General features: G+C 48.2%; 1 protein-coding gene across 1 annotated transcript; it reads right to left on the bottom strand.

Annotated features, from left to right (window-relative positions):
* Window positions 1-26,338: 26,338 nt before the first annotated feature.
* LOC119431875 (BAG family molecular chaperone regulator 2) lies at window positions 26,339-97,918 on the bottom strand. Its single transcript, XM_037699320.2, has 3 exons — window positions 97,711-97,918; window positions 42,669-42,840; window positions 26,339-26,897 (listed from the first exon to the last, which is right to left on the bottom strand). Exons 1-3 carry the CDS (start codon window positions 97,916-97,918, stop codon window positions 26,738-26,740), a joined length of 540 nt encoding a protein of 179 aa, XP_037555248.2. The 3' UTR covers window positions 26,339-26,737.
* Between the last annotated feature and the right edge of the window lie 46,261 nt (window positions 97,919-144,179).

Genomic DNA, 144,179 nt, shown 5'->3' with positions numbered 1-144,179 from the left:
TGCTCGTCTATTCCAAGTGAAAACAAATATGGCACTTTCCACTTCGGTTTTCAAATGCGCAGTCAGGATACTGCGCTTCAGATCTGCAAATAGAAATTTACTCACATGCACCAATATCCTCCTGAGACCCGAACAAAACAACGGGACATAATCTCTCTTCAATGTATTTCTTATTATCGACTGTTATGTCATGAACTTGAAGAACAATTTTTTAAGTTTGAGAACCCCGGATGGATGCCAGAAACTCCGTCTCCATATGTACGTGAAAAAATGAATATCTCCGTCATCTCCTCATGTTAACTGTGGTAAAAACTGCATTTCATTGTTTAAACGCTGAGATGAAGATGGAACTACATGTAGTACATTGCCATGTTGCTGCCGCGTCCGGTATTTTCATGCAATCTCGGTGACTTCGAAACACGCCTCGAAGTTTTTCGGCCGTTTGGGACGACACAGAGGTCTAGACCAATTTACTGTCAAATTTCTTGAAAGCGGATTACAAGAATATAAGTAAACCATTTCTTTACAATTACACATGCAGCATGTTTCATACCAAGAGTGAATATTTTGCGTGAGCGCTTCCGGGTAAATTTTGAAGAAATGTTGAAGGCAATGTGCAATGTATTTTACAAGGGGTCTCAGGAAGATGTAATTAAATTTCTTGCAGAAGAAACCGCATCGGAAGGAACAATACATAGGCGTTTAATGAATGCTGATTCAATATTGCAGTATGAGTGGAAAAATAAATGTCCAGAATAGATATTCGCAATTTAGTAAAGACCCTTATTTGAAATCGGCAAGAGTTGCATCTCGATGTCAGTGACCGACAAGCTGGCATGGAGGAAACAAACTACAGGAGGGAGCGTCACGTGAAGATCTTGAAGCCTAGTCATAAAAAAAAAAGATATATAATGGAGAACCCACGATAGAAAAATTGGAGGTCACTTAAGCTTCGCCTTTAAGAGTAGAACGCGATAGCGTTATCGGGACCGGTTCGCATCGCATCGTTCGCATACGACAAGTGGGCTTCATTCACTGCAACTCAGAACGTAGGAACGCCAGCTTAGAAAGACCAAGCGTACAACGATCCCCTTAAAGTCGGCTTCACTTTTAAACTGAAATGCATTGCTGGAAAGACGTTTTCCAGGGGTAATATAAGTGGTCTTATATTCTAAAGCGAAAAAAAAAAAACCAGTGATAACCAAGACGCAGGACTAGAAGGAGGCAAACACACACACTTATATGAAAAATGTATGGGTATACACAAATGTATGGGTAGGAGGGCCTCTGTCAGGCAGTTGCATCTGCCTTCAGCCCCTTCATTCCAGACAATGAATTGTCTGGGATGAAGGGGCTAAAAAATGAGAAGGCCCTAGCACCTTTTTTATCATTTTATGAATTGTTTGCTATTGCGCCGACGCGTGCGCGCCTCCAAAACGAATTAGCAGGCGAAGTCCTAATTTACCCTGCCTAGGATGAGAGCGCCATCTGAATATCATTTTCGCAAGTACCCGAACGCGCGGCTGTAGGTTTGGTAGAAATGCTGGAAAAGGGGGTTTGTGTTTGAGTTTCCTCGTAGCAGGATTAAGTTTTCTCGTACATTCAAATTACAATCCGACGCCGATTGGTAAACAATCCGACGGCGAATCCCACAGCGAATGTTAAAGTCGTACTTTACCATTTTTCTGACGGATTTAACTGTGAGAAATTCAATTTTTCTTCACCAAAACCTTGCACCACGTGGAGGGCCTGCGCGGTCGGAGTGGTTGGGGATGATTTGCTCCGCAACCCGCTGGCATCGCACGCCGACGCCGGTTGCCGACGCCGGATTTTCTGCGACACGGGGCCTTTAACGTTATCGCGTTAAAATGCCCTATATATAGTCACGTGACAGGCAAGCGTTAGTTATTTGCGCCTCACGCGGTCGCCCATCCACCTTGCATGATGTGCGGCGTACGTGCGTGCGTCTGTTCAGTGCCGTGGAACGTTTACAAAAGAAACGCCATTCGATCTGCCGTTCCTTCGTAAAACTAACGAGTAATACCGTTACAGTTCCACCGACCCTAAAGGTGGATACACACGCGAGGGCAAAATCCCGCCTGCTCCGCGGGCCAAACAGTCACGTGATAACTTGAATCCGGCGCAGCCGAGTTAGGTCGCATTCCCACAGCCGGAGCGCCGTTTGCGGAATCCGCATGCTTACACTCGACTCCAACGCTTATTAGCAGCTGCGCGTTTGCATACTCGGCATGCTCTATATTCCATAGCGCTGTGAATCCTTCAACAAGAGCAAAAAAAGTGACGGTTGTCTCGTCTATTAGCATTTTCTTGTGCACTTCACTCATGTTGAGGTCACGCAGGCTGCGTGGTCTGAGTAAATAGAAATGCGCGCGCAACCATGACTCGCCTTTCTCGCTGCACCACAACAAAAGCACGTGCGGTCACTGCTGCACAACAACACACGTGGCTTCAACCCGACAACACGCCATCGTAGCCACGTCAATCTGTCCAATGTGGACAGATTTGACGCTGACTACGCTAAATTGACGTCAGACGACCGCCAAACGGGCGGATGGAAATACCTGCGAGCATTTTCAATCCGGAGCGCGAGCGGAGGAAGCCGGACTAGGCGAGGGCGGCACGTTTTGATGACGCGCGCGTCACGTGATACGCTATCCGCTGCGAAAATTCCTCCTCCGTCCGGTCCTGCGAATGCACCTTAAAGGAACGGTGGCGTTTCTCCGTTCCTCCCAAAAGGAACTAGTTCCAGGAACACCGTTCCGTACAACACTGTTTCAGTGATAGTGGCGCAGCCGTGAGGTTGGCTTTCCTTTAAGAATGCTTTGGCACTTGTGGCTACGTTTGGCGAATAGCGGCGCGAGCGGCGAGCGCAGTCCGCTAACGCGCAACTCTGGATCTTAATTCGGCCGCAGGGGCCTACGGGAGTGTACTCTCTTATTGTACAGCGTAAGCTGTTCTGGCCTCAGTCCAATAGCCGTTTCGGTTGGCGATGGTGTCCGCCGCCGTCGACGTTCTATATCACTGAAGGTTTCAAGCTAATTCCACACCGGGCATTCATATTCGAATTTTGGCCTATCTTACTCCTACCGAGTCTTTAGCATTGAGAAGAGGTAGGCAACTGCTTCTTGTGATGTAGCCGAGGCCATCGTAGATGTGATTAGTAATGCGGTATATGTGAGTAGGCTGACTGGGATTATTACATGAAGTATGCCAACGTGCCTAGGTTAAGTCACGCTGGAAATTACAGAGCCCTTTATTGTATATATATATATATATATATATATATATATATATATATATTGAAGTCATGTGAATGTGTCTGCTGAAAAGTTATAAGTTTAATATCAGTACTGAATAACCTTCTGTTAAGCTGTTGGGAAAAATACCATGTACGAAGTTCTATTGTGGTTTAAACTGCAACGTTATCAGCGCTTCCAAAAGAAAGTGACTGTACAAGTCCATCTTTCTCCGGAGTTCATTTCACCTAGGTACCACCGCCTGACTCGTGACCTTTATATTGTGACGGAAGCGAGATGGAGGCGAAGGATATATTCCTTCGTTCCTGTAGGAATCGTTCCTGTATTTAAGAAAGGAGACCGTCTTCTGGTACAAAATTATCGTCCTATTTCCATAATATCGTCCTGTTGTAAATTTATTGAACATATTATCGCTAAACAAATTAATCAGTTTCTCGAGAAAAACTCAACTTTAACGCCTCAGCAACATGGTTTCAGAAAAGGATGCTCAACAGTAAGCCAGCTAATTACGGTGATTCACTCACTAGCCTCTGCTCTTGACACTAACGGACAAGTAGACATGATTCTTCTAGATTTTAGCAAAGCATTTGACCGTGTACCTCATGATTTACTCGTAACAAATTAAGAAATACAATGCTTCCACCGATCTTTATACATTGGATTACCGATTACTTGAGAAATCGTAAACAGTATATTACGATCGGTGGGCAACAGTCGGACTGTCTACCGGTGACATCGGGAGTACCGCAAGGTAGTGAAATCGGACCGTTACTTTTGCTTTTGTACATTAATGATTGTCATGAGTGAGTGGACAGCGTCAAGGCACTGCGTAGGAGCGTCTGCTTCAAAGACCACCGAGTCGCCGACAAAGAAGACGATGTTGGCGGGCGGTGGCACGAGCGACCAGACGAGGGAGAAAGAGAATCGACCAATCAGTGGTCGACACGAAACCACAGGCTGTGGTACGAGGAACGAGGAGGGAGAAGAAGAGACTGGGACGCTCGAAGGGGAGATCGCTCGGAGTCGGGGTGCAAGGATCGCTGGTGTCGAGGTCGGTGTCGTCGGGGTCCAGACCCGAACCCGAGAGCCTCAACAGAACCAGCATGGCCCCGGTTGTCCCTGGAGAGATACGCCGAGCGTAAGGCCCAGTTATTCCTGCGGCAGCTGTTCCTGCCGGCGTTCGTGTTCCTGCTGGCGTTCCTGCTCCTCTTGCTGTTCCTGCTGGCGTGCCTGTTCCGGTTGGCGTTCCTGTTGCTGTTCCTGAGCCGCCGTGCGGAGAGCAGAGGTCACCTGGGGGTGACCAGAAGCCTGGAACGACGCTGGCGAGAGGCGCCAGGGCGAAGCCGCGAACCAGGGAACCGGTACGGGCGCCACGCAGCTGTAGCGGTCGGACTTGGTCGGTCTTCGACTCCGACAACCTTGGACTCGGACGTCCGGGTTGGCTCTACCATGCGTCCGCGTCCGCGTCCCTCGCATGCCACTGCCCGCCACGTCGCTACTGCCGTCAACGCAAGTGCTAGTGCACGCCGTCAACGCAAGTGCCCGAGTAACTAAGACTCGATGATTTTTGTTTCTTTGTTTTGATTGAGACTCTTCTCGCTTGGACTAACGGGGTAATTGTACTTTTGCTTTTCATATACTTTCTGTGTGCTGTTTAGTGTTCTTTCCTTTCCCTCCCTTTCCTTGCTTTGAATATTAAGTTTGTTTTGAAAAAGAAAATGGCTTCGTCTTTCCTGAACGGAGGCTCTGCCTCAGTGTAACAATTCACACCAGAAGAACCTGACATCACAATGATCTTGTAAATGCAGTTGACTCCAGCATTAACATCAGACTATTTGCTGACGATTGTGTTTTGTTCAGAGATATAACTTCCCATAACGATCAACTTCAACTTAACAACAACTTAAAGAACATTTCAGATTGGTGCAACATGTGGGGAATGCTCCTGAATACGGAAAGAAGTGTCGTCTTACGAATTACACGCAGAAAGAACCCACTAAAGCAAACTTATAAACTAGGTTCGTCAGTCCTACAAGAGGTTACTAACTACAAATACTTGGGAGTCACCATTACTAACAATTTGTCATGGAACATTCATATTGACAACGTATGTGCATCAGCCTTTCGTAAACTATGTCTACTCCGACACAAATTAAGAAACGCGCCGACTAGTGTAAAACTTTTGTGCTACATATCCTTTATTCGACCCATACTTGAGTATGCATGTGTCGTCTGCGATCCTTATACTGAAGTAAACATTAACAAACTCGAAAGAATACAGATAAAAGCAGTTCGATTTATTTTTTCCAAAATTTCGCAGTTTGATTCTCCCACGGAACTTATGCTAACAAATGATATACAGTTACTATAGCGTTACGAAAAAACAAAATTGCGCCTTGACTTTCTTGCGGCACTTATTAGCAATAAATTAATTATTGAGCCATTAATACATATTAAACGTTTAACAACTAGACACACCCGGCACCACCAACCCCACACTTTAAATCCATATTTTGCACGAACTGAGGTGTTCAAATATTCCTTATTTCCACGCACTATTAATGACTGGAACTTGATGCCGTCCCCAATTGTACCTAGTACTGATTGACATGTGCTCTTTTTCTTTTTCTTGTGTTTATTCAAATGCTTATGTACACACCCTGCTTGGTCCTGTGCAAGGTCTGCAGTATTGTATAAATAAATAAATAAATAAATAAATAAATAAATAAATAAATAAATAAATAAATAAATAAATAAATAAATAAATATGCTAAATATATACAGAGGAGCCTAGGGCAAGAGATGTCCGATCCGGCCCAAGTGCTAGCGTCGTCATCGACGTCTTTGTCGCTCTGCCAAGCATCGCGTTGGTCCATGTATGGATCGCTCCGTAACAATGTTTTTAAATCTGCCCCGATGACGTAAGTTACGTTGCGGAACAAAAATAAATACCCTTTCTAAAGAATGAACCATCACAGCTTCCCGACTAAGCGCGGTACGTTGGCGCAAGTCGTCACTTGTGATCACGATAAGAACGACAGACCGTCGTTAAGAATCACTTAACGACGGTCTGTCGTTAAGTGATTCTTAACGTCAATCAATCAAGGACGCGACTAAACCGTAGAAGGAAATCCCGACCTTGGCATGATGCTTGCGACATTTCTGGTTCCGGACGAGTGCGTTCTTTGTGTATAATTCTGGCGCCTGTCAACGGAAGGCTTACACTTTTAAACAGCGAAAGGCTTTCACAGTCACTTCAGTAGCTGCACAGAAAGCGCCGACAGTCAGTCCACTTTCAGCACACGCGCTCTGAGCCAAGACATATAATTGCGAGAAAGGAGCTCCTATATTACCCATAGCGAGAAATTTATCCACAAATTATACCTCATTATCCCGATGTGTTTATGAGCCGCACTCTGCTGCCTGCATACCGTATTATGACAAAAAGTATAGTTTGTGCAGTGTCAGTAGCCTAAATGTAAAACAGGAAATTGAAGTCATCACATAGACTGTCATATATCATAAATTGTAGAAAAAAACTGAAACTGCACTTCATAATACTCGCAGTGCAAACTTTGATGCATGTGATTAACTTCAATTTCCTATCTGTTCCAGGGTAGAAATATGCTGTTCAGATGGTCAACATAGCTTATTTTGCAAATTTTATAACAATTTTCTTCTCCAACATAGTTCCTATTGCTCATGCACATTTCTCTCTATCAAATATGGTCAAAATGTCACTAAGTCAAATTGTGAATCATTTAAAAGTTAAACTGGCTTCTCCACATAGGAGAAATGCCGTAGGATTTGAGAATGTAATAATACACAATCATTTGTTTGCATAAACTTCCTGGCTATAGGCATGTAATGTAATGTAATGTATCACACGGTTTTGTCTTTTCGCAGCAATTTCACCCACTGCATTTATAAAACAATGCACGTTTTATTTTAGTGCGTGAATCCAAAAACACATTGCAACTGATTTACCAAGCGATATAAGTTTCAAGAGCTCGTTGATTAGGTTGTCATTTGAGCAAAGAAGAGACTTTCATGCACAGACAAAATAAGCGGCGAAGAGCGATAACTGATTAGTTATTTCAGAAGGAACGACTGAGTTTAGCTATGTAGTGTTAAACTATGTAGCTTTAAATAATGCACATATTTTATACATCGACGGACATCATCGACATCATTAGAGATCGCAGGGAGAGGCCTTCATCCTGCCATGGACATAAAAATAGGCTGATGATGATGGTGATGAAGATGATGATGATGATGAAACATTGCCGGAGGTGACCGCCCGTCATCCAAGAAATACTTCTTACCGTTTAATAATTTATTTATTTGCGCCGTCAGAGCGCGAAGGCATTACGGAAGGGATTTGGTTGAGCAGGCTAAACAAATAATGCAATAATTAAAAAGTAACTTTCTAATCATGTAATTTAAGTTGGTGGTACTGGAAAAAACTTCAGTGCCCACCAGGAAGGCAGCTTTACAATTACACCGTATTACCTGATTTTACAAAGAATTAAAAAGGAACATAGTAAGTAATTAACAAATTCCGATTACACAACGCATGCTAGTTGATGTTTCATGAAACTTGTGTTTCATGAAACTAAAGAGTACTAACTCTTTAGCATATGTTTGGGGAGGCGATAGCAGTCAAGGGCTCTGCGAGGCCAGAAAGAGCATAAGCAAATTAATGTGACTAAATCTGATACGTATTTTGTACAGCTGATCAATACCATACGATATATGTTGTGACGGCGATACAGTCGTACCCGGATATATCAAACCAACTTATAACGAATTATTCTGTATATCGAACCACTCTAAAATCCCCTTGAAAATTTCATGCAAGTTTGTCGGGCTGGTTGACGCGTATATAGAAGGCCCGTTCACCAGCACATTCGATATATCGAACGCGGTGCCAAGCAGAAGACCTCATAGTGCAATTCTTTGTGCACTTTGAGGTATTCTGGCCCATGGAGGCAGTTAGTTGAGCCCCGTCGAGCTGATCGGCTAGCCCGCATGCTACCTCAAACGTCAACATTCCTTCTATCCGATTTTCGAGGCGTCGTCGTGTGGGTTGAGTGCCGATTCACGAGTTTATTTTCCGCAAGCGATGGCTGCTACAAATGTAAAGAAAAGAATCAGCTTGAACTTATCAATGAAGTTGAAAGTGATCCACCAATTTTTTGCGGATAAATAAACTGCGCTTGGCTGTTTTCCCCGAGCTGCGTGCAGTAAGTTAGCGGCTCTCGGACGCACCAATCGGTAAGCCACCGTTTGCCTCAGGGTCTATTAATTTATATATTGAATTACCTATACATCGAACTTTTTTGTGATCTCCTTTCGATTCGATATTTCCGGGTTCGGCTGTATCAGTTTAAGAGTTACACATTCAAGTTTAGTTTTATTTGAGGTTAGTTGAACATATAAAACGAGTGGAGTAATCTTGCCTTCTAATGACGTAATAAATATAATGGAATTTCACACATTGAATGCATACTGAAATTTTGTTCCTATTAGTGTTCTTTAGTAGAAACTTGAGAGAGGATGGTGACATTACAAGTCCAGGAATCCGAGACATCAACTACTGCGGCGAAGCCGACCCTGGGGCGATGCGTTTGGCGTAACTCTACGGGAAACATTTAAAAAAAATCGATTGCTGAGCAATGCCTAATTTTTCGCGAATTGCACTTTAGGCACTTCATCCAGACAACAGTCTCACGTGATATGTGACTTCTCTTTTAATTTCAATGGCTGGATTTTTTTCCTGGGACGCTTTTGTAGACCTGTTTAAAATGCATGGGGTGATTTTATTGCGATAGCAATTATATGGACACTCCAAAGTAGATTTCTGCAGTCGGCATCGCCGTCGCCGTGAGGTTCCGTATGACGTCAACGGCGATGAAATCGTCGCCGCGCTCCGGACACTGTATGTGCGAGTGAAAGGGCGCGAGGGACGTGCGCTTTCACGGGGAGCGAACGCATGTCGGAGAGCAAACGCGCGTTCTGCGCCGTGCTCCCTGAAGGGCTGCTGAATTAAGCGTCTCTTTCCTCCTTTTCATATATAGATAGCAAACGCAACTTTTTTCTTCGCGCGAAAGGCTGTGTGGGGACGGGAGGGAGGGAGGGTAGGCGACGTTTAGCTGCGACACCAAATGCGTATTTATGTAAAAACGCCGCGCGCGTTCGGTGCGAACGTGGGCAAAACGTTGACGGCGTCGATAACAGTTCTGCGCGTTGCTGGTGCTGCTGTATGTCCAAGTTTATACAGCTGATAAAACTACTACCCTTACTCCGTATAGCTCTCTACTAATTTCCTATCGCAATTGGTGCTTCGCCTTTTGGGTGAAACTGCGACAATCTTTTTTAAATGCTGATTGCAGCGCAGCGAGAACTCATCCGCTAATTGCACTCTGGTGGCATATATTGTAGGTTTTCCTCCATATTTAGGTGAAGTTTAGTTGTATTTGGCTAGCTGAAGTTTTTTCCTTGGGCGCTTTTCTTCAGCACCACAGGTGCAAAATATTCAAAAATTAAATTATGGGGTTTTACGTGCCAAAACCAGTTCTGATTATGAGGCACGCCGTAGTGGGGGACTCCGGAAGTTTGGACCACCTGGGGTTCTTTAACGTGCACCTAAATCTAAGTACACGGGCGTTTTCGCATTTCCCCCCCTTCGAAATGCGACCGCCGTGGCCGGGATTCGATTCCGCTACCTCGTGCTCAGCAGCCCAAAACCATAGCCACTGAGCAACCATGGCGGGTGGCGCAAAAGATTCGTCTGTCGTTGTATTCAAGGGAAAGGAGCTCGTCGATCACGTTAAAACTCATAGACTCGAATGTGCAGCTATGATGCACATTTGTGCCTAGATGTACAATCAAAGATGACACCGCCCAATTCTGCAACAAGTAGCGGACTGATTTGCTTTATGGAATGACATCCAAACATTAAGCCCGTCTACGCGCATGATATATCATCAATTTTCAGCGCATGTTAAAATGTTTTATTTCATATTTAGAAAGATAAACATTACGTTCTAGCTTAACCTATGAATACCCATCAGTATTTCATTGAATTATTGACCAATTAATTAATTACACAGTAAGCTAATTAATAGAACTATAGTAACTAGTGAGCACTAGTTACTGACGTACTATGTTTAGGTCTCTCGGTTTTTCACACCTGCAATGTGATGAATATCAAATGAAATATAAAAGAAGTAATTAACCAATGAAGCCTGCTGGGAACATGTATGATGAAGTCAGTAGTAAAAATGAATCAGTTATTTTACTAATACATCAGTTGTTTGGATTCGTGCACGTCTTCATTGGGGCCATTCGCACTTTAAAACAATAAGCATCTTGCTTAACATTAATAACTCATTACGCCAAATCTACCTTTCATAAAGCGTTGCGTCATGGATATCAAATGAAAAATCATTTAAACAGTGACGAAATTAAGATAACTAGGAGTGGCAGCACTGAGTTACTAGTGATCACGGATAACTTTACTTAATGTGAGAGGGGTAGCCTTTATTCATATACGTAGTCATTGATATCAATCGAAAAGTCATTAAATTATTATTTATTTCTTTACCATACATACCACTGCTGACGGGTTACGCGCAATTATTAGTGATCACTAGTACTACGCTCAGTTCAATGTTCTCGCATTTTATACAGTATAGCTTAATGGATATTAAATGAAAAGTCAGATAAACACTGATTCAATTATAAAAAGTACGAGATGGTAGAACCAAGTAACTTGCTATCAGAAATCACTTTTTTTAGCTTGACAGTAGTAGCCTTGATTCGGGCACGTCGTCATTGGGAATTAATAAAAAAAAGGATTACATTTAAATGTGGCATCTTTGGTTACCATTATTAACTGATGATGCCGAGTCATTAGTGATCATTAGTTCGATGTGCTCGTACTTTTAAGCAACATAGCTGATTCGAAGAGTTGAGCAATGGTCTGCCATTTTGTTTCAGGTGTTGCCGTGAAGGCACTCCTAGTTCTAATAACAACGCCACCCAGATGTTACACGCCGTGGTTGCTCAGTGGCGATGGGGTTGGGCTGTTGAGCATGAGGTTGCGGGATCGAATTCCGGTCGTGGCGGCCGCCTCTCGATAGGGGCGAAATGCGAAAACACCCGTTTTGGTGCACGGGAAAAAACCCCAGGTGGTCCAACTTATTCCGGAGTCCCTAACTACGGCGTGCCTCATAATCAGATCGTGGTTTTGGCACGTAAAACCCTATAATTTAATTTAATTTTGAACCTAGATGTTTCTAATCGTAGTGGTTAAGGTGAAATAAAAATGCACTCTTAGCGCGCGCAGAAACTACGCCGGTTTCTAGCAAGGGGAGCTTAGTGCCGTGGCGCAGCAGGCCCCTTTAAGCAATGACAGTGCAGCTTGCTGCCGGCCGAAGTATACGGGCAGTGGGGTGGAACTCGGATGTGGCGGGGCTGCCGTTGCAACGCGAGGACAATTTAATGTGACGGACGTTCGCGCCGAAGATTAAAAGGATTGTTGATATTAAAGCGATAGCTGTGCACTATGACGTAGCCAAACATGGCGGGTTTTAACGGTGGATCATGAACGCTATCACAGAGAAGGTTTACTGCAAGGATTTATATGGCGGGTAGAGGCACGGTGGGGTTTAAAGCGATAGCCCTGTGGCGGGCCATGCGCAAAAAATTGTCACTTAAGTATCTTTACGTGATTTAAATGCGAGAGCATTATGCATTCTCTTAGTCATTACCAATAAAGACTTGTTAAGTATTACAACCTGTTTGCGACCCTTCCTTCGCTTTATTTTCTCTGCGTCCGTTAATCACCAGACCACAACCATTCAGAACTCATCGCCAAGTAGCTAGATAATATTGTGATGCACTTTAATCCACCTTAATCAATTTATTCCATTATAATCTAGTTTACTTCACCTTAATTCACTTTACTCCAACTTAAGTCACCCTACTCTAACTTGTTGTAACTTTAATTCACTTCACTGTTATTCACCTTAATTCACAATAACTACCCATAATTACTACTAATTAACGTTGTCATACCATTTACTATCTTCTCTATTACTACTGATTTCATTCAAGACGCTGATGACGTCACATTGACTTTTGATACATGCACTCGTTGTGGACTGCGCCGGCTTTTCGGCCTCATGGCTCATGTAATGCTTTCGCAATAATGTCTACTGTAGACGACAACGGTCCGTCTGCACGGCACAGAGTAAACAGCTTTCCCACTTTCATTGCGATTTGCGCAGCCCCGGTGCGCAGGCGTCCCGTCATGCTCAGAGTTGCTGCAGATAGTTCTTGCGCGGCGACGAGGGCGAGCGTGTATAGTGCTCGAGTGCACGCGATAGGAGCGAGACCGCTGCTCCGGCCTAAGCGGCCAGAAGTGTTTCCTGACGCCGTGATGGGAACGCGCCTTTGCCGATACGGATGGCACATGAGCTGAAGCAAGTGGTATAGCGGCGTTATTTCCGCCATGTTCTTTGCTCTGTGCCGAGCAGGGCCGGTATTTTGTAGCGATGACTTTAATGTAATAATGCCTTTTCGCGCTTATCGCGCTTTGTCAGTGGTCAGAGCGACGGTCCGCTCACGTTATCAACGGGATCAGCCGGCCGTGAGCGGTGGATGATGAGACTATTCTAAAATAAGTCATAAGGCATCGCTACAAAATCACGGCCCAGAACGACTTATATCACTTGTCACGGCGTGACGACGCTCGGCCAACGGCGGTGCCGGTGGCGCGAGGAAAAGAGAGGCCCTGCGTATACAGATGCACTATCCCTCACCAGTACACGGGAGCCCAAGCCAAGAGTCCACTAAAGTTTGCTTAAGAGATTTGACATTGAATTTGCCTTTATTTCCATAAATGTACAATTTATGGGGATTTAAGAAAAAAATGTCACAGTTTCGCCCTAAGGGCGAAGCAATGAATGCGATAGCAACACAGCAATGTCATACGAGGTAAGGTGAGCGGCTTTGGTAGCAATATGAATTGTAGTAAACATGAGCTGATTAAGTAAGCAGGTGTGCTGCGGCGTAAGTAGACCGACATGAAGAGAGACTCGATGACCACGAGAAGGCGCGTGTGAAACGGTGGTGTTGATGAGAAGCGCTTCCCGTAGGCAGCGCGTGCGAAGGGACACACCTGTAGCGCTGCACTGCCGATCCGGGCAGCATTGCGTGTGTAGCGTGCGTTGGAAAATGTGGCCCGACTATTACGAACTGAATGAACAAGCGTGGTGTGAGCGCGCACAAACACGAAGAGATCACACTGAATGACAGCAGACAACGACTGTCAAAACGCTGGCAGCAAGCATACGCCGCAGCGGGCGAAGGTACGTGCGGTCTATCGCTTCAACGGAAACTGAGCGGCGAATGCACTTAAAGTTCAGAGCCGTGTGGAGATAAGAGACGGTGCGAGCGAGCGACGAGCGCGGTTGTTGGCAGAGAAGTGCGCCCCCCCCCCCCCCCCCTTGCTCCCTCCGGCGCTGGCTTCCTGCTTCCTTGCTTGCGCGTGGGAGATTCAGTGCGTTCGCTCTCCGTGATAGCGCGCGTCTCCGCACGCTTCCTCTCGGGCATACGGCGCGCGGCGAAGATTTTATCTATAGGGAACCTCACGGCGACGGCGACGGCGACGACGACGGCAGAAATCCGGTTCAAGTGTCCATATAATTGCTATCGCAATAAAAGTTGCGCACAGCAACTTGACGGGCCTTAAAACCCAGTCTGAGGGCAGCAGCGGCAGGCACAGGCGCTAATTCAGGACTGACAACAAAAATACATTTGAAATACAATGCAATGTTGGCTTAAACTTATGCCATAAAAAATCAATATAAAAAACACTACAGACAGAAAAAAGCAGTTTTATACATGAGCAAACAAAAACGGTGACAAAAATTGATCATGATCAAATATCACTGAAAAACTCATACAAACGCGAAACAGGACAAGAAATGACATCAATGTTATTGAGCATGAGTGTGTTTAACAAGCGTGGTCAGCGATGATGTAACATTTGAAAAGCATAATTAGTGCGAGGACGTGGTACATGCCAGTGTTCAGGTGACCGTGTGCTGTATTCTGTTCTATTTCTAATTAACTGCGTTAAAGACGTAATGTATGACTGATTTTATTTCACGTCTTTTCGATAGGCTAAGGACAGTCTAAAATCTAACAGAGAGTGCAGCGTGAGTAATTTAAGTTGTTTGAAGAGAGGTGCAGTATGAGAATCTGCTGGAGCATAGAAAATACTACGAATTACCTTTTTTTGCAGCAGGAACAATCGGTTTATGTTGGTAACAGACGTTGTACTCCACACCAGGCAGCAGTAGTGTATGCGACTCAGAAAAAGAGCATTATATAAGAGAAGTTTGACTTTGCGTGGTAGCGGTTTTAAGCTGAACAGTATTCCAGCTACTTGGGCAAGTTTACCTGCAAGGAAGTCTATGTGATCATTCCATGACATATGGCTATCAAAAAAGAGATGTGGTTTATGGTAAATGAAAAAAAAATAATAATCACGATAAGTAACCCAGAGATTGTTGATTCCACTGTCAATCTGCATCAAATCGACAGATTTAACACGCGAAAACTTTTCTATAATCGCAAAGGAACATTCGCATCATGCACTTATGCTAAAACACTGCGTTGGATCTCACGTAAAGTTTTCATTGTTGTTGTACTTCCTCTATAACAACTATTTCATAATGTAATAGTAGTAGTAGTATGGGTAGTAGTAGCAATAGTAGTGGCAGCAATTATTATCGTTGTCATCTTCGTTTTTACAAGGTCGTGGAAATGTCAGTGGTTGTTGTTCAGCCAAAACGACAGGCAAGAGTTGACATGGAAGAAGTAGAAGAAACGAAATGGACGCAAGTTTGAAATAGAGACATCTGGAGCACCTAAACTAATAAATAGCTATGGTTACTTCGCTCTTTGTTGATCGGCTCCTATGGCACCACGGCTTCTTTTACAAAAAGATTAAATTAAATTATGGGGTTTTACGTGCCAAAACCAGTTCTGATTATGGGGCACGCCGTAGTGGGGGAATCCGGAAATTTGGACCACCTGGGGTTCTTTAACGTGCACCTAAATCTAAGTACACGGGTGTTTTCGCATTTCTCCCCCATCGAAATGCGGCCGCCGTGGCCGGGATTGGATCCCGCGACCTCGTGCTTAGCAGCCCAACACCATAGCCACTGAGCAACCACGGCGGGTGGCTTCTTTTACAGATGACTGGCAGAAAAGTAATGCAGTTCTGGGAGTGCAACGCTTTAGCGTTACAAATGTTTATGCTACCTCAATTTCAACAGATGGAACACGAAATTAAAGGGCGGCAGCACAGGTCGTAGAAGTAACATAAATATAACGCTCAAGGAGCGTGCCAACAACCGCTTACTCCTACCGTTAAGAATATCAAATGCCTTTTACAAACTCGAAGAGTGAACTCGCCATCACATTTGGCTCTCAGATGAGGGAATTTATTTATTTGCATCAGGCTTCAGCCCCCTTCGCCCCCCCCGCCCCCCCCCCCCTTCCCCCCCGGGCTGGCATGCAATTTTTTCCGGGCTGGCATGCACCGCCGACCAAAACAACCACCGGCGCCGGGAATCATTCTGGATTTTGTCTACAATGTCTTTTTCACGCTCGAAAAGACACTTCGGCACGAACTGAATAAATAAATAAATAAATAAATAAATAAATAAATAAATAAATAAATAAATAAATAAATAAATAAATAAATAAATAAACAAACATTGCGAACTCGGGCTGGAGGCCGCCTATCCAAGCCGTTCCCGAAATGGAAGCCCGCGCTCGCGATCTTCCACACACACGAAAATAATAAATATGACCTTGACTGCCAGCTGGCAGCTGATAATTTTGTCCAAACATTTTCAGGAAGGGCGCCTGATGTGATCGATCAGCTGGACCAGGGCAGGTAAAGTAAAATAAGAGAAAACCGAAGAAAGTTAACGGCCTATTATTGAGGCAGTTCTTTTTTGCGGGCAACAAGGTCTGGCTCTCTGTGGCCATAGGGACAGTGGTCCTATGGATTTATGCAAATCTCCCCTGAAAATATTGGTATTTTCAGAGCGCTTCATCACATGCGAGCTGATTGTGGAGACACATATCTGAAGAACCATTTGGATTTTGCCCCAGTAATGCCTCACATTTAGGCCCATATGTACAAAACGAAATTATAGAAATTTGTGGTGAAATTATCAAAGAAAGCCTAGATGCAGAAGTAAACGTTGCAGGCTTCTTCTCCATATTTGCTGACGAAACGACGGATATTGCTGGAATCCAACAGTTTACTGTTTGTGCAAGGTACCTAAACAAGGATGTCAACGACACCGAAGGAGTATTTTTAGGTTTTAGCACCGGATTAGATGCCCTCTTTCATTGCGACTGCAGGTTTTGTGTAAATGTGTAGAAACGGCTTCAGATACTAGTCACCCTTCCAGTGACCACTTCAAGCGCAGAGAAAATATTTTTAACATGAGATTACTAAGAAAACTACTTGCGCTCTACAATGTCTTAGGAACACATGGTTAGGCTGGCGCTTATATACGCCCACAGAGACGTCGGCATGAGTGTGTCCGAAGTCATTGACCGCTTCGCTAAACTTCCCCGCCTAGTGAAGTTTGTCCTTTAGATAGCGAAGCGGCAAAAATCAATGCAAGTAAAAGCTCTGTTCCTTCAGATCCTTAAGCTCGTAATTATGAAAACGTATGACTGTTCATTAGCTTTTAAACCACAGAAATTTTCGTCGTTTAATCAAACAGTTGGCATCATGATCAAAATTATCATGTGAATACAAAAATTACGAGGACATCAATAACCAATTTTGACCGACCTTGTTTATTGAAAGCCCGGCCCTCGCGGCGTTTAACAAAAAACGCACTCGGATATTGGGTAGTTCAACTTGCCGCATCATCTGTGGCTTTCATTTGGTCTTTTCTTAGCTTTTTAGCTACCTGCTTTTACTTCTTTTTTGAACCGAAGAAATACCCTTCCGTAATTTTGGGTGCAGAATATTTGTCGCCGCTCTGCAGGCAGTTAAATTACACATTTTCGTACTGATTTCTGCATTATTCCTCTATTATCTACCCATATGCTGCTGTCGTGACCGCCGCATGTCCCTAGTACATATCAAATTTCTGCGATCATAGTCTTGTGCTTACCTGGATCGTCTGTCTTTCTATGCATGAAGCTACTATCTGTGACAGCGCAACATGTTTATTTGTCTTGTTTGACGCATTACATACAGTGACGTTTGCTTAAATACGTAGGTTTAGTGGATACTTATATGTATATTTAAATATCTTGTTTCGAGGCTTTGTGTATACAAGCAGTGAATTTTGTTTCCAGTGACACTTTTCTGCCCTTTATCAACTTGCATCTTCGCACTTGTATATTCCATTCTATTTTCGCTTTTCTAATGTAGATTTGCAGAGCTCCTGCTTCTTATATGTACTCGCTGTTGGGACTATAACATCGGTGTAATTACAATACACGACCGGTAACAACTGCTCATGCGCAATCTATTGCAACGAAGGACAGCGTCATTGAGTTTTTCCCTGGCCGTGGCATGTGTACAATCGCGAGCAAAAGTTTGTGGACCAAAGGTTCCATGATGTTATTTTTTTCCTTCGCAGCCTGGGCATTCCGGCTGAAATCAATAGCGCAAGCCTACGTGCGCGTGTTGGGCCAATACAACGTATTAAGCCAATACGGGGCCGCGGAGCTGCGCTTGAATATATTTAAATTTTTTCTAATGCCATGGTCTCCAAACTTCTGTTCGCGACTGTACAAAAAAGTAAACAAGGGTCTTGAATGACGAAGATTTATCAAAATATTTGTGCTCAACTTGTTCTTTCCATGGCCTTTATGTTTTTCAATTCAGCTGTATGCACTGCTTTGCTGGTTTCGAACTGATATAGTTCTAAAGTACGTGTGATATTTTCTTTACTTATTAAGTAGACAAAAAAAAACGCGGAAGCATTGACATCAGTTATTTCTGCCACAATTTTTGGGAAATACGAATATATCTTTTAATGAAAAAAATACATGAATATATTTTTTAATGAAAAAAATACATATTTTACTGGACAATGGGTAGCATTCAGTAATTCGTTTGCAGCATCTAATATACAATGACATTGGCAATGCAGTTATTATTCATGCATTCTATCCCTCGACAAATTCTATAAGGAGGAGGCCGCGCTGCAACGTGAGCCCCCCCTCTCCGAACAAAATTTCTGGCCTGCTTCAGGAGGCCTGCTTCACCACTGTGCGGTGAAGCAGGTCTTTCAACACTGATCAGTTACAGATAATTTTCTGCATTTACTCCCGGCGCTTACCATGAGCTCAGAAAAGGTGCTCGGCTGTAATGTACCAAATGTTCTTTACGAAGCAACTAATTTATTTGTTCACAGGAAACTCCCCGAGAAAACTGACGTCAATCCGAGCATTCGTTCACGTGATTTTACTGTTTGCGGCGTCGGCCATTTTCCTTACGGGGCGGTTTCGCCAAGGTCACCGAAAATATAGCCACCTAAGGCTTACGCCTTAGAAAAACGGAAATTTTGTGGCAGTGAACATAACTCGACCAGGCACCTGCACGCAAATGCGCAAATGAACTCGTAAACTGAGGCCAACCGAGATTAAGGGCGGCAATCATGCAACTGCATATCCTGAAACATGCGCCCATCGCCACCATTTAGCAAGCTTACATTATTCTTTTAGAATCAGCTTTCGAGAAATGAAGGGACAAAATGGCATTTTTGCTTTTTTAACATGCCCGGTGAAACCGCACGACAATTCGATCGGACAAACAGTTGGACGAGGAAAAGATACACGGGAGAGGGGGGGGGGTTGAGGCCGCTCTTTCATGATTATGCATCCGCTTTCTCGAAGCGGGGCTCAGCCTCTAAACTCCTATCAATACCAGCAAAACTGCTGATTCACAGTAGACTAGCTGGCCGCTCGTCTTATGCGCGCGGCTGTTATCAGATCAGCCATTTCTGATTCGCGCTCGTCCATGCTCGGCGGTGAAAGCTGTTGGCGTGGTCCTGTTTTTTTTTGTTTTTTTTTTTTCTTTTATTGCTAAAACGTGTATTCTGTTATCGTCCAGTACACTTCGTGCGTCACCGCGCGTATTTCGAATCTTAAAGGTCCGCACACCACGTGGTGTAAAGGCTGTGAACTAAAGGCGCTGTCCGGAATCGCTGGGGTTGGTCTTCCGTACTGTCCTGCTCTCTCATCTGTACAAAACCATCATCAATCATGGGCTCGTGTTCGTCTTTGCGTCGGCGCCTTGATTCCCTCTTGGAATCAAGCGTCGTCTCGACCGTGGTATTTCAAGTGGTGGAGGCGCTTTAAGATCCCTTTGACCTCAATCCTCTTGAAGATCTCTCCTGGAGCTACGTTCGCAACGCCGCTTACGCCAAGCGGCCGCCATGTCGCAAGCACAGCCTGCATCGTTCACCAGCTCGGTTCAACTGCCAGCCACCCCCACTCCCAGCCCGGCCAACATCCGGTGTCGCGATCCTGAAATCTTCTCTGGCTTGCCTGGTGAGGACGTTGAAGACTGGCTCGACAACTACGATCGTGTCAGCGAGTACAACTGGAACAAGACATCGAGGTTAAAAAACGTACCGTTTTACGTCTCTCCAGTAGCCAATACATGGTTCCTGAATCACGAGAGAGACTTCCGTGATTGGTCGTCTTTCAAGGACGACCAATCACGGCGGATTTTTGGCACACCCACGGTTCGCTCGGGAGTTGCGAAAAAGAGGCTGTCTGGGCGCGTCCACCATTATGGCGAGTCGTATACCTCGTACATTGAGGACAGCCTCGCGCTTTGCCGCCGTGTCGACAGTGCCATGCCAGAAACCGACCGCGTGCGACACCTTCTTAAAGGGATACGGACAAAAAGTTGGCGGGTGGTTTTTTGCGTCGAAACAAAAGTTTGTTTGTTGAAAATGACGGATACAAGCTGCTTTGAAAAAAAGAACGAGAAATATCTTTTTTTTTGCGATTTTCTCTTGCACCTTCCCTCCAAGCGGTAGCTGGCAGAAGCTGAAATTTGACGTCATAACACCTACCCGCGCGCGCGCGCGCGGCCAAGGTCGGCCACATTCTTCGCAGTATATATTTCCGGGGTGTCGGTCCCTTGCAGCGTTTGTTTACCCTTTTCGGCGATCTTCGCACGTGTTTCGTCTGAAACACTATCCCCGTCGCACCGCCTGCGTGCAGACGCAGGTGGTGCGCGTTACATGAGGCTTCCCGCGGTCGTCGCTTGGTATTGACGCGTTCGTCGCGGCGGAAGGAAATGCCCAGACATTGCTGTTATAAAAGCATCGTCGGTCGTGACACGCCGTCGCAGACGTTTCTCACAGACGAGAAAGTGCGTAAACTTTGGATACCTGCCTATTAGAGAGCTTTAGCTTGTCCGGTAATCGGGTAAACGCCGGCGTTGGGGCAGTCGGGGGGAACCGTAAACGTGAGCGCCAGTATGGTGCTGCCACCTGGTGGAGCAGAGCTCTAACAGACAAAAACCGCCAATATTGCAGTAACGAAGTGTATTCTACTTCGCTGCTGGTGCATATCTTCGGCAGCAACACGATTAAGCCACTGCCGAAAATTTACACCAGGAAATGACCAATAATTCTTGCCTAAGTGTTTGGTCCACAACAAAATCTTCGCGCTACGCTTCGCGAAAACCTGACCGGTACTTCCAGGGCGGCCTGCTCTTCTTCGTCGCTTGACGCGGAAAGCTCGTAACCGTAAGCGGTAATATTTCTTGCCAAGTTGGAATGGTCCTCGTCTTCAGACGCGTACTCATCGCTGGTAGACGCACCAGAACTCGAATCCATGCTCGCGATAGCGGCGTCGGCACGCTTCGAATGACCGCGGCCGGCCGGCTGGCTATCCGACGAGGGTGTCGTGACGTCACGCCTTCCAACTCCCGTGGGTTGGGCGGCGAGGCGCGCGCTCACAAAAACCCCAAAAATACAGCCATGGGCTCAAAAATGAGCTAAGTGACTACTGCTTTTCGGTGTAAACACATACTTTGGATTCATTTTCAGCATTTTCGTAAAATATTCTGATTTTGTGTCCGTATCCCTTTCAGGGTATCGAATCTAATGCCTTCAACGCACTCGCCGCTCAAAACCGTTTGACGGTGTCGGACGTTGTCTCCGTCTGTCAGCGCCTCGACGCCCTGCAATCAATCCGCTTGCAAGCGGACTTTTCCGACAACTCCCTGGCAAAAAGTATTGAGCTCCGGCCTATCATTCGAGCCATAACTCGGGAGGAATCGCAAGGGCATGGCTCACCTCCTTGCCGTAGCGTTCACGTCCAACCTGCTTCACCTGAGCTGCGCGGCATTATTAAGGAGGAATTGGCCTCTCTGCAGAACGCCCGCCATGCCAACGCTTCTCCTTGCCTACACCGGCTACTTAGGCCCTGGTTGCTGCAATGCCAGCCGCACCGTCTCCATCGCACCGCCTGCGCCTGTTCACGACCACCTGGCCCCTTTAGTCGCCCGAGCTCCGAACCCGCCTTACTACTCGGCCTGGCGGTCGTCGAGGCCTGTCTGCTATTACTGCGGCTTTCGAGGACATATCTCCCGGTTTGGCCGACGCCGCCAGCAAGAAGAACGTCGTGGTTACGCTGCCTTCGAACGCGATGAGCCACCTCCTCGCGTCTACCGCACTTAGACGATAATCCTCCCGCTCGCCGATCTCCATCTCCGGCCGACTTCTCCAACACCATCCACAACACACGTGCCTCGAGACGCCGCTCCCCATCGCCGCTCCGACGTTCTGTTTCGTCACTTCGGTCTGTCTCCTAACTCCATGTCCAGCGACCGGAAAACTGACCAGCGCAGTTTTTGTAGGGAAATGTGCATCGCCGCGAAGTGATATAAGTCTTCCTGAATTGCCGTCGAACATGTAATTGGTGTCTGTGCAGGGTGTGCATTTCTTAGCTCTGATTGACACGGGAGCTACTATATCTATTATGCGTGCGGACCTGAACTCTCGTATACGGAAAATGAAGACGCCTTATGTTGGATCATCCTTGATTGAGGCTAATGGAGCAATCATGCCGCCATCAGCGCAATGTACAGCACGCGTCTTCATTGACGGTATCCGTCATCACATTAAGTTCGCGATTTTATTTCCGTGCGCTCGTGCACTCATTTTAGGTTGGGACTTCCTCTCGTCAGCGTCCGCCTTAATCTCTTGCCGTCAACGTGTAGTCCGTATGACCGATACAGTTCATTGCAGCGGGAGTGCCAATGAGCCACGACTGCGTTTTCTCACTGCTGCCGCTTCTCTACTGCCTCCCGGCCACGAGCAAATCATAACTCTCTCTTCTACGGACATCACCAATGGCAACGTGTTCATCACTCCTTACGGCCGCTGTCTTACCCGTGGGATTGCCTTCACTTCCTGCCTGGTGCGGTTCAAAGAAAGCTCTGCATTGATCATCGCCTTAGACACGACCACCGAGACAATCCTCCTACCTCAAGGCTCTGCAGTGACCTGTTATGTGAACACCCAACCAGTCTCCCTGCTTCCTCTTGCCGCCTCGCAAGCCCTTCCTCAACAGGGCAAATCTGCTTCAACTGCCCTTGCTTCTGTGCTAAGTCCGAGCCTTACTGCTGCTCACAGTGAAGTGTCGCTAAAATTACTCACGAAGCATCAGGCCTCCTTTGATCTGAATGCTTCGTCACTTGGAAAGACCTCCATTGCCTCCCATCGTATCGACACCGTGGGCCAGACTATTGTACGCCGTCGTCCCTACCGAGTCTCTTTGGCTGAACGCAAAATCATCGAGGAGAACGTCGCCGATATGCTGAAAAGAAACATCATACGTCCTGTGCCAGTTCTTGGTCATCACCCGTCGTTTTAGTGAAGAAGAAGGATGGATCGGTACGATTTTTGTTGACTACCGCGCGCTAAACAAGATCACCCGTAAGGATCTATATCCGATGCCCCGTATCGATGACGCCCTTGATTCTTTGCAAGGCGCGCAGTACTTTTCCAGCCTTGAACTTCGGTCCCGATATTGGCCAATTTCAACGCACGACGCGGACAAAGAAAAGACCGCCTGTTCTACTGCGGACGGTCTTTACGAGTTCAACGTAATGCCTTTCGGCCTATGCAATGCTCCCACCACGTTTGAAAGAATGATCGACACTGTTATTCGCGGCCTCAAGTGGAAAACTTGCCTATGTTACCTCGACGATATCGTCGTGTTTTCCTCGACTGTCACTTACCATCTGCAACGCTCAGATGAAGTGCTCACATGCACTTCTAATGCCGGACTTCAACTAAACAGGAAGAAGGGGCGTTTCGCTAGCACAACGTATAAATTCCTGGGTCATCTCGTTAGCAAAGACGGCATCCAGCCCCATCCGGCCAAAATTTCCGCAGTGCTCAACTTACCACGCCCACTTCGTGCTAAAGAACTGAGCAGCTTCCTTGGACACGCCTCATACTTTCGACGTTTTATCGAGAACTTTGCAAGCATTACCTCACCTCTCCACACGCTCCTTGCTAGTTCCAGTTCTTTCGATTGGAACGATCAGTGTGAAGCCGCGTTCCAAGAACTCAAGCGCGCACTAACATCCCCAGCCGTTCTTTGTCATTTTGATGACAAGGCGCCCACATTATTGAATACTGAAGCTAGTGGTCAGGGAATTGGTACCGTTCTGCTCCAGCGCGACCACGAATTTTGCGAAAAGGTTGTTGCATATGCAAGCCACGTTCTGAGGTTCGCGGAAAAGAAGTACTCGATAACCGAACAAGAGTGTTTGGCTGTTGTGTGGTCCATTCAGAAATTTCGTCCATACCTCCACGGTCGTTATTTCACGGTTGTGACCGACCACCATGCCCTATGTTGGTTGTCGACAATCAAAAACTTGACTGCACGCCTTGGCCGCTGGATACTCCGATTACAAGCATATGACTTTGATGTCATATACAAGTCCGGAAGGAAGCACCAAGATGCCGATGCTCTTTCACGATGCCCATTACCACCATCATCGGAGCACATCACATCACCTTGCCAAAATGGCCGCACGGAGGACGCATCGTCTATTACACCGATTTCCTCCTTGACTCCATCAAACCACCCTTCAGTGCTTTCCACTCACCAGCGCACCGATTCTTATTGACATGCTATCATCAATCGCCTTACCGGTGTTTCATCTCCACCCAATGCCAGGCTACGGAAACAGCTCAAACTATTCAAGTTCGAAGACGACGTGCTCTACCGTTACCTTTTTCACCCGGAAGGCCATCGATGGGTTCCCGTTCTACCGCGCTCTCTTCGCGCTGAAGTTCTGCAGGCCTAACACGACGATCCTACTGCGTCTGGCCACTAGGGTTGCCACAAAACACACGAGCGCATACGCAGCCGTTTCTTTTGGCCATGTCGTTCCACGAGCATAGCTAGATATGTTGCTTCGTGCACGCTTTGCCAACACCGTAAGCGACCTACTACTGCTCCGGACGGGACGCTACAACCACTTCCTTGTCCAGCAGAACACTTCTCTGTCGTCGGCATTGACATTTTCGGGCCACTCCCAACTACTCCAGACGGCAACAGATGGATTGTCACTGCTGTTGAACACTTGACCCGGTACGCTGGAACAGCCCCACTACATTCAGGAGCTGCCTCAGAAGTAGCGGCCTTCTTCTTGCAGGTTATCTACTTACGTCACGGGGTGCCTCACGTTCTTTTGAGCGACTCGAGGCAAGGCATTTCTTTCAAGCACTCTTAATGAAGTTCTGCAAGCGTCCAACACCGTGCACAAGATAACGTCTAGCCACCACCCTCATACCAATGCCCTAACAGAGGGATTTCATCGCACGCTGCGCGACATGCTATCCATGTATATTCAACCTGACCATCATAACTGGGATGCGATTCTCCCGTTTGTAACATTTGCATACAATACGTCTGTTCAACGGACCACCGGATACTCTCCATTTTTCTTAGTATACGGCCGCCACCCAACCTCATCACTCGACTGTTTCTTTCTTCTCTGGCCCCGTCAACGCTTCACCATTCGTTCGCGACCAGTTTGTGTCTCGTCTTGCCCAATGTCGTCGTCGCGCCCGTATGAACACTGAAGCAAGCCAAGACGATCGCAGACATCGGTACGATGCCTCTCACCGCGTCGTTTCCTACCGCCCTGGTGACGATATGCTCCTCTTGGACACCTGCACGAACACGCGGTTTATGTGAGAACCTTGAGTCTCGCTATATTGGCCCCTACAAAGTCATTGAGCAGACCTCGCCGGTGAAATATCGCGTTACACCTGTTGATGCCCGAACTGACCGACGCTGCCGCAGAACAGAGATCGTGCACGTTTCCCGCCTGAAGCCCTTTCATCTCCGTTCCACTGTCTAATGTGGGGCCAGGCTGGCCGCTTCCATCCACGGGGAAAATTAATGTAAGCATTTATGCGGACTTCATCTTCATCTGTACAAAACCATCATCAATCATCGGCTCGCGTTCCGTTTAGCGTCGGCGTCATCTTTCCTTCTTGGAATAAAGCGTCGTCTCGACAGTGGTATTTCAATATATATATATATATATATATATATATATATATTGAGAGAGAAAGAGAGGTCAAATGCTATGCGGGTTGCCCGCCACTCGAGAAATAGTTCGTACGCCACTGGCCTGCCCAGTAATCCGGGACGTTCTTCCAAACAATTCATGCCAAGCGCAAGAGAACCTTTTCGGGGACACCTTGCTTGAGCGGATCAACTTGAAAGAAACAAACAAGCAGTCATCTTTATGAACATAGTCAGCTGTAGCACAAAGGAATTGAATGGGTCTACCATAGGTCTAGCACGATATGTAACTAAGTGAATCGAAGACGATTACTAAGTCTTTCAACTCGGAAAGACAACTCATAATCTGCGTAATATTTTGCCGTACAATCTAAGCACGATTAAACAGTCTGTGAATGTTTACGAGGGAAATTTATTGCATATTTACACCACAATAACGTTCACTAATTATAAAACACTACCAGATATTATTTTAGCCAACCTGCGCAGTCCGTACTTATCCTTAATTTTGCGTATGGATATGCAACACATAATAGGTAGGGGGCGGTCAGATTTTTTTTTTCAAATGCCACTGCACAACATAAACCTCAGTGTGCACAATCCATGAAACAAAAATTTGCTGTCCTCAAATTGCGAGACAATTTCTGCGCCTTATCAATTTACACGTGTCTAGTGTACCATATTCCAGCGATCGGGTTCCCTTGTGCTTAGCGCTGCTTTACAAGCGTTCTTGGGTATGATGCTGTCCTGTGTAGCAAAGGCACAAGCGCACACTGTGCCGAAGGGAATTATTACACCGGCGGTGTACGACATCAGCTCCGACGCGGCAGAGCCGCCTGGATAGCTTCAAGGCGACGGCGTGTCTTCTTCTGGTCGTCGGCTGTGCATCCCAAGATGGCTGCCTGAAACTTCTGGTCGACTGGGCCAGCTGCATCTGTCGAGCAGGCATTCAGGTACGCCTTGCATTGAGTCCTGCGTATGCGAATCAACCGGAAAACAAACATTCTGCAGACACCAACAGCGATGGTTACTTGATGGAAGGGTACTTGTTTTATTCATTAATTAAAAGAACCATAATCCCTCCCCCCCCCCCCCCCCCCGACGATCCGTATCCTAGCAGCTCCACCAGCCTACGCTGTGACTGTGATGCGTGTGCCGCGCAGGCCTGTGACTTTTTTAAATTTCCGCTGAGAACACCATGCACAGACACAATATATTTAAATATATGCGCAAGTCAAACTTTATTATATTTTTTAAAGAGAAGAAGGTAGCCAACTATATGGATAGCCTATGCCTAGAGAATGAATATGTTGATGTATGTTCACCACACTTCAAAGTACTTTGCGTGCTTTTTTAGCCCAAAAAAGCCCAGACACTTAAGTGACCCCTTCGGCAGAGTCTTTTATCAACGACGTGTAAAAAGCACGTGAGTGATATGTGTCTGAATATTGATTCTCTTTCCAGTAGGCAATGCTAACGACTGGCGGAAAAAAAGTGAAAAAAAAAGCTCTTCTAACTATTTACAACATTTACGTATTAGGGATGGAAACATCGCCTCTTGCATGCAGAGGCCAGAAATGCGGGGTGTTTCAGCAAACACTTTCAAAAAATATTTAAAAGTTGCCTTTGGCAGATAGCACAATTCTAGTTCATGAACTGGTCTACTCGAAGAGGCGGACATTACTTGCAGAAAAAACTGAAATGAATAATCGACTAATGAACAAAAAATCACCAATTAGGTTTTTAACATATTGTAAGGGGGTTTATTTACAAGCAGGGGCTACGTAACAACAGCCTTGGCCCAAGAACGTCGGTCGCTGTCTCGCGCTCTCCGGGCTGCCGGACCTCGTCTTCCTCTCTAGATAGTTCTTGACCCTCTTCCCCACTACATTGGCCCCGGTGGCGATGAGGAGCCATCCTGGCGACTCAAGGCGCTGCAAGCACAAGAGGGTCGTAGTAGGGCTTTAAGCGGCTCACGTGGACTGTTTCACGACCGCGGCAGCGTCTGTCGGTGGGAGGTGTCACAGGCTCGACGACGTAGTTCACCGGCGACTGGCATTGTACGATCCGGTAGGGACCATGATATTTCGCTGCAAATTTGCGGGAGAGACCGGGGGTCTGGCATGGAATTGACAGCCACACGAACGAGCCAACAGGGAAGGTAGGGGCAGGTTTAGCCGGGTCACAGCGTTCTTTTTGAAGACCTTGTGCTACAGATGTAAATGAGCGTGCTAGTTGGCGGCACTCTTCGGAACATTGAGCGAGTTCTGAGGCTGGGCGGTATTCGGACGCATCCGGGCGGTACGGAAGTATGGTATCCAGTGTGGAAGAGGGCTCATGTTCGTATAGGAGGAAGAAAGGGGAAAATCCAGTGGTGGCTTGTGTGGCTGTATTGTAGGCATATGTCACAAAAGGAAGCACCAAGTCCCAATTAGAATGGTCGGAGGCTATGTACATGGAGAGCATATCACCAAGTGTTCGGTTAAAGCGCTCCGTCAAGCCATTAGTCTGTGGATGATAGCTGGTAGGGGTGCGATGAATAGGCAATGAATACGCACGCACTCAGAAGCTCTTGGACGACTTGCGAAAGAAACACACGCCCTCGGTCGCTCAGCAGCTCGCGTGGCGCGCCGTGGCGAAGAACGAAGCTGCGAAAGAGAGAGAGAGAGACGTTTTATTGGCAGAAAGGTGGAGAGGTCGGCCTGAGTGAAGTGCCTCTAGCCTGCTACTCCACGCTGGGGAATGGGGTTGGGGTAATAACAGAGATAGGATGTGAAGAGGAAGGATGATGCTGGTATGGTGAACACGATGATGAGTTCCCATCGTGGTGAACACGATGACTTCCCAGAACAGCACAGTCACCTTCGCGGGCAGAGGTAGATGCTGCTACAGTGTAGCCAGAAGACTGTCTATAGCTTGCATAATTTTTGAAGCTGTTAGCGCCACTGGCGTATTTAAACCAGTCAGTAGCAGCTGCAGGGCGTCGATTATTTGACGCAGCATCGCTTTGATGACAGAGTCCAACGGTGATTTTTCAGTGCATTGTCCTTGCTCGCGCTGACAGTCTAAGGCCCGTCTACGCTGCGGCAAGCATGGCCATATATTCGAATCCGGGCTTGTGAGGCTCGCTTGAAGCAATGGCTCGGAGAGATCGACCGAGGCCGATTGAACTACCTTCTGCTGGACCTGTGGAATTGGAGCCAAGGAGCTCTCGTTTGCACCTACAGCTTTCCCACGTCGACGACGTGATCGTCTCCTCCGGTTTTCCACTAACGCTGCTGCGTCTTTGTGGGACATACTTGTCTTGCTCATTTGGTTCAGTATTTTTATCTCCTTTTTCTGTTTAGGGCTATCCTTGGAATTGGCCTCGTGGGGTCCACCACAATTCAAGCACTTCATTTCTTTTACTGTGCATGAAGATATGTCATGACTGCCCCCACAGCGGAGGCATGCCATCTGGCCTGTGCAGACAGCGCTGACATGGCCTAGCTTCAGGCACTTGTGACACTGCATTGGTCGGGGCACATAAGGACGCACCGGGTGCCTCACATAGCCCACCTTGACATGATCAGGTAGCGTGTGTCCCTCGAAAAGAAGCTTGACGCTCGTCGAGCGACCGAAGCGATGAAAGTCGAGAACCTTCACTGTTGAAGACAGAAGCCTTTGGAACTCTTCGTCGCTGATGTCAATCACGACATCGGAAATAACGCCTGCCCTAGTGTGACCACTGTGCACAATGAATGACCGGACTTCTATGTGTCTTAGTATGCGCACGGTTTTCAATTTTTCTAGGGCGGCTTGCGTCGCTACTTCCACTGTGACTACGTTTTTTCTGGTGTTGAAGCGCACTTCGTTAATTCCTTTCGGAGCCACATTACCAAGGTAGGTGTTGACTACCTGTCTGTGCACGGAATTTAAATTCTTAGACACGTCGAGAGGTACAAAAGCAATCCTGTAAGTCGGTGTAGGCGGCACATTGGGGCGCTGCTCACTCACATCTTTGGTTGTACTGCGGTATATGAACAAGGCAACATAACGAGCTGAAGCTGTTGGAAGAGCAGCGGTTTCGGCATAACGAGTGAGATGGTCGACGGCCACAATAATCCACCGATTGACCGCAGGGGTGGAAGGAAGGGGCCCGTACAGGTCTATGCCGATTCTGTCAAACGGGCGAGTGGGGCAGGGCAAAGGTTGTAATGGGCCAGGCGTGTGACAAGTTGTCTTCCGGCGTTGACACTCAATGCAGGAGCGAATGTGCTTGCGGATGTATGTGTACATTCCCCGCCAGTAGAAGCGCTGGCGAAGTCTATCATAGGTTTTCAAAACGCCAGCGTGCGCGTTTTGTGGGTCGGCGTGGAAATGCGCGCACAGCTCGGAGCGTAAATGGCGAGGTATGACAAGAAGCCAATTTCGACCATCTGGCTGATAGTTGCGGCGGTACAACATTGCGTCCCGGAGCGTATAATGAGCGACCTGGCGACGAAGGGCACGAGAGAGCCGTGGGGCAGGTGTCGTCGAAGGCGCAGCTAGAACGTCGATCAGCGAGGCGATCCAGGGATCCTTGCGCTGTTCGGAAGGCATGTCAGTAATATTGATGCTGGCGAAGGAAGTTGCGGAAAGGGAAACAGGCGCAACGTCCGAAGACACCGGCGAGCGGCAAAGTGCGTCGGCGTCGGCATGCTTGCGTCCGGAGCGGTAAAGAACGCGTATATAAAATTCTTGTAAACGTACCGCCCAGCGTCCAAATCGACCCGACGGATCCTTCAATGAAGCCAACCAGCCGAGCGAATGGTGATCGGTGACGACATCAAACGAATGGCCGTACAAGTAAGGGCGAAATTTCTGCAACGCCCAAACAATGGCCAAACATTCCTTTTCGGTAACCGAGTAGTTGCACTCTGCCTTCGTGAGGGCACGACTAGCATATGCAACTACGTACTTAGAGAAGCCCGGCTTTCGTTGGGCAAGTACAGCGCCAAGTCCGATCCCACTAGCATCCGTGTGTACCTCGGTTGGAGCGGTAGGGTCGAAGTGACGTAAAATGGGCGGTGACGTCAAGAGATGACGTAATTTTGCGAAAGCCTCATCACATGCCGTCGACCAACCAGACAGAGAGCTATCGCCGGTGAGCAGCTTCGTTAGTGGTGCTATAATAGAAACGAAGTTCTTCACAAAGCGGCGAAAGTATGAACAGAGACCAAGGAAGCTGCGAAGCGCTTTCACGGTGGTAGGCTTCGGGAATTCAGCAACAGCACGAAGTTTCTGCGGATCGGGAAGGACGCCGTCCTTCGAGACTACGTGGCCCAGGATGGTGAGTTTGCGAGCTCCGAATCGGCACTTGATGTTAAGCTGAAGTCCTGCGCGCGTCAAGCAGCTCAATACTTCGCAAAGACGATGCAGGTGGCTATCGAAATCAGGGGAGAAAACAACGACGTCATCCAGATAGCACAGGCATGTCTTCCATTTTAGCCCACGCAAGACACTGTCCATCATCCGTTCGAATGTGGCTGGGGCATTACATAGACCGAAGGTCATGACATTGAATTCGTACAGCCCATCGGGAGTGATGAAGGCAGTTTTCGGGCGATCGGATGGTGCCATAAGGACCTGCCAATAGCCGGATCTTAAGTCTAGTGATGAAAAGAATTCGGCTCCTTGCAAGCAGTCCAGTGCATCATCGATTCGTGGCAGAGGATACACATCTTTGCGCGTAACTTTGTTTAATCGGCGGTAATCGACGCAGAAGCGTATCGAGCCGTCCTTTTTCTTGACGAGAACAACAGGCGACGACCAGGGACTGCAGGAAGGCTGAATGATGCCGCGCTGAAGCATGTCGTCCACTTGTTCGGAGATCACACGACGCTCAGCAGGGGATACGCGGTAAGGACGCTGTCGGAGAGGCGCCTGGGAGCCGGTGCCGAACGGATGGAGAACAGTGTGCGTGCGGCCTAATGACTTCTGCTGGCAATCAAACGAGTCACGAAACTGGTGTAGAAGTGCAAGAAGTTTCTCGCGGTGCGCCTCGGGAAGTTCGTAGTCGATGGCGGAAGTCAAACATGCTTAACGGTCCGCGATCAGGCGTACCAGCAGAAGGTGTCAGGGCACTAAGTTGAAAGTTGTCCGCGTCGTCAAGGCAAAAGATGGAGGATACGTCGAATGCCTGACTTGTGCTTAAACACTCTCCACGGAGTAAGGTTGAGGGAACTGGCAACGGATTCATAACAAACAACGATGTAGCGCCGTTGGACATGTCGAGAACGGCAAATAGCAATGCGAGATTCCTGCGCTGTTGAACGGTCTCAGAGGGGGTAAATAGAACTGTGGATTCACCAATGGCAGCACAGGACACGGGTACAAGGGCTGCACTATTGGGTGGGATGTTCGTGTCATCGGCGACAAACAACTTCTCCAACGTAGGGGCAGACGACGTGGAACACAACGCAGAGAACGCCACCTCGGCACGAGCACAGTCAATAACGGCATGATGGTGAGAGAGAAAATCCCTTCCGAGGATGACATCATGCGAACAGGCCGGTAACACAAGAAACTCAATGGGATACACAACATCTTGAATGACGACGCGGGCTGTGCAGGCGGCTGATGGCTGAATATGGTCTGCGCTGGCGGTACGGAGGGACAATCCCTTTGATGTCGTCGTAACCTTCCTAAGCAAGCGGCAAAGTTTCATGTCTATCACTGAAACTGCAGCACCAGTGTCCACAAGCGTAAGGGTATGAAAGCCATCCACAAAAACGTCGATGAGGTTGGCCGGAGAAATGCGAGGACTTGAATTTATCGACGACGACGCAGTTCGTGCTTCGGGAACTGCGGTATCTAGTTTTCCGCGTCAGAAGGGCGGGGACGACGGCGCATAGGTGACAGAGAGCGGCGTCGAGGGGATGGAGATCGGTGGGTAGGGGACGGCAGGCGCTCGGGCAGGCGCTCGGGCAGGCGCTCGGGGCAGGCGCTCGGGCGAAGAAGGTTGTTGTAGCCGCGCTATGCCATCAAAGCGTCGTGGATAGTACGCAGACGGTCGCATGGCGTCCATTTGAACGGGAGGGCGACGGCGGCAGAAGCGTGCCACATGTCCTGCATAGCCGCAAGAATAGCATATAGGGCGATTGTCCGCAGTGCGCCATGGATTTGAAAACGTGGGGACTGCTCGGCTGAACGGAACAGGTGGTGGTCGAACGGCTGCCGGCGCGGAAGAATAGGTTGGCTGACGATGCGACCCGGCAGCGACGACTTGCGCTTACGTCAAGGGCGCAGACTCCGGAGGTGGCGGACGAGCGAAAGGCAAAGCGTCAGTGACCTCTTCCTGGATAACTTGACGTATGACTGGGGCCAGATGTTGTGCCTGGGCTGGCTCGGGCGTGCTTGATAAAATAGAGAGTTGTCTGGCGACCTCCTCACGCACGAACTGCTTTATCTGAATCAGCAGTGCATTCTGGTCACCCAGAGTCAAGGACGCGATCGAGTCGTTCTGTTCCGGAGGGCGTCGAGTTTGGGCGCGTTGCTTGCGCAATTCGTCGAAACTCTGGCACAAGCTGACAACATCGGCGACGGTTTGTGGGTCTTTGGCCAATAACATTTGGAATGCGTCATCGGCTATTTTTTTCAGGATTTGTTTGATCTTATCCGACTCGTGCATCAACGGGTTGATACGCTTACACAGGTTGACGACGTCTTCAATATAACTGGTGAAGTTCTCACCGGGTTGTTGAGCGCGTTCACGAAGTTCATCCTCGTTCATCCCTCGACATCTACGTTCGGATATTTGTGCAGCGTTCCACGACGATCCCCAGTGCGCACATGCAGGTGTACTAAAGACATACGCGCGTCTACGCCTTCGTTACTACTGGCGAGGGATGTATCGATTCATCCGTCATTATGTCCGCTCTTGTCTCGTTTGCCAACGCCCCAAAGATCCCCCTCGTCCTTCAACCGCTCCATTGCAGCCTTTGCCTTGCCCAGCACGTGCTTTTGATTGAGTAGGCATCGACATTTATGGACCTTTGCCATCAAACGGCAACCGCTGGGTAATCGTGGCCATCGACCAACTTACGCGCTATGCGGAAACTTCCCCTTCGTCCAGCGCTTCTGCACGTGACGTCGCCTGGTTTCTCCTGCGCCAAGTCATCCTTCGCCACGGAGCTCCCAGGGAATTACTCAGTGACAGAGGCCGCGTCTTCCTTTCCGACGTCAAGGAGGCTCTCCTCAAAGAATGCCGCATCATTCATCGCACCACTACTGCATACCATCCGCAGACTAATGGCATGACCAAGCGCTTTAATCGAACTCTTGGCGACATGCTGGCCATGTACGTTGCATCCGACCAAACCAAATGGGACCATGTTCTACCATTGCTGACCTACGCTTATAATACGCCACGCAGACGACCATGGGATTTTCGCCCTTCTTTCTCCTGTACGGACGCGAACCTTTTTTCACAATGGACAATACCCTTCCGTACCACCCTGACAACACAGAAACCACTACCTTGTCTGAAGCTGCTGCACACGCAGAAGAGTGTCGCAAGCTATGCCGTATATTAATGTCAGAAGACCAGCAACGCCAGCAGCACCATCGAGAAACTTCCCATGCTCCGGCATCCTATGCTCCTGGCTCGCTCGTGTGTCCTTGGGTTCCAACCCCTACCCCTGGACTATCACCGAAACTCGCGTCGAAGTACCAGGGCCCCAACCGCATGATCCAGCAAACGTCTCCAGTCAACTATATCGTGGAACCGCTCGAGCTATCTTTGGATCATCGCTGTCGAGGACGCGACATTGTGCATGTCCAGCGTCTCAAGCCGTACTATGATCCGCCTGTCTTGTCCTACCCCTAGGTCGCCGGGACGACTTCTTTGTCCGCGGGGGAGATAACTGTACTGTGAAATAAGGAGCAGTGGGGATGTGTCTGTGAGAGAGAGAACGACGAGAGAGATAAGCCTTGTGTCGGTGCTCGATCGGCTGTGCTACCTCTCGCTGCTTTAGCGTTCTAGTCGCGAACGTTGACCTCCCCAAGTGCTTCGTTACAATATATATATATATATGCCTACGTAAAAAAAACCGTCGCGTGATTAGCAACGTAGCGTGTCAATAAACGCATAGAAATCACAGAACCGAATCTGAACTACGAATTTTTATCTGCCATGTTCGCGTGTTGGTGCTGATGGTACGTACCGCTCAATTAGTTGCACTGTTGGAAGCTTCTTGAGCCAACATTTACAGACAAAGATGTATCTATAAACGTAGTATTGAGAGACCGACACCATTTCCCAAAACAAACCGCGAAATAGCTCTCGGTGCAATTTCGACGGAAAATCGCAGCGATCGCTGCGACGTTGCGACCAACCGGTTGGCCGCCGCCGAAAATCGCGGAGTCGGCGATTTTCGTCGCATGCGACGGAAATCGCCCTTCCGATGCGATGTCTCAGGGGCGGCAGAATAATCGTCTTTCGATGTCATTTGCAGCGAAGCAAGCAGATATGCGGCCATTTTGTACTATAGGGGACCATTGCACACGGTGGCCCGAGGCGGTCCCCATCATCGACATCACCGCAGAAACAGTGGCTGCGCACGCTTTCGTTTCGTCATGCGTTTAACGTTTCGGCAGCCCAGCCATTGTGACGACACACCGCGGACGACAGTTTGAATTTGCATTATTTGGTGCACTTGCCCGCATTCTAGGTGTGAAGCACTGCCGCACTACTGCTTACCATCTATCCGCGAACGGCATGGTCGAGCGTCTTCATCGGCAGCTCAACACAACCCTTGCAGCATGCCGTAATCGTGAACACTGGACTGACCACTTGCCGTTGGCAATGCTTGGCCTTCGGGCTGTCCTCCGCCGTGACCTTGGGTGCTCTATGGCCGAATTGGTTTATGGCGCCTTTCTACGTCTTCCAGGTGACCATTTCACCACAGAAAATACAGCTCCTCAACATCAACCCTATCTTCAATGCCTCCACGTCTTCTTCCACGACCTCCAGCCATTACTCCATGGTCAGCCAAGCAACTCATATTCCAACACCCGGACCTCGCGACCACCAGACATGTTTTTCATAGGGGAGACGGTATATGGGCGCCTATTATGCCAGCCTACGACGGGCCCTTTCCGGTTCTGCACCGTTCCACCAAGACTTTTGTCATTGCGCAACACAGACGTGAAGAGACAGTGTCTATATAGACCGACTCAAGCCAACCTACGTAGACACCAACCATCTGCATCTCTAGAACACGGATTCCCCCGAGCATTACCTTCCCTTACAACCTCAACAACGTCCGCATCGCGTCCATTTCACGCTTGCGGTCTAGGCGAGGGGCCCTGTAGCGCCAGCACCTGCTACGATGCCAGGTGGCGCCGAAGGCTAGAACAACGAAAGAAATAAAGAGGATAGTGTGGCGTAGGCTCCAGTGATCAGCTTGTGTGTCGGTCGTTCTTTCTTTAGAGCTCCACAGGTTCAATCAACACACATTGGTTACGTTTCGGCATCGTGTATTACTGATAGAATGGTGATATGTATACCACCAGGAAAAACAGCGGTCGTTTGTAATTGTTTCTCTGACAAGCTCAAGAGTGCTAAAAGACGTGCCTTCCGTACAAAGAACTGAGACTTCTGCGCAGGGCTAAGAAACCTGGGTTGACGAATAGTTGCTTCAAGTAATGAAAGGTGAAAACAAACTTTAAACAGTCGCAGTTTCTCCTGAAACGCGAAGCATCAATTGCGATGGCAAATTAGTGGACAGCTATACGAAGTAAGAATACTAATTTTATCGGCTGTATGAACTTGTAAACATAGGCATACTAACTAAATTAACAAGCACGGTGTCACGCGCGCACGAGCAAACATGACATGAACACATCTCACTCAATGACCGCGGAAACTGGCTGTCAAAACGTGGGAGAGAGGAAGCGCGTGAGTGAAATGGCCTTCGTGCTGCGTATTGCAGCAGCGCGAACTAAGCCGCAAAAACACCGCTCGGCGAAATGTGAGTCCGTCGTAGATGGCTTTCAAGATACAGCGGGCGCGCGCGGTTGCCCGAGCCGCCCGGAGTAGAACGCGCCCTCACCCCCTCCCCCAAACCTTGCGCGTGACGGAAGACCGCGCGCTTCCTTCCCGCCTACCTCCCTTGTGTGCGAGAGATTGAGCCGCGATCGCCGGCTCGCCCTCGCACGTTTTCACTCGCACATACTGCATACGGCGCGCGGCAACGATTTTGTCGCCATTGGACTTTATACGGAACCTCGCGGCGACGCCGACAGTGACGGCAGAAATGCACCTGGAGTATCCGTATAATTGTTGTCGTAATAAAACAAACAGAAAGTCCAAAAAAGTAAAATTCACAGTCGATAACGTTACCAAAAAAGTCGCAGTTTCGCCCGAAAGGCGAAGCATCGCAAATGAGTTTAGAGCTAAGCGGGGTAAGGATAGTAGATTTATCGGCTGTATAAACTTGGACACATCTGCTTACTAACTGAATTAACAAGCATGGTGTCAGCGCGCACAAGCAAACATGAATAGGTCACACTCGATTACCGCAGACAACCGCTGTCAGAACGCTAGCGTGAGCAAGCGCCACAGCAGCAGCCAGCGAAGGTTCGTGCGGTCTATATCGCTGGAGCAGAAACAGAGCGGCGAAAGAGCACACCGCATACAAAGGTAGGAGCCGTGTGCAGATTGCTTTGAAGATACGGTGCGCACGACCGCCCGCAGCCGCGCAAAGTACACAGTTGCTGGCAGAGAAGGAAGCCGCATCCTCTCCCTCCCGCACTGCCGTCTTGCTTTCTTCCTTTAGCGTGCGAGATTGAGTCGCCAGTTCCCCTTACGCCCTGCCGGTGGTCGCAAGATACGCAGTTGGTGCCGCAGCACAACGTCGCCCCTTTCCTTCCCTCCCTCCCGTCCCACCACGGTCTTTAGCGCGACGGACGACGTCGCGTTTGCTCTCCGCAGTACGTTCGCTATCCGTGAAAGCGCGCGTCCCTGACGCGCTTTCACTCGCGCATGCAGTATACGGTGCGCGGGCACAATTTTATCGCCCTTGGACTTCATACGGAACCTCACGGCCATGGCGACGCCGACGGCAAGAATCCGCGTGGAGTCTCCATATAATTGCTAGCGCAATAAAATGAAAATACTTCAACAACATATCCAACGCAGGTGTAATGCACACTGAAGGTTCCGCGGTAAACAGACGGACGAGAAAGGAAGGCACAGACTTCACCAGCGCGAGATGCTTTATTCACACGGCGACGCTGTTCAGCCGATTTTCGCGGCCGTTTATGTGCGGCGGGGGCTGTGATTGCTATCTAAAGAGCAGCAACACAACCATGCATCGAAGTAACGAATATTTCCTTTGAAACGTTATTAACGACTATAAAATAATGTTGTCTTGAGTATATGGAGAGTAGACATCTTTGCGTGGTTCGCTTTAGTCAGTAATCTAATGTTCTTTTTTTTCGCCCTCGCATTTGGCTGTCTCCGCGTTGGAGGTCAGCTAGATATTTTGGCAGCCGCAGTGGTAGAAAATGACAGCTAGGTTGGTAACAAATGTCAATCGAAAATCAGCCCGTGTGGAACTTTTCAAGCGGCCGTACCAGGTTGAGAGCGTGCAAGCGGTGTCATTGATGAATAACAACCAGCAAACAGGCCCGCCGTACGCTCTGAGAAAAAATACACCCTCGATAGATCAGTGGATGTCGAAAGACCCTTTTTGCACCTTACTTTCTCTAAGAAGTTCGAAAATGGGTGCATTCGTTAGGAGAACACCCTTGCTGAGCCCTTCGTTAGGAGAACACCCTTGCTGAGCCCTTTCATTAACTTCAGGGTGCTGAAAGGGTGTTTTGTGCAAAGTGTACACCCTGCACAATTTAAGGGTGCTTAGGCGCTTCCACGTTTCAAGCAAATAAAAAGCCATAAGTGTGTATTCTTGAGCGGTTTGCACCAAGTCGTCATTCGAGCATGTCATATGGTCACAGTGGGCTATGGGTGTCAGCCTACTACTTCATGTGCACGTTGCCTCTGGTGGTTACGTGGAAAGACGTAGTTTGTTCTTAATATTTTCTACCCTGCCTTTTGGTTTTTGCCACTGCGTTCGTTTAGGTTGTTTAAGGTCGGTGTTATTTTATAGATCAGCTGCCAATAGTCACCAAATCATCGCTCGTCAGCCAATCTTAGTCCTTCAGACACATGTTCTTTCTGGTGTAGCATCAGGGCAGGCGCAATATTTGCGAAGTAAATATAGCGCCGTTTGATGCAGTATCGGTTAGAATATATATTCGCAGATGCGTGCAGAGCAATATGCTACCGTTAAGAACACAGAATGTTTTGTGGAGGCCGTGCCCCGTTCACACTTACTTTGTACCCTGCTGCCTTTCGCACCTTACTCATGGCTTTGATTCACTTGTTTCACCTTGGTGAGGATTTATAGATCAAATGAAGAGCATGGCGTCCGTCTATCGAGCAGCTAGGGGCGCTACTGCAATCTTAAGGTGATGTATTATTTTCTGTAGTTATATCTGTAGTTCTCGACTCGCATTGTGTAGAGGCTCGCATTTCGAATCCATGTTACGCGTACTTTCTATCTTCGCTTTATTTTCGTATAATGCTTTTGGAAAGCACTTCGGCATTACTTCCGTGGACGTCCGAAAGACTTCGGTAGTCATAGAAAAAAAGAATATTCATGTAAAAATAAAACGTAGTGTGCTTTCTGGCAACACACATTGAGAGAAAGGATGGTTTTTCTAAAAGATCCCCCTTTAAGATGGCTGTGTTAGTCCGCTAAACACCCTTTCCTACGGATGTAAGGGGGTGATATACAGGGTGTCCCAGCTATCACGCAGCACGATAAAAAAAAAAAGAGGAACGGCGTTACGCGAAGCAAACCTAGTGTGTATTGTTTCCAGTACAGTGGAGTTCCGCCAGTAACTTTTTCGTTACTGAGATTTAATTAGGTAATTGGAGTTAGTTATCTAACTTGAGAAGTACTGACAATAATTAAAACGGACACCGACCACGAAAGTTGAAAAAATAATAAGACGTTTCGGCTCCCGCACGGGAGCCTTGTTCACACTCGCGGGTTGGCCATATGTGGATGAAGTCAAGAGTTGGACGGAAACCCGTCTGGTCGGGAATATGCATGACAATAATTAAAACGGACACCGACCACGAAAGTTGAAAAAATAATAAGACGCAAATGCTACGCAAAGTGCCTCGAGCGGCCAGTCCCGCGGCAATTCTGCGTGTATTCGCGGGCTTCTTTCACACTCGGAAAAACGCATTTATGTAGCACGTTTTGAGCAACAGAGAGCTGTATCGGGAGTTTTTCATGCTGCTCTACAACTTTCTCATTGACACTTTGATAATTAGGACACTACTTCTCGAGTTAGATAATTAATTACAATTACCTAATGAAATCTCAGTAACGAACAAATTACGGGCGGCAACTTCACTGTACTGGAAACAATACACACTAGGTTTGCTTCGCGTAACACCGTTCCTTTCTTTTTAAATAGTGCTGCGTGATAGCTGGGATACCCTGTATATACACGAGAAAACACTCTTAAGGGTGCAACTTTCCGTATTGTGTATATTTGGGAAGAGCGCGAGAAATTCGCTCCGGCGGCTTGGCTGTTTCTGATGCTTCACTTCCTCAGATTCGCATACGTCTGTGAAGGATTTTAATAAAAAGTACGTTCATTTTTAATTAACATATCTCACAAACGCCATCTAGCAGTAAAAAAATAACAAAAGAAGGTATCAGACTTGTCTGACCTCGCAGCCCATTTCCAGCGATGCTGTTCATTCGAGGAGGAGAAGCACGAGGCCGCGGGATCAAATCCCGGCCACGACGTCGGCATCTCGAAGGGGGTGAAATGCGAAAACACCTGTGTACTTAGATTTAGGTGCACGTTAAGGAAACCCAGGTGAACCAAATTATTTCGCAATCCCAGACTACGGCGTACCTCATTATGAGGTCATTGTTTTGGCAATGTGAAACCCTATGTTGTAATTAACTTATCTTAACTATTTAATTTTAATTGAGCAGGATCAATTAGAACTTCACTTGCCTGAAATTAGATCATACACTTTGAAACGGTGCCGCATATGGCTTTCCCATTTTAAATCTAACGTATTAAGGTGGCTGACTGGGCTTGATGGTTATTCTTACAGCGCGAGAAGAAACACGGGGACGACAGGGAACTGACAGGGAACTCAGTTTCTTGGAATGTGTGGGCATGCGCAGCAGGCCACCGTGATTGCTAGTTTTCTCTTGGCGTTCTTTCGGTTTCTGTTTTTTTTTTCCTTGTCAGGGGAAATATTTCTTTTTCTTCGTATCTGTTCCTGGACATGCTTATATAAAGCATGTCTGTCAATAAAATAATCAGTTGGAAGTCAGCGCTTGTCCGAGTCTGCTATTCGGCCTCGTGTTTCTTTTCGCACTGTGTATTATCAGTTTAAATCTAAGACGCATATAACGCTTTCAAACACTTCCCCGAAAGCGTGCATTGGCTTCACAGGCATTTGACATTGAATACAGGTTGGCTCCGTTGGCCTGCAGCAGATTTTCTCCAGGCCAACACAATGATCAATGCAAATTATGTAAGGGTAGGGCGGATCTGACACATAATCTAAGGGCATGCTCGACGGCGGCTCCTTTCAAGAGCCGGAAAATTCGAAACCGGCAGAAGTGGGAGACCCTGCTGCTCAGTTCAGACCAGTGAGACCAGGTCTGAACCGTGCAGTTAGCCGAGGCAGCCGCTGAGACCCAGGGGAACTCGGACGTGATGAAAGCTATGATGCGGCGGGCGTCTTTTCGTTCTCGGTATGCTGGCGGCAATATATATATATACATATATATATATATATACATATATATACATATATATATATATATATATATATATATATATGTGTGTGTGTGTGTGTGTGTGACGCGAGCAGGAGGTTGCGGACGTAGGACAACATGGTCGCCCGAACACTGCTTTTATTCGTCATCTTCCTCTACTTCCATGCACGGACCATCTGTGCACCGTAACATATATATATGTCAACGTTGTACCTACTTTGCAAATGTTAGCGATGCGAAAGCGGCACGGAGCCAACGAGACGTTGGTGCAATTCCTCATTTTTATGGAAATTCGTTACCGCATTTACTCACGTAATATATTGTTTACGTTAAATATGAGTCCAGTTGTTTGTATGTTTTTCGACACATACGAAATACTCCTGCACTAAAGTTAAACTCAGAACAAACCTGCACAATAAGTGACATGGTGAGTTTCAGCGCACCTCGGGATAGTTGGCGGCGGGCAACGAGAATTTCTTCGCGCGCAGAGAACGCGCCCGTTTTGTCGGCAACTAACGCGCGGCTCCTCACGCGATAGAAAGTTTCTCGGTGTGGACGCACCATTAGTGTGACACAGGAACACGTAGACACTCAAATATGCATGTTTTTTCACACTGAGGTTGTCAGTTACCGCGACTTCTTTATCATGTTACATGACAAGAAGAATTGTCGTGAAACCCTCCATTGTATGATATCGCTGCGCGTATTCATCTTGAACCTGCTCCCTTGCTGCCGGTTCATGAACATGACGATAACAGAACGACCGCCGCATTCAGAAATGAGCTCCGCAGATTGTTGCCTAATACGAACCAGGTCGATCGTCATGGTGACCGAACGCAATATCTTTTCGCGAATCGTGACAAGAGTGAAGCCCTGACATGCACCTCCTTACCTGGCACCCTTGGGGTCAGAGGTCATGCGAAGCACGAGGTTGGTGACGTACTGCTCGATTTGCCCGAGCGCAGTCTCCTGCTCTTCGCTGCGTGGCGTGGTCACCGACACGTCTACCGACTTGACACGTGTCTGCAGCCGCTCGACCGTCAGGCTCACTTCTTCGCGGAGCTCTGCAAGGTTTTATTTTGTTTAGCACACTGCCAACCAAGAGCCTAACAGGAGAGGCTGAAAAATAAGTGATATACTAATGGTCCTTAAGGCGCGTAATATTAGACAGCACACACCTATCACTAAAAGAATATCCACATAGCACTATCAGCAGCATATCGCTCATTCCTCAAACGTGCAGAATACGTGCCGCGGCACACTAAAATATACTTTCTCGGCTCTCTATCTTAGAAGGAGTTGACTGTGCGTGCAGCGCTCGATTGCAGGTGTACTGACCAATGAAAAGGGGGTGCGACTGTGTTCACAACCAATCCGTGCAGGGGCGGGGTCTCGCCTCCGATGAGGTATCACCATTTTCTTTTTTTTCTTCCTCTCTGTTTGGCGGCGTTCCAAACGAATGCAGAACACGCTGGGCTGGTGGTGACTAGGTACAACTGTGGCTGCTGTTAAGGGATCGATGGTATTCCTAAATAAACGCATCACTGCTTTGATGATCCAAAATAATCGCAGTATCAGGGAGGGAGCAGTCTACCTGACTGGGGCAGTATTTTTTATTTGGGGTGTTGCTGCGCTGCGCTCCGCAACACCCCAACGACCGCCGCTTTGCGTCGGCGCCGGCAACACGGCTTCCGCTGCGGCACCGAGGCACAACCGACCGCGCCGCCAGAGAGGAAAAAAAAGAAAATGGTGATACGTCATCGATGGGAGGTCCCGCCCCTACACAGATTTCTTGCGAAAACAGTCACACCCATGAAAAGGGGAGCGATACTGACACGTGTACTGACGGTCAATAGACAGTTTTAGTTTAGCATTTCTCGACTTACGTACGCTAAACGCACACACATTACGGGCCGTTATAGGGGGGGGGGGGGGGCGTCGCTTAAGGACTGTTAGTTTAACGTTCCAGAACGTAAACGTACTATAAAACGTAAGCGGACGTAGCGCCATCTCTTGCCTAAATCAACAATGAATTTCTGTCTTGGCTGCAAGCGAGTCACATGTAGCCGAGGAAGTGGCCAAAACGTTTATGTGCGCACGAGAATGTCGCGAAAACGATTCAGCAGCAGTTTCTGTGTCGCACGTCCTTTTCCCGTTCACAAGCTCATGGAGCGCTCAAGTGTTCTTTGGGACCCTTCTTCCTTGGCTTACCTAAGCTGGCACGACATTGAAGCAATTACGATGCGCGAGCGCGACCCAAGACCCAGGCTGTATGCAGGCAGGAATGGGCTCCTCAACATTGATGCCATTCCAGATCACACCTTCCTTCACCAATTCCAGTTTGCAAAACAAAACTTCCCTGTTCTTGTGAAAACGTTGCAATTGCCAGACTATGTAACAAGTGCTCAAGGAGTGAGAGTGTCTGCTCAGGAAGCCCTGTGCATGTGCTTGCGTCGCCTGGCCTACCCGAACCGCCTGTGCCACTTACAAGACTTCTTCGGTTCCCACTACAGCGTCCTTTCAAGTGTGTCGAACAAAATGATGTTCCACATTTCAGATATCGTAGGAACTTTCAAACAGTAAGAGAGACTCGTAGCTACTCACCTTTCAAGCTGACACGAACTGACGACATACTACTACTCCAATACGTTTTTTTTTTTTTTTTTTGCTAACCGTCTGCCACCTGTAGCAGACCACGCGCGCAGCGGAACCATTACACTGACCGCAGCGCCAATTTTGCGTCATGACGCGGAGAAGCGGTGAACTGCACTCCAGACGGGCCGGTCGGCACACCTACCCATCTAGACACCGTAACGTTATTTTTTTTGTTTGTGTGTTTACATTCTGCGGAATCGATGCTGCCAACTTACTTTCAAAGACATGCTCGGTCGTTCTTGGCGAAATGCGCTAGCAGAAGCTTGCATCTCTCACGCAGGCTTCTTCCGCTGAACACCTTCTTCGTCGCAAGTTCCGTGTTTTTCGCAATCTCTTGCCATTTTGATGGATATCGAAGCGGGTTGCAAGCATTCACTTCATGGAGAAGAGCTAAATCGTCTTTCTCGGTGAAGCGCAAGCGTGTCACACCTGTTGCTGGTACAGCTGCCTCCATTTTGTAGACTGTTTTCCAAGAAGAAACTCGCGTTACCATAGCACCGCCAGCGACTGAGTTTTGCTAAATCCGTACAAGACAAGACAATCCATTAGCAGCCATCCTGGTGTTGCTATGTGGCAACGTATGCGGAAGCGTCGCGTTAGGCGTACGGTCGCCGGAATCGCCGAACGATCTCGGAAATTGGGCACGCTATGCGCTAAAAACTAACATTTCAGGTGAGTTCAGAGAAAGCGAAAGCTAATTTTCATAGTTACTGGTGATCAACGCGAGTGATAGCGCAACCATCACGAGAATTCATGCTGAAGCGGGAGCCCATGGTGCCGTCATGTTTGACAACGTTATTTCTTGGCATCCGTAAACTTTACGAACGTTAAACTCGCCAAATAACGTACGTTATCATAGCGCACGTAAACCGCAGAAACAGAATAACGTTCAGAGAATCCGCAGTGAAGACGACGCTATTTTTTACGTACGTAATGCGTTTACGTTTGCTTGCAAACGCTAAAGAATCATTCCATGCGAAACGTCCCAACCCAAAAAGCGACTCGTTGATTTTCTTGAAAAAAAAATTGGGCTAGATGGGTATTGCGTGAATAAGGTTTCACCAAAGAATTTTTGTCGAAAAAAATTTTTTGATCACGTGAGCGCTCTTTGAAGTTTCCGCAAAGAAGCAATCGTTGGTTGGAGGTAAATTTTTTATGGAAGTCTGAAACTATGTGTAATAACAATTTTATTTACAGCATTCTAGGGGCATCCTTCTTTCGTATAACGTGATAACTGAATGCAGTTTAGATTTTATCGCGTTTATTTGGTTCAGTTAAAAAGCAATAAATGTTGCGTTTTCAGAAATTTTTTCGCCTAAACTGCTCAAATTCTTTCAACTACAATATTTTTTCTTCCTTTTCACATGGTGATATAGTGTATGCTAAAAATAATTTGAAATTCTTAAGGCATATTTTTTTTTAAAAACACCTCCAAAGTTGGCAAAAGTAGATTTTTCGCGAGATTCAGGCCACATTTAAGCCGTAAGGCCCTATAGATAAAAATATCGCAGATAGCTCAATATGCGCACCAACATTTTTTTATTCCATTTTATTCCAACCATTTTTATTCGAGTAAATTTTGTTTCAAGCAAAAACAATTTTTTTTGAAGTCACCAACCAATATCACCAGTAGGCACTGCGTACGTGCCCCCGCTCCCCTCGTCGTGTGCTCGTTTTCAGCTGCGCGCCGCCATCTGCCGCCCAGCAGATTATCGATATTATATGGGGGTGATCATTTTCAAGATTTATAGAATTCTTAAAAATCGCTTGTAGCCGATATGATAATTCTAGTTCTTGAGCTGGATTGTGCAAAGGCGGACAATATTTGCACTAGAAATTGAAGCGCATATTGAACTAATTAAAAAACTGCTAGTGAACTTCCTGATTAATTACCTTACGGCGCATATTGCAATTTACGAATTGTAGCCACCGACTTGGAAAGACATATTCACATAAAATTAATTTTCAGGATGACACCAATTTTGAGATATTTCCTAAAGTGTCGGACGAAATAGGTGGGCGTTTCGGTTACTTTTGTGCTTCAATGCATAGATGAACATATTTAAAAAAAGAAAACGCAGTTTCACCCGAAAGTCGAAGCATCGATTGCAATAGCAAATTGGTGCCGGCGTGTTTTCCAGAAAGTACTGCACAATTAGCATCGCGCATAGATGCAATCAGATTACACAAGGTTTTGGTGGCCACAGACGACGGATAGGGCCAATTATAACATTCGAGAGACTTCCGATACATGCGGGCGCGTCCTACGCTGAGCGATAACGCTTGTTATAACGACGGTGATAACGACGGTGAAACCAGTCATCCGAGAAAAATAAACATGTACACGTGTCAATACTAAAATCCTTATACCTTCGGAAAAGTACCGCCATCCTTTGAACAACCCGCTTCTCTCTCTCCTGTATTTCCGATTGGACGATGATAGCGCGCATTTTCACTTTTTTCCGCCACAGAGCCATGTTGAAAGTTACTCTGCGCAGCCGCCGTCGCCGGCGGCGGCGGCAGCGCGCGCCCGGCCTGAAAGCGGGGGGCTTTGGAGGGGCGCCACCATCGAATTGCTTTAGCAAGCAAAAATTAAAGAAAAAAATACGCCTTTTAGGAGAGGAGACGGTGGAGGAGAGAGTAGATGGCGGTACTTTTACGATATCTAGGGACTTCAGTCAATACCACCGTTGGCAAAGGTGGGGAGCGATGACTTCGCACGCACCCTTGCTTTTGTCATTACCCACGGCGAAGGACCCACAACAATCAATCCCTGCGATCTGCGCGTACACAACTCCCCAAAGGGAGAACAGTTCCGTCATCGAACCGTCGTAGAGCCCTCGTGAAGTCACAGCGTTGAATGGGACAAAAACGGTCCTTTGAAGGAGCGCGTGCAGTACAATAGCGGTGTGCGTTTCGCGTCTGCTACCGGAACGGGCCCGCGGACAATTTCCGCACAAACGTGATGACAGATATTACAGGCACCTACGCCGCTAGGAATCGCTTAGAGCGTGACAATAGTAAAGTTCCTATATAGGGACTTTAGACAATAGGAGAGAGACAACCATGACGGGAAAGAGTGGCGAATGCTTGTTTAACACTTCTATTTACGAAATTAGGCATCATTTTTGTGGGCATCACTGTGGCGATGTGGTGATTAGGAGGTGGATGAAATTTATTCGTGACCTCATTAGCTAGTGAAATGTCGAGGCGGGCCAGAAGTTGCTGCCTCCCCCCCCCCCCTCTTTTTTTTTTTGCTTACTAAAATGTATACAAATCCTCTATGGAATCTATTACATTCAGTCGAGGCTGTGATCACTAAGCTGATAGGTCAGTAAGATGTTTACGATGTATCGCTATTCTGGGCCATAACCACTATGTGGCGGAACAGTGAGACTCAGTTTGTAGCTTACCCGCCACCGTAGCTTAGCGGCCATGGTGTTGCTCTGCTACGCATGAGGTCGCGGGAAAAAGTCCCGGCGGCGGCGGGGGCCGCATTTCGATGCGGGCTTAATGAAAAATGCCCGTGTCCCGTGCATTGGGGCACGTTAATGATTCCCTTGTGGTCAAAATTAATCCCGAATCCCACGTACGCTACGGTGTTCCTCATAATCAGATCGTGGTTTTGTAACGTAAAGCCCCAGAATTCAATTCAGTACAGCTTGTCGTATAGAGTGACAATTGTCCTAGGCTCTAACTCAAGAAAAGCAGAAGAGTAAGGCACTGTCTACTTGTTTGTTTATCATCTGTGTTGTTTGACTTTGTAAATATTTTTGTTTCAATATATCTCCAAATTTCTCATCTCCAACCTGCCTCTTGATTCATCAACGCCGATTAACACTTTGAAGAGACTTTGTCATCTTCAAAGAAGAAAGAACACACTGTACTATATGTATATAAGATAATGATGTGACATTCACAATATCATCAGACATCAGATGGCCATCAGTTCGACGTTGCCACTGCTCTAGGAAAAAATGCCTTGATGAGGAAGCTTTAGTTTAATGCCAACTACCTATCCAAATACATTTCAAAAGCAGAAATGCTTTTATGAGGCAACCTGATTACCAATTTGAATAAAATTTGTTGTATTTAGGAGATAAAGATTAATTCTAGAAACTGTTGCAAGTCACATTTTGATTTACCTACTGAATAATTTTACTAAAATTGCCATAATTTGGTAAGTTTGAAAAAAAAAGAAGCACAACGTTTGCCAATTCGTGACTCTGCAACAACAAAGGGCATCACAGCTCTGTAAACGGCCTCCGTTAAAGCATCTACAGTAAAGCTCTTGTTTGGCCTAGTTGGTACATTATCGTACACGTAACGAGGCAGCGCGAAAAAACACGGCCGGTGAAAGGCACAGCACGGGCGTAGTCCTGTGGACATACCTTTCTTCGTCCGTGTTTTTTCGCGCTTCCTCGTTACGTGTTCTAAAACATACAAAGTGGACAAATTTCATTTATCAATTTACGTCATACGTGAATTTGTTTCAGTGTTTACAAGGTTAGACAGAATAAAATGCGGTCGCCAACCTTGTCAAAACAATCACAGATGGAGTTCACAAGATTACATGTACATACAAGGAACCCCGTAGATGCGAACAAAACCCCCAGGGGTTCGGAATCGTGTTTTACGCTTTTTTTAAATGGTTTTACGCTTTTTTTAAATGGTTTTTAAATGGTTTTTTAAATAAATTTTATTTTGTCTAGCATGTTTCCTGACAAGACGGATTTTGATCGAATGCTTGACCAATGTTTACAAGGGTTTTGCAAATGTCCTACTCATATAGTATTTATAAGCCATGTCTATTACGTCAGTTTCATCCGGTTTATATGTATTTTACGTACATTTGACATAATTGTGATATCATTTTCATTGCTGAGTTAAAGAGTTGTTAACTTGATAGCTTTGTTTTCTTAAAATTTGTGATTGTCCGCCATTTTTATCATAGATGTCAACGGCCTAAATCAATTATTCGCTCGTGACAGTAACTAGATATACCTTTTTTTTTCTAACTGCAACAAGTCTCATCAAAATCAGCGCAGTGGTTGCCGAGAAATGCGATTTCTACTTTCACATGTTTTTAAATAGGAGCCCCCAAGTTAAAGCTTCTTTTTAAAATGATTAGTTCGAGCAAAAATTATGATCAAAAGAATAATCATGCTTATTTAATGTCCGAGAAATTTCGGTACACTTATTTTGTTTTGCCTCTTATTCTAATATAAAGTAAAATAAGCGATCATAAATTCTTAAGGTCTCCAACAGAGTAATATTCTTTTGTGGCATCCAAATGGTGGCGGATGTGATATTTGTTTCATTTAAAATAAACGTTATAGATTTCATTTGGCCGCTCGAGTTGTTTTTAGTATGTTTTCAGTTATGTTGTAAAAATGGCAACAACTCATTTTACTGCTGTACGAAACCAATTCCTTAAAAAAACAGGTGCTGTTTCGCGCGAGCATCCGTTGCGAGTGGGCACGGCGGACCATGGACGGCAATGTCACAGGCCCAACCCAAATGGCGCGATTTTCTTGCGAAGAACTGGCACGCGGCGTCCGCCCGGTGGCTGTCCGCAGTCGATCAAAGCGGGCTAGATATGTTCGCAGGTGGTCAACCGCTCGCCGGAAGCGGCGAGTGAAGGTTGTCAGCGCGGACCAATCAGGGCGTGGTCGCGTCCGACTTCTTGCCGCCGCATTTGAAGGCAGCCAAATAGCATAGAGCGAACATGGTGACAAAAGCTGCGCGCATCGCGTACAATGATCGACTGATCACAGCCGTCCAAGCGCGACCAGTATGGTTCAGCTGCAGAATAACGGTTCAGTTGCAGATACAAAGCTATTTTGTTCACTGCATTTTACTGGGAATGGTATCACACTGTTTCTAGCAACACGGAAATTGTGGCGGCGGCGGCCGCCTGTCTTTCGCCGCATGTGGATGCAGCACGGCGGCGATCCGCCGCGCTAGTGCGGGCCGCACGAACTTCACCGTGAAAGTTCGCTCCTTGTGGGCCGGGCTTACACGCCATTCTTCTGCTTCGTGCAGGTGCTCTTTCTTCGCCTGTCCGGAACGGATTGCATTTCTACATCGGCAAGCCAGCGAAATATGTGCGACTCGACAACGTGTCTTCATGGCATAGCTGCTTCCTCGGTGCCATATTGTCTGCCTCTTTACGTGATGCCGACATTCGTGATGGAAACTTCAACTCAAGCGCCACCTGCATATCACGTGACGTCAACGCGTGGGCTTATAAAGGAATGTCTGCAACCGTGCCCTTTCAGTGGGCACGGCGGACCATCGAAGGGCATGTGGCGCTATTCTTCTGCTTCGTGCAGCTTAGTTCAATTAAGAGTGATTGCCGCTGTCTTGTGGTCTTGCCGTGCCCCCGCCGATGTGATTTTGTTGCATATGACATCTACTGCGCATTTCTACTTATACTGTGTGGTGACATTGAATTAAATCCTGCTCCGGCTGTTAAAACACTGCTACAAGAATTACTTGCAGGGCAGAGTAAGCTGGCAGAGGGCGTGTCGGTGCTTAGAGCGCAGCACACAAATTTAGGAAGACTATTTGTCGATTTCAGTACTCGTTTTTCTGCGTTAGAAAAACGCACCGCACGTGTGGATGACCTTGAACGCACTGTTAGATCTCTCGATGCCAAAATAGTTGATATGCAAGATAGGATTAGGCGTTCATATTTGGTAGTCTTCGGAGTTCGGGAAGATGCCGCTGAAACTGAAGGCGTGCTTAAGTATAAGCTCGTGAATGATATATTTTCTCAGAAGCTTAACGTGCCCTGCCACTCGATTGGAAGAATTCATTCCCTAGGTAGACCAGGCCTAGACAGAGGTCAGTCATCATTTTTCTTCAGTATTACTATGAGAAGCAACAAATTTTAAAGAATGCACACAAGTTAAAAGGCGCGAGGATTTTCACCCGAAATGATTATTCGCAGGAAACTCTCAGGAAGCGAAAGCTGCTGTGGGATAGTGCGAGAGATGAAAAAAAATAAAGGAAAGAAAGTCAGCTTGATAGACGACAAACTGGGCATAAACAAAGATTTGTTCAGATGGGACGAAGCCCCCAACACAAGAATTCAAATTCATGATGATCGCAACGTTGTGAACAATGACTTCCTTCCACTAACGCCAAAGAAATGTGAATTCTAAATATCAACGCCCGCAGGGTTCTTAACAGAAGCGATCTTGAGGCGATTATTATTGGACACAATCTCCACGTCGTCGTCATTACTGAAATGTGGCTTCATGACGGATTTGATAATACGGGCGTCTTTCCCCCAAATTACAGGGCCTTCCGTCATGACAGATATACGACAGGCAGCGGCATTGCAGTTTTAGTCAAATAAACTATTCCAGCTATTCTCCTATGGCAAGCTGATAAGATCGAGACTATTCTTGAAAACACTCTTTGCGGAACACATCTATGTTACTATTTGCTGTCTATGGCGCACCTGATTCGTCCGCACACTTCCTACATGATCTGCATGAACACATGGCGTCTTTTACACATGAAAATGTTTTTCTAATCAGTGATTTTAATCTACCATGAATTAATTGGCTGTGTGACCCCTTCGGACCCGTAATGAATTCGCATGTTATAGTTCCTCGTGTGACATTACCTTGAAGCACAACCATAGAGTAACATATACAAGGATAGGAGAGGACACTTCCATAGGCCCCTGCGGCCGATTTTGGTTAGCAGCGGACCTAGCGGGTGTGTGGAGTCTACACAGACTCAAAGATTTGGCCCGCAGGAAAACGAATCTCGAAGGTTATCTTCTGGTGAGTAGAAAAATTACACGGCCTCCAAGATCACTTCTGGGTGAGTGCTCGTCCCGGAGGCTATGTTTCGATTTCTTTTAACGCGTTGCTTGCTCAGCGAGTAGCTTCGTGTAAGCTGTACCGCCAGAGCAGTAAGCACACGATGCCACTGTGTGCTTATGCAGACATTTTAAATAAACATGACAAGTGTTGGAAGAGACGAAACATTTTATTTTCAAGTCATATTCTCAGTAAGCACATGCACACTTTTTTTCGCAACGTTCGATGAACGCAAGCACAGAAAGATGGTTGCACTGCAAAGTGCAAGACATGGCAATACAGGTGCCTTATGTTGAGAATAAATTTCACAAAAGGAATAAACAGGCGATATTATGAAAAACCCCACAGAACAGTAAAACAGAAGACAGCATTAGCATTAAAGAGGAAAACAACGCTCGTTCTTTGAAGCCTAACCTTCCTTATTAAGTGGTAGTTTCAGGCTGCATAGCAAACACGGAATGAAGGCTGCTGACTGCAGTTGTCAGCCAACCACGCTCTCTTCCTGTCCTGCCGTTGTTACTGCACCACGCAACACAGCAGTAATTCCCTTAGTACTTGGCTATGGATGGCATGACCTGAAAAAAAAAGTATTGGTTATGTAAGGAAGAAGAAGTGCGTCGTGTACAGCTCTGCAGCCGAATCGCCAGCGCTACTGTAGTGGGGCTCGTGCTCGACGCTGTTCCTGGTGCGCCTGGCGAAACCTACGCTGTTGTGTCTTCCTGTCGGCGTCCTTCGTGCCGTCCACAGCCGTGCTAGACTTCCTTGTCATAATTGGTGGAGGTTTGCTGGGTCTCCTGTAATCCTGGAATTGCGCAGCCGGATCCTCCCTGCCATCATGACCTCCGCAAGCGCTACGAGTTATGTCTTCTCTCCAGCCTTCGCACAAATCTTCAACTACGCACTTCAGTTCGCACTTTCGCGAAAAGCGTCACGTGCAATTGTCGCAGCTAAAAAAAAAGCAACCTTCGGTGCCATGCATGCGCTACTGAGGCCGGAGTGTTTCTTCAGAATACGTCGTAGCCACAACTTACAAACATTCTTCTCAATTCGCAAGTTCTCTCTAATTGCGCTCGTAACAAAGGCTTCAAGCAATCTGCGCACGCCACGAATAACGATCATAAGCATAACTGCATTCTTTCACACAATTTCACACACGTGCATTTAATTCAGACTACGTATACCGGAGTGTGCCGACTCACTTTCTCGCGCCAAGAAACGATTTTCTCGCAAACGTGCTGCGCAGCATTCCAAATTGCTGTTTCTTACTTAATGTGAAGCAATCCACGAACATCATGCGCGAAGTGAAGATCACAAAAAAGCTATCTGCGCCAAACAGCACAATGCGACAAATGTAAACTTACGGCTGAAGTGACAAATACATAAGCAATTTGCAAAGTAATGAGGGGAAAAAAGAACGTAATGAAGGCCTTCTTACCAAGCAGCAGCCAAGCAGACAGAAGTTCTGGCAAACGAACCCAGCAAAGACCACGCAGACGTTATCGCACACCTTTTGTAGCGTCGCCTTGCCTGATCGCACCATGGCCGATATTTTGTAGCGATGCCTTATGCTTTATTCTATATGCTAGTCTTTTCATCAACCGCTCACGGCCGGCTGATCCCGTTGATAACGTCTACAGCCACATAGATAAGTAGACGTATAGTGCACTAGAAAAGTTACTACAGACGCGCGTTCCCTTGGAGACAGGGAGTGTTGTATTGCCCTCTAGCGGGCGGCATGAAGCTGCGTAGCTCGGCCGCTTTTAGGCTGGAGTGGCCCCTCTTGTAATCCGTGTATTACTCTATGCTCTGTCTCCCTTGCAGACGTGATTCTTCACCTTCTGTAGGCTGCTTGAACGACGCGTTCTTTGCCGATTCGCTGAAAGTTCTTGTGTGGCGCTGGCTCATTCGTAGGTGTTTTCGTGATTTGTTATTTTGCTGAACCACTTGCAGAAGTGACTCTTCACGTTCTGTAGGCGGCTTGAGCCACGCGTTATTTGCCGATTCGCTGAAAGTTCTTGTGTGGCGCTCGCTCATTCGTAGGTGTTATCGCGATTTTTGTTATTTTGGTGAGCCACTTGCAGAAGTGACTCTTCACCTTCTATAGGCGGCTTGAGCCACGCGTTATTTGCCGATTCGCTGAAAGTTCTTGTGTGGCGCTCGCTCATTCGTAGGTGTTTTCGTGATTGGTTATTTTGCTCAGCGACTTGCGTAAGTGACTCTTCACCTTCTGCAGGCGGCTTGAACCACGCATTATTTGCCCATTCGCTGAAAGTTCTTGTGTGGAGCTCGCTCATTCGTAGATGTTTTCGTGATTTTTTATTTTGCTGAGTCAAGAGCACACGTGCAACGAGTCGTCGTCCATGCGAACGATGCAGCCGCCGCGGTGCACGTGCTTCCATGTTTTCGACGCCACTTCGTCGTCATCCACGATGCGTGTCTAGGCATTTCACCACACTGGGCGTTTTCAACAATAACTACGGTAGCAATGGGGAAGGTGTCACACACAGCACCGACTTTCAACTTGTGTATTAGACAACTCTTGTTTATGGTTTTTTTGTACAAGAGCACGAAGGAAAGCATTCAAGTTTATTCCTTCAGCTCGTTTACTTCTCTTCCGTGGGATACAAAGAGCACAAGTTGGAAGGAAACCTGGCACAGCTTCAAGGGAACACAGGAAGTGTCCAGTGGGCGTACAGCTCTACTCTGTAATCTGTAATACTCTGTAATACTCTATACTCTGTAATCAGCGTAATCAGTTCTTCCATTGGTCATTGAAGTTTTCTAAAATGCTCAGCAAGTGCGTTTTTGGTTGGATAACGGAAATGTAAGCTTAACAGGTCACGTGTATATGACTGGCGTTGACAGCCATGCTAGTACGAGTACATAATACCTGGCAAAGAATTCGATGAAAGCATAGGCGCCACTGCTCTCTAACCTACTGAGAACACCCCTTGCATTCTTTCTCACCTGACTGTGCGCTCAATCTTAAGTACAGAAATTTACTATGTACAAAAATGGTCTAATTTCATTTTGTCTGCAGAAGCCATCAATCTAAGGGGTTCTTATTTCCCACAATTATATGTTCACATCCATCAATTGCCCAACAAGTGTTCCACGCTGATGCTCTCACAGTTCTTTGCATTGAACACATCCCTGCTTCCACTTGCAAAACTTGGCTGGCAAGTAGATTTAGTAACCCTCATCAAAATTTCAAATACCCGCCAAAAGCACACGGTTAAGAATGTCATAGAAAGAGATACCCCAATTTTACATTGTCAATTTTTTTTCCAATTTAAAGTGACTATGTGGCTTCTAATTAAGACGTAGGGTGCGCAACACGGTGTATGCAACCGTCAAAGGCCTTGCTCCCACTTCAGGAGGTGCGAGGGGTATTAATGAGCTGGTCCCGTGAGCTTGTATGTAAACAATAATGCCTTCATATACCAGAAGTGCTCTGCCCCTAATGCTCCCCCTTTCTTGAACTTTAGGAGGGAAGCCATAATTGTGAAATTGGCGTAAATAATGGATGATAGGGAAGACATGAAAATGTGCCTGCTTCATGTCATCATTTAAAATTCAGAATGACAGTAGTTTGTATTTGCTCCCTTGTATTTGCATGGTGTTGTTATGTAAGCATCAAAGCAAGCATAAGCTTTTGCTCTTTATAGCCAACATGGGCACCCTGCTCATTGTAAGTATAATGTCAGTAAGCGAATCTGCAATCTCATTGTACCACTTTTCTTTTGTCACGTGGATACATCTGTTGAGTCACTTGTCGCAAAACTAAGCCTCTGTTTTTCAAAACATATTTACGACTTTACAATGACACTTGCTCCTATGTGTGTTCCTCCAAAGAGCATACTTTATCTTGACTTGCCCATCAGATATGTGACGGTGACTGACAGTCAAGGTGACTGCCAAGAGCATGTCAGAATTTTTATCTTGGTCTGACATACTGTCTTTTGAACGTTTTCGTGCCATTTAGTTACATGGTGCACCCCGTATACCCACATGTTTGTTTTATCGTCCAAATTACATGGCAATGTTTTTCGATACTTTGGAGTGCTCTCTTCTGCATCATGCGGAGTCGAGCTGAGCTGGCTCCTTGACGCCATTGTGCCCTTGCAGCTGCCTTCTTGAGTTATATAAAACGGGTGCCTGAAAAATATTGTGCGCAGAAATGAAGACGAAGAAATATTGTAAAGCCAAATAAAGACAATCAAGGAAAAAGGTAATTGCACTAAAAAGAAACGTTACCACTTTGTATTTCTACTGTAATGAATGGGAAACATCTAAATGACCGCAATAGTCGACTGCCAAACCAATTTCAATTTTAGATTTAAAGGAAAAAAAAAGAAAACCGGCCGTTATGCCTGAGTCCAGCACCAATATGTTACAAAAGTTCTACTAAGAAATAGAATATTGGTCATTCTTGGCGCACTTCGTAAACGCATCCCCTCCTCTAGGGGAGAGAGCTTGTGTATGGATGGATAAGGGGGATTGGTGGTATGGTGTGCATCTCATTTCTGATGTTATTAACAAATATAATTCCTGAAGAGAATTCTGCCTCTTTAGCTTATCTAAAATAAAACAAAAGAAACCAGCCACCAAAGTAAAGGGAACATATCAAATGGAGTTAAGAAAAGTAAAAACAGTTCACTCGGCGTACACGAGTGGCCAAAAATAACGCAAATGTGGTGCTGGAAGAATGAGGAGAGATGAGATGATAAGGATTCAACCCGCCTCTAAAGAAACCCGTCAAACCTATAAGACAGAATTCTCTATGCTTTGCGTATGCTGCACTTGACGCTGATTACAATATCAAGTACTCATATCTGCATTGATTGAACTGTGAACACTGAGCATGTAGTTTTTGTGTAACCTACCAAATATGGTTCGCATGAATGCGTGTTCTGCAAGCGTGGCTGTATAGCATAGTGGTTACGCCACTTGCCTTGGGACCGTGGATACGTTGGTCCGATTCCCGCCCCGGCAAGAAAGATTATTTTCTTTTATTTCTTTCTTCATTGCTGATGAGGTTAGTTTCGTGATACGAACCACAAATTACGGCTGGCTTAAATAGCTTTGCTGTTAAAAGCACACAATGCAAAGCTCTATGACGAACTCAGATGTGTCATAAACACCGCTTGTGACACATCCTAGGCACGTGCACGTGACCCCCCCCCCCCCCCCCTTCTGGCTATGCCACTCTTCAAGCCATACTTTGAGGATCAAATTTGCAGTAGGCATGGAAATCTGGTCCTCTAGTTCAATGGATATTCTTGGGTGTGATTATAAATGGTAGCAAGGCTTGTTATGGTAAGCTTACCACCATTTCAAGACTGCCAAGAAACAGTTTACTGCGGCCTGCATCTAAGCTTTCTACAAGGCAGGAACTTTTCATTTATGAGGTATGCAGTGGGGTTCAATATTGACAGACTCGACTCTTGCTGCAGTTTGAAATCTAGCATTTTACATTCATGAAGGCATGTAAGAGCCTAACTTAGACCAACGTTATTAGTTTATTAGACCCAACTCTTAGTTTATGTATGACAGACGACTGGTAACATACAAGGCAACATGTTACTTTCATACTTGATTTCTCCACTAAAAAAATGTCGCAGTTTCGCCCGAAAGGCGAAGCATCGACTGCGATAGCAAATTAGTAGAGATCTATTCCGAGTAGGATAGTGTATAAACTGGGATACATTCGCTTACTAACTGAAATAACAATCGTGGTGTCAGTGCGCACAAGCAAACATGAATAGATCACACTGAATGACCGCAGACAACGACTGTCAAAACGCTGGCAGCAAGCGCAGCCGCCGCAGCGGACGACGGCTCGCGCGGTCTATCGCTTCAACGGATACTGAGCGGCGAATGCACAGCGCATACAAAGGTCAGAGCGGTGTGGAGAAAAGAGACGGTGCGGGCGGCCGCCAACGCCGGGCAAAGTGCAGAGGAGTTGTGCAGAGGAGAAGTTGTTGGCAGAGGAGAAGCTGCCCCCCCCCCCTCCTTCTCGCGCTGCCTTCCCGCTTTCTTGCTTTCGCGTGGGAGATTGAGGGGCAAGTTCCCCTTACGCCCGGTTGCAAGATAAGCCTTTGGTGCCGGAGCACAGCGTCGCCCCGCCTCCCTCCCTCCAATACCCCCACGGCCTTTCGCGCGACGGTCGCGTTTGGTTTCCGCCGTGCGTTCGCTCGCCGTGATAGCGCTCGTCCCCCGCGTGCTTTCACTCACGCATACGGCGCGGCGAAGATTTTATCGCCCTTGGAATCTATACGGAACCTCACGGCGACGACGACGGCAGAAATCCGGTTGTACTGTCCATATAATTGCTATCGCAATAAAATATTAAGGCGTTAAATACATTTCAATTTGCCCTGCAATAGCAAAATGCACAGCTTATGCTTAGAACCCCCCGAGGAAGGTTGATTTAGCTGTTCATACGACATAATTCATAAGTGCCAACTCATACAAATGCACAGGCATATCGAAAACAGTAAATGTGTAGACCGAGCCAATAGCAAAAACGCAGAACTCCCCTGCCACTGTAATCCTACAACAGTAGCGGTTAGATTAGATTCCGGTGCACAACTCGCTGCTTGACCAGTCACCGAGTTTTTATATATAAGCGCTCGTTCACATTAGCACCGTGCTTGAAGCCGCAACACGAGACACAAAATCAGTCATAAATTCACGCCACTTTAATACATTAGCAAAACGAGGTCAGCCCAACACATGCATTCTCAATGCGTATTCAGGCAGTTCAAGATTAAACGCCAAACTGACATCACGCAGCGTGCAGCTATGTGCCTGCGACTAGCGCTGCACGTAACTTCACTGGCCACATATTAGCCATATGGGCTAATCACTATCAAGCTCGCGCCTTAATATAACGAAAGCATGCCACCCGCAATTTGACGCTTATTGTTATGTAGCTCCTTAGTTAAACAGCGCTCCACACGTAGAAGACTGCCAAGCTGAATAAATGCAAACACATAAAACGCACGCAAAGCGCGCTCTGCATAGGGGTGGAATAATGGGCTGGTGAACAAACGCTTTTATGCGACACCGCGCCTCACTTCTTATTGAACACAACATGGTTCACTCATAGCTTGCGAGTTGAAAAGCCCTTACGGCATGCGGCAAGTGATAAAATAACATGCAGTCTTTCGCGACGACTAGATTTTTCCATTGACATCGAATGACGCAGCACGCATACCTAGTCAGTTGGCAATCGCGGCTGCTATAAACTTCGCGATCACTGCCTGGCGATAGCATGTCATATACGCAGAATGTACCACGTAAGTTACAAATCGCTTACCGGGGAGAATTTGTTGTTCAATCCAGCGAACGATGAATGACTGTCCTCTTTTCGCGGCGGCGAAAGATGGCTGAAAAAAGATTTTTCTTGGACGGCCTTGGCGCCTGCCGCGTGCATGCCCGCTGAACGGATCGTCTTTCTCCGGTGCTGTGCTGTTCCGCGATGTTGTGCGGGCGCGTGGTGGGGCAAGTCCGAAAAAACAAGTTGTGCGCTGTTCTCCACACCCGTTTGCGCTCTGGATGCCTGTTCTCAAGAAAAACGATGTGCTCTTTCCTCTGCGTGTGTGAGCGATATATCGCCATGTTCCGGACCAGCCTAATGCAGTTTAAGCATCAGTATATGCTACGTTTTGCTCTATGTTGCCGCAAGAGTGGAACGGGCATTCTACTCTCTCTCTGAAAGGCAGAGTATATATAACATTTCATTCTCTCGCTGCGGATAAAGGGAACAATGCATTTCACTCCACGCGACATTTTGCGAGAGTAAAACAATGCCTTGAAGAGTAAATCGGCCCCTTCACTCCCGCGGTACTCACCCTAATTTTTCGAGTGTAGAGTCCGTAAAGAAGTACGTTTATCTAGGCCAATTACTCACAGCTGATCCTAATCATGAGAAGGATATTTACAGAAGAATAAAATTTGTTTGGAGTGCATACAGCAGGCATTGCCAAATCCTCACTGGGAGCTTACCAATGTCGTTTGAAGAAAAGCGCACAATCATCCCATTCTACCGGTGCTAACATATTGGGCAGAAACTTGGAGGTTAACAAAGAAGCTCGAGAACAAGTTAAAGGGCCCCTAAACCACCCAGAGGTCGAAATTTAGTTGTGGTGTGGCAGTTGTGCATGAGTCTACAACGAACACGTAGCCGCGAGAATTTTTCGAAATGGTGCCGTAATGGCGGAGTTACACGCGTTTGATGATCGAAAAACGGACCTCGCTCGTTTCGCTCTTTCCTTCGCTACTCTCCTTGTCGACAGTCTGACAGTCTCGGCATGTCCTTACGTAATGGGCGACGTCGGCAGAGAGGCGAGGCCAGTAGTATTTTTCGTGTACCCTCGCAAGAGTGCGGGAAAAACCGAGATGTCCAGCCGTTGGATCATCATGGAGAGCTTGCAGAACCTCTGGACGCAATGCTGAGGGTACCACGAGGAGGTAGTTGGCTCAGAGAGGCGACAAGTTCTTCTTTAGGAGAATGTCGTTTTGCAAGAAAAACGACGCCAATCCTCGCCTGAACACCTTCGGCACAATGACGGTCTTGCCTTCCAGGTAGTCTACAAGGCTCCTTAGTTCCGGGTCGGCTCGCTGTTGTTCGGCGAATTCGTCGGCACTGATGGGTCCCAAGAAAGTGTCGTCATCCTGGTCGTCTTGTGGCGGCGGTTCGACGGGGGCGCGAGACAAACAATCGGCGTCAGAGTGCTTTCGCCCGGACTTGTAAACGACGGTGATGTCGAATGCTTGAAGTCTCAGGCTCCATCGTGCGAGGCGACCTGAAGGATCCTTCAAGTTAGCTAGCCAACACAAGGCGTGGTGGTCGCTCACAACTTTAAAGGGCCTGCCATATAGGTAGGGGCGAAACTTTGATGTAGCCCAGATGATGGCGAAGCACTCCTTTTCTGTTGTGGAATAATTTGCTTCCGCCTTCGATAGCGACCGGCTAGCGTAACTTACAACCCTTTCTAGTCCGTCAGTCCTCTGCACAAGCACGGCGCCGAGTCCTACGCTGCTTGCGTCGGTGTGGACTTCGGTATCGGCGTTTTCGTCGAAATGCGCAAGTATTGGTGGCGATTGCAGGCGTCGCTTCAGTTCTTCGAATGCTTCGACTTGCGGCGTCTCCCACTTCTCGACGTCGGCATTCGTGAGATACGTCAGTGACTCAGCGATCCGTGAAAAATTCTTGACGAAGCGCCTGTAATAGGCGCACAGTCCAAGAAATCTACGCACTGCCTTCTTGTCAGCGGGCAGAGGAAACTTGGAGATGGCCGCAGCTTTCTGAGGGTCGGGGCGCACTCCAGACTTGTCGATGACGTGGCCCAAAATTAAGAGCTCCTCATATGCGAAGCGGCACTTTTCGGGCTTTAACGTGAGTCCGGAGGCTTTGATTAATCCCTGATGCCCGCGTGTCTTCCAGAAAGTTCTAGACAATTCGCGTCAGTCATACAATCAGATAACATAAGCGTCGGTGAAAAACAGGCAACGGAAAGAAGCATCGATAATGTTCTAGAAACTTCCGATACAGGCGCGTCCTGCGCCGAGCGATAACGTTTAACATTTGTTAGCCGGTGGAAAGCGGCCACCGGTGAAAGATAAACATGTATACGTGTCAATATACGGACGGCGAACCGGTCTCCAGTACTGTAGAATGCCGCGCGAGAGGCGTTCAAAATAGCGGCAGTTCGGCCGGCGCCCCCCCGCTGCACGATCAACGGGCCAATCGACGACCGCTAAGCTGCGCGCCTCCGCCACCGGCAACGAAAACATCGGCTGCCAGGGGCGTAGCCAGGGGGGGGGGGGGTTCAACCCCCCCCCCCGAAATTTTTTCCGAAACCCCCCCTCCCCCCCCCCCCCACTTACCCACCCTTTTTTCTCGTCGCTTCGCTCTGACATAATTCTTGAAACCCGTGCTACTATCACAATTTCATTCCTGGACGCTTCCGTTTGGATTGGTAATTTACAGAGAATCATGTCTGAATATGGAAAAAACTGTCACAGTGTTTGTTAAGGCTTTGACACTCTGTGAAGTTTTGGGCGAGAATGTGGCGGCCGCATTCTGAAGCAACAAATGCGCAACAAATGAAGCAACAAATGCGGCAGCCGCATTTTAGATGATGGCGAGAACGCTCGAGGCCCGTTTACTTAGATTTAGGTGCACGTTAAAGACCCCAGGGGGTCAAAATCTCCGGTATACATTTCCGCCGCTTCCCTTCAGGTGCCGGTTAGGCCGCGCTCGCGCAGGATCTTAGGCTACGTTCACACTTGGTCTCGAAGCAGTCGGAAGCGGCAAAATCTTGCAAAAATACGCCCGCCTAGGTGGCAAAACATGCAGAAAAACAGGCTGCGAGCCAAATTGGTCTCGGGCCGATTTTTTCGCCATGGCGAAGCGGAAACGCGGCGGAAAGTCGTTCTGCTTCACATGTAAGCTACACTAGCATGTAAACAACCGGTCGTAAAATTGAACATGGCACCAAAAGTGTAGGCTGTAATGCTGATCGACGCGATCAAGAACCAGCCCTTGCTCTACGACAAGAGTGGCACTAAAACGTACTGTCAGCAGTACTCGCGATAGTATTCAACGTCGCGCGACCGGAGGTGCGCAAACGAAGCCTTGGCGTGACCCAACTTCTCGCGCTTTTGCAAAGCCAGGCGAACCCACCACCGCCGTTTCCGAGGTGTCCGCGTCTTCCGTTTATTCATTGTCAATTTCTAGAAAACAAGTAGGTAGAAGTATAAAAGCCATTTCTTCTTCCACTTCCATGGCAGACAATAGTTAGGCAGATTCCTCGTTGGCGCTCCATAATTCTCTTCGCACGTGTACAGTATGTTGCAGAAGTCGCGGGGTGCGTTTCTCATCGCGACGATAGATTGAGAGCGCAGGTCTCACGTAGGACGCGCAGGCTTTGGCGAGCCCCAACACAAGGGCCAGCCCGGGTTTTAGCTGTGGTGTTCCCGTTGCCCCTTTGGTGTCCTGGAGGCGCCGAGAATACGAACTAATGAAACGTTATTACAATTTGTAAATAAAAGCTATTAAAGAAATATTATCACGCCTAGGCACCAACCTGTGACTCAGCGCTACCGCGCCCGTGTGAGGAGAATTACGGAACGCCAACGAGGAATTTACCGAAGGTCGCAGATGACACGCGAAGTTGCGTAAAATGATCACTTTTGATGACGGTACGTGGGTCAATGAATGAACATACCGCTCGAAATAATGCGATAATGAGCGCCACCACGCCGACAAACGTACGCAGACTAGATGGATCTGGACGAAAATGGCAGCGGCGGCCGCGGCGGTAGCAAAACAAATGTGAACAACTTGGACAGGCACGGAAAAAATTTTCCGGTCGCTTTGGCCTTTCCGCCCGCTTTGGCCTTTCCGCCCGCTTGCCGCTTCCCAAGTGTGAACGTAGGCTTAGTCTGCGCGAGAAACGTCTCTTGTTTGCGATTGCGCCCCTACGGAAGGCTGGTAATTACTATTGTGTTGTTGAATCCCAAACCAGCTATTACGGAAGGCTGGTAGTTGCTGTTTTGTTGTGGAATCCCAAACCAGCAATGTACACACGAAGGGGTTGATGACAGCAGTGAAATTCCACCGACTCGCAACAGAATGCACGAAACAGACAGCCGACAAGCATGAATTACTGCTGTGCGCAGTACAGCGTGAGTAAATTCTTGTTGCAGGCGGTGACAGTTCTCGTCGGAGTTCACGCGTCCTGAGAAATTGATTATGTGCACTATGCACTGAACAAGACCGGAGTTCATTCCTGCATCACTTGTACACCAATCAGTCGAGATTCTGTGAGGTACAAGGCCGCTTCCTGTTTGCACCGGCGTAAGTGAAGCAGAAATGAGTTGCACGCACTACTTAAAATGCGTACACATGCCATATCTATGCTGTGCGGTGAAATATTCTGTACAATTCTGAATCTGTTGACGTAAAGGCAATGACGGCTGCACGCTCGCACAAAGCGGAAGACACAGCGGCCCGTGCACTTGCCGCAGGAAATACAACCCTTCGTATGCCATGGAGCAGGGCGACGAAAGCTTCGAAAAAAAAAATCCTTACGCGTTTTTGCGCGTATTTAGGTTTTCTAGCGCAAAGACGCAGCGAAAAAGCTATTGCTATGGGAGTAGGTAAAGCCTGGTCACACGTGCATTTTCACGCGTACAGCCGTCCTTTACTTGTGAAATGCACTTCGCCCCGATGAGGACGACGCCATCTATGCTTAACGGAAATGAACAATTAATGATGTCTTCTCCGATCGCACGGGTCGTCTCAATGATGCGTTTTCGAAGACTGGTCCATTCAGTGGCGCGATGAGAGACCGTTGCTCCAAACGCCCACTGTACCTGTCGTCCTTACTGTATTTACTGAGCTTACTTTACTTTTTACTTAATTTCTTCACCAGCACACACACACGTGAAGGGGGGGGGGGGGGCGGTCCCATGTCTTTGATATATATGTATAGCGTTTGCTTAAACTACCGATATTTATTATCGATCACGTGACGTAGAGGAAAGCAGAAGCTTGCCCCCCCCCCCCCCCCCCCCCCCGAAAAAGATTTCTGGCTACGCCCCTGTCGGCTGCAGCTGCAGTGCACGTCTACGACGGGAGACGACCGGCTCGGCTGTGCTCGCATCGCAGCCGACGGCGCCGCTAATATCAGCGTATTTTTCTTCTTTGTGCACAATTATTGCGAAGAGTGATAACAACGATAAGAAAATATTGCGGCTTGTGTGCGCCGGTAATTCATTTCGAAGCGCCGTCCGCTTTAGCTTTGAAGGGAACCAGAAAAGGCCTAGCGCCGATATCGGAGCCGTCGAGCGATCAGCGGCGGTGAGGCTGCCGCACAATTGAGTCCCGGTCTCATCCTCTCTACGTACGGCAAGGAAATCTCATCGCTCGCGAGCAAAACCGCTGTCGAACGGCGGCCCGCGAATGGCAAACGGCGTGCGGCGAGAATGTGTTGGAACGCGAGCGATCTGGCACTTGCGTTGTGGGCTGTAATTACCGATTCGTAAGTGCGCACAAGCGAGCAACACGATAAGACAGAGCAGGGACCGCGCGTACCTGCTGGCAGACTAACCGGAAGTTGTAGGTTCTTGTTCGACCAATGGACGTCGTCACCGCCGTTGACGTCACCAGATGCACGCTGGTGACATGGAGACGACCGCTGGGGATACCGGAAAGGCCAGAGAAGGCGGACGGCATTTTTTTTTTTTTTTTTGTGGCGCGCCCGCGGCACGTAGCGCTGCAGCGTTTGGCATCGTTGATCGTGACGGCATTCTGAACTCGATGCACGTGTTTACTTGAAATATTAAAAAAATATCTGAGGTTGTTTAGGGGCCCTTTAAGAACCGTCAAAAGAGCGATGCACCGGAAAATATTAGGCCTAACGCTAAGAGACAGGAAGAGAGGGGTGTGGATCAGAAAACCAACTGGGATAGCCGATATTCTAATGACAATTAAGAGAGATAAATGACACTGGGCAGCTCATATAATACGTGGGATAGATAACTGATGGAGCATTAGAGTTACAGAATGGGTACCATGAGAGGGGAACCGCAGTCGAGGATGGTATAAAACTAGGTGGGGTGATGAAGTTAGGAAATTTGCACGCGCATGTTGGAATCAGCTAGCGCAAGACAGGGTAAATTGGAGATAGCAGGGAGAGGACTTCGTCCAGCTGTGGACATAAATACAGGCTGATGATGATGAAATCTAAGTACATGGGTGTTTTCTGCATTGCGCCCCTTTCGAAATCCGATCGCGCGACTTCGTGCTTAGCAGCCCAACACCATAACCACTAAGCAACCATGGTGGGTCAAATACCCTGTCGTTTACGCGGTGCCCAGTCTGGCCGACGTAGTATTTGCCACATGATAGAGCGATCCTTTAAGCAACCCCTGTAATGCACGCAAAGAAAGGGATGGCATGCTTTTTTTGCGCGGAGAGTCCCTGAGTGCTTTTTTGTCATTTATAACTCGGCACCTACGCGCCAGCTAGTCCGGCGCCATTTTGTGTATACCACAGGGAACCCCGCATTTGGTGGCTGTCTTTTTGAGGCCATGGGACACGTCGTGTTATGCAAATACGGCACAACTACTAGCTGTTTATCTGCCCAAGTCCTGAGGCACATTCCTTTTAGTTCCCTTGACTTGACCTCCTTTAGGAAGCTGTCTGGCATAGAGGCAATAATCTGCTTGGGGAAAGCCTGCTTTGCTTAGCCGTTGTACTCGCTCTTGCAAGCTCCTTGCTAACCGCTGCTCACGATTTAATGAGGTAGGAGTGCAGGTAATTGGCCGTTATGCCGCACTTGACCACCTTAGAATGTGCCAAATTGTCATTTAAAATCTCCCTTTTCTAGCGAGGTTGGTACATCGAGCAGACGTGTTCGCGGAGGAATAGGCTGACATCAAATAATTTGAGGCGATCGTCGATTGGTATCTCATATGTGAATTACAGCACTTGTGTGCAACGGTTGAACAGTTCAAGAACGCTGTTGAGAAGCCGCCGACCCTCGTCAAGACAACCCGACCTAAATATAGCAACATAATCATGAAACCATTTAAAAATTCTCTCCACTTTCGATTCATCAATTTGTGAATCTACACGCTAATCGCTTATAATGATGATGATGATGGCGCTAATAGCATCATACGCATCCTTCGTTAATCGCATTAACTGAAAAACAGGTCACATGAAAACGGCATTTCCTGAAATTTCCCAATAGATAAAAGCGCAGAGGTAATAAAGTGCATGGGGATCGACTCTTCGATGAAATTTGGGCTAGCTTTGAGCAGATACGGTTATAAATAGAATAAAGCAGGTCACAATATAAACTGAGAATCTGGACACATGCTCAGCTCTTTCATTGGCAGCAGGAAAGTTCATAACAGCCTTGGAGTTTGGCACTAGGAAGGGGTCTTACAAATGTAGCATACGCAGCTGCTTCAAAAAGGAACCTAGTCTGCTTCTCGGGATTTTTTCTGGTATTATCCTAGTAGAACCTAAGAAAAGGCGCCTTGTCAGAAACACTTCTCAGTAACTACAGCCCACAGCGGAACGCCTTCCTTGGGAGTTCTGTCCGAAACAAAGAGGCTCAGTGCATCTGATTTCGCGCCGTTAAGTGGTCTAGGCAGTAAAGTTAGCTTCAATATATCGCCTAGCTGCAGCGCTTTTTCGTTGACCTTCGCAAAGAAGGCCTTAGCGTTAACAAGATTCTTGCGAATTGCATTCTGCGCCTTTTCTACGAACATTGCGCGTAGCATAACCAACAAAATTCACGCAGCAACTCCACTACAGTTGTCTAAGTATGCGTAAACGTACTTAGACAGGGAGCACACTTAGACATACTTAAGCATACTTAGACAGTCGGTGCTGGGGGGTATGAGATGAATTATTGATGGTTCGGATGCTTGTTTTGAGATTGCATACTCATGTAGGCGTCGGTGTTGGTGTTGTACGAAAAAAAACCCAAGCCGCGCCAAAATAAAAACTGCTCGTCGGGCTGGCGGAATCGAACCACCGTACTTGGGGTTGCCAGACCATTAACGTAACCGATTCAGCCACTGTCGGTTCATCATACGTGCGCTTTAAAGCGGGGTTTTATTCACATGAAGAAGACGACGCAGCGCAAGGCGTGTGCCCGTAACACGTGCACGCTCTTCAGTGCACGCTCGACAAACGAAGATGTCTCGCATAGAGGCTCCACAGCTGCAGAAACCTTTCACAATGGGTTCAGAAGTGATGGATGGAGGAGGGAAAGGATGTGATTGCGTGTTCACTCGCCTCGCGCCCTCCGTTTACTGCCAGTTCAGGCCCGGCAGTCAGATAGGGAGGTCACGTTTGGTTCGTTCTGCCGAACTCACTGCTTACAGCAATCCTGTCCCCACTGGGCGGTGGCGAAACTGCCAAAGGTGAACGCTTTGGGACTGTGTATGAAACAGCTCAACCACCACCACTGACAACGTTTGGCCTGTAACCTCAACAATAAACAACCGTTTCTCATTCACCAACGACCATGTCTCTTTAATATATCTCAAACGCTCAAAAAACTAACCAACCCCTTCCCTAGAGTTGGACAAGCTTCGCGTGCACCCCTGTTCCCGGTGGGGGAAGGGTTTAAATTTTTCTTTATTGAAACGTATGCTCTTCTGTGTGTTGTATGGGTAACTTATGCGAATGTATGCGCTGTTCACTTTGCTGAGCGCTCGTAGCCTCAGCCTTACGGGGGTATGGGCCATTGCATTTTTTTTGCTTGCTTACGGGGTATGAGCCATTGCATTCGCCTTACGTGACGGACGGACAGGTTTCCACATTTGGTAGGCATAGAAATGCTTACGCATTTAAAGATGTCATCTTCCTTCTCAGCCACTATTAGAGGGAATGTACTGCCTGCAGTGTACTCTTGAGGAAGTGTACGGTGTTTTTAACATGCTTATTGGACTTAAAAATAGTATTTTTCTGCAAGCATTCATTTCTTTCAAAAATACACTTATTGTGACGTCGCAATTCACACAACCTTCAATACGCCCCGAAGACGCAGCGGACCAATCACACTCAAGGCACAGATAAATCTCAAGATGAGTCCCCACAATCGATGAAGACGAAGAAGCCGATGTGATGATGAACATGTGCAGCGAATGAAGAAGTGATTAAGAAATGCCCACACTAATTTCACCCGCGTGCGAGCGGCCAACCTGGCCGCAACTTAAAGGGACGGTCAATGCCTTGTGAAATGCTTCATGCGAGAGACGTGAACAATCTCAGCAGCGCAACAGCGGTGGTCAGTCAGTCTCTGGAAACACAATACGTTGGACGCGATAATTAACGGGAGAAGTCTGCTCCAAGACTCTGTATGGGTCTATGAACCGAAACTGAAACTTGTGGCACATGCCAGGAGTGCGAACTACTGGTGTCCGGAGTAGGACTTCATCGCCAGGGCTGAAGAATAGTGCGCGATGGGATACGTCATAGAGGTTCTTGCGGTCCTGTTGCCTTGATTCAGTGTTAGTGTGGGCGAGCTGGCGACAGTGGAGGAGGCGTGATATATACTGTTCACAAGAGGATGCATCTGAAGTGACAGGGGCGGAGAAGAAAGATACGTCGAGAAAAGAAGAGGGCGAACGGCCATAGACGAGGTAGAATGGCGAGTAACCGGTTGTGCGTTGTACGGCGGTATTCTACGAAAAAGTCACGAATGACAAAATTGCGTCCCAGTTTATGTGGTCTGGCCATCATGTCGGAGAGCGTGCGATGAAAGCGTTCAGTCCGGCCGTTGGCTTGAGGGTGGTAACTAGAAGTTGTCTTGTGGGTGGTGCCGGAGGCTCGGAGCAATTCGTCCACGATTTGTGAAAGGAATGCCTTTCCATGGTCGCTCAGGATGATACGGGCAGCACCGTGACACAGGATTAATGCTTGAAGTATAAACTCAGCCACTTCAGAAGCCGACGTCGAAGTCACGCAAGCTCTTTCAGCCTAACGTGTCAAGTGGTCGACGGCTGTCACTATCCAACGATTGCAAGTGAGAGTCGTGGAAAGGGGACCATACAGGTCAATACCAACGACTTCGAATGGTGCTGATGGACACGGGACTGGTTGAAACTCTCCGCTTTGACCTGATGTTGGGAGCTTTCGGAGCTGGCAAAGGGCACAGGAAGCGACGTACCACGCTACACTTGTGGATAAGCCAGGTCAGTAGAAGCGACCTTTGATGCGGTCGTACGTTTTCTGGAAGCCAAGGTGACCAGCAATCATGTCTTCGTGATAGGCCTTAAGAACATGAGCGCGAAGAGATCGTGGCTGAACAGGCACCCAGCGATGACGATAGATATGGCGGTACAGGGTGCCGTTGTCTAGCTTGAATTGCGTCAGCTGTCCACGAAGGCGATCGTTGGGCGGGCGCGAAGTTCCCTGAAGCTGGTCTCTGATGCGTCGACAGTAGCAGTCAGCGAGTTGTGAGATATGAGTGATGCATGGTCATCAGAAGGAATCTGGTCAATAGCGGTTAAGAACAACACATGGGGGGAATGACGGTCCGAAAGCTTGTCGCAGAAGGTAGGAGCGGAACCATGGCATGGCGTCGTAGGAAGCGAGCAGCGAGAAAGCGCATCTGCGTCCTGGTGCTTTTTACCACATTTGTAGATTATAGTGAAGTCGTATTCCTGCAGACTGATAATCCAGCGACCAAGGCGTTCAGACAAGTTCTTCAGCGTGGAAAGCCAACATAAGGCATGGTGGTTCGTAACGATGGTAAAATGGCAGCCGTGTTGATAAGGTCCAAACTTCTGTACCGACCAAACGAGAGCTAGGCACTCCTGCTGAGTTATGGTATCATTCTTCTCGGCGTTTGTCAGTGCGCGGCTTGCGTAGGCGACGACCCTCTCACGTAATGTCTTATCTCGATATAGGAGAATACCACCTATGCCGTGGCCACTCACGTCCGTATGTAGGAGTGTGGGTGTGTGTAAGCCTGCTGCTAGAAGCGCTAGCTAGTTCTTTAATTGCTGCTCGGAGGGCTTAAGATGGGTGTTTTTCTTCAACCTGGTCTCGCCGAGCGAAACGGCTGGCGCATTTTGTCAATGATCGTTGCTTGACCAGCGAAATACAATGGGAGGATTAAGTGCCAGTGGTAGGCGCCCGTCGCGGCGACGGTGCCGAGATTAGGCAGAGGTGCAGCTCATGACATGCCAATTATACCTGACACGTGGTGAGGAGAATAGAGCCGGCTGGCACTGAGCAAACGTAGAGGGTGCGTGACGAAGCCATTAGCACCCAAGAGAACACAAAGCGTCCTAAAGAAGAGGGAATATCGGTGCTTCGTCCCGTACATCGCGTGCAGTCGCCCTGACAGCAAAAGCTTAGATGTCCGTGACTGTCGCTGGCTCCTAATGTGCGCGGGCCGGGCGTTAATTGGCACGGAAAGTGTGAACACAGTACTCTGGCACCTTTCCCATTGTAACCATTCTTGCATTTCGTTTCGGAGACCATTGCCAATTGACCATCGTGAAAAGCTTCTACGAGCAAGCATTTACTGTATAGGGGTACGAGAGCCCAAAGTTTTGTTTGACAGCTTTCATGGACGTAAGACCCGCAGCTACTACGCTATCAGTTTTTCTAATAAGTGCGAGCGGGGAAGGGGTCACACCAAAGGTCAATCACTTTAGCTGGCAGGTGCTGCCTGCTTATTAGGATTGTATTGAACCCATTGTGCTGCGCACTGTGGCTTTTCCCAGGAGCAGGCATGCTATGCATCTGTCACCCCCCCTTTCTTGGAACGTTGTTTTTATTTGTATGTTGTTTTGAGGCAGAGGGAGAAAGACACCGTCAAAGATGGTGGAGAAAAGCGCGCTTGGAAGAAGCGCAATACTGGAAGCGCCGGCGAACACGACGATCCTAGCACAGGATTCGTGATTGGTGCGTCGGCGGACCACTCATAGCCACTCGGGGGCGATTGGGTGATAAATGCTTGGGGCGGGGCACCGAGGGGTAGAAAACATGCCCCGTTGCCCCATCCAAGCGTTCTGGAAAAACTACGGTGCTATGCACCATCGACTATGTCGATATAGGGTCGCCCTATGTGTACCAGTTCCGTCTTGTATGTGTTTTGTATTTGTAATTTCTTGTAGATAATTGTAAATAGAAAGTGTTTTTGTTTTCGTCATCTCTGTCTTATTCAATCTCGGAAGAAGCACCCAGCGAACCCGTCGCCGCTATTCGTAGCGGCATAACTCCTCACTTGGGTACACCGTCTCTGGCGGTGCGTCTCGGACGCCCAAGTGGAGGTGTGGTACGAAAGGAACCTGGACTTTACTGTGTGGTTTCACCGAAATGGCGAAGTACTAGTCCAGATGTGAGGGCGTTTTTCAGATGGGTAAAGGCTTATTCTCATTCGGGAGACCATTCAAAAGGAACAGCAGAACCGAGTAATTTGTGCAAAAGTGCAGCTATTGAGGTGAATCCACGTATGAAGCGGCGAAAATAAGAAGCGAGGCCAAGGAAACTGCGCAAATCTTTGGCCCTTTCGGGGCGAGAGAAGTGAAGAACCGTTGAAACCTTGTCGGGATCAGAACGAATGCCATCCTTGCTCACAATGTGACCCAATACCTTAATTGTCTTGCTGGCAAAATGTCACATTTTTTGTGTTCAGCTGATGGCCAGCGTTGGCAAGGCACGTGAGAACTTCGTATACATTTTGCAGTTGTTGAGAGAAGGTGGAAGAGAAAACAACAATATCGTCCAGATAGCATAGTTCCACTTCAGGCCACGGATAATGGTGTCAATTGTGCGTTCGAATGTTGCGGGCGCATTGCAGAGGCCGAATGGCATTACATTGAACTCATATAGCCCATCTGGTGTTGAAAGCGCTGTTTTCCGGGTGAGTTCAGCTAACCGTTTGGACGCGGTGCTCAAGCTACCCCACGTCTCCTTCTGCTCACGGGCGTAGCGAAGACTTAGTTTTTCAACCACGAGATCGACCTCATCGTGTGGAGTACTTTCAAACAGAAGCTACGACACGTTTTTGGTACTACGGCGGTTCCTTCCGCCATCGCGAAGGAGACATTCCATACTCGCAAACAACAACTCGGCGAGTCCTATACCTCGTATATAGAGAGCGAGGATGTCCTCGCTCTCTGTCGACGCGTCAACGCTTCCATGGACGAATCAGACAGAGTACGCCACATACTCAAAGGCATCGGGCCTCTCGCCTTCAATGCGTTGGCCATCAAGGACCCCGTTGCCGACGCTGATATTGTAGCTACGTGCCAGCGCCTCGACGAACTCGTATCGGTCCGATTGCCGCCGGACACCCTTGACGACAACCCCACTGCCGATCCCTCGTTGCGCGCAATAGTCTTTGCAATCATACGAGAGGAGGTGTAGTCTCTTGGCTTCTCGGTAGGTCCCATTGATTCCCACGCCCCTAGTACCATTTTGCGTGACGTTGTCAAGGAAGAGTTGGCGTCCATGGCTGGTACTGCGTATACGGACCCTCTAGTCCCTAGGCCCCCACCAACGTATGTAGCCGCAGTTACCCCAGCCATTGTTCCATTGATGCCGCCAAAACCAACGCCGACCCACTTGGTTTCGATGTCTACCAAGGGCGCTATAACGTAAAATGATTCCAAACTGTTTTGATTCCAATTTCTGCAATCAGCCTCCACGATTGGTCAAAACATTTTCGGACCACTCCCAACTTCGCCTGTCTGTCACGCGACGTCACGTAAACCGCGATAGCTTCCCATCTGATAAAACGTGTACACACTGATTATGCATGATTAAACCACACAAAAGAAAAATAATCATTTCTGGTGAGACGCCGTTTCATCATTAGCCCTCTGCAATTGGTCCAATGTTTTCTGGCTACGCCCACTTCGCCTGATTGTCACGCGACCTCCCAAAACCACGAAAACTAACACGTCAAAGTGACGTGTACGCGAAAAAAATGCATTAATATGCCGAACAAAGCTGAAAAATTTTCTGAGTAGCCACAGAGTGCCCCGTTCCGAAAGGAATAGAAGATGGCTGTCCGCCGATCGCTCAGGCCTTCGCTACTCGCACCTGCCGGTGAGCATGTATTTATTTGCGCATGATAAACCTTTTTGCGTGGCAGTAAAACGTTATCGAGCCCTTTTGGCACGTATACGACATCGCTCTGCCAACTCTTCCTTGCTGAGGATCCGTTTTAGCGGCATTCTTATCACGCCGCCGTGATTTTCGATCAGCCACCGCAAGCTATATGTAAGGCGAAGCGGACCAATCGAAGAAGCCGGCACCACCGTCTTCATGCGGTTATCTATTTTCACTGTGCTGGCGCGGCCCCATCGACACCCTCTACACTAGAGCGTGCTCCTCGCCTCTTGTCAGCCAATAAGATAAGAAAAACCGCTGAATGTAGACAATGTTATTGGTTTTGAAAGCGAACAAAAGTCACCTCCTATAAACGAGGAGGGTGTTTGATTGGTTTGTTCAGACAACGCTGCAGGTCACCACCCGATGCTTGCGTAGGTGGTTGCGTAAATTTGACATCAGGAGTTTGGGATCAAAACTGTTTTGAATCATTTTACGTTATAGCGCCCCAACGCACCTAACCAACCTTACTTTCCACCATGGCGTCCGACATGACCTATATGTTACTACTGTGGACAATGTGGCCACATCGCACGTTTCTGTCACAAGCAGCAGCAAGCCGACCGCCATGGACTTGACACCTACGAACGGAACGACTTCTCTGCTGGGGCCGCTTTATAACGCCGTCCTTATGCTCCGCGTTCCGGCCGCTCTACATCGCCACCTGCAACGTCCGCGATGGCTCCTAGCTACCGTCCTGCCAGACGCCGCTCGCCATCACTACTTCGTCGCTCTACGTCGCCACTTCGACCAGCCTCTCCATTCGCCGACCATCGCCCGGAAAACTAAATTATGCAGCTTTTGGAGAAAAATCTGCATTGCACGACCGGACAGAAATTCCTCCAACGCGTCCGCATAATATGCTATCTGTTTTCGTAGGAGTACACGTGGAAGCCTTAATTGATACTGGTGCGAGTGGGTCAATTATTCACGGTGATTTGTGTTCGCGCCTCAAGAAAGTTACCACTCCTTATGATGGACCTACTTGAAAAAAGCTTGCGGCCCTTTATACGCAATGCCTCACAAATTCAAGTGTACCAGAGAGCTGGAAGAACGCCAACATTATACTTATCCATAAGAAGGGAGACGTTAAAGAATTGAAGAATTACAGACCCATTAGCTTGCTTTCAGTATTGTATAAAATATTCACCAAGATAATTTCCAATAGAATCAGGACAACACTTGACTTCAGTCAACCAAGAGAACAGGCTGGCTTCAGGAAGGGGTATTCTACGATGGACCATATCCATGCCATCAATCAGGTAATCGAGAAATCTGCGGAGTACAATCAACTCTCTATATGGCTTTCATAGATTATGAAAAGGCATTCGATTCAGTAGAGATATCAGCAGTCATAGAGGCATTGCGTAATCAAGGAGTGGAGGAGGCGTACGTGAATATCTTGGCAAATATCTACAAGGATTCCACAGCTACCTTGGTTCTCCACAAGAAAAGTAGAAAGATACCTTTCAAGAAAGGGGTCAGGCAAGGAGACACAATCTCTCCAATGCTATTCACTGCATGCTTAGAAGAAGTATTCAAACTCTTAGACTGGGAAGGATTAGGAGTGAGGATCGATGGCGAATATCTCAGCAACCTTCGGTTTGCAGATGACATTGTCCTATTGAGCAACAATGGAGAGGAATTACAACAAATGATTGAGGACCTTCATCGAGAAAGTGCAAGAATTGGGTTGAAGATGAATATGCAGAAGACAAAGATAATGTTAAATAGCCTGGCAAGGGAACAAGAATTCCGGATCGCCCGTCAGCCTCTAGAATCTGTAAAGGAATATGTTTATCTAGGTCAATTACTCACAGGGGACCCTGATCATGAGAAAGAAATTTACAGAAGAATAAAATTGGGTTGGAGTGCATACGGCAGGCATTGCCAAATCCTGACTGGGAGCTTACCACTGTCGTTGAAAAGAAAAGTGTACAATCATTGCATTCTACCGGTGCTAACATACGGGGCAGAAACTTGGAGGTTAACAAAGAAGCTCGAGAACAAGTTAAGGACCGCACAAAGAGCAATGGAACGAAAAATCTTAGGAGTAACGTTAAGAGACAGGAAGAGAGCGGTGTGGATCAGAGAACAAACGGGGGTAGACGATATTCTAGTTGACATTAAGCGGAAGAAATGGAGCTGGGCAGGCCATGTAATACGTAGGATGGATAAACGGTGGACCATTAGGGTTACAGAATGGATACCAAGAGAAGGGAAGCGCAGTTGAGGACGGCAGAAAGTCAGGTGGGATGATGAGGTTACGAAATTCGCAGGCGCAAGTTGGAATACGCTAGCGCAAGACAGGGGTAATTGGAGATCGCAGGGAGAGGCCTTCGTCCTGCAGTGGACATAAATATAGGCTGATGATGATGATGATGATGATGATGATGATGATGGACCTACACGTCTCGCTGCTCAGGGGGACGCCATTCGACCTTCGGCCATGTGCACTGTGCGTGTCTACATTGATGTACTTTTGCATTATGTACAATTCGCGGTGCTAAGTTCTTGCACTCAACAGCTGATATTAGGATGGGGTTTTCTTTTTATGGCATCTGCTTCCACCTGCTGCCGGCAATGTGTTCTCCACATGACCGACACCACCTACTCGCTTCATGCAGATAAAGCAACACATCGCTTGATTGCTGCAGAAGACACCGAGCTACTTCCTTGCCATCAACGAATTGTTGCAATCGCGTCGGATGTCATTGACCATGGTGACGTGTTCATACAACCATCTGTGCGCTGTCTCAACAGAGGGATAGTCTTTGCATCAGGGCTGGTCCGGCTCGAGAATGGCTCCGCATTCGTCTGCGCTACCAACCCGAGATCCGAAAAACTTCTCATCCCTAAGGGCTTACGCCACTAAATCGGAGCCTCTCTCCGTTGTTTGTGTTGAAGCGTCTTCCTCTGCAGCTCCTTCTGTAGGACGTTCCGCATATCTATCTGCCCTTGCAGCTACCACAAGTTCCGACCTGACCCCTTCACAATCACAACAGTTGATTGCTTTGCTGAAAAATTTGAGTGTGGTTTAGCTCTGTTTAAACCTAGTCGAGTAGCGATTGCTACAGACCCCCGGCTGCGCTTAGGCTTCGCTTGTAGTTAGACATGTTGTTGTTAAACTTAGTTGTTTCCCACTATAGACTAAGAAAGGATAGACAAATATGGCTTTTTGGGCTAGTTGGTAATATACGTCAGAGGTGGTCATAGCGCTAGAAGACAGTGACAAGAACGAGAGAACAGGACGAGCGCTAACTTAGCGTTGAAAGTTAGCGCTCGTCCTGCTCTCTCGTTCTTGTCCGTTTCTTCTAGCGCTATGACCACCTCTGAAAGATAGACGTTGTGGTCAACCAACGGGTAAAACTATTTTTCACACCAATGAATACGCTTCTGTGATTCTTAATGTAATGGGCTCTTGTGGCGACATCTTCAATGGCGAGCGCCCAACGGCAGGAGCGGTGGCCGCGAGGCGACCGCGACGAGGCAAGTTGCCGGAGAATCGAAGCCCGTGGTGTGACGTCACACCACAGTGGCCGCGCGGCGACCGCGATGAGTCCAGTCGCCGGAGAATCGAGGCCCGTGGTGTGACGTCACACAAAGGGCGCGGCGAGCGCCCAATGGCAGGAGAGGTGGCCGCCCGGCGACCGCGACGAGCCGAGTTGCTGGAGAATCGAGGACCGTGGTTTGACGTCACAGTGCGGCCACGGCTCAAAGTGCGGCGACGGCGAAGAGGCGAAAACCTGGCGTATGAAGCATCATTTGACGCGAATTACACTTCAATATCTCTTTCTTCTCTATTGGCACAATCGACCACATCTATAACGAGGCACAACATTTTACAGGAGTGTTCCTAGACTCAGTGGCAAAGCTTGTCCCACAGCTCAAAGGACTTTCAACATTCGCAGGTAAACGGCGAACACCAAGGCACGTCACCTTTCCCGGCGACGCTTCCTCCTTTTAACAGCGAAGCTGTTTAACGTGAATTTACCGTCATGTGTAACGCCGAAATGTGGGCCGATCCTGGTGGTAGTGCAGAAAGGGTCCAATCGCAATGACAGATACCCCTGTGAATTAGCGAAGTTCTTTAAGCTCGAGGATGGTCCGCGAAGTGTACGCCGCAAAACCTCTGCCTGGCGATGACGTCACCATGCGTCACCTAGCAACACTTAGCCCCAGCTGCGCCGACCGCGCCGAACCTCGCCACAGTTGCGTGAGCCGTGATGCCACCGCGCCATGTGCTGACGTCACGACTCACGACAGCGAGTGAGACGACTTCGGTCCGATCCCGAGGATCACGCCGCGGAAGCGGCGGCGAAACGTCCGCGATTCGTAGAAGATCCGGAGTTACGAGCCCGCAAAACATAGCAAAAGCGTTTGAGCGTCTTGAAGCATCCAGATATTTTAATGGCCGAGTGTTCGTGGCTCCTTGGGCTGTCGATGATTCCAGAGCATGGTGAAAGAATAATTCAGGAGGGGCAACTCGACTCCTTCCCGCGTCGTCATAATGTCACACAGGAGCGCGGCGGTGGACGTCGTGACAGCAACCCCTACAAAATGCAGGACACTTGACGTATGGTCACGTGACGGTTTGTCGAACCGATGCAGCGGATCCGTGACGCGGCGAGCGCACTCTTGTCGTCCGCTCGCGCGCGGTGGCTTGATGCCAGTGCGCCACCCTGGCTACTATGGCTGATCATCTGCTCTTTCAAGTGTGCTAGTTCCTTGGTCTTATTGTCACATAGAAAGCATGTGATTCTAAATAATTTCTGGAAAAAATATACATACTAAAACGGTCTACAGGTCTTTTATTCCTGGAGTGCGAACCGCCCTGGCGCAAAACGTTTTAGGCGGTATCCGACAGCACAGCACAAGCGGTCAGTAGCAGAAGACGCCGGGTGCCGTCGGAGACCGCGGCCATCATGGCGGGCATGTAGGAAGGAACTTTTTGTTTTTTACAGCATCAGCTGTTATGGGCTCATTCGAATAGACGTTTCGGTTCCCGATGGTGTCCACCACCGCCTTCGCTGGTGACCGTAATCGCTATCGTTGGAAATGCGATAAAAAGCACCCGGTCCCCGCCGGGATCGACCCCAGGCCCGCTGCGCGGGAGTCCGACACTTTACCACAGAGCCACGCTAGTGCTTGCTAGCAGACAGCGGAAAAATGCCCTATAAACGCGCCCTAGGCAGGCGCAGACGACCCGAGCTTCTGCCAGTATGATGGCGCCATCTATTAAAGGCGCCTGCCATGGTGCACTTCCAGCGCTTTAGATGAAACAGAAAACTAAGATTGTAACAGATCACCGGACAGGGAGGTGGACCAGCGTCCTCTCTTTCTTGTTATTTTTGAGTCTGAATTTTCACACCGCGACCACTATACTGGGACGAGGATACAGTGCTACCGGACGGGCACACGAGATCTCATATCGTGGTGGCACTGATACCAAAGAATATGCACCCAACATACCATGTCGGTAGAAGACGAGCACGAGCTGGTAATCCTGCGGAATAATTATGGGAAAGGGTGGGCCGCGTACTACACACACGCTAGCAGAGCCATTAGAGAGACTCACACGCTAGTGGTTACCCAACAGCACCGTATCATAATGGCCACAGTCGTAACTCGATCCACCTGCGCGGTCAAAGCGGCTGCAATAGCCATGGTCATTGCAGACGCAGAACATAGAAACGAGTCGGCAGTCATACTGTCCGACTCGCAGACAGCATGTCGCCTGTTTCTCAAAGGGATGGTACCCAAAATGGTACGCAGAATTCTGGGACAAACCTTGAAAGAACACCACGACATTATCTGGTGGCCGGCTCACGAGGGCTTGGAGGGTAACGTTGCGGCAGATCGTATCGCTCGAGGATTCAACAACCGAGCTGCGGCCGAGCCGAGCGTGGAGCATCTTCCAAGCACTCGCGAGATTTTTCTACAACAACGGGAGGAATGCAGACTCTAAGCTCATTCACACAAGGCCCTTAACAGACAGCAGAGTAGAAACTGGAGACGCATTCAAACAGCTTCCCCAGCCTGCATCACCTCAGTAAAATAAGCCCGACTAGATTTCTGGACGTCTGTCCTAGGTGTTCCAACAAACCCACACTACAACATATCACATGAGAGTGCCTGGAAAGGCCTTCACATATTACTAGCCCACCCAAACCATCACAACCACTCATGTTAATAGGCAGTGGGAAGCATGGCTTGCGGACGAAGGAAAGGAGAGCCAAGTGGCTCTCCTGGACCAATCCCAGCGAGCCGCTCGCGCCAGTGGAGCCCTGGACTAAGGGTCCAACCACACTCGCCTAGTATTTCTTTTTCGAAATAAAGTTTCTTTCCTTCCGTCCTTCTGAACTTTCTGTTCCTTCCGAAGCGCTGGAAGTGCATTAGTCGATGGAAATCTCACTCCGTGTGCGCGCTCGTGGTAAAGGTGGTGTGGTAACGTATGATCACAGGACAGAGACAAACACAGGCCCGTAGCTATATGTGCCGTCTCTAAACTCCTTGAACAGGGGCGTTCTGACGTGGTGGTGCTCGCGCAGCATTTTGAATTCGTGCCGTATTCAAATACAGCCACAGTCGGGCTGGACTCCGTGCGTGTTCGCGCGAGGAGTCTAGTCCGCTCGTGGTACAGTTTCCAAGGCCGAATAAGAAAAACAGCGTCCAATTGTCTTTGCTGGGGATTCGAACAACCGTACTCTTTACAAACCAGCCGTCACTTAACGGTCACATTTGCATCATTTTCTGAGAAGCCACAGCCGTTCATTTCGACAATATGTTTTCATTATCGTGAAGAAGGATATAGTCATGAATACTACATGACAAAAAAAAACAAAAGATTGCTCGTGGTTTCGTGAAATACTTAAAAATAGAGCTGCCAAAGTGTTTCCCGTCATTTACTCCAGTATTTTGTACGTGTGTAGTGGAACCGGTGATGCATGTTGCCTTACGAGCACCCTTTTTGGTTCACGCAGGCTTTCCTTTTTCAAGTTGGAATAGCCGAGCATCTGGAGCTACACGTCTACAACAGCAGTGTTGACACGCACAGCTACGATCAGGAAGCGCCAGTGATGTGTTACCACTATCTCCATTGGGCATGTGACGGCGTCGCTGGAGCGCCATCTCCTGGGCTGTTCACGTTTCATCCACTTGCTATAGAAGCCGCATCGCAGAATCTTCGCTTCAGTGGGCACGGCGGACCAGCCCTCGGCATGTTGCCTTACGAGCACCTTTTTTGGTTCACGCAGACTTTCCTTTTTCAAGTTGGAATAGCCGAGCATCTGGAGCTACACGTCTACAACAGCAGTGTTGACACGCACAGCTACGATCAGGAAGCGCCAGTGATGTGTTACCACTATCTCCATTGGGCATGTGACGGCGTCGCTGGAGCGCCATCTCCTGGGCTGTTCACGTTTCATCCACTTGCTATAGAAGCCGCATCGCAGAATCTTCGCTTCAGTGGGCACGGCGGACCAGCCCTCGGCATGTTGCCTTACGAGCACCTTTTTTGGTTCACGCAGGCTTTCCTTTTTCAAGTTGGAATAGCCGAGCATCTGGAGCTACACGTCTACAACAGCAGTGTTGACACGCACAGCTACGATCAGGAAGCGCCAGTGATGTGTTACCACTATCTCCATTGGGCATGTGACGGCGTCGCTGGAGCGCCATCTCCTGGGCTGTTCACGTTTCATCCACTTGCTATAGAAGCCGCATCGCAGAATCTTCGCTTCAGTGGGCACGGCGGACCAGCCCTCGGCATGTTGCCTTACGAGCACCTTTTTTGGTTCACGCAGACTTTCCTTTTTCAAGTTGGAATAGCCGAGCATCTGGAGCTACACGTCTACAACAGCAGTGTTGACACGCACAGCTACGATCAGGAAGCGCCAGTGATGTGTTACCACTATCTCCATTGGGCATGTGACGGCGTCGCTGGAGCGCCATCTCCTGGGCTGTTCACGTTTCATCCACTTGCTATAGAAGCCGCATCGCAGAATCTTCGCTTCAGTGGGCACGGCGGACCAGCCCTCGGCATGTTGCCTTACGAGCACCTTTTTTGGTTCACGCAGACTTTCCTTTTTCAAGTTGGAATAGCCGAGCATCTGGAGCTACACGTCTACAACAGCAGTGTTGACACGCACAGCTACGATCAGGAAGCGCCAGTGATGTGTTACCACTATCTCCATTGGGCATGTGACGGCGTCGCTGGAGCGCCATCTCCTGGGCTGTTCACGTTTCATCCACTTGCTATAGAAGCCGCATCGCAGAATCTTCGCTTCAGTGGGCACGGCGGACCAGCCCTCGGCATGTTGCCTTACGAGCACCTTTTTTGGTTCACGCAGACTTTCCTTTTTCAAGTTGGAATAGCCGAGCATCTGGAGCTACACGTCTACAACAGCAGTGTTGACACGCACAGCTACGATCAGGAAGCGCCAGTGATGTGTTACCACTATCTCCATTGGGCATGTGACGGCGTCGCTGGAGCGCCATCTCCTGGGCTGTTCACGTCTCATCCACTTGCTATAGAAGCCGCATCGCAGAATCTTCCCTTCAGTGGGCACGGCGGACCAGCCCTCGGCATGTTGCCTTACGAGCACCTTTTTTGGTTCACGCAGACTTTCCTTTTTCAAGTTGGAATAGCCGAGCATCTGGAGCTACACGTCTACAACAGCAGTGTTGACACGCACAGCTACGATCAGGAAGCGCCAGTGATGTGTTACCACTATCTCCATTGGGCATGTGACGGCGTCGCTGGAGCGCCATCGCCTGGGCTGTTCACGTTTCATCCACTTGCTATAGAAGCCGCATCGCAGAATCTTCGCTTCAGTGGGCACGGCGGACCAGCCCTCGGCATGTTGCCTTACGAGCACCTTTTTTGGTTCACGCAGACTTTCCTTTTTCAAGTTGGAATAGCCGAGCATCTGGAGCTACACGTCTACAACAGCAGTGTTGACACGCACAGCTACGATCAGGAAGCGCCAGTGATGTGTTACCACTATCTCCATTGGGCATGTGACGGCGTCGCTGGAGCGCCATCTCCTGGGCTGTTCACGTTTCATCCACTTGCTATAGAAGCCGCATCGCAGAATCTTCGCTTCAGTGGGCACGGCGGACCAGCCCTCGGCATGTTGCCTTACGAGCACCTTTTTTGGTTCACGCAGACTTTCCTTTTTCAAGTTGGAATAGCCGAGCATCTGGAGCTACACGTCTACAACAGCAGTGTTGACACGCACAGCTCCGAAAAGGAAGCGCCAGTGATGTGTTACCACTATCTCCATTGGGCATGTGACGGCGTCGCTGGAGCGCCATCTCCTGGGTTGTTCACGTCTCATCCACTTGCTATAGAAGCCGCATCGCAGAATCTTCCCTTCAGTGGGCACGGCGGACCTGCCCTCGGCATGTTGCCTTACGAGCACCTTTTAGGGGCGAAGCTCCTTAGGTTGTGGGTCTGTACCTCCACTGTAGTATGTCGTAGTAGTAGTAGTAGTAGTCGTTGTCGTCGTAGTAGGTAGCCACGTCTACTTATGAAAAAAAGTTCTGAAAGTTGTGTCCGTAGCGCAGAATCGAACCAGGGACCCCTCGCATCCGAACGCGTGGCGCTAACCACTACGCCATGAAGCGCACATGGACACACGCACCACGATGACAATAAATACCCAACATTAACGAAAGACTGCGCGTTTCTAACGCGTTTGTGCTAGCGCGTTACGGCCCGTGTAAGAAGCTGGTGTAAGACGCTGTGGCCTCTCCGCCTTACCCCCGTATTCATAAACGCTCCTCGACTTGAACTTGACTTGCCACCGCCTTGGGCAGCGCGTTCGAAACACGTTGAAGGCGGTGGCAAGTCAAGTTCAAGTCGAGGAACGTTTATGAATACGCGGGTTATACTCTCTCAGCAGTCATGTGATGGCGTCGGCAAACGCGGTGCACGTTCCGGCATGTGTAAACGGCTGCGTAAGACGCTGTGGCCTCTCCCCCTTACTAGAGAGTACTGCACGTTTCTAACGCGTTTGTGCTAGCGTCCCCTTAAGCGGGAGACGGTGAAATTATAATGAAGGGCGCTGTTATAAAATAGGAATGACGTCACATATGGCGCGTGTCATTGGTGGAAGTCAATCGTTCGATTTAGTGCGGCGAGACTGGGCGAATTACACGGAAGATTCACGGTTTACCGATGATTCCCTCCGGAGCTTCGGCCACTCATCATCATTCACCCCGTGGATATGCGGTGTTTTTTTGGTTCGCGCAGGCGTTCCTTTTTCAAGTTGGAATTGCCGCGCATCTGGAGCTACACGTCTACAACAGCAGTGTTGACTGTGATGATTTTGGTCTTCCTAAGTCAACAAGGGGTTGTTTACCCGGGAATGTATTTGTAATTGCATGGTTCGAATTATTGTGGCCACCACTGAGACTAATTCGCAGTGGGGAAAAGAAACAACGAAGCCGATTGTTTACAAGACATGAACATATAATTAACACAAACTGTGACACACAAACTAAGTAACCAAGGTACTAAGACTAATATAAACGTTTTTGCACTTTTAAATGTTCTCTCACTATATAACAGTAAAGTTCGTGACCGGTCACAATTATTTGGTAGCGTCGGTGCAGCGTTGTACGGGGCGGCGTTGCGACGGCCAGTCAGATGCAGTGCGTCGGTCGTGTGAATATAAGACGTTAAGACACTACTTGCGTCTTGACGATCGTCCGCAGCTCGGCCAAGAAGTCGCAGGAGGAAAGTAGGAAGGGCTTGCCTTCAGCACCATGTCACTGCAGGACCCACGGACACCAAAGGCTGGAGGTAGAACAGAGGCCGGATCGTCGCTGAAGTCAAGAAACTCGGGCCCGCAGCCCGACCGCTTCGCTTCTCCGCCCGGCGCTCCTGAAGTCTTTGAGACTCGGACCTACAGTCTGACAGCCTCAATTCTCCGACGGGTGCTTTGAGGTCTTGAGGTTCGGACCCGGAGCCCGACAACCTTGCTTCGAGCACTCCGCACACCCACCTTCTCTTCGAACGCTGCCTTCCTTCTTCTCTTCTTTTGCTACCTCTTCCAGCACCCGTGTATCTTCGTGATTGGCTGTTGGCCGAGGTGCCGCATCAGGCGAGCTCGCGCCGAATCCCGCGATTCTTTTTCTTATTTTATAACCACTGGTCGTCCGCCGCAGCAGACACGCGCACATATGTCTTTGTACATGACAAAAGTCCCCCTTTTCGAAAAGTTTTTTTTTGTTATGAGGAAGCAAAAATAAATAAAAAAACTGCGGCGATGCGCGTGAATTCGTGAGGCTTCATAGAATACATGTACTAAACAGGTTGAGCGACATGCAGACATCAACAACGAAAAACAATAAAAGAAACAAGAAAGCACACAGAAGCATGAACTTCCAAAGGGCTAGATTCAATAGCTGATCCTGACCTGCACAAATATTCAGCTCCAACCATTTCTGAGGAATGCCTTCGATACCCCCACCTGCTTCAGCTTTAAAGCGTGGTAAGGGGCTTCAGTTTCTGGTTCTTCAGTCACTACAAAAGAGGAAGTTTGGAACCTAGCTAGTGGTTGGCGCTCTTCATACCGCTTCAGCATGTTGATGTGGAATAATTTAGTGGTATGGCCTACGTCCAACCAGTAGTCAAAGTTATTTTTCTTTCCAGTGACTATAAATGGTCCTTTCCATTTCATCATGAGTTTGTTATCACTGGTTGGGAGGAGTATGAGCGCGCCATTTCCTATCTTCAGCTGTCGGCGAAAACTGTTTCGGTCGTAGTACCCCTTTTGAGTCCTCTGAGCTTTGCACAAGTTCTGATGAGCTAACTTCAAGGTCTCTTCTAGTCGGTTTCTGAGGTCGAGGACATATGCATATGTCGTCTTAACATCTTCCTTGAGCCTGTCATTTGTCCAGATATCCTTGATCATGGCCAAGGGTCCTCGTACTTGTCCGTATATCAATTCAAATGGCGAAAAACCGAGGCTTGTTTGTGGCACCTCACGGTACGTAAAAAGAAGAGGGGCAAGATATCGATCCCAGGTTTTTCTTGGCATAGTTTCCGCAGCATCTTAAGGGTTCCGTTGAAGCGCTCCACCATTCCATTACTCATTGGATGATAAGGCATTGAACTGAGATGCTTGATGGCGAGTAAATAATTTATTTCTCTCATCAACTCTGATCTTTAGATCAGAGTTCATGAGAGAAATTGGTTGCCCTTACTCGATGTTGGAGTCAAGGGACCGATGATATCTACCGCTACCCGTTCGAATTAGGTATCTATAAGCGGCATTCGTCCCAGTGGAGCCTTGCCCACTCTACCTTTTGGAAAGGTTCTTTGACATACATCACATGATCTCACAAATCTTTTAACGTCCTCTTGGACGCCGGGCCAATAAAATGATCTAAGGACCCGTTCCGTGGAGTGTTTGACCTCAACCCGAAGGCGCCCTCACCTCAATAGGTGCTTGGGGCGCCACATGGGAAATGACCGCCATGGGAGCGGCCCAGACACCACTTGTTTTCCGTGCTCACGTTGGTTTCGACGGGAATTCAGGGCGCAGGCTCCTTTCCCAAGCGTATCACCCCTGAAGGAAGCCGAACGCCAGGCCGGGGTACGCTTGTACCCTTTAGAACCAGTGGGTACCCGGCGGCGGTGGGAATCGAACCCACAGCCTCCCGCAGCCGAGGCGGGCGTCCTACTACTAGGCCATGGCTGCGATAGGATCTCACGTGGGAAACCGATCCTTGAGAACATCTCAACCAGCCGTTCGACTACAGTTGCTGAGTCGATAGAAGGTAAAGGGATGCCGGCCGGGAAGCGAGTTGCAAAGTCTACAAGAGTGAGTATATATCGGTTGCCCTTACACGATGTTGGAGTCAAGGGACCGATGATATCTACCGCTACCCGTTCGAATTAGGTATCTATAAGCGGCATTCGTCCCAGTGGATCCTTGCCCACTCTACCTTTTGGAAAGGTTCTTTGACATACATCGCATGATCTCACAAATCTTTTAACGTCCTCTTGGACGCCGGGCCAATAAAATGATCTAAGGACCCGTTCCGTGGTTTTCCGTATGCCTTGATGCCCAGACAAGGAGTTGTCATGTGCCATATTAAGGACTTCGAGGCGTAGGCACTTCGGTACCACTGCTTGATCGATTATTTTTCCCGGGCATATTTGATAGGATCTGTACAATACGCCTTCATCCAGGTAGAAGGAATGGCCAGTTGTACCTTTTCCCGGAATATTTTCTGACTTTGCTTCTACAAACCTATAGTGTTGTGTCTTCCTGCTGTTTTGTCCGAAACGTTTCTCTTGACAATTGTAAAGCTCCAGCGCCCACCGGGGAACATGGTTTCGAGATGTTGGCACCCACTATAACCTGCAGAGAAATACTGTCTTCTTTCGTAGTGCTCATCTCGCGTGATTTACTTGCTACAGAAGTAAACGAGGATGCTTTCCAATTGGGATCTGGTTCCATGGGTTGGCGTGCTCCAGGAACGTTACCAATGATCACATCATACAATGGTCTCTCCGTGCACTTTGCGACCGAAACACCGGAGAAGAACGGTGATGAAATGTTGACTTCTGCTTCCGGAACGTTAATGGAGCTACCATCAGCCAGTAAGTATCATAGACTCAGTGCCTATCATTGCTGCGTCCGGTACAAGATTTCGTCTCACGACTATACTGTTACTTCCTGTATCTCTCAGAACCCACACGGTCTGTCTAAAAAGCTCTCCTTTCAACACCGGCATGTGAAACAATTTCCTCGACCAGACTCCCAAAGCATTAGACGATGTCTCATCTTGCTGCTTGGTACCACATTCAAAGCCTTCCGCTGCATCATTTTGCTGGTCGGGAGGTAGTATGCAGCATGCTAATGAGCCTTTGGCACCTGGTTCATTTCGTTTGCATGATTGCACGTCATGTCCATATCTGCGGCAATATTCACGATATGGCTGTTTTGTCTTCACACGGCAATCCAATGTCTTGTGTCCTATCTTATCACATATGAAGCAACGGACTTGAGACTTCACACCTGGTTTCTCATTCGTTTCTTTGCCAGGATTTTGTTCTAGCCTCTATTTGAACAACAGCAAATTATGCTGCATCTGTGCCTCCAAATAGTGATCGGCCGCTTCCGAGGCCTCATCCACGGTCTTGCAGTTTCTCTCCCGAAGAAAAAGCGCCAAACGACTATGGCAGTTGTTCAAGAATTGTTCTGCGACGATCAAGTCTCGAACCGCATTGAACGTCTTCCCTTGGTTGGCCATCTCCACCCAACGGTCGAAATAGCTGAACAGCCGAGTAGCACACTGCTTGCCGGTTTTTCCATCCTGCGGTTTACTTTGCCGAAATCTCTCTCCGTAACCTTCAGCAGTAAAACGAAATCGTTTTAACAATGCTAGTTTTGCTTTGTTATAATCTAGGGAGTCTTCGGGCGATAAACGACCAAACACTTTCAGTGCTTCATCACCGAGGCACAAGCTGAGATCGGTGGCCCACTTTTCTTTTGGCCAGCCCTGTCCCGTGGCTACATGTTCAAAGCGCTTTAAATATGCGTCGAGGTCATCTCGAGAGTCATTGAACATGGGGCTAAGATTATGTGGGTTGATGGGGGCCAAGACGTCCGCTTGGTTCGTGTGACCTGCACCATTACCACTCACACTGCTTTCTCCCACCTCAGCGAACCTCAGACGCAACTGCAAATTCTTTTCTTCTAGCTCAAGGCGCTGTTTGGTCGCCTCTCTTTCCGCCGCCCCTTCCTCACGCGCCTTCGCATCTTCTTCCCGAGCCTTGGCGACTTGATCGTCCGCCCAATTTCTCAACTCCACGCCCTGCAGCCCCAAGCGCTCACCCAACGTAATAAATTCTGCCAAACTTATATTCACTTGTCGGTAAAGGAACTGTGAACAACCGGCTTCGTCCTGTCACGCGGACGCGAATTTGTGATGATTTGGTCTTCCTAAGTCAACGAGGGGTTGTTTACCCGGGAATGTATTTGTAATTGCATGGTTCGAATTATTCAGGCCACCACTGAGACTAATTCGCAGTGGGGAAAAGAAAAGTTGTCGCAGTTTCACCTGAAAGGCGAAGCATCAATTGCGATAGCAAACTTGTAGAGAGCTATACGGAGTAATGATATTAGCTTTATCAGCTGTATAAACTTGGACATGCAGCAGCATCTGCAACACGCAGAACTGTTGTCGACGCCATCGGCGTTTTGCCCGCGTTCGCTCAAAATGCGTGCGGCGTTGGTGACTGTTGCCGGAGCCTCTGATATAAATAGGCACTGCGTGCCGCAGCTAAACGTCGCCTCCCTTCCCTCCCACTCCCCCACGGCCTCTCGCTCGTCGGAAGAAGGCGCGTTTGCTCTACATACATGGTGATTGTGAAGGAGAACAGAGACGCCTACTTCTGCAGCCCTTACGCGAGCACGGCGCAGAACGCGCGTTTGTTCTCCGCCGTGCGTTCACTCCCCGTGAAAGACGCGCCCCTCGCGCCCTTTCACTCGCACATACAGCGTTCGGCGCGCGGCAACGATTTCTTCTCCAAATGACGTCATACGGAACCTCACGGCGACGGCGACGGCGACGCCGGCGGCAGAAATCTGCTTTTGAGTGTCCATATAATTGCTATCGCAATAAAACAACGAAGCCGATTGTTTACAAGACATGAACATATAATTTACACAAACTGTGACACACACAAACTAACTAACCAAGGTACTAAGACTAATATAAACGTTCATGCACTTTTAAATGTTCTCTCACTATATAACAGTAAAGTTCGTGACCGGTCACAATTATTTGGTAGCGTCGGTGCAGCGCTGTACGGGGCGGCGTTGCGACAGCCAGTCAGATGCAGTGCGTCGGTCGCGTGAGTATAAGACACTACTTGCGTCTTGACGATCGTCCGCAGCTCGGCCAAGAAGTCGCAGGAGGAAAGTAGGAAGGGCTTGCCTTCAGCACCATGTCACTGCAGGACCCACGGACACCAAAGGCTGGAGGTAGAACAGAGGCCGCATCGTCGCTGAAGTCAAGAAACTCGGGCCCGCAGCCCGACCGCTTCGCTTCTCCGCCCGGCGCTCCTGAAGTCTTTGAGACTCGGACCTACAGTTTGACAGCCTCAATTCTCCGACGGGTGCTTTGAGGTCTTGAGGTTCGGACCCGGAGCCCGACAACCTTGCTTCGAGCACTCCGCACACCCACCTTCTCTTCGAACGCTGCCTTCCTTCTTCTCTTCTTTTGCTACCTCTTCCGGCACCCGTGTATCTTCGTCATTGGCTGTTGGCCGAGGTGCCGCATCAGGCGAGCTCGCGCCGAATCCCGCGATTCTTTTTCTTATTTTATAACCACTGGCCGTCCGCCGCAGCAGACACGCGCACATAAGTCTTTGTACATGACATTGACACGTGCAGCTACGATCAGGAAGCGCCAGAGATGTGTTACCAATATCTCCATTGGGCATGTGACGGCATCGCTGGAGCGCCATCTCCTGGGCTGTTCACCTCTCATCCACTTGCAATAGAAGCCGCATCGCAGAATCTTCGCTTCAGCGGGCACGGCGGACCAAACCTCGGCATGTTGCCTTACGAGCACCTTTTTTGGTTCGCGCAGGTTAGTGAAACTTATTGTACTATTGGGAGTGACTTCCGTGGCCTTGTGGTCATGCCGTGCCCCATGAAGTGCATTGACATTGCTCGTGAAGTGTTTTGCGTGTGCATGCTACTTTTAGGCGGGGATGCGGAAATAAATCCCGGCCTTACTACTCAGGAGATGCTAAAGCCGTTGCTGGAAGGCCAGAACACACTAGTTGCTGAAATTGCAGCACTGAGAACCCAGCAGAATAGTTTGCAGGACTTATTTACTGAATTTAACCACCGGTTCACTGAGCTGGAAAGGAGAACTGCTCGCATAGAAGAAATTGAACAATGTGTTAGTTTCTGTCGTGAGAAGGCCACTGACCTTGAGGACAGAAGCAGACGTTCTAACCTTATTGTCTTCGGTGTACCTGAAAATTCAAAAGATACTGAACAGGATCTGAAACAGAAAGTTGTTACTCAGTGAAGCAATCCTATGGCGGCCTGCAAATAGAAGAAGTTGAAACAAGACAAGGGGCAGGGGATGGGAAGAGAATAAAGAAGAAGTGTGAGATAGAACAAAATGGAGTCTGTGTTGCGCAGCTACTAATGCAGTTTTATTACACATTTTGGCGCAGTCGGCTTTATACGATCCATGATGTGGGTAACCTTCTTCGTTCAGCCAGTCAAAGACAGCCTCGTCTTCACGAAGTACGCGCTCCCTGGAGACCCGCCAGTCCAACTTCCCATCGACGTGACGACAGGTGAGCTCGGATCTGTCGTTCTGCAGAAGGCATCTAATCTCTTAGAAAAAGGGTCCGTGAAGATAAATCTTCAAGTCTCCCTTTTCAACCGCCTTGTGCTATCGCAAGTAGAGAAGCCAGCCGCATCGGAGGCAACTTACCATTCTGATCTATTCGTTGTGCTTCAGGCGATTCAGCTTCAACAAAAGCAAGTTTCCCAGCAAAATGACATGATTCAGACTCTTATCACGGCTCTCAGTCTTAAGGAAAGCGTTCCTACGGAGGTTGTGCAGCCTGAACCGCTCGATGGTTTGTCGGGAAATCCACACGCTTGGATTGCGTTCTTTGTAAACGCCTGTCAACAAAACGAATGGGAGACAGATGAAAGAAAAGTGAAGCATATGCTCCCTTTTCTAAATGGCATAGCAAGAAAATTGTACGAGCTGCGCATCACGGGAGATCATTGTGGTGCATGGAGCACATGGAAGGAGAGCTTCATCTCGTCATTTCAAGGCAGTCTGCTTGAGCGATGGAATCAAGCGATATTTTGTCGCTACAGGTCTGGAGCAGTGCTTGACTATTTCTTCGAAAAACGTCGACTACTTCAACTTGCAGAGCCGGAACTTCCACTGAAGTCTGCTATAACGCTGATAATACATGGCCTACCTCGGGAATTGCGACGACATGTTCAAGCTACCACACCATTTGAGGTTATTCATCTAGACTTCGCAGAACTACCAAAAAAGTCTGAAGTAGTTAAGAAGACACAAGCCTTCCTGTTGTGTATCGATGAGTGCACCAGGATGATTGCCGCAAGACCTGGTAAAGAAGATGCCAACAGCGTACTTTCTTTTTTGAACCGGAAAATGTTTGACAACACAAAAGTAATTGTCTCCGACAATGGACCTGCCTTCCGAAGCCGTCGGCTACAGGAATGGGCTGAAAAACCTAACATTAAGTTACGCTTCACTGCACCCTTTCATCCCGCAGCAAATGGGCTAGCTGAAAGGGCTATCAGAGACATTAAACAATACATTAGCATGTATCCTTCATTCCCTGGTGGTTGGAAATGCTCTCTGGAAGCGGCAGTAGCTCACCACAACCGCTCGTATACAACAGGCCTGGGATGCACTCCTCTATTCGCTGCAACTGGGAAACCACCTTATCTGCCTGCGGATTTCAGCCTTGGCACTGACAAGAACTTAAAGCTCACAGAAGCAGCCGGAACTGAAGATAGTACATCAAGGTATCGTGAAAGAATAAAGAGACACTTCGACAAGAGGTATAATGCAACGTTGGCAATACCCGACGTCGGTGACTTCGTGCTGGTGAAACGAGGACCAAGCCTGAACGCGTCCTATAACGGGCAATTTCGTGTGATGAAGACGGCAAGTCAACAAGGACACTTAAAGCCCATATGGTACATTGGTCCCAATGACACCATGGAATCCGCTGCTATTGGAAATATATTCAAGTATCATCCCAGGAGGGATGCAAACAATGCTGGGGGGAATCAAGCAATCCTATGGCGGCCTGCAAATAGAAGAAGTTGAAACAAGACAAAGAGCAGGGGATGGGAAGAGAATAAAGAAGAAGTGTGAGATAGAACAAAATGGAGTCTGTGTTGCGCAGCTACTAAATGCAGTTTTATTGCACTGAGGTTTCTTTGCGAAAAGCTAAATGCGTCCTGCAAATAAGTGGGAAGAATTCACCGCCTTGGAAAGATGAGTAAACAGAGACCTGTGATAGTATACTTTCAGGATTATAAGGAAAAATAAGAAGTACTGAAAAACGCATATAAGCTAAAAGGAACGAAGTTATCCATCCAGAATGACTAGTCGCCTAATACATCGAGGAAAAGAAAGCTTTTGTGGAATAGCGCCAAAAGCGAAAAGGATCAGCGCAAGAGAGTAACAATTACACATGATAAACTGCGGATCGATGGTGACCTGTATTATTGGGACGAAAGCAAGAACTGCCGTGTTAAAATGCCGAGCCGCGAGAAGCGTTCCTATGAAAAGTGACAAGAGCAGACTCAAGAATCTGACTTCCGGTTCCTCAACATAAATGCACGCAGCGTTGTAAACAAAGCTACTGAACTTGAATTTATCCTTCTAAGTTATGTTCCCCACGGTATTGTAATCACAGAAACATGGTTGCACAGTGATATTGATGACGAAAATGTTTTTACTCCCTCGTATCAAGTTTTTCGACAAGACAGACGTTCACGGAGAGAGGGAGTTGCAGTACTTGCGAAAATAAATATACCGGCTTTACTGACGCACCAAATTGATAACCACGAAAGTATCACGCTGAAGTTATCATGTCAGCAACGCTCTTTATTTCTGATTGCAGTTTTTCGGGCACCCGATTCTCCCCCTGAATTTTGGCATCGGCTGTGTGATCACGTCGCGAGCTTTCAGAATGACAGAATCATTATAGCTGGGGATTTTAACCTTCCAAATGTCGATTGGAATCGGCAATTCTCGAATAGTGACAAATGTGAACATGTTGATTACATGTCTGACATTATGCTCAGTGCTAACATTCACCAGATTGTTAATCAACCAACTCGCATTCAAAATAATTCTGCTTCAATACTCGATCTGATCTTTATCAGCCGTTCGATTGAAAATTACAGTATAACTGTAGAGGAAGGCATCTCTGACCACCGTATGGTGTGTCTTACGTGCTCCCTCGATGTAAAAAACAATCGTCACTGCAGTTCTGACTAAAGACTTCTCTCATGCTAAGGACGAAAGTATTCTGGATTATCTGCTTCATAACCTAGACAACTTTCAAGGACATGATGTCGAATCACTGTGGAATACATTTAAGTAGCCTGTGTGCGTACTGTCTTGATAATTTCGTGCCGAACAAAATAAAAAAACACGCAAAAACAATCCTTGGATAACAATAGATATATTGCACCTCAAACGAAGATAACAATAACGCAGTGCAAATGGCACTGACAAGGTTGAACGAGGCAATCTATAACGCTAAGCACCATTACTTCTACTACACGTTTCCTAATTTCATTAGAAATTCACCTGAGAAGTTTTGGCGATACCTTTCAACAAAAAAGAAGTCAGTTGATCGCATTGTGTGCGATGGCGTGACTATCGATGACAAACGTAGTATAGCTGAGAAGTACAATGACTACTTTCACTGTTTTTTCTAGCCAAACTGAACCGTTACAGCGGAGCCTTAAAAACGGTTACGAAATATCTACCCTTATATCAGAACCCGGTGTTGTTTCTATGTTACTTAACTTAAAAACAAAATCTTCACGTGGACCTGACAATATACCGAACCCCTGTTTTCGCCGGTATGCCGAGATACTTGCTAAATTTCTTGTCGTTATTTTTCGTGCGTCCCTGTCAACAGCTAACATTCCTACTGATTGAAAAACTGCTAGAATCGTTCCTGTCTTCAATAAAGAAGACACCATGCCATTAACAAACTATGGACCAATCTCACTGACATCGCCATGTTGTAAAATTCTGAAGCATGTCATCGCGAAGTAAATAAACAAGTTTTTAGCCGATAATAACATAATAACCCCGTTCCAACATGGTTTTAGAAAGGGGCTCTCCACAGTCACAGACAACAGTTGTTCATAGTTTCGTCTCGGTTCTGAATAAGTCAGGTCAGGTTGACGTTATATTCTTGGATTTTAAGAAGGCATTTGATCTTGTATGTTATGCAAAACTAATCTTAAAGCTTCAGTCTCTAGGCTTACCCGAATTCATAGTTTCTTGGATTAAAGCGTATTTAAGCGACAGAATGCAGTTTGTAAGTATTGATGGTCATTACTCGCAGCAACTACCTGTGAGATCAGGTGTACCACAAGGAAGTGTCCTTGGGCCCTTGTTCTCAATATACATAAATGACATTGTTTATGTAATTAGTGAGCCAGTTTGTATCCGAATGTTTGCTGATGAATGTGTTATTTATTGAAGTGAAGTGTTCTGAGGATCAAGCATTCCTTAATTATAATTTACAGAAAATTCATAAGTGGTGTGAACAATGGGACATGGTTCTTAATGCCCAGAAAACTGTATTCTTGAAAATAAGTAGAAAATTCCATTGTTTTTCCTTTCCGTACTCGACTGCATCACAGTCACTAGTTGAGGTCACAAAATTCAAATACCTAGGTGTAACTATAACAAACACATTGAAATGGAATTCAGACATATCAAACGTCCTCCTTTCGCAAACTCTGTTTCCTCAAACATAAATTAAAACAAGCACCGGTCCAGGCAAAACAGTTAGCAGATTCGTCGCTTATTCGACGGAAGCTTGAATATGCAGCTATTGTTTGGTATCCGCACACGAAGCTTAACATCGATGCCCTAGAGAGGATCCAGCGGAAAGCTATCCGGTTTATTTATTCAAAGTATCGACAGACAGACTCCCCGACCACCTTAATGCGTCAACATGGCAGTCAAACATTGGAGCTTCGGCGCGAGATTCAGAGATTAAAGTTTCTTTTTCAGCTGAAGCACAGGAAACTAGCTTTAAATCCAGCTGATTATATATCGCCCCTCTTCACCCGAGAAACAAGGTACCGCCATGCTGAGTCCCTTACCCCTTTCAGTGCCAAAACTAATGCGTTCAATTTTTTTTCCACGCACAGTAAATGAGTGGAACGTTCTTCCATCGGCGTGGTTACACAGCACCGAGATAATCGAGCAAATTATAGTATTACATAGGACGTAGTGTTTTCTTTTCTGCTTTGTTAGTATCTTGTTTCCTTATGCGCTCAGTTGTTATTGGGATGTTGTTGCCTTGTTTTTGGTACAGTATTTGGTACTTTTTCACTACCCTGATTGTATAATCTAACCTAACAATTGGGTCCTTTATTGTAGAGCTTGTGGGTGTGTTAAGGCATCCTTGCTTAGTTTCGTTTTGTTACCAATCTTTCTGCCTTATTTGGTTGCTGTTGTTGTTGTAGTACTTGGTGTAATTGTATTGATCCATCTGTATTGTATGTACGCGTATACTTGTATTACTTTAATGTATCTATATCCACTCCTGCTAGGGCCTCTTGATGGCCTGCAGTATTCTGTAAATAAAAATTAAAAAATAAATATACCTTAAGAGGTTCGCGAACTCTGCGATGTTTCGGTGGAAGCGCCAATCGCAGTGTGAACGGTGGCAGAGGTTGAAAAGCAGCGGTGGGAACTCGAAAGGGAAGTGCTTGGAATAAATAAGATTTGGGCGTTAGCTCAGGCAATTAATTTTACAGTTTTAATAACAACCGGCTAGTGCACCGAGCACCCTGCGACAGCGCTTTTGTGTGTGATGGGATGCATTTCAGCGAGTGTGTGGCGGCACTAGTTGGACGTCGATTCGGAGCTCACGGCAGATGCATTTTAAGGGGGGCTGAACACACTCAGAAAGTTAAATTAAGTATTGAATGCAGCCATACACCGGCAAGGAGCATAATTAACACGTAAAGTCAAGAAACATCTCACAAAGAATTAGTATGGACACCGTACAATTGGTTACATGAACATACAGGGTGGTCAAAAGCAGAATAAATTGGTAGAAATTTAAACGAAGCTGAATGATGAAGCTATCAGCGTGCATAGCTTTACTGTGATTAATGCTATTAAACGGGCTAGACGGTTGCCACATCCTTCATTTATGTTACCAGTGCGAAGAAACGCGTCTCAAAATGTAGACGCACACAGTACAACCTCCGTTTCTTTTTGTTTTCTTAAAGCTACCTCGATGTGTGCTGAGCGCTAACTCCACAGTTACCAGTGCGGTGTTTTTGTGGTTTTTGCGTCTTTTACCTTTCCTATTTCTTGCGCTGTTGTTAATTATGAGACAGCAAAAAGTCTTCGCGATCAGAATTTTCCTCAAATGAAGAGATTTTCTGAATGTCGCCGGCGTTCCAATTCTGAGAGGAAACATGGGAGAAAACGCTCTCTCCTGACAGGCACCGGCGCGCCGACGGGACGGCGCAGATGATGTCGGTTCAAATCAGGCTTTATAGTTTAGCGATAAGTTCACGGCCTGTTCGGCCCAAACCACTGTATGCACCAAGGTGTGGTGCGCACGGCGCTCGTTACCAGGAACGCCTAACGTGCGCACAATTCTTATACCGGCAGTGGAACGCAGAAAGCTGCCCCGCCTACCCTCCGAGTATACGGTACAGTGGAGCGCGATGCTGAGGCGAGTTGGCCACACGGCCATACTGTAATGCTAAAACGATCGCGTTCCAGCGCGGCTGTAATTTGGCTATTAAAGAATAGGTCGTGTTTGGGGCCACCGTCACATGCATCTCTGGACGCTGGCTACGCATGCGTCGTCGATACCGCGAAAGCACGCCAGTTACGATGGCTGAAACGTGCCACAAGCGTCCGTATAACTGCCATCGCAGTGAAACCTGCTAATACGCACGCAAAAAAGCCTGCAAAGAAGGGCGTACCCGGCGTGAGCGAAGCGAGCTCTTGGCTGTTGGCCACCGAGCTCAGGGTGTCGACGAGCCCCCGCCGCTCCTGCTCTATGGACGCGGCATGCTCTCGCAGAAGCTCGACGCGCTTCTCCACTTGGTCGAGCATCTTGACGAGGCGCTCGACGACTTGGGACTGGGCCGCTTCAGCAACGCCGCCATCATGCGTCGACGAAGCCGCCATGCTCGCTTGCTCCCTATGGCGCGTACCCACTGCGGAGGGTGGCTAGAGGGGAGAAAGCACGTGTCATGGTAAACATATGCAAATACATTTGTTACACGAACAACATGACATATTCGATGCCAACTTGGGTCACTGGGTATGTCACACTGGGGATTGTCCGCTATTCAACGACAAAAAATCCTTTACAGTGGGATTGAACCTGTGACACACACACATATATATATATATATCTCCATATCGAGACAATATTCTCCTGAAGGCGTACTGAACCCTCCCCCCCCCCCCCCCTCATGCTTGGTGAAAAAACACAGTCCGCGGATAGCATACGCTGCTGCGAGAACATCTCAGCCAAATTTTGCATTCGTGCGCAGTGCGTGGAGCTCGTAAGCGGAGGGCATAGTCACGTTTTTCTCAAACGCTGCCCTTTCAACAAAAACCCGCTCCTCACTCGTTTCTGGACGCTTTATTTCGTAACATAGGAGATTCCCATACGCGGCTGTTATTGGCCAATAGCTGAGATCAATCAAGATGGATGTTTGGATCAGTGCGCTTCTTCCTACTGTTGCTGTTTGCATTTAATGACGCAGTTTAATTTTCATCTATGTTTATTTATTTATTTAGAAAACCTAAGGGCCCACAAGGGGCATTAAATAGGGGGGGGGGGGGAGATAAAGCAGAACATAATTTTTACAAGCATTGCAGATGGTTACGATTACTAAGCAATTTGTTACAGCAAGTGGTTAACCATATTAACAAGGTAAATATTCTTACAAAAATGCACACTCAACGAAGCAAGAACAAAATAGCGGCTGCGAACAAGTGTTCTAGGTGAGCAAATGTTACTATAAGTGCTAGGATTCTAGATACGTTAGCTATGCTGAATGAAATAAAGAAGATTGTGTTATCGTGACAATTCTTTAGGGTAACTCATTCCATTCTTTTATTGATAAGGTTAAAGGCGAATTCTTGTACTTTTCCGTCCGGGAGAAGATAGGGTTAACTTTGTAGGCACGATCGATACGATGTTAAGTATGAGGTGGCGATAAATTATGTGACCGGGCAAATAATGTGTTGCTGTGATACAGGGTGTGAAAAAAGCATAATCTAGCTAATTTTCTGCGCATTGCGAGTGGCGGCATGTTGAGTGTTTCCTCCAAAGATGAAATTCTTCGAAATAACGAGTAGGAGGACATGATGAATCCCGCTGCTTTATTCTGGAAGGCTACGAGTAGATTGGTAAGGTTGATCTGGTAGAGATGCCAAATGACTGATGCATATTCCAGGGAACGGCGCACGAGGAAAGCGCACGCTTGAAGCCTGGTGTCACTGTCGGCCAGATTTAAGCATTGCTTCAGAAAGCCAAGTTTCTTTTGTGCATTATAAGTAATATATTCTATATTGTCAGTTCACATTAAACTGGAATTTATGTAGAAGCCGAGGTATTTACCCGATGTAACCGAGTTTATTACTCTACCGTTTAATATGTAAGTATTTGGTTGAGACTTTGAGACGGAAGTGAAGTTCAGGTGATTGGTATTTTCTCTATTGATTTATCAATTTGCATCTGCCATTTGCAGCACAATTCCGTTAGCTTATTAAGGTCAGATCGCAAAGTTATGACGTCGTTAGGGCTAGCTACCTCTCTGTAAATTACACAATCATCGGCAAAAGGCAAACTGTTGAATTAATATTTAGTGCTATGTCATTAAAATTTATTTAAAAAAGAGCTGACCTATTGCTGAACCTTGAAGGACACCCTAGTTGACAAGGGTTGAACAGAATGTAGTTTTATTTAATTTAACCACCTGAAAACGATCGGATGGATGGATGGAAAACTTTAATGAACGTCCTGAGGTACGCGACTCAGCGCGCAGCGGGCCGCTCCCACGTTGGGACAGTCAGGCCATGCCCGACCGCCGCATCATGGGCCCTCTGGACAGCCCATAGTTGCGCCCCGGCATCGGGGCTCTTGATAGCGGAGAGCCACTTGTCCTCATTTATTTGTTCCGTGCCTCGTAACGAGCGGCAACGCCAGAGCATATGGTCTAAGCTAGCGAAGTCATTGCAGTGCCTGCAAGAACTACTGGCATAAGTGTCGGGATAAGCTTGTGTAATAAAGCCGGGCTGGGATACGAGCCTGTTTTCAATAATCTGAGGGTCAATGCCTGCGCTCTATTTAACTTCTTGTGAGGAAGGGGAAAGTCTCTCCTGCCGAGATAAAAGTACTGCGTAATTTCATTGTATGTTGTCGGTTGATCTCTGTTCTCCACCACTCCTGGCTGGCCGGGGAGTTCTCCATGGTCGCGGAAAGCGAGACCTCGCGCCTTGGAGTGGGCCAGCTCGTTGAGGTTTGTGGGGCCTCCCATGATGGGTCCCATGTGAGCGGGGAACCACGTGAGAGTGTGGGTGGCAATGCTTTTACCGTCGAGGATGCGACAGGCTTCTTTACACGCGGCGCCAACGCTGAAGGCGAGGATGGCTGCCCTGGAGTCGCTGAAGATGTTGGCATGTTTCTCGTCCAGGAGGGCCAAGGCAATGGCCACTTGCTCGGCCGCACATGACGACGTGCCTCGTACCGAAGCTGCGTTAACGGTCGAACCCTTGTGGTTGATGGACACTACTGCGAAATTTTTGCTGTTGCCATATTGGGCCGCGTCAACGAAGCAGCTGCCGCCAGGGAGTTCTGTCGCCCGGCGTAGGAGCGCCACGGCCCTGGCCTTCCTTCTTTCCACGTTGCGCTGGGGATGCATATTGCGTGGGGCGGGGGATATGATGATGTGGTCTTTCTGCTCTTTCGGAAGGCCCTGGTAGGAGTCTTTGACTTTAGCCGGGGGGACGCCCATCTCTGTTAGGAGTCGTCTGCCCGCCGTGGTGCCGGAGAGTCTGAGAATCTGTGCCCTTTCTTGTGCTTCTGCAATTTCTTCTAGTGTATTATGAATACCCAACTGCAGAAGTCGGTCGGTGCGTCTGTAGTTTGGTAGTCCGAGCGCGCTCTTGATCCCCCTCCTTATCATGGCATTTAGTTTGTCTCGCTCGGCCCTCTTCCAGACGTGCATGGCCGCTACGTACGTGAAATGGCATAACAAGAAAGCGTGGACTAGCCTTATCAGATTCTCTTCACTCAGGCCTCTCCTTCTGTTAGCTACCCGCTTGATTAGACCGATGACGCTATCCGTCTTCTTTGCTAGTTTGTGAATGGTGATGCTATTTGTGCCCGCCCCTTCGAGTGTCATTCCCAAGATTCTAATGGACGCGACTTTGGGAATCGGATCTCCGCACTTGATGTAGAGATTAATGTCAATTTCGGTGGGGGGTTTCCAGTTCTGTGGCTTGCGGCCCTTTCTAGTGGGGCTGTAGAGAAGGAGTTCCGATTTCTTTGGGGAGCACCGGAGTCCCGTGTCTGTTAGAAAGCGCTCTGTAGTGTCGACAGCTTCCTGGAGAGCGGCTTCGACTTGTCCGTCACTGCCTCCCGCGCACCAGACAGTGATGTCGTCCGCGTAGATCGTGTGACCGATGCCCTGGATCTTGCCTAAGTATCTCGAGAGGTCGACCATTGCGATGTTGAAGAGGAGCGGTGAGATGACTGACCCCTGGGGGGTGCCTCTTCCACTCAGCTCCATTTTCTCTGATTCCAAATCTCCAGCCTTGAGGATGGCGCATCGTTTGCTCAAGAAAGACTTGACGAAGGCATGGAAGGAAGAGCCCAGGTCGAGTTTGGAGATGGCGTCGAGAAGGAACTCGTGACGGATGTTATCAAAGGCCTTCTCCAGGTCCAAACCAAGGATGGCTCTCGTGTCCCGAGTGCAGCGTTCCAGGATTTGGACCTTGATAAGCTTCATGGCGTCCTGGGTGGAGAGGCCTGGCCTGAAACCTATCATGTTGTGAGGGAAAAGGTCGTTGGTCTCGATATACTCGGCAATTCTGTTATGGATGGCGTGTTCGGCCACCTTCCCTACACATGATGTCAGTGAGATGGGGCGGAGGTTGTCCAAGCTCGGCGGTTTACCGGGCTTTGGGATGAGTATGACCTTCGCGAACACTTTCCATTGTTCCGGTACAATTCCCTCCACCCAAATGCGATTTATCTCATTTGTGAGAAACTCGACTGAAACGATTGCTTAAAAATTCTTCAAGCCATCGGGCTGTTTTGCTTTCAAGTTCGAGGTTTGGTATTGCCACCTGTAGGTAGTGGGTCGAGGGCAAGAGTGGGTCGACCCAAGAGAACAAAGACAGCGCGCCCCTTCCCTGCTCGAGCCAGCGTCCTAGTGCACTAGGACATTGTAATAGGAACGTATGTGATGCCATATTTAATTTTGTAATGAAAGCAAGGAGACTGCCATGCTAATTTTTTTTCACACGACGACAAAAATTTACTTCAAATATTAAGATGCTATAGCATGAAAATTAATATTAACGATTAGAATTGATTTATTATCTCATTCTTAAGTAAGAAAATCCCATTTAAGTATCCTTCATTTTTCTTCCTACTGCCGCCCGATTCATGGCCAATCCCCCGTAGTGGGTTGTGCCATTTCTATAGGCACCAAACCAAACCAAACCAAATCGAGCCAGACCCGACGGTCGCGTTTTCCAAGAGCGAGCTGCTCTACGGTTTATTAAACCTCCAAGGCTACTTCTCGAGGCTCGTGACAAACTAGTGGAGGTGCTGGGTACGCGTCCTCACGGATGCTGCAGACCATGCATCACGGGCACGTGCATCGGGCCCGCCGCAGGATCAGGAACTGTCCCCAGAAGTCGTCGACGCTACAGTTCCCACCACATCAACCAATATGACCAGCGCTTTCCTTCAAATTACCCCAACCGGTACGGGAAGCACGATGTCGAACCGGTACACACTTGAGAGCCCACGGATCCAAAAGACGTTTCATGTCACAGTGTTCGAAGACGTCGAAGATTGGATGGTCGAATACGAGCGCGTGGCCTCCATGAACGAATGGAACGACACGGAAAAACTCAGACACGTCTACTTCTACCTGGAGGATGGCGCGCGTACGTGGTTTCAGAACCGTGACGGGCGACTGCCGTCGTGGCGCGAGTTTTGTCGTCAGCTCCTGGAGACCTACACCAGTTCTGATCGCCACGAACGAGCGGAACGAGCGATTCAGGCCCGTGTCCAGTTTCCAAACGAAACTGTGACCACGTACGTCGAAGACATGACGCGCCTCTTCCGACGAGCGGATCCAAGAATGACGGAGGAGAAGAATTTACGTCATCTGATGCGCGGGGTCAAGGAGCAACTCTTCACTGGCCTCATACGGAGCCCTCCGAAGACGGTCGCAGAGTTCTTGTCCGAGGCCGTAACCATCGAAAAGATGCTTCTGCATCGCTCGAACTTGTATGAGCGGCAAGCGAACAGCATGTCTGCTGCTGACATTTTCACGGCCATAGGAAGCAACGGCGACTCACTGCGAGAACTAATCCGCTCTGTAGTGCGTGAAGAGTTGCAAAGGGCCGCTGTAACACCGCAACCTACGGTAAGCTCCATAGCGAGCATTATCAAGGACGAACTGCACCAGGCGCTTCGTGATACCTTGCCTCCTGCTAACGCTGCGGCAGTACCTCCTGAATACCCCTGTGCGACCTACGCGGAAGCCCTGAAGCGCCCTGCTTCCTCTCCGCCGCTATTCGTTCGTGCTCCTCCTACGGTGTCAGTTCAGTCGGTGCAGCCGATACCGTACTACGACGCTGGGTACACGCCACCGCCCGTTGTTCATGCCGCTCCATTTGCCCATCGTACGGAGCAAGCGGTTCACTACGTCGACGATAGACGCCTGCCCCCTCGGAAGTCGGATGTTTGGCGCACACCCGATTATCGGCCTCTGTGCTTCCACTGCGGTGAAGCCACTTGTACCGTCACTTGTACCACCAGTGCCCATACCAGCACCTTGGGATTCGCGGCTTTTCCGCATACTCGCCACCACCCCGATACGGCCAGCGACCCCGGGACATTCAGAACTACCTCTCTCAGTAGCGCGTGGCACCGCCTGCCAGGCGGCAGTCGCGAGCGCCGTCTCCGCGACGATTTTCACCTCCGCCCCAGCGGTACTGTCCCGAGCGGTCGCCCAGTCCCCGCCGGGAAAACTAACTGAGGGGATTTTTGGGGCCGGGCTCACTGACGGTCGAAGTGCTCAAGACTTCCGACGGACGCAGATACGGAAACACAACGATCCGACATCACCTGCCGCTGAACTGGACGACCGGCTTTCGCTCGATATACCAATGACTATTGACGGTGACGCCGTTAGTGTTTTAGTGGACACTGGCGCAGACTACTCGATACTAAGCGGGAAAATAGCAACGCAGCTGAAGAAAGTAATCACGCCCTGGCATAACTCGCAGATTCGGATGGCTGGCGGCCACGTCGTCACTCCACTGGGCGCCTGCACGACTAGAGTTGAGATTCAAGGATCTACATTCGCAGACAGCTGCCTTGTCTTACACGAATGCTCCCGCGACGTTATTCTTGGAGTTGACTTCCTGCAGGAGTACGGCGCTATTATCGATCTACAACAGCGTCGTATCACTTTCTCTGGCGAACGAGTAATCGACGTGCAAGACGGCCAATAACGCGCCGACGTACTTCGTGTTTCTGCAGACAGTGTAACGCTTCCTCCACGAGCCAGTGTTCTCGTTGACGTCACATGCTGTGGCTTACACGATGGCGAAGCGGTGGCCGAAAGTAACTTGAAACACCTACTGAAGCAAAGTGTTTGTGTGGCTCGAAGTTTTATACAGCTTCGTGCTGGTCATTCGCAATTGCTTGTTACCAACTTTAGCTACGAGCACCGACACCTGTTCCGCGGCACTTCGTTAGCGTTTGCAGACGCAGTAGCAAACGTTAACTGTTTCACGTCAGAAGTAGTGGAGACAGCAGACACGTCTCTGGGCCATCTCGACATCAATTCTGAGCTGTCCATCAATAGCCAGACAGCACTACGCAAGCTCCTTGAATTCAGGACCTGCTTCGCACATTCTTCCAAGGTACGCCAGACTTCAATCACTAAACACAGGATCATCACGTACGAAGACGCACGCCCGATACACTAGCAGCCTTACCGCGTCTCGGCAAAAGAACGCGAAGCCATACGTACGCAAGTCCGTGATATGCTTGACGACGGTGTCATCGAACCTTCCAACAGCCCGTGCTCATCTCCGGTCGTTCTTGTCAAAAAGAAAGACGGAACGCTACGCTTCTGTGTCGACTAGCGCAAGCGCAACAACGTGACTAAAAAAGACGTGTACCCGCTGCCGCGTATCGATGACTCGTTAGATAGATTATGGCGTGCCCACTATTTTTCTTCTCTCGATTTAAAAAGCGGGTAGTGGCAAATCGAGGTAGACGAACGCGACCGCGAGAAAACAGCATTTGTTACTCCAGCTGGTCTGTATGAATTTCGAGTGCTTCCTTTTGGCTTGTGTTCAGCCCCAGCTACTTTCCAGCGAATGATGGACACTGTCCTTACTGGACTGAAGTGGCAGGCCTGTGTTGTCTGCCTAGATGATGTGGTCAATAATTTCTGAAACGTTGGCGCAGCATCTTTACCGCCTACGCAGTGTGCTTGAAGCCATCCGATCGGCAGACCTCACACTTAAGCCAAAAAGTGCCACTTTGGTTATGAGGAGCTCAAGTTCCTCGGGCATGTAGTAAGCGCGAAAGGGGTCCGACCCGATCCAGACAAGCTTGCCGTTGTGGCCGTGTTTCCAGCTCCTGCCGATAAGAAGGCCGCCCGGCGCTTCCTGGGTTTGTGCGCCTACTATCACCGGTTTATTAAAGGCTTATCGAAGATAGCGGAACCCCTGACTCGCCTTACAAGGGACGATACGCCATTTATGTGGCATAGTGAGCAACAGGCGGCTTTTGCTGAATTACGACAGCACCTGCAGTCAGCACCCGTTCTTGCACATTTTGAAGATGATGCTGATACTGAGGTGAATACCGATGCCGGTAGCATTGGCCTTGGTGCAGTGCTCGTCCAGCTTCAAGGTGGAGTGGAAAGAGTTATAGCGTATGCCAGCCGCTCCCTGTCCCGTACCGAGGCAAATTATTCGACTACGGAGAATGAGTGCCTTGCGGTCGTGTGGGTGATTATCAAGTTTTGCCCCTATCTCTATGGTCGTCCCTTCAAAGTAGTGACGGACCACCATGTCCTCTATTCATTGGCAAGCATGCGCGACCCTTCAGGACGGCTGGCATGGTGGAGCTTACGGCTACAGGAATTTGACATCACCATCGTATATAAGTCTAGCCGTAATTATGAAGACGCTGACACGCTGCCCCGCGCATCCATTGATCCTGCCAGTCAGGAAACAGAGGACGATGATGGCTTCCTGGGCGTCATTATTTTGTCGGACTTGAGCAGACGGCAGCGTCACGACGCTGAGATTCGACCGATCATCGATCATCTAGAGGGCCGCGGCACAAGCCCTACCACGCCATCTGTCCCGCTCGTTGACGTCATTCCGTCTACGAGACAACGAGCTGTATAAGACGAATGCCCGTTCAACCAGTCCATAAGGTGCGCCATAACGTGTGAGTAGAGAATATGCTCAAGCAGTTTGCAACGAATTGAGGTAAACGAAATAGGCCGGTAGTTACTGAACACAGTATTATCACCGGTGTTAGGTATTGGCAGAACATGAGGTTTATCATCCCGTCTTCCGGTACACATCGAGAATCAAGTGATTGCTGGAATATTAAGGAAAGTGCAACTGATGCCAAATGACTGCTTAGTTAAGTTTAGCACTGATGCCTTCAGGCCTTGGGCTGGTCTTGAACGGCAAACGATCAATAGTGCATTTTACGCCGTGAGCACTGTTGATAAAAGATGGAAAGTGAAATGCGATGGTTAGCTGCGGGAGGATTATGGAATTATTATTAGGATGTTTATCGGTGTATACCCCGGCGAAGTACCTATTAAATTGCTCGGAACACTGATCAATGTTCGCATGTTGCCTTCTGTACCATAGACGGTATCAACTGATTTTGTTAAAGATTTACTACGTTCCAGAACTTTTCTGGATCAGTTTTTAAGAGGTTGGATAGAGTGCAATTGAAATATTTGTTTCTGCCTTCAATAACTATATTTTCGGTTTGTTTCGAGATTTCTTTGTGTTTTTGCCAGTCTTCAGGCACATATAATAATAATAATAATAATAATAATAATAATAATAATAATAATAATAATAATAATAATAATAATAATAATAATAATAATAATAATGTTTATTTTTCATCATCACACTGAGGAAGGAAGCTTTAGGTAAAGGCTGCTCTTCGTAGAGGCAGCTTGACAAAGGCCCACAGCTACCTTTGTACAGAAGTCAGCAGCAACAATTACAGTAAAATTCAACATACATCAATTTCAATTAAATGCAACACACAGCAAATCTGCTTGAAAAAAATACAGAGAAATATCTCAATCTCATAATCATACAAAGCACAAGAACAAGATAAATGTGAACAAAGGGCCAATTTAGTTTAAAAATCTAGCATATGTAGATTGCGCAATTCAGTCGGTGTACATTGAAGGAAATCTATACCAGCTTTCACATATTGATTTAGTAATGTAGGTATTATGTAGGATAGCTTATTTTCGGTATAATTTGTTTTCGGGGTTGTCACTTTCCACGGTTCTTTATTTCGTGTATGAAACGTTGTAATGCTTTGGTGTATATCACAAATGTCGTATAGAAAACGTCGATTTTCTTTCACTTCGCGCCTGATCGCTACAGCTAATTTAAAAAAAAGAACACCGCATATCCACGGAGTGAATGATGATGAGTGGGCGAAGCTCCGGAGGGAATCATCGGTAAACCGGGAATCTTCCGTGTAATTCGCCCAGTCTCGCCGCACTAAATCGAACGATTGACTTCCACCAATGACACGCGCCATATGTGACGTCATTCCTATTTTATAACAGCGCCTCTCATTATAATTGCACCATCTCCCGATTAAGGGGACGCTAGCACAAACGCATTAGAAACGTGCAGTACTCTCTAGTAAGGGGGAGAGGCCACAGCGTCTCTAGTAAGGGGGAGAGGCCACAACCCAGCCGTTTACACATGCCGGAACGTGCACTGCGTTTGCCGACGCCATCACATGACTGCTGAGAGAGTATAACCCCCGTATTCATAAATGCTCCTCGACTTGAACTTGACTTGCCGCCGCCTTCAACGCGTTTCGAACGCGCTGCCCAAGGCGGTGGCAAGTCAAGTTCAAGTCGAGGAGCGTTTATGAATACGGGGGTAAGGCGGAGAGGCCACAGCGTCTTACACCGGCTTCTTACACGGGCCGTAACGCGCTAGCACAAACGCGTTAGAAACGCGCAGTCTTTTTCGTTAATGTTGGGTATTTATTGCCATCGTGGTGCGTGTGTCTATGTGATCTTCGTGGCGTAGTGGTTAGCGCCGCGCGTTCGGAAGCGAGGGGTCCCTGGTTCGATTCCGCGCTACGGACACAACTTTCGGAATTTTTTTTTCATAAAAGTAGACGTGGCTACCTACTACTACGACGACGACTACTACTACAGAGGAGGGACAGACCCACACCCTAAGGAGCTTAGCCCTTAAAAAGTAGAGGTTATGGACGGGTAAAATTGCAGCCTGCTAAAACAATTCACCCGTGTGGGCATCATACGGGAAGGTAAAACGCATTCTGATATATTTCTTTTGCATCAGGTGTCTGACTCGCCTTCCGATATGCCCTTTTATTCCTGTTCATGAAACTCTTCACATCGCGGGTAAACAATGGATCCCTGTACGTTATGTTATAATAAGTTTAGGTACACATGAATCTTGTATAAGTTTCAGGTGATCGCGAAATAAACACCCGTTGTCATTAGTTGAACGGCTTGCGAAGCTTGACTGAAACTCAACTAAGAAGCGTTCTAAAATGCAATTAATTTTTTTTTCGTATCTACCTGTGCACAGTTGAGCATTTGTTTCGTTATTTTTCTTTTGTCAGGCCGTGGTAGAGTGAACGAACAATGCACGGTCGTGTGATCAATTATTTCTTCCAGGATTTGCATATATTGTTACGCGAAGGACGAGTCAGTAAGACGAGCAACTATTTAAAGGTTATATTTTCAACAGCGGTTGCAGCGCTGACCGGTTAGATTCACCGCGCGAGCCCAGCTCGATCTTCTTCCTATTTTCTCGAGTGATGGTGCCCGCGCGCCTCGTTCAAGCAATCAAATAACACACGCATGTAGCATAATCCCCCGGTGGCAGAAGCGACGTCCCGGAGCATCTAAATGTCATCCCTGGGAGGGTGATACTGCTTCAGTCGTATAACGTGCACGATATCACTGGATTGGGAAGGAGATGGGGCGTCAGGGGCTATCTCGTAGGTGACGGGAGTCGCGGCACGAAACCACTCGGTATGGGCCTGTGTAACGAAACAGCACTTTTTCTGACAGGCCGACCTGACGCGACGGAGACAATAGAAGCACCAAAGAACCAGACGTCTCGGTGTCGCCGGTCGTACAAACGCCTTTGACTCTCTTGGGAGTTCAGAAGGCGGTCATGGGCAATTTCCCTTTGCGTGGGCAGCACGGCCGATGGTGTCAAGTGCATATTCACTGGTCGGCGCGGCGTGAACAGGGAGGGTTGTGTCGAGGGGCAGTGCTGCTTCTCGGCCAAACAGAAGGAAAAATCAGGAATAACCGGCTGTGTCGTGGCGCGAGCAATTATACGCAAACGTGACAAACGGTAGAGCGAGGTCCCAGTCTTGGTGGTCTGAAGAGACATACTTCACGAGCATGTCTGTGAGAGTGCGATTAAGACGCTCCGTGAGGCCATTTGTTTGCGGATGGTATGGCGTGGATAGCTTGTGCCTCGTGGCACAGGACTGCAGGATGTCCGCGATAACTTTTGACAGGAATGTCCGGCCACGGTCTGTGAGAAGTTGTCGCGGAGCTCCATGTAATAAAATCACATCGCATAGAAGAAAATTGGCAACATCTGTGGCGCAGCTTGTAGGGAGCGCTCGGGTGATGACGTAGCGCGTAGCGTAATCTGTGGCCACAGCGATTCACCTGTTCCCTGAGGTAGAAAGAGGAAAAGGACCAAGTAAGTCTAAGCCAACCCGAAAGAATAGCTCCGCGGGAGTGTCGAGTGGTTGATAGTACCAAGCAGGGAGCGTCGATGGTGTCTTGCGTCGCTGGCGTTTCTCACACGCACCTACGAATCTTCGAACGGAGCGAGCAAGCACTGGCAAAATGAAGCGTCGGCGGATCCGGTCGTAGGTACGTGACACACCGAGGTGACCGGCAGTGGGGAGGTCGTGAAGTTCGTGTAGAACAGCCGAGCGAAGGTGTTTAGGGATCACAAGGAGGAATGCTGGGCCGTCGGGGTGAACGTTATGGTGGTAGAGTACGCGATCTTGAAGTGTGAATAAGCGAAGGGAACTGCCGGCAAGTGATGATTCCAGGTGCTCAATGATGATACGCAAGGACGGGTCACGGCACTGCTCGTCGGCGACATGGAGCAGTGGAAAAACAGAGAACATAGGCGTCGGTGTCAGACTCAGACGTAGAGGTCGGGTCTTCGACTGGGTAGCGAGAGAGGCAATCTGCGTCCTGGTGTTGGCGTTCCGACTTGTACGTCACTGTTTAGGGAAATTCTTGTAGTCGGAGGGCCCAACTACCGAGCAGGCCAGTAGGATCCTTGAGTGATGAAAGCCAACAGAGCGCACGCTAGTCTGTGATTACTGAGAAGGGCTTGCCATATAATTATTGGCGCAACTTTGAAACAGCCCAGACGAGAGCAAGACATTCGCGCTCGGTAATCGAATAGTAGCGCTCTGCAGTTGTCAAAAGCCGGCTAGCGCAGGCTATAACGCGGTCGTGTCCGTGTTGGCGTTGCGCTAAGACGGCCATGGCGGGATGCATGACCAACTCGGTGGCAGCGGAAGCAGATCGGTTTGTCATCTGGGGTTCGCCATTCAGCAGGGTTGCGTGATCTGGGAGCGAAATACTGGTCATTACAGGTTGTGGACATGGGAATGGGTGCCGAATCAGGTCGGGAGACAGAGCAGGCGGTAGGCATGCCAATGTTCGCAATTTCTTGCCGCACAACTGCTTGAATAACGGAAATAGTGGGGGCCGCTTGATCAAAGGTACCGTCTAGGGGTCGCGGATGAAGGGGGGCCGGACTCGCCGTTTCAATCTCACGGCGAACGATACGCGTGACGTTCTCTTGAAAAGAACGTGTGGTGGTAAGAGCGGAGCAAGAGGACGTGTCAGGGGTGTTTGGGAGCCGGGAAAACTGTGGGATGACGCCGTGGCTTTTGGCTACCTCGAAGGGGTGGCATTCTTTGACGATGGCGTCGACAATAGAAACATCGTTATAGACGAGCAAATTGAAGGTGTCGTCCGTGATGCCTTTTAGGATATGGCCAACCTTGTCAACCTCGGTCATGTGCTCGTCGACTTTCCGGCAAAGCACGAGCACTTCCTGTATGTAGGAGGCATACGATTCGGTCGACGACTGGACACGGGTAGCAAGCCCTTTTCAGGCAGCCTGTTGGCGGACCTGACGGGTTGCCACATAGGTCGCGAAGCCTCTGTTTGAAAATGTCCCAGCTGGAGCGCTCGACCTCATGGGTGCGAAACCAGACACGCGGTGTCCCGTCCAGATAAAAGATCACATTGGCAAGCATGATGGTAGGGTCCCAGTGGTGGCTTCGGCTACCACGCTCATACATGCTGAGCCAGTCGTCGACGCCAACGCCATTTTGGGTGGAGAATGTCCCAGGATCACGGAGACTAGGCAACGTACGTTGTGGTTGGCGCCGCAGGCGTAGGTCGCGACGGGGGGGGGAGGGGGTTCCATCGGAAGCCATGGCTGAGAAGACGACGGTGCGGCCACTGCGGAGCTCTGTGGTTAGGACGGGGAACGTTCCACCTCCACCACAATGTTACGCGAAGGATGAGTCAGTAAGACGAGCAACTTTTTACAGGTTATATTTTCAACAGCGGTTGCAACGCTGACCGGTTAGATTCACGGCGCGAGCCCATCTCGTTCTTCCTCTTTTCTCGAGTGATGGCGCCCGCGTGCCTCGTTCAAACAATCAAATGCAAATATGCCAGATCCGGATTGTTTGTAGGGATGAGGTCTAATGTGTGATTACTGCGAGTGGGTTCGTGCGCTACCTGGGTGAGATGATGATAGTGAAGGCACTGAAGAAAACATAGATGCTCCGACCGATTGCTCGGGTTGTTAATTGATGACGTGATTCAATCTATGCACGGATGGTTAAAATCACCGCATATAATGAAAAAACGTCAAGCAAACTTCTTTATGATTTGATCAGTAGCATCATTGATCAGTTGCATAATTGGTGTGACTCAAGGAAGCGTTCGTGGGCCACTTTTGTTAAATGTTTTTATAAATGATATCTTAACCATAAACTGTCAGGTTCAATTCATTATGTACGGGGATGATTGTACATTGTGTGTCTCGAGTCGTGATGCGAACAGACTTGTGCAAAAATGTAATAAAATTATGGCAAGTTTGTCCGATTGGACACAGGCAAATCAGCTTCAAGTAAATTCAAAGAAAACGAAAGTTGTAATATTTCGCGCAAAAAATAAAACACTTAACATTATTCATGCTATTTATTGCCAAAGCCAACGCATTGAACTGGTTGCAGAGTTAAGAAATCTTGGAGTATATTTTTCTTCTAATTTACGTTGGGGTGCCCATATCAAACATCTTTGCGGCAAACTCTCTGCGGTTACCGGTGCTATGGCACGTTCCCACACATTTCTACCTATGAGAGTAAAGCTTCAAATATACTATGGTCTCTTTATGTCGTATATAAATTACTCCCTTACCTTGTCTGGGCTACAACATCTAAATCTAACTTGCAAAACCTGGTAATACTTCAAAAGAAAATCGCTTGGTACATAGAGAACGTTATCCGGCTTTCACCGACAGAAAATATATTTCTCAAATACAGACTAAACAGCGTAGATAAATTATACGAACATAGATTACTAAAAAAATTTACTTCTCATCCGAATATGTTCAGAATTATTTGACATCCCTTGCTCAGCTAGAACTCTGCACTAACATAAAACATACTACACGAAACCCCGAGGTATGGAAGGTACCGTGGTTTCGAAACAATTACAGCCTACAGTCCTTAACACGTAATACGAGGTGTGTTCGAAAAGAAACCGAACTTTTGAAATAGCGCGCCAACCGGCACAGGGAGCGCATGTAGCGGCAGGTTTTGACAACAAACTGCGATTTCCCGCGTTTCGCTCTGACCGTTAGTTGGTGAGCTACATCAGCTGAAGTGAGCACATGAACAAGCTGTTCTTCGGATTGGTGCCAAAGTGACAATGAAGGAATTGGAAGAACAGCGTGTGTGTGCGATGTTCTGCTACAAACTTGGGGAAAATTTCACAGAGACATTTCAATTGCTTAGTCAAGCATACGGGGAGGACTGTATGAGTCGCACTCAGTGCTATGATGGGTTCAAGCGTTTTGAAGACGGAGGAATGTCGGTCGGTGACGATCCCAAGCCTGGATGACCTTCCACATCCACATATGATGACCACGTCGAGAGAGTTCGAACTGTGATTCGTGGAAATCGTCCTTTGACTGTTCGAGAAGTCGCTGATGAAGTGGGTATCAACGTTGGATCATGTAATAGAATTTTGAGTGACAAACTTGGGATGTGTCGTGTCAGTGCAAAATTCGTGCCGCGTTTGTTGACTGACGAGTATAGAAGCAGACCCACGTTGAAATCAGCCAGGGAACTGCTCGCCGCTGCGAATGACAATGAAGACTCTTAAGAACATCATAACTGGCGATGAGACATGGCTTTATGGCTACGATGTTGAAATGAAAGTGCAGTCATCGCAGTGGGTGGCCAAAGGTTCTCCTCGTCCAAAAAAAAGCACGCATCAGCTGGTCAAAATGAAGGTGATGTTGGTAGTGTTTTTTTGACTGCAAAGGCATTGTCCATCAGGAATATGTGTCACATGGTCAGACGGTAAAAAAAGAAGTTTAACAGGCAATCCTAGCACGTTTGAGAGATTCTGTGCGCAATAAGATGCATGAATTATGGGAAAATCTTGCTTGGATGTTGCATCATGACAATGCCCCGGCTCACGCGTCACTCCTTGTCCGCAGCTACTTAGCGAAACACCTTACTCCTGTTGTGCTCCACCCACCACATTCTCCGCACCTAGCCCGAGCAGACTTTTTTCGATTCCACAAGCTGAAACCCATCTTGAAAGTACGTCGTTTCCAAACCGTAGCGGAGATCCAGGACAATGCGATAAGAGACCTGCGCGCCGTTACAGAAAGTGCGTTCCAGGAGGCTTTCCAAAAATGGACGAAACCATAAGCAGTAAAGGTGTTATAGCAAAAGTTCAGTTTATTTTTGAACACACCTCGCACACCGACTGTACGAAACAAATATAAGCACATATATATACGCTAAATAAAAAGGATTTGCGTGATTTCTTTATAGCGATACTTTAGTATATTGCATTCAAGTGTAAAATGTGATTGTTGTGCGTACGTGCGATGTGTATTGTTTGTTGTTTTTTAAGCCTTTCATGAAAGTGTTGTGTATAAAGCCTTCTGTGTATATGTCATGTGAATGCTACTGTCATGTAAGGGACCCTGGGCCTCCGTGAAGCTGTTGTGACAGCTTTTTGCCCCGGTGTTCGGCCAATTCCTTTTGTTTCTGGTAAGTAAAATTGATTGATCGAGTGAAAATATTGTGGATACTGGCGCCCTCATATCATTGATACTGGCGCCCACATATCTGTTACGAGTTCTACGCTCCGACGCCGTCTACGCAAAGTGCTGACACCTGCCGTCTCTCCTACTGTGCGAGTAGCTGACGGCACCCGAACACCTGTTCTTGGTATGTGCACTGCCCACGTTACTGTTGCGGCCACCACACTTCAGTTCTCTTCGCTGTTCTCGATGCTTGCCCACATGATGTCATTCTTGGTATTGACTTCTTGAGCACCCACTCTGCCCTTATCGATTGTTCTTCTGGCATTTTGCGGCTCGAACTGCCACTGTGTCCTGATGACGCCGCATCAAATAACACTCGTCTACGTTCCCTGGAGCTTCTACGACTATCCGCGCAGGCTGCTACCTACATCCTTATGTCACCGTTTCCACCAGTCCCTGATGGTGAATATGTGGTCGCTCCCCTCACAGATCTGATCCTCTCGCGCAACATCGCACTTCCTCATACCGTGGTGCTTATTGCCAGCAACAGAACGTTGCTTCCAGTCCTCAACTTTTCTACTTCGACCCATGTTCTTCCTCAAGGAATTTCACTAGCCAAACTGTCACCTTTGGAAGAATGTACCGTTTCTGCATTTGCTGCTGACGCTTGCCGTACCGGCGCCAACCCAGGCACTCCTGGACAAAATGATATCTCCTGACCTCTTACCTTCCCAAAGTGAAGCACTCCGTGGTGTCCTATTTTCGTACCTTGACGTATTTGATGTTGAGTCCACTAGGCCGTACACATGTCGTGGCCCACCGCATCGACACTGGAGACGCCAGCCCCATTCACCAGCACCCTTACCGAGTATCTCACTCTGAGTGCCAAGTCATCCGAAAGGAGGTAGAGAAAATGCTTGATAAAGACGGTATACAGCCTTCCTCTAGCCCTTGGGCATCCCCTGTAGTGCTTGTGAAAAAGAAGGACAACAGCTGGTGGTTTTGCGTCGATTATCGCCATCTCAATCGGGTAACGAAGAAGGATGTGTATCCTCTCCCACCAATTGATGATGCGCTCGACTGCCTCCATGGGATAGTGGAAAGTTGTCGTCGATGACCGCGGCTGCGAGAAGACCGCATTCATCACATCCGACGGCCTCTACCAATTTAATGTTATGCCTTTTGGGTTGTGTAACGCTCCTGCAACTTTTGAACGCATGATGGAAATTTTTCTACGCGGTCTGAAATGGTCGACCTGTCTTTGTTATCTGGACGACGTCATCGTTTTCTCGCCCTGCTTTGACAGCCACCTCCCTCGTCTGTCGGCCATTCTCGACATCATTCGCCGGGCTGGCCTCCAGCTCAATTCATCTAAGTGTACCTTCGGGCGCCGCCAGATCAAATTACTTGGACACCTAGTCGACGCTACTGGTGTCCAACCGGACCCTGACAAGGTCCGTGCCGTCCGAGAGTTCCCGGTTCCACGGTCCACGCAAGAAGTAATCAGCTTTCTTGGGCTCTGTTCCTACTTTCGCCGCTTTGTTCTCAACTTCGCGGACATTGCTCGACCCCTCATGGACCTACTCAAAAAGGATGCGGCTTTTTCTTGGGGCGCGGACCAAGCGTATTCCCTTGCGTCGTTGATTTCTGCCCTCACTGCACCACCTGTGCTGGCTCATTTTGACCCGGCTGCTAGAACAGAACTTCGCACCGACGCAAGTGGCCATGGCATTGGTGCTATCCTCGCCCAAACACAGAACGGCGCCAACCGTGTGATGGCGTATGCTAGTCGTCTTCTGTCACAGTCAGAGAAGAATTACACCATTACTGAGCGGGAGTGCTTAGCTCTCGTCTGGGCTGTCGCGAAATTCCGTCCGTACCTATATGGACGGCCGTTCGTGGTCATAACAGACCATCATGCGCTCTGCTGGCTCTCAACACTTAAAGACCCCACAGGGAGGCTCGGCCATCGGGCATTACGATTACAGGAGTACACGTTCTCAGTAGTGTAGAAATCTGGCAAGTTACACAATGACGCCGACTGCCTCTCCCGCCATCCCGTTGAACCATCCAACTCCACTGAAACGGACCCCGACACCTATGTCTTGAAGATAACAGACTTCACCCATCTGGCCGACGAACAACGTAGAGATCCATCGTTACTCTCTCTTATTGACCGTCTGCAATCCGGCACCCTCGACCCTTCCATCAACATGTTCTTACTTCGGGATAACGTTCTTTACCGCTGCAACATGCACCTCGACGGTGCAGAACCCCTGCTCGTTGTCCCGCATCATCTAGGCAGGGATGTCCTCATCCAGTTTCATGACGCCCCACTTCCGGGCACTTAGGCGTCTCCAGAACTTATGATCACATACGATGACGTTTTTTCTGGAAGGGCCTTTAACGGTTCGTTCGCCGCTACGTAACATCTTGTGACCTGTGCCAGCGTCGCAAGAAACCTGCGACGCTACCTGCTGGTCTCCTTCAGCCAATTGACGTTCCAGCCGAGCCGTTTTATCGAGTGGGCCTGGACTTGCTGGGTCCCTTTCCAATTTCCACGACAGGCAACAAATGGATTGCAGTCGCTACGGATTATACCACTCGATTTGCAATTACTCGAGCGTTGCCAACCAGCTGCGCCACAGACGTAGCCGACTTCCTACTCTACGACCTCATCCTTCAACATGGTGCTCCACGTCACCTACTCACAGATCGCGATCTCTGCTTCCTCTCTCGTGTGGTTGACGATCTACTCCGATCATGTGCTACTCATCACAACTTCACGACCTCATATCACCCGCAAACCAATGGACTCACCGAACGCCTAAACCGTACACTGACCGACATGCTTTCCATGTACGTTTCCGATAACCACCACGATTGGTACGTTGCGCTTCCGTTCGTCACGTTTGCTTACAACTCATCGCGTCATGACACTGCCGGCTACTCACCCTACTATCTTCTCTTTGGACGCCATTCCTTACCAACCTTTGACACCTTCCTCCCTTCTGATCCAACCTCCAGGTCCACAACTTCCTATGCGCAAGATGCCATCACGCGTGCACTCGTCGCGCGCACAGTCGCCCGCACTCGGCTCTCGTCATCGCAGACCACACAAAAGGCCATTTACGATTGTTGACACCGGGATACTGATTTTCCACCGGGCTCTCTCGTCCTTCTCTGGCTCCCATCTCGGCGTGTCGGCCTCTGTGAAAAGTTAATGTCGCGGTACGTCGGGCCCTACCGCGTGCTGCGCCAAGTGACTCCTGTCACCTATGAGATATCTCCCATGGCATCTACCTCATCCACTGCCGCACCACGAAGTGACATCGTACATGTTTCCCGCCTCAAACTTTACAACTGTGATAATCCATTTTGGCCACAACAAGCACCGGGACGGTGCTTCATCGGACGGGGATAATGTCACGAGCAATGGGAAAGACAAAGACGTTGTAGTGGGGCTGGGTCAGAGGCTCTCTTGTCGGACTGAAACCTGCTGGAACCTGTGCGCTCTGTGCAGCCTTGACTTGACAAGCGCTAGCCGCTTACTGTTATTTAAATACTCCCCGTAACAATATCAATAAGTTCAGATCGACTATCTGGCGGCCGTTTACAGGCACCAATGACGCAATAGACGTGGCAAAAATGAACAGATATCCAGAATTATTCGAGAGGTGATTCAATAGCTATAATCGGCGGCTGAAACTGCTGTTTTACTGCGATTGGTAGTCCTCCTCCCCCTATTCCCGATCCTATCTCGACGGAAAAGTACAAAAGTCGGTGGGAACATAAGCTCACTATTGGCGATGTCGTCGGAAAGCCAAGTTTACGTTGCGATAAGGACATCGGTGGAACACATGTTCATGACTGTTTTTAAAACCTGAAGGTTATGAAATATACTGGGGAAGTTCGCCAAGAGCAAGAAAATCGGAGTTGGTGTGCTTACCTTGTTTTTCGCAGTGTCATTTCGTGGTCAGCTCTGGTCGTGCATGCCGCTCCTCATGTGCAGTTTGTTGTACCGCGTAGTAAACCACTCATTTTCCCTGCGGTGCTCCTTGGCGAAATCGCACAGCTTTTTCTTTTCATGTAGCACTTTAGGAGAGTAATCCTCGTCCAACGAGACTTTAAGTGATTGGAGGTCTTTTAAGTTGGATGCGCTGCTCAGAGCTTCTGTTTTGGATTTGAAGTTCGGAAATTTAACAATAAATTAACAATAAACAAAAGTCAGCTTCTGTACTGAAACAGTCATTATGGGAGCAGTGATATGTTCGACAAGCAAAAAAAGAACCAATATGTGCTCGGTACGTGCACACGTCAATACCCATTTGAGAAAACGTGAAGGCACAACAGTGGGGACTGGCAGCCAAAAGGTTGAAAAACGTTTAATGAAGAAAAGGTGCCTACCTATAACGGCAAAGGGTACAAAATGATCAGGCTGGAGTAAGCGAAAATCAGCTTTCGAATTTCGATAATCATTACGTACTTCCGGAAGAAGCCGACTATCGATGCTCACGCTCGGCCGTGGGCACCCGCGTTGGAATTAAGCTTTGTCCAGCCTGCTTATTTCGACAGTAATAAGCAAGGTGAGGCTTACACAGTTGTGACTAACGGTCACGTCCTCTGCTACAAAGGTCTTCCAGATAAGAGAGAATCCGGGGTAGGATTTATAGTCCATAACAACATATTGATGAATTCTACAGCCTTAATGAGAGGGTAGCACTCGTTGTAATAAAGCTGAATAGGAGGTTGTGATGTGGTTATGTTGTGAGCCCAGACCTCAAACACACAAGGATGGCACAATGAACACAGAGAGACTTTAACGACACGGAGACGGGACTAGGACGACGTACACGATAACACACAGAATGCACTTCTAGTTGTCTGTCGCTTATACAGCGTCACTTTCGGATGAAGTCTAATAGCGTGTCGGTATCACACACTGACATCACGAGGAGTCGCAGTGATGACTCTAGCAGCAGTTGGCGCAGGGGATGGAGGCCGGGGCGGAGGCCCGGCAGACGACGAGCCACTCGCGTGACAGCTGGGTCGGGATGTCTGCCCGCCACGGCTACATCGAAACCCGCCTCGTCTGCACCGGAACATGCCGGCGTCATATGCCCACACAGCAGTGGAACAGGCCGTATCAGGCACAGGAACAGCCAGACCTGTTTTTTCAGCTCACCCAGGAACGCCGGCCTAGGGTAGATGGACAGCTCGGCTCATGAGGCACGAAGACTCAGACCAAGCACAGGCTCAGACCGGGCACTGGCTCAGCCCGGGTACAGCGACAGCCCGGACCGCTCTCCCAGCTCCCCCAGGAACACCGGCCTGGGGTAGGTGGACTGCTCGGCTCGTTCGGGACGAAAGCCCCGACCAAGCAGCTCAGACTGGTGACATGGCTGCCCCTTCAGCGCTTGGCCCCCACTCTTCCTCTTCTCCGTCCATCACGCACCAGAACAGTCAGCAGATTCGGCCGCGCAATTCAAACAGTCTATTCCTATCACATTTCCCCCCAAGTTCAAGAAGTAGAGGAGGGTTCTAGCACGGCGGAGTACCGAAAGCCCACACAATGACGAAGCACTCGCACTCTCTCTCACTTGTGGAATAGTCAGCTTCACGCGGGAGAAGCTTCCGGCTAGCGTAGGACACGGGGAGCAAACTTCCGTCGTGTTCTTGGGAAACAACTGCTCCGAGACTTCTCGAAGAGGCGTCCGTGCGTAGCAAAAAGTGGTTGCTCAAGTCTGGAGCCTCCAGTACAGGCTGCTGTAACAGCTCCTTTAGTCGCATAACTGTGTATTCGTGTGCTGTCATTTAAAGTCATCGTCTTTAGTGGAGCGGGTCTGACTAAATGCCTTGGCACCATTCGTTGGTAGACGTCAGACGATTTTACAAACCGTTTCGTCTCCGACTGGACCCCTGGCCAGTAATATTCAGCAACGATCCGATCCACCGTTCTCTTCACACCCTGGTGACCACCGAGGGTCCCTTCATGCACCAACTTCATCACGTTCACCCTAAGATCCTTTGGCACCACTAGTTGGTCGAGTATTCTTCCACCTGACACTTTGTGCTTCGTGTATAAAATGCCATCGTATAAGTAATATTCGCTTGCGTGGCCATCCGTGATCGTCACCTTGCCGACCTTTTCGAAGCAACGCCTCAGAGACCCATCGTCCTTCTGTAAAGCTTTTAATTTGTTTTGCCCTATTTCAGTGACTGCGGTCTGCATAACAGGCAGTGTGGTAAGGGATCGTGCCTTCGTTTCCTTTGAAACAGCGATGAGCTCGACATCAGATTCTACGTCTTCTGTTTGTCTCGAGGAGGCGGCTGTGTTTTTAGCGGGGGAAAACGTGTGGTCGTCTATGGCTCGTAGCTCTTACTGAGCGGTGAATGACGTCCTCATAGCAGGGTAACTCTTCTTGGCACTGTTATGTCGCTGTGGCGACCATGAACTGGCAGGGTCATCAGGTGAACGGGCACCCTCAATGTTTCTCAATACCACGTCACACAAAGGGTCGCGCATACATTTAACTCGCGCGACCCCTGTAAAGAATGGCGTGTGTAAATGTACTATTGCTTCCGGCAAGTACCGAATCGTGCGGTCAAGCAAGAACGCTGCGCTTTTTGTTCCTGTCATTTTGTCCTCAGATACCAAAGAGAACCGTTCTACCACGGCAGTGCAGCCAGTGTCTCGAGGAACAGACACCGGTTGTGATGCGAGGAAGCCTCTTTCCACTGGCAGATTTCCACCGTCACATTTGGCGCCTGGTCGCATTAACGTCACGCTGACTATTAGGACTCTTTCGTCATCTTTAAACACGACGTATCCGCCACCCTCTTCTGTCGGTTTTTCGGTTTGCGATGGAGCCAGCATACAGGCAGCTTGTCCTTGATTTTTCCTCCTTGAGGGTTTACCTTATTCCTTTCTGCCGGACCATCCCTGACCATCAGGGTTTTCTTTAGTCCGCTACCAGCATTCTGAAGCTCGATGTCCTGCATTATCACAAACGAAACATAGATTAGTTGTCCGCGGCGACGCCGTTGGGGTTGCAGTCTTGCGAGCAGCCTAAAGCGAACTCATTGGAGAGCTTCTCACCGCCTAGATTGGTCAGGTTATCATCATAATCATTATCAGCCTATATTTTATGTCCACTGCAGAACGAAGACCTCTCCCTGCAATCTCCAATTACCCCTGTCTTGCGCTAGCGTATTCCAACTTGCGCCTGCAAATTTCCCAACTTCATCATCCCATCTGGTTTTCTGCCGACCTCGACTGCACTTCCCTTCTCTTGGTATCCATTCTGTAACCCTAATGGTCCACCGGTTATCCATCCTACGCCTTACATGGCCTGCCCAGCTCCATTTCTTGCGCTTAATGTCACCTAGAATATCGGATATATATATCCCCGTTTGTTCTCTGATCCACACCGCTCTCTTGTCTCCTAACGTTAGTCCTAACATTTTTCGTTCCATCACTCTTTGTGCGGTCCTTAACTTGTTCTCGGGCTTCTTTGTTAACCTCCAAGTTTCTGCCCCATATGTTAGCACTGGTAGTATGCAATGATTGTACACTTTTCTTTTCAGCGACAGTGGTAAGCTCCCAGTCAGGATTTGGCAATGCCTGCCGTATGCACTCCAACCCAATTTTATTCTTCTGTAAATTTCTTTCTCTTGATAAGGGTCCCCTATGAGTAATTGACCTAAGTAAGCGTACTCCTTTACAGACTCTGGAGGCTGACTGGCGATCCTGAATTCATGTTCTCTTGCCAGGCTATTGAACATTATCTTTCTCTTCTGCATATTCATCTTCAACCGAATTAGGTCAGGTTATGTGCCTCTTTAAAACAATCGGCATTCTTCGACAATGTAGCGAGGGTCTTACAATTTCTTTCTTTCAGGAACACTCGCAGCGACGCAGAACATCTTCCCAAAAACTGTTCAGCAATCATGGCGTCCCTGAGGGAGTCGTAGGTCCTCTCAGTGTGGGACATTTCAACCAAGCGGTCGAAGTAGCCCGATATTCTTCCTGCATATTGCAGGCCAGTCTCGTGGTCTTCGGGCCTTGCGGTTCAAACATTTATTCGGTGCCCCTCAGTGGTGCACCGAAACCGTTGGAGGAGAGTAGCCTTCAGCTGGTCGCAGTCTAGGGCTGATTTTGAATCAAGCCGTCCTATGACCGTCAACGCTTCTCGTGTCAGGCAAAGGCTGAGAGAGAGTACCCATTTCTACCGGGGCCATTCTTGACTTGTTGCCACTCGCTCAACACCTTGCAAGTAGGCGTCTAAATCATCTCGGTCTTCGTTAAACGGGGGGATCAACTTATGAGGACTGAATACCTCAAGAGCCGCCCTGGTAACACACTGTTGCGTAGTTGGGTCATTCAACGCGCCTTGTGCGCCAGCAGTCTTTTCCTGGAGCTCCATCTTGAGCCTTGGCACTTTTTCTTCCGCTTCCAATCGTAGGCGCTCTTGTTCTGCCGGCGCTTTCACGTCTTCAGTGATGTTGGACGCGCTGGTCCCGTTCTCTCGCGATTTCTGCGTCAACCCACTGCTTCAGCTCCGCTCCTGTCATTCCTAAGTCTTTCGCTATAGCGTACAACCTCTCAATCTCCATCGTTTCTCCTGTGCGCTTGAGAATCCTGGCAGGCTCGCCAAAATTGTGATGGTTATGTTGTGGGCCCAGGGCTCAAACACACAAGGATGGCACAATGAACACAGAGAGGCTTTAATGACACGGAGACGGGACTAGGACGACGTACACGATAACACACAGAATGCACTTCTAGTTGTCTGTCGCTTATACAGCCTCACTTTCGGATGAAGTCAACTAGCGTGTCGGTATCACACACTCACATCACGGGGAGTCGCAGTGATGACTCTAGCAGCGGTTGGCCCCAGGGGATGGAGGCCGGGGCGGAGGCCCGGCACACGACGAGCCACTCGCGTGACAGCTGGTTCGGGACGTCAACTTGCCACGGCAACACAGGAACACGCCTCGGCTGCACCGGAACACGCCGGCGTCATATGCCCACACAGCAGTGGAACAGGCCGTATCAGGCACAGGAACAGCCAGACCTGTTTTTCCAGCTAACCCAGGAACGCCGGCCTAGGGTAGATGGACAGCTCGGCTCATGAGGCACGAAGACTCAGACCAAGCACAGGCCCGGTCACTGGCTCAGCCCGGGTACAGCGACAGCCCGGACCGCTCTCCCAGCTCCCCCAGGAACACCGGCCTGGGGTAGGTGGACTGCTCGGCTCGTTCGGGACGAAAGCCCAGACCAAGCAGCTCAGACTAGTGACATGGCTGCCCCTTCAGCGCCTGGCCCCCGCTCTTCCTCTTCTTCGTCCATCACACACCAGAACTGTCATGCAGATTCGGTCGCGCAATTCAAACAGTCTATTCCTATCACAGAGGTACAAAATGAAGGTAGTACAAGCCTACGCCCCAACTTCTAGTCCCGATGATGAAGAAATAGAACAGTTTTATGAAGATGTTGAATTAGCAATGAGAAAGGTGCAAACTCAGTATACTGTAGTCATGGGCGACTTCAATGCAAAAGTGGGGGAAAAGCAGGTTGGTGAGCAAGCAATTGGTAACTACGGCATCGATTCCTGGAATGCAAGAGGAGAGATGTTACTAGAATTCGCGGAAAGGAATTGGCTCCGAGTAATTAATACCTTCTTCAGGAAGCGCAGCAACAGGAAGTGGACCTGATAAAGCGCTAATGGAGAAACAAGGAATGAAATAGATTTCATACTCTGCCGATCCAAGCATAGCGCAGGATATGGAAGTGTTAGGTAAGGTAAAGTGCAGTGACCATAGGTTAGTGAGGTCTAGGATTTCTCTCAATTTGAAGGGAGAAAGAGTGAAATTAGTCAAGAGGAAACAGGCCAACCTAGAGGCAGTAAGGGTAAAAGCAGACCAATTCAGGCTGGTGCTCGCAAACAAATATGCAGTTTAGAAAAGGAAGATAAAGACAACATAGAGGTAATGAATGAAACCGTAACTAGTGTTGATCTCAGAAGCAGCAATTGAAGTTAGAGGTAAGGCACCAAGGCAGCCAGTAGGTAAGCTCTCACAAGAAACAAATGACCTAATAAAGAAACGACAAAAAATGAAAATGTCCAATTCAAGAGATCAGATAGAATTCGCTGAACTGTCAAAACTGATCAACAAAAAGAAAGTAAGGGATATTCGAAATTATAACGTGGGAAAGATTGAGAAACCCGTAAAACACGGACGCAGGATGAAATCAGTAAGAAAGCTTGGCATAGGACAAGGCAAAGTGTATGCACTAAAAGATAAGCATGGTAATATCATCAGCAATTTCGATGACATAGTAAAAGCATCGGAAGAATTCTATACTGACCTGTACAGTGCCCAAAACAGCCAAGCTACTTTCATTCTAAATAATGATGAACCGGATAGAGAGGCTCCTTCTACAACTAGCGATGGAGTTAGAAGGGCCTTGAAAGAAATGACCAGGGGAAAAGCTGCTGGAGAACATGGAATACCAGTAGATTTAATCAAAGATGGAGGAGATATCATGCTTGAAAAGCTTGCGGCCCTTTATACGCAATGCCCACAACTTCAAGTGTACCAGAGAGCTGGAAGAACGCCAACATTATACTAATCCGTAAGCAAGGAGACGTTAAAGAATTGAAGAATTATAGACCCATTAGCTTGCTTTCAGTATTGTATAAAAAATCACAATCACAATCAAAAAGGATAGTAGTTTTATCAGATGTATAAACATGGACATGCCGCAGCACCAGCAAAGCGCAGAACTGTTGTCGACGCCGTCGGCGTTTTATCTTTGTTCGCACCGAACGCGTGTGGCGTTGGTGCTGTTGCCGGTGCCTCTGGGGGCGGGTCGGAGGTTTTCGACGAGAGGAGAATGGGACACTCGCCGAGCAGCGTCGGAAATCTTTCCTACCTTCTCGCCTCGCAACATTTTTATATGAATACGCATTTGGGGCCGCACCTAAACGTCGCCTCCCCTCCCTCCCGTCCCCCCCCCCCCCCGGCATTTCGCGCCACGGAAGAAGTCGCGTTTGCTCTTTATATATGGTGATTGTAACGGACGAAAGAGACGCTGCCCTTCAGGGAGCACGGCGCAGAACGAGCGTTTGCTCTCCGACGTGCGTTCGCTCCTCGTGAAAACGCGCGTGCCTCGCGCCCTTTCACTCGCACATACAGCGTCCGGAGCACCGCTCGCGTCAGTCTGGACTACGAACTCTCTCTGGTCAGATCGGAGAGCCTGAGCAGTGCTGTCTACGCAATGGCGCTAGACAGACGGCGAAACGCCTCTTGCTGCTCAGGTCCCCAGTGCCACTCCACAGACTTTCCCAAAAGCTTAGTCAAGGGTGCCTGCACTCGGGCGCAGGACGGAATGAACAACCTGTAGTAGGTGGCCATTCCCCAAAAGCGGCGCAGGCTGCGTACGTCATTTGGCGCAGGGAAATCGAGGGTTTCTCGAAGTTTCTCCCTGTCTGGCTCAATGAAGCCGCCGCCTAGCGTGAACCCGAGTAAATGAACTCGAGTCTACGTGATCTTGGGCTTTCGCCGGATTTAAAGTCATCCCGGCAGCCCATACCCTCTCGAGCACATCGGCCGCATGGGTCAAGTGCTCTTCGAAGGTGCGTGAATAAATCACGATGTGGTCGAGGTAGCATAAGCATTGTGACCACTTGGCTTCTCCGAGAGCACGGTCCATCAGTCTCTGAAAGGTCGCCGGACCATTGCATAGACCAAAGGGCATACGAGTAAATTCGAACAACCCTCTGTGGCACGTGAACGCAGTCTTGCATCCGCCACGATCATCCATCTGGACCTGTAGTTAACCTTTGGAGGCATCCAGCGTATAGTAAAGTACCTCGCACTGCCCAGGTTTCCTACAATGGAGCTAATCGTCGGGAGCGGATAGGCATCCTTTCGAGTCACTCCGTTCAGACGGCGGTAGTTTACCCAAAGGCGCTGACTGCCATCTTTCTTAGGTGCCAACACAATTGGAGACGCCCAAGCACTGGAAGAGCGTCGGATAATGTCCGTCGCTAGCTTCTCTTCCAACAAACCATCAATCACCTGCCTTTTGGGCAGGCTGACGGGCTCACTAGATCGGTGCAGCCAGCTAGATCGGTGAATAGCTCATCGTATTGGCGTAATAGCGCCGACAAACGAGCCTTTTCTGCATCACCCAAGTAAACCGCACTGGCGGCCAACGGATGTAGTGCCTTAACGTGCCGTGCCGCTCCCTCCCTATGGGGGCTGGGAGCATGCGCGCGACATGGTCCGAACGCCTCTTCTGCACAGGCAAGAGTAGGCGCCGGCGGGCTGATGAACGGCTTAAGCGAGGAAAAAGGTCCGTCACGATAGCCGCCATTCCCAACGTCCACTGCGATCCTGGTTTTCAGGAGAGAGAGAGAGAGAGAGAGAAAAACTTTATTTTCATGTTGGGTGGTGTGGTGAAAAGTCCCTCAGTCCAGAGCCTCGCTTGCGGCATTCTTCAGTGCATCACCGATAAACGCCACAAGGTACCGTTGGTCGTCGGTGCTGGTGGCTTCTGTCAGCCACCCGGCATGGGGTTTAAGGGAAAGATTTGTAGGGGCAGGCAAGGGAGGTGGGGGCGGTCCACAGGACCAGAGGATATGGGATGTGTTCGGGTGTTCGCCTCAGTGTCGGCACGGTGGGGGATCCTCGGGTAGTAGCCCGCAGAGGAAGTGCATTCGCGCTGGCGTAGGGAGTGTTTCACTCTGGGCCTGACGAATGAGTACACCCTGATCACGAGTGAGCTCTTTGCTAAGCTTAGGAAACTTTCGCCTTGCATCTGGATAAGGCCGCAGAAGCAGAGGAGCCCACCTTGTCGTCTGGGCTGGTTGCGGAATGTCGGGCGCCTGGTTCAGAGTCTCGCAGGCGAGCTGATTAGCTCTTTCATTTCCCGGAATCCCATCGGGACCAGGTATCCAGATGATTTCTAAAGGCCCCTGTAGGTGCTCTTGCATAAGTGTTGTGCAACAATTTTCTGGAAGCCGCCATGGAGTCGGTAAATATGATTCGTGGGTAGGCTGAGTTGCTAGGGGCATATGTTTGATCGCGATTGCGATATCCATAATTTCATTGGATACAGGCATCTAGTCGTTTTCAGGAGGAAGTCCCGTCCGAGAATCACAGGAACACTGAGCCTTGGGAGGTGAATTAAACGCGTGCGTCTGAGTCGTTCCCCCTATCTGACCGTCAGCCTTGCGGCACCTGCCGAGTGGGCCACGCCTTTCGCAAGGTTAAAAGTCGTTCGGCTGTCTCTCAAGCGCACTGCGGGCTTGCTAATATGAGAGAAAGCCTCATCGCCTAACAACGAGGCGCTAGCGCCCGTGTCCAGTAGCGCCGTAAATTCGTGACCAACAAGGGTGATCGGAATAAACGGCGCGTGCGCACCAGCATCACAGCTCGCCCGGTACGCACAGGGAGCTGACAAGGTTTCGGCCGATCGTACGCTCACGAGCGACCGCTGTTACCGTTTCCCCTTCTCGCCGGAGGCCTGTCAACGGTGCAATCCCTTGCCATATGACCCCGCTGCGAGCAGCGGATACAGCGCATTCCAGCCCGATCTCGATCACGGGCTACATCAGCCGTTCTCCTCCCCAACGCACTGAGACGGATAGCGTCTCTTTATGTGTGTTTCGCCCAGCTCCATTTCTTCCGCTCAATGTCAACTAGAATATCGGCTACCCTCGTTTGTTCTGTCATCCACACCGCTTTCTTCTTGTCTCTTAACGTTAGTCCTAAGATTTTTCATTCCATCGCTCTTTGTGCGGTCCTTAACTTGTTATCGAGCTTCTTTGTTAACCTCGAAGTTTCTGCCCCATATGTTAGCACTGGTAGAATGCAATGATTGTACACTTTTTATTTAAACGACAGTGGTAAGCTCCCAGTCAGGATTTGGCAATGCCTCCAACCCAATTTTATTCTTCTGCAAATTTCTTTCTCGTGATAAGGGTCCCCTGTCAGTAATTGACCTAGATAAACGTACTCCTTTACAGACTCTAGAGACCGACTGGTGATCTTGAATTCTTGTTCCCTTGCCAGGCCAGTGAACATTATCTCTGTCTTCTGTATATTCATCTTCAACCCAATTCTTACACTTTCTCGATTAAGGTATTCAATCATTTGCTGTAATTCGTCTCCATTGTTGCTGATTAGGACAATGTCAGCTGCAAACCGAAGGTTGCTGAGATATTCGCCGTTGATCCTCACTCCTAAGCCTTCCTAGTCTAAGAGCTTGAATACTTCTTCTAAGCATGCAGTGAATAGCATTGGAGAGATTGTGTCTCCTTGCCTGACCCCTTTCTTGATAGGTAACTTTCTACTTTTCTTATGGAGAACCAAGGTAGCTGTGGAATCGTTGTAGATATTTGCTAAGATATTCACGTATGCCTCCTGTACCCCTTGATTACGCAATTCCTCTATGCCTTCTGATATCTCTACTGAATCAAATGCCTTTTCATAACCTATGAAAGCCATATAGAGAGGTTGATTGTACTCCGCAGATTTCTCGATTATCTGATTGATGACATGGATATGATCCATAGTAGAATATCCCTTCCTGAAGCCAGACTGTTCTCTTGGTTGGCTGAAGTCAAGTGTTGCCCTGATTCTATTGAAAATTACTTGGTGAATATGTTGTACAATACTAAAAGCAAGCTAATGGGTCTATAATTCTTCAATTTTTTAACGTCTCCCTTCTTATGGATTAGTATAATGTTGGCGTTCTTGCAGCTCTCTGGTACACTTGAAGTTGAAGGCATTGCGTATAAAGGACCGCAAGCTTGTCAAGCATGATATCTCCTCCATCCTTGATTAAATCTGCTGTTATTCCAACTTCTCCAGCAGCTTTTCCCCTGGTCATGTCCTTGAAGGCCCTTATAACTCCATCGCTAGTTATAGAAGGAGCCTCTCTATCCGGTTCATCATTATTTAGAATGAAAGTAGCTTGGCTGTTTTGGGCACTGTACAGGTCAGTATAGAATTCTTCCGCTGCTTTTACTATGTCATCGAAATTGCTGGCGATATTACCATGCTTATCTTTCAGTGCATACATCTTGCCTTGTCCTATGCGAAGCTTTCTTCTTACTGATTTAATGCTGCGTCCATATTTTGTCTTCCTCAATCTTTCCCACGCTATTATTTCGAATATCCCTTACTTTCTTCTTGTTGATCAGTTTTGACAGTTCAGCGAATTCTATCTGATCTCTTCAGTGGGACATTTTCACGTTTTGTCGTTTCTTTATTAGGTCCTTTGTTTCTTGGGAGAGCTTACCTACTGGCTGCCTTGGTGCCCTACCTCCCACTTCAATTGCTGCTCCTGAGATCAACCTAGTTACGGTTTCATTCATCACCTCTATGTTGTCTTTATCTTCCGTTTCTAAAGGTGCATATTTGTTTGCGAGCACCAGCCTGAATTGGTCTGCTTTTACCCTTACAGCCTCAAGGTCGGCCTGTTTCCTCTTGACTAATTTCACTCTTTCTCTCTTCAAATTGAGAGAAATCCTAGACCTCACTAACCAATGTTCACTGCACTTTACCTTACCGAACACTTCTACATCCTGCACTATGCTTGGATCGGCAGAGAGTATGAAATCTATTTCATTCCTTGTTTCTTCATTACGGCTTTTCCAGGTCCACTTCCTGTTGCTGCGCTTCCTGAAGAAGGTATTCATTATTCAGAGCCTATTCTTTTCCGCGAATTCTACTAACATCTCTCCTCTTGTATTCCTAGAATCGATGCCATAGTTGCCAATTGCTTGCTCACCAACATGCTTTTTCCCCACTTTTGCATTGAAGTCGCCTTTGACTACGGTATACTGAGTTTGCACCTTTCTCAATGCTAATTCAACATCTTCATAAAACTGTTCTATTTCTTTATCATCGTCACTGGTAGGCTTGTACTACCTTCATTTTGTACCGCCTATTCAGCTTTATTACGACGACTGCTACCCTCTCATTAATGCTTTAGAATTCATCAATGTTGCCCGCTATGTTGTTATGGACTACAAGTCCTACCCCGGATTCTCTCTTATCTGGAAGACATCTGTAGCAGATAACGTGGCCGTTAGTAAGCACTGTGTAAGCCTCCCCAGTTCTTCTAACCTCACTAAGGCCAATGATATCCCAGGCAATGCCGGATAATTCTTCAAATAGCCCTGCTAAGCTAGCCTCACTCGAGCGGGTGTGCGTGTTGAACGTTGCCAGGTTCAGTTTCCATTGGCGGCCTGTCCGGACCCAGAGATTCTTAGCACCCTCTACCGCGTAGCAGGTCTGACCGTCGCCTTGGTCAGGTGCTCCGCAGCCGCTGGGGACTGAGTGAGGGCCATGGGTTAATTGTCGGAGTCATGAGGGATGTAGTGGCCGAATACTGCACCAGGGAGGCCAATTCCTGTTCTGGTGAGGGAGTGACTGACGAAGCTTAGTGGGCCTTCCTAGTTTGGTTGCACCTGAACTAGTATAGCCCCACTAGCTCTCGGCAATATATTTTTATTGCGATAGCAATTATATGGACACTCCAAAGCAGATTTCTGCCGTCGGCGTCGCCGTCACCGTGAGGTTCCGTATGACGTCAACGGCGATAAAATCTTCGCCGCGCTCCGGTCGCTGTATGTGCGAGCAATTTTAGGAGGCATTGGTGCGAGTGAAAGGGCGCGAGGGACGCGCGCTTTCACGGGGGCGAGCGCACGTCGGAGAGCAAACGCACGTTCTGGGCCGTGCTCCCTGAAGGGCTGCAGAATTAAGCGTCTATTTCCTCCTTTATAATCACCATATATAGAGCAAACGCGGCTTCCTCCGTCGCGCGAGAGGCCTTGTGGGGGGGGGAGGAGGAGAGGACGGGAGGGAGGGAGGGATGGGAGGCGACGTTTAGCTGCGGTACCAAATGCGTAATTATATAAATACGTTGCGAGGCGCGAAGGTGGAAAAGATTTCCGACGCTGCTCGACGAGTGTCCCATTCTGATCTCGTCGAAAACCTCCGAGCCGCCCCCAGAGGCACCGGCATCAGTCACCAACGCCGCGCGCGTTCGGTGCGAACGCGGGCAAAACGCCGACGGCGTCGACAACAGTTCTGCGCGTTGCTATTGCTGCTGCATGTCCAAGTTTATACAGCTGACAAAACTACTATCCTTACTCCGTATAGCTCTCTACTAATTTGCTATCGCAACTGATGCTTCACGTTTCGGGTGAAACTGCGACCAAATTTCTTTCTTGCCGGTGTCAGGCACCACTCCATGCCTGAAAATGTGGTGGACTGGAGTAGGATTCGGACTTACGACCTTCAGATTTGAAGCCAGGTGTTCTACCTCTGCTCCACGCCACCACTGTCATATATAGCACAATGTTATATCTCCACGACGATATTGGCCTCGAGCCTTGGCTCCATCTGCGGAAATGTATCTGTGACGAAGAAAGTGACATGCCACGATACTGGCTGATAAGGGTTCTCCAGCGATTCAGCCACGGTTAATTCAGCGTGCTTGCATCAATAAAGTGTTGTGTGTGGGGCGTCTTGGCTGCAAAAAAAATGTCACAGTTTCGCCCTAAGGGCGAAGCAATGAATGCGATAGCAACACAGCAATGTCATACGAAGTAAGGTGAGCGGCTTTGGTAGCAATATGAATTGTAGTAAACATGAGCTGATTAAGTAAGCAGGTGTGCTGCGGCGTAAGCATACCGACATGAAGAGAGACTCGATGACCACGAGAAGGCGCGTGTGAAACGGTGGTGTTGATGAGAAGCGCTTCCCGTGGGCAGCGCGTGCAAAGGGCGCTGCACCTGTAGCGCTGCACTGCCAATCCGGGCAGCATTGCATGTGTAGCGTTCGTTGGAAAATGTGGCCCGACTATTACTAACTGAATGAACAAGCGTGGTGTGAGCGCACACAAACAAACACGAATATATCACACTGAATGACTGCAGACAACGACTGTCAAAACGCTGGCAGCAAGCATACGCCGCAGCGGGCGAAGGTACGTGCGGTCTATCGCTTCAACGGAAACTGAGCGGCGAATGCACGGCGCATAAAGGTCAGAGCCGTGTGGAGATAAGAGACGGTGCGGACGAGCGACGAGCGCGGTTGTTGGCGGAGTAGAAGTGCCCCCCCCCCCCCCGCTCGCTCCGGCGCTGGCTTCCTGCTTCCTTGCTTGCGCGTGGGAGATGAGTGCGTTCGCTCTCCGTGATAGCGCGCGTCCCCGCACGCTTCCGCTCGGGCATACGGCGCGCGGCGAAGATTTTATCTATAGGGAACCTCACGGCGACGGCGACGACGACGGCGACGACTACGGCGACGGCGACGCCGACGGCAGAAATCCGGTTGAAGTGTCCATATAATTGCTATCGCAATAATAACCTAGAGTGTACATCCTATTCTGGTGTGTATGGAAGCGAAGGCTTTTAGGCGAGCGAGCAACCTGATATTGGCTATTCCGTTCGCATGAACTTTCATAAAAGTAGTTATGAGTACTTTTGCAGCAATAACAGTTCTGTTATAGTGCGGAGACAGCGGCTTGCCGAGTGCGGCTAGCCAGAATTATCGCGGGGCGATGATTTATTATAGCTGTCAGTTGGGCATGTTGGTAAACGTTCATGATGGAAAAAGCGCTACTAAAACGGATACTTAGCAAGAACGCAGGACAAAACACCTTTTTATTTGGTGGGAGGTGTTATCAACGCTCGGAAAAGGGCCCTTTGTACTAGAAATAAGATTTAGAATAGCCGTCAGTTGGGCGTGTTGGTAAACGTTCATGATGGAAAAAGCGATACTAAAACGGAGACTTAGCGAGAACAGTGCTTTTTCCTGTGTTCTTGCTAAATCTCCGCTTTAGTAGCGCTTTTTCCATCACGATTATTTATCATCGGTAAAATGATTATCAATAAGAAAGCCGGCTGAGCCCACGCTGAGTACCCACGGACGTGGGCACTCAGTCAAGGAAATCGTAAAGGATGATAGTAGAAGTCAAAGTCATGAGCATGACTCAACAAAAATGACTCCGCGAAAAATAATAACACTCAAAAACCACGGAAATGGATTCGGACATAAATGATAGGTTATTGTATGAATCTTATGACATGCGTGCCATGTAGGTCATGCAACAGCCGCCTACGTGTTGGGCCTCGCATGTTCATTTCGTTGACTTGGTAGGCTCTGCGCACACTGCTTCGCATAACATCGATTCACACAGGGCTTGGGATCTGCCGGCTTTTTTTTTTTTTTACTAAAGTCATATCAAGCGAGCGCGCTGCGAGCCGCGTGTAGTACATTGCTTGCTCGACCACAGCCGCGGGAAGAAAACAGAAAAAAAAAGCGTTTATTTTTTTTTAAATCTAGCGGCCGTGGCTCGACTCTTACGGTCGTCATATTGTTACGTTTTCTGTGACTTCATCAGCCAAAACATCTCGCTGCTGCTTCGTTTTAGGGTGCAGTCGCAATCTTTTTGAGGGTGAACACGGGAACGCGTGGCCTTCTGAGCTCACAGCGTGGTTCAGCGCTTAAAACGAGAATCATTGCTCATGCGCAGTGTGCGGCGTGCGCAAGTTCTCCCGCCGCGCGCATTGCGTCACGCAAGCAAATGCGTGTCATCTGCTGCGCGCGTACCGCAATAAGGTAGCCGTACGATTCGGGAGAGACAGGAAGAGAGCGGTGTGGATCAGAGAACAAACGGGGGTAGACGATATTCTAGTTGACATTAAGCGGAAGAAATGGAGCTGGGCAGGCCATGTAATGCGTAGGATGGATAACCGGTGGACCATTAGGGTTACAGAATGGATACCAAGAGAAGGGAAGCGCAGTCGAGGACGGCAGAAAGTGACGTGGGATGATGAGGTTAGGAAATTCGCAGGCGCAAGTTGGAATACGGTAGCGCAAGACAGGGGCAATTGGAGATCGCAGGGAGAGGCCTTCGTCCTGCAGTGGACATAAATATAGGCTGATGATGATGATGATGATGATGATGATGATGACGGTTCGGGATTGGTGACGATGTTGAACTTCTCATTACGCTCCTCACGATGCATCAATAAACTTGAAAATATGTGTAATGTCTTGTGGGCGTTCTCAAGATCATTGTTGATCTGTAGCCAGTCCACGCATGTTCATGACACTTGTGGGCGTATTTAAAAAGCGGCTTCCGTCTTTGAGGAGCGTATATACAGGGTGGTTCAGCGAACACTTTCAAAAATTCTTAAAGGTTGCCTGTGCCAGATAGAACAATTCTAGTTCATGAGCTGGTCTACTCGAAGAGGCGGACATTACTTGCACAAGAAGTTGAAATGCATAATCGAATAATTAACAGAAATTCACTAATTAAGTTTTTAACTAATTACCTGATGGCCCATATTGCAATTTACAAATTGTAGCCGTGGAGTTCGCAAGGCGGATGCACTTGGAACGAATTCTCGCGATGACACCAGTTTCGAGATATTAATTCCCGAACTTTGCGCAGAAATGCATTGGCGTTCTAGTTAAGTTCTTAACAAAACATCGTTTTTGCATTGAAGCACCAAACTAACTGGAACGCCAATAGATTTCTCCGCAAAGTTCGGGAATTAATATCTCGAAACTGGTGTCATCCTGCGAATTAATTCTTAGTAGATCCGCCTTGCGACCTCTACGGCTACAATTTGTAAATTGCAATATGGGCCATCAGGTAATTAGTTAAAAACTTAATTAGTGAATTTTTGTAAATTAGTCGACTGTGCATTTCAATTTTTTGCGCAAGTAATGTCCGCCTCTTCCAGTAGACCACCTCATTAACTAGAATTGGGCCATCTGGGACAGGCAACCTTACATAAATTTTAAAAGTGTTCGCTGAAACACCCTGTATATTCTTGCACATTACCGCATCTGTCAGAGCAGCAACTGAATTTCAGCATGGCCCGCGTTCCCGAAGAGAGGTGGAAAATCGTACAATATTCGTTCAAGGGATATTCACAGCGCTCCATCGGTGCTTTCGTGCACAGGCCGCTAAAGCCCGTCAACAGGATTATTCAGGCATTCAGCAAAGAAGGCCGACTCTGTGATGTCCCACACAGGCGTCGACCAAAGGCAACGACGGAGGATGAAGACGCGCTTATGGTAGCTGCTGTCGTCGAGAACCCGTTCCAGTCCGCGAGGCAAGTGCGGGAGCAGCTAGATGTGGACGCTTCCTTTGCTACGGTCCGGCGACGCTCCGAAGTGCTGGACTGCGAAATTCTGTAGCTGCACGAAAGCCAGTCGTCACTGCTTCGAACAAGAAGTCACATCTCCCGTTTGCCGAAGCACACGCCTCATGGATGGCAGCTGACTGGGGCCGAGTGATCTTCTCGGATGAGTCGACTTTTACAGCTCGTCATGACCCACGGATGCGAGTTTGGCGAACTAGAGGCACACGGTAAGAAACTTTTCTTAGTGCACGTTTGATTTTGCGAAGGATGGCCAAAAATACGATTTCCATGCAATTACGAGCCAGACAATGTGCAGGGAGTCGCCGCGAGTGGCCGAAACTGCGTGAACGTGTGTGGCGCGGTGTCAAGGCATGGTCTCGGGCCTCTGCGTCGCATAGAAGGTGCCCTTACATCGCAGCGATACTGCACAGAAATTTTGGACAATGTGTTGCTGCCCTACGCCCACAGCGTCTTTTCCGATGCCGACTTTATGTTTCAACATGACCTGGCGCCGGTTCACACGGCAAAAGTTGTCAAGGAACATATAGAAAATCGCAGAATCAGCATGCTTTCCTGGCCGGCCAAAGGCGCTGACATGAACATCTGCGAAAATATATGGGGGTACATCAAAACAGCCATGGTGCGAAAACCTGTCCGCCCGACGACTGGAGACGAGCTGTGGGCAGCCGTTCGACAAGAATGGGAGGACCTTCGAGCGCATCATGACTTTGTGCCAGCGCTGTATGCGTCACTGCCATCTAGGATGGCAGCAGTCGTTTCTGCAAAGGGTTGTATGACAAAATACTAATGTCATCAAAGAAAAAAATTATTCCTGCTTACTAATACTTCTGCTAAACGGATCAATCTTTTGTTGAACTTGCACCAAATAAAAGTTCGGATGTTTGTGTTCCCTTGCCTGTTCGTTGTACGATAAGAACACAGCAGAAGGAAAACTTAACAAAGTGAAAAGTTGAATTACAATAACGCCAAGCATAAGAAGCACAACGTTCTGAATTAAAAGCATGAAAATCGTGGTTTGTGTCATAATTTGGTTTCTATTGAGGGGAAAAAACTGCTAGCTGGCAAAACACGCGCGCTACGATGACGTAATGCACACGAAAGGAGCCTACCCTCCCCGAGCATGCGCGCAGATATTGGGGCTACCGTCTGACGGCGCTGGTGATATAGAAAGCCACATCATAGTGTTCCAGTGGATTCCTGCTCACTGTGGCATCGTCGGCAACGACATTGCTGTCAGAGCTGCCCGATCTGCTCACGAAGACACCTAGACGCGTACAATACCTTTGGCGAGGACGGGCACTGCCAGGGAACTTCGTCTGCTTGCACGCAAAAAGTCACAAGCTTTATGGAGTTCAAGTGCCTTCAATTGCCGATTGTACAAGTTGGACCCCTTGCTGCGTCTACAATTGCCATCTAGCCTTTCCCGCGGCGAAACAACCTTGATGTGCCGCTTGTGGCTGGGAGTGGCGTTCACGAACGCTTACTCCTTCCGTATGGGAATGGCCGAGAGTCCGATGTGCGACTGCTTTATGTGCGAGGAAACCATCGAGCACCTATTGCGTACCTGTCCTCGCTACGACGTGCAACGCCTCTCTCTCAGGACCACTTTAAACCGACTGGACTCGAGACCCTTCTCTGAGTCAAAGATACTCGGACCGTGGCTACACCCGTCACTGGCACAAAAGCGATGCGTGCATTAGTGCAGTATTTGAAGTGCACCGGTTTAAGAGACCGCCAATAGTGTCCCTGTACATCGTCCCACGTGTACTCAGTACTCATTCTCTGCCTATTTTATTCTTTCTATTCCCCCTTTCCCTCACCCGTAGTGCAGGGTAGCAAACCGGACGCTCTTCTGGTTGACCTCCTTGCCTTTCCTCTCCTTGCTCTCTCTCTCACACACGTTCCCGTATTCACCAGGGGGGTGAATCTTCCTATAGCTCCCATTGGTTCTTTTATAGCAGACACTCAGTCGACGCTAGCGCCAAGGCGCACTTTAGTTAGGCCCTAGCGGATGGATGACGGTACTACGGTGGCGAAAAAAGAAAAAACTAAGAAAAGCGGCGCGATGTTTTACCCCCCCCCCCTTTCGCTATAGAACTTCTTTCTTCCTTTTTTTATGATAACGCTGTTCCGCTCTTTTCTCATTTTCCTCTTGACTTTCCTATTCCTCCTCGCAAGCCTCGCCTCACCCTCCCCTCATGCCACGCGCAATGCTCTTTTTTTTTATTTCTTTAGCTGTCCGCGGCGCGCTTTTTTTTTTTTTTTTGTCGCAGGCGTTATCAGACGCACCACCGGACTGAAGCGGGTGCTCCGCGCTCCTCTCTAGTCCGGCCGTGCCGTTCGTGCATTCGTGCTCCGTGCTTTTGCGCAGTGAATTATTTTTGCGTTTTCATGCACGCAGTCCCGTTCATTATTAGTATCAAGCAAGCATGTGCCCAAATTATATTTAAAAAATAATTACTTTTACAACACAACAGTTCTTTGGACTCACTTTATTGTGTTCGTTTGCGAAAACCAGAATTGGAGCAGACAGTGCAACACACTATAGAATGCAACAAAACACGGATGGTGTTCCATGTACGCAGATGTAAAAAAAACATTTATTGTAACTGATCTAATGGCCAATGCGCAGAATAGCTTCTCACGGCCTGCTTCTCGCTCGGTCCATAAAATCCACCTCCGTGAAGTGCGCCGAGCATATTTTGCGGTTGTTGACCTTGTCTCCGGGCACACCCCTTAGGTCCATCCTTACAGCGTAGGTTAAAGACGCTTCCGTCCTGAAGAACAGTGAAGATAATAAATTATAACATCGCAGTTGGAACATGCAAAACTGAGCTCGTTTCGTGTCGCGGCAGATTACTAGTTGTGATACGTCAACTTTAATTCTTAGAAACGCATTTTTAAACGATGGCGACCAATTAGCTAGAATTGAGTTCAGAGCGCACACCTACACACGTGTTCCTTGCGATACGCACAGGTGGTACTATATTTATAATGAGATTTGTGTTCGCTGCTTGTGGACATAACGATTTACTGCATCGTTATGGTGTTTTCAAATCAGCTAGCTGCTGCCTCACCACCGGACAGCCATGTACGACTGCGTACAATTACTGTTACAAATAACAACCGGAAAGTAAACTGCACAGTGCTCACCTGTTGTCTTTAGGGAGGCGGTAAAATTTCATGCCGCATGGTTAACTTCATCTTGATGTGTTCGCACACCATTGAACTGCACACGAACCGCGACAGCTGCGAGACATTGCGGGGGAAAGCCGACAAACGTGCAACGTGCAACGGTAGTCCACACGGACCACATTGCTAGCGCGGAAGGCGAAAATCGTAAAACTTACCGCATAATGCCAGAAAAAAAAAGAGTTGCTGTCGTTTTGGACATTATCAGCACGGCCGACGATGAGCGCGGGCCGCGCCGCCGATAGTTGAAGGCGAGAGAGAAACGACAAAGTTGAGAGAGGGTTGACAAGAAAAAAAAAAAAGGGGGGGGGAAGCGATTTTGGTTTCAACTTGATGTGTTCGCACTCCATTGAACCACACACGAACAGCTAAAATCCCTATATAAGAAAAGTACCGCCAACCTTTGATAAACGTCGCTTCTCTCTCTCCCGTATCTCCGATTGGACGATGATAGCGCGCGCTTTTCACTTCTTTATATTTTCTTTTTTTCCGCCTCAGAGCCACGCTGAAAGTCCTCTGCGCAGCCGCAGTCGCCGGCGGCGGCGCCGGCGCGCGCCCGGCCTGAAAGCTTCAACGTGGACTTTGTAGGTGCGCCACCGTCGACTTGGCTTTCGCAAGCAAAACGTAAAGAAAAAAGCAAGCGCTTTAGGAGAGGAGGCGGCGGAGGAAAGAGTCGATGGCGGTACTTTTCTTATATAGGGACTTTAAGGTGGCGGTCCCACTCCGGCGGCACGAGCCCCCCGTTTTCACTACTTTTGGAGCAACCGTGGCGGCTCTTCTACTTAAGATATGAAGTTGTCGTATAAACCATAAAAAGCTTAATTCTTGTAGATTCTAACTATATATAATATAAAGAAATTGATTGGTGTGATTTAGAAATAAATGTTCAAGAACAAGCATGAGATACAAGGTTTTTGCGAACTGTGTCTCAGTTGTGACCATATTTAGAAGAAACTACCGCACTTACTGCATTGCGGCTTGCTCTGTAGCTTTAGGACATATTTATCTAGTTCCTAGACGTAGCAAATTAATTTTTAATTTTTACTTTTTGGTTAATTTGCTTTTGAAAATTGCCAAATATTGCAATCTTCTGTTGTAAACAGCCCGGCAACTACATGCTCAAGGAAGCTTCATTTTGGAGAAAGTAGAGTTCAAAGAATTTACATTTAGGCCGCAAAATTTCATTCATGTAACTTTATTAGTTTTCCTAATAATGCGGCCGAAATGAAGCAATATTTAGAATTGTGGTTTTATTTTTGCCCATTTTTGCGGGAAGGTAATAAAGCTACGAAGCTGCGCTTTAAAACTAATAAAGTTACATGAATGAAATTTTGTGTCCTAAATGAAAATTCCTTGAACTATACTTTATCCAAAATTTAGCTTCCTTGAGCATGTAGTTGCCGGGATGTTTACAACAGAAGATTGCAATATTTGGCAATTTTCAAAAGCAAATTAACCAAAAATTAAATTGAAAATTAATTTGCTACGTCTAGGAACTAGATAAATATGTCCTAAAGCTACACAGCAAGCCGCAATGCAGTAAGTGCGGTAGTTTCTTCTAAATATGGTCACAACTGAGACACAGTTCGCAAAAACCATGTATCTCATGCTTGTTCTTGAACATTTATTTCTAAATGACATTAATCAATTTTCTTATATTATATATAGCTGGAATCTACAAGAATTAAGCTTTTTATGGTATATACCACAACTTTATATCCTAAGTAAAAGAGCCGCCACGGTCACTCCAAAAGTACTGAAAACGGGGGGCTCGTGCCGCCCGAGTGGGACCACCGCCTTAACGAACAGCGACAGCTGCGCGACATTACGGGGAAAAGCCGACAAACGAGCAACGGTAGGGTACCACACGGTCTACACTGCTAGCGCGGAAGGCGATAACCGTAAAACTGACCGCATAATGCCAAAAAAAAAAGAGTTGCGGCCGTTTTGGACGTTATCAGCACGGCCGACGATGAGCGCGGGCCGCGCCGCCGATTGTTGATGGCGAGAGAGAAACGGCAAAGTTGAGAGAGGGTTGACATGAAAAAAAAAAGAAAAGCGATTTTGGTTCCGCATCCATCTCATGGATGGCGCTGCAATTCGCGTCGAAAAAAAAAACAGCGGAGTTTCCGGGGCCTGTATTCACCCTGAAAAAGATTGCGACTGTACGGTGTGAGAACTCACGCCGGGCTCTGTCGAATACGTCCAGCACTGCGACACCGAGCAGTAAACGGTGCTGTAAGAGTGGGCAAGTATACTGCTGGCTTAGGAATGAAAGTAGTTATCTAAAACCCTACAATCGGGGCTTCAGTCACACAACCAGAGAGCTGTCATAATGGGTTGACTGGCAAAGGCAGCAGAGGAGGAGAAGGCGCGAACGTGAGTCACGTGATGTCACTTTCTACGTCACAGCGATGGCAGCGCCGGTCTCTCCTGTGGTGGCCCTCGAGACCAATAGACTTTTTGCGCCTCTTCAGCCGACTAGAATTAGTGGCCGAGCGGTTCTCGTGCGTTTTTCCAGACATACATCCTGTCCCATTTTCCTCTACGCTACCGAGCACTCCCGGCTCCGTGAACACCGCACAAGAATGTTAGGTGAAAAACTCCTTTAGAGCGTAAGATATGCTCTTCTTCAATACATAATTTGCATGATCACGACACCTGCCGCGTTTGCACCAGCGTTGCGAACACGCACTAGGCTCCAACGGTTAGCAGCATTAAACAAGTAAACCGCACGAAGGTTTGCCCACGAAATGTGCGGCAACGCATGGATGAAGGCTGCGTCGCGTAAATGCAACACATGCCAAGCAACGAGGCTGCCTGTGGGCGGTTCTCCAAGACACGGCGCCGAGCAGCGGTGTGGTCCCGCAAGCCGCGTGGCGCATTGTGCCTCGAGGCCTTCGCTCTGAATTGGGCGCTCATGAGCCGCTTCCCGTTTCCTCTGAGAACAGCGACGCAGCCGCGCCTGCGCGCCACCGTTGGCACACAGGTGGGCGCAGCGCCGCGTGGCATTTTGGTCCCGTAACGCGGACCACTTAGTGAATTCGAACATGGATGGCGCTATAATCGCTCGACAACCAATGGTGCGGCCGCTGACGATGCCTCAACACTGGAGTCAATTTTAGTAATGGGTGTGGGGCAGCTGGTTTTTGAGAAAGCGTGCGCCGCCCCTTTTTCACACGTTACGCCTACGAGACCAGCGCTCTATGAGGATGTTTTTGATACAGATTTTCTATAACCAATGAACTTGAGGATTATCTTTATCGTAGACTTAGAGATCAACGTTCAATAAAAATGAGCGTATCGGCAAAGCAATGGGAAAGTTTCAACTTACACTTATTCTGGAGTACTAAATACTTTGACGCGGTGTTGGCAGAATTAGTGATGATTGGGTCATAATATGTTTTCCCTAATGATTTCGCCTACCGACTCGGGCGCCTTTACGGTTGGACAAGAACTATGTGCTATTTGTGTATTGCTTTATTTATGTGCTTATCATTGTACCCCCGAGCCTGCTGGCACCAAACAGGGGAGTGGCTTTATGGCGTAAAATTAATCAATAAAAAGCTATCAGAAAATAATTTATACAAATCAGCTCCTGATTACATAACGTTAGCTAAAACTTAACAAAACATTTTAATATAGAACAACAACGGAAAGTCACTCCCTCTCCTGCGATGTACGAGGCATACAGGAAAGAAAATGCGTTTTTGTTTCCTCACGGGGCTCCTATTTTTGTTGATTGATCCGGCAAAATATGTCTCTTGACTACGAAGTGACTGGTCATGCAGATACAATACTGGTCACGGTGACACAATTTCAGAACAGCCGTAATGGAGAAAGCGTTCTTCAAGTTGTTATAGAGCCAGGCTAGCCTTCATCGCCAAAACTACCGTGGTACTGTTTTTATTAGTGAATAGCTAATGAATGGAATGATACCGCTTGAATTTCAATGCAGTCGTGGAAGTAGTAGTTTTAAAGAATAGAGTAGTAGAAACGTCGCGACGAAGTGCGCCTAGGTAGCTGAGCCGTGGTGTGCACTAGCAGGTATTAGAATAGGAATGCATGTCAAGGTAATGTTATTTAACGAGTATGAAGGGAAGGGGGCGCGTTGTTTTAGGTGCATGCATGCCTTTCCCTTATTAATCCCACAGTTGAATATCCCGAATAAAGTACTCCTTCAATGGAGTACGATAAATTTTGTAAAATATTTTATGGACTCTTAATATGCCTCTTGTTCACATGAAATCTCCCACGCCTAAAGAAATCGTGCAAACCGTGGGTCACCACGGATCAGCAAACTAGCAAAAAAGAACACAACGAAAAGAGAGAAAAAGAAGGAAGATCAATTTACTTTATACAAAATATATGCGGAACACGTTGCTGTACATACATAATAAAACACCTTTAAGAATGCAGAACTAGTTCACCAAGGAGCTTCTTGCTGCGAAAGACGCTATCGGACAATCCTTTTCAGCTAATCGACCAGACCGTCCGAAGACGTTTGGGATATCCCAAATTCTCTAATCCGCCGATAAGAACAACGCACTTGCGAAAATTTTCAGAAACGAACGATGCGAGGTGAACAAATAACCAAACGTTTCTGTTCGTCGCGGCGCTGCACAGCATGCCAAAGGAGACATTCTTGCTCCAGCCTTCGTCGCTCTTTCAACTCTTCTTGAACGAGGACGAGTTTGAGAGCCAGGGGCACGTATCTAAGCAACTATCTGAACCCTGCACTACTTTACAAATAATAAAGGGCTTCCGAAGCGAATGGTAAGACGAACGGCTAAGTTTCTAGAAAGCTATCGAATGTCTTGAAGGAATGATGTGCTTGAAGTCTACGTTTGTTGCAGTGAGTATAATTTGGTAGCGTTGATTGTTTCATAGGTGCGATTCCATAGAGAACAGAGTTGTTTAATAGAGCACCTGTAGTGCAGGGGCGTAGCCGGGGGGGGGGGGGGGGGCTGATGGGGCTTCAGACCCCCCTCCCCCCCCAAAAAAAATTTATATATATATATATATATATATATATATATATATATATTCGTGTTGGCGTGCACCGCCGACCAAAAACAACCACCAGTGCCGGGAGTTATTCTGAATTTTGTCTAGAATGTCTTTTTCACGCTCGA

The sequence above is a fragment of the Dermacentor silvarum genome, chromosome 10 (assembly GCF_013339745.2).
Source record: "Dermacentor silvarum isolate Dsil-2018 chromosome 10, BIME_Dsil_1.4, whole genome shotgun sequence".
Lineage (NCBI taxonomy): Eukaryota > Metazoa > Arthropoda > Arachnida > Ixodida > Ixodidae > Dermacentor > Dermacentor silvarum.
Note: the sequence above shows the minus strand (reverse complement) of the source record. Positions and strands in the feature narration are given on the sequence as shown.

Excerpts from the sequence above, each read along its gene's own strand:
- LOC119431875 (XM_037699320.2), bottom strand. The coding sequence starts at position 97,918 with ATGGCGGCTTCGTCGACGCATGATGGCGGCGTTGCTGAAGCGGCCCAG. Across the intron at positions 42,841-97,710 it reads GCTCGCTTCGCTCACGCCGG|AGCTCCGCGAAGAAGTGAGC; the intron begins GTACGCCCTTCT and ends AAAACCTTGCAG. Across the intron at positions 26,898-42,668 it reads TCTGACCCCAAGGGTGCCAG|GACTCAATGCAAGGCGTACC; the intron begins GTAAGGAGGTGC and ends TCGCATACGCAG.